The 138409-nt window shown below is 55.3% G+C and overlaps 2 protein-coding genes and 1 long non-coding RNA gene across 41 annotated transcripts in view; 1 reads left to right on the forward strand and 2 right to left on the reverse strand.

Annotated features, from left to right (window-relative positions):
- The first annotated feature begins 12279 nt into the window (after nt 1–12279).
- On the forward strand, nt 12280–110043 carry Zmynd8 (zinc finger MYND-type containing 8). 35 transcript variants are annotated; one of them, XM_078052002.1, is made up of 28 exons: nt 14101–14171; nt 14664–14715; nt 15363–15469; nt 15717–15798; nt 16515–16669; nt 17742–17829; nt 21673–21743; nt 43977–44125; nt 49192–49410; nt 52277–52390; nt 54413–54505; nt 55606–55693; nt 57808–57863; nt 60212–60289; nt 61879–61994; nt 66952–67433; nt 77140–77280; nt 83644–83796; nt 85740–86243; nt 90072–90452; nt 92478–92686; nt 96257–96337; nt 97798–97876; nt 99570–99809; nt 101126–101286; nt 102171–102237; nt 107010–107093; nt 108592–110043. In XM_078052002.1, the coding sequence occupies exons 6-28, from the start codon at nt 17813–17815 to the stop codon at nt 108729–108731; spliced, it is 3723 nt and encodes a 1240-aa protein (XP_077908128.1). In that variant the 5' UTR covers nt 14101–14171; nt 14664–14715; nt 15363–15469; nt 15717–15798; nt 16515–16669; nt 17742–17812; the 3' UTR covers nt 108732–110043. The 35 variants fall into 35 exon arrangements, with proteins under 35 accessions (XP_077908139.1, XP_077908130.1, XP_077908144.1 ...); XM_078052001.1 differs by having other exon boundaries at nt 14112–14171; nt 14664–15469; XM_078052003.1 differs by lacking the exon at nt 14664–14715 and having other exon boundaries at nt 14154–14171.
- On the reverse strand, nt 15486–17153 carry LOC144378197 (uncharacterized). Its single transcript, XR_013439865.1, has 3 exons — nt 16816–17153; nt 16410–16565; nt 15486–15903 (listed from the first exon to the last, which is right to left on the reverse strand). It is a non-coding gene; the product is annotated as an uncharacterized LOC144378197 (long non-coding RNA).
- A 9627-nt stretch (nt 110044–119670) lies between the features above and the next one.
- The window catches only part of Eya2 (EYA transcriptional coactivator and phosphatase 2), a 177047-nt gene continuing 158308 nt past the window's right edge, over nt 119671–138409 (reverse strand). For all 5 annotated transcript variants that reach the window (XM_040274820.2, XM_040274819.2, XM_078052026.1 and 2 more), the window contains 6 exons: nt 132982–133040; nt 130623–130783; nt 127768–127882; nt 126804–126925; nt 125437–125537; nt 119671–120370 (listed from right to left, as the gene is read on the reverse strand). In XM_040274820.2, the coding sequence (XP_040130754.2) occupies nt 120290–120370; nt 125437–125537; nt 126804–126925; nt 127768–127882; nt 130623–130783; nt 132982–133040 (639 nt within the window). In that variant the 3' untranslated portion in view covers nt 119671–120289. The remainder of the gene's footprint in view (nt 120371–125436; nt 125538–126803; nt 126926–127767; nt 127883–130622; nt 130784–132981; nt 133041–138409) is intronic.

Raw genomic sequence — 138409 nt, forward strand, 5'->3', positions numbered from 1 at the left:
AACACTCACCAAAATTATTTTTGAGGACCTACTGTGTGCCAGGGAGATACAGAATTGAGCCAGTCACTCAATAAGAAATTGATCATAAGAATCTATCAATGTTTTTTTGTGTTGCTGAAGATTAAACCCAGGGTCTCCTGTCTGCTCAGCATTTGTACCAGAATCTGTGCTCATTATCAAGCTTCAAGTGTTGAATTAATCCAAGGACCACGGTAGAACAGGACCACCTGACTATTCAAAGCAGGCCTGGGAAGGCTACTCTGAAGGAATGAATTTCATTTTGGGTGGTTTTGTGGTGCTGGGGATTGAACCCAGGGCCTTGGGCATGGAGGCAAGCACTCCACCCGCTGAGCCCTGTCCCCAGTCCAAGAGTGAGCTGCTAACAATGGCAGCAGCAATGGCCCACCGGCTCCGGGCTCTGCTGAGTGAGCACTCTTACTACTTGAACTAATTTGATCCCGACAATACTCTCATCTCCAGGTCACAGGTCCAGGAAGGTTAAGTTACCTACACGAGGCAGGAGAACGCAGAGTCGGGATTTGAATCCAGGAGGCCCAGCTTCCCAGCCTCAGGCTGGTAGGAGCTCAGACCCAGGGCCAAACTGGAGGGGAACGGGCAGGCCCCCTGCGGCTTGGTTAAGAATTTGAGACTTTGGCCAAGAACAATGGGAAACCTTTTAAGGGGTTGTGCAGATGGGGGTTGGGGATGGAGAAGTGACCTGGTCCAAATCGAAATTTCAAAAGATCCCTGTGCTGCCCGGGGTGGGGGAGGGGAGCAGAGTCCTGGGACAGGGGCGGGTGGGGGAGGCTGTCCTCTTCCAGCCCAGATAACAGACGAGGGTGGCTCTGGGGCAGGGGACTCCTGTGCAGGATGGAGCTGCGCCGCCGCAGTGGACTGTGGAGGAAGATCGCAAGGTGAGTCCCACGGCGCTCGGGACAGAGACCAGGGAGAGAGGTCCAGGGTGACATCGGGGGCTGCAGGACAAGTGGGTGGGGGCCACTGGGGGCTCGGGATCTTGAGCTTTGGCCAGATGCTTCTGCATCTGGATTCCTGTCGGTCGTTGGTGTATTTTTGTTATTATTGCTACGCTGGTTCCTCTCGCCGTCAGCTGTCCGAATCCACACTGGGTTCCTTTGCTGTAGCTCTGGAGGATTGACTTAGTGAATGCATAAAAGGAGGTTCAGAATGGCGTTGGGTCTGGCGAGACTCATGGACCATAGCTGCTCTTACAAGATGACGGTGGTGTCCGCTGGAGGAGGGAGATGCATCCTGGGGTGTCTGCAGGAGGAGGAGACGGAAGCCTGTGGAAGTAGCTCCAGTTTCTCAGCAATTCCGAATGGAGCTACTGTACCCAGCGGTAGGGGAGTTGTTTTTTAGAAGTCTGTACAGAAGCGCAAGGATTTAATTCACTCAGATCAACAGGCCTTGAGACTTTTGTGTGCGGGACCTACTCCAGAGTTGCCCCAGTGTTTATGAATGAGAAACTTCCTGCCCTGAGAAATAAGGACAGTACATTAATTCTAGAAGTTTCTAAGTTCTGGGAAGAAACTGCTGTGTGACCTGATGTGATCCCAGAAGGTCCCTTGGAGGTGGAGGCATTGGGTCTTGGATCTGAAGCAGAAGATGGGCAAGTGCCAAGGCCCCAAAGAGGGCAGGAGACAGTCGGCAGGTCGGGGGACACTGGAGTGCAGTAAAGAGGTAGCGGGAAGGTAGCTCACTTTTTAGAAATCAAGTACAAATGGAACTTTGTGGTCCAACCTCGTAGACAGTGCAGGGTGCCCGGGTTGATCTCCTGAAGATGTGGTAGAGAAACTACTTTGTGCTAAGAAGCACTCATTCTCTGGGCAGATGCATTTGTTTCCCCACTGAACCCAGGGGTGCTCTACCACTAAGCTACATCCCCAGTCCTTTTTTTTTTGAGATAAGTGTTGCTAAGGGGTTCAGACTAGTCTTGAACTTGTGATCCTCCTGCCTCGGCCTCCAAGGTAGCTGGGATTTTACAGGGGTGCCCCACAGGCCCTGGCTGCACAAATCTTTATTGAGCAACTACCATACCCCAGGCACCGTGCCACCCTGGGGAGCTCTGGTCATTGGGGTACACAAAATCTGTGCCTTTGTACCCAGATCTGAAGTAAGTAAAGGAGTGTGCTCAGGGAGTTTGCTAAGTCTTAAGAGGGAAACATAGAGATGCCTCCAAAACTGAGGGAGTTAATGTCCAGAGGTGGTCAGGACAGGACTCTGGAAGAGATGGTATTTGCGGTGGGGCCTGAGCCAAGCCGAGTCCTCCTGTGAATGGAGGAGTTCTAGGAGCTGGGGGCCGCGTGCGCCCAGGACTGAGGTGGAAACCCAGCCTGCAGACAGGGAGGGTGAGGGCTGGGTGGGGAGCCAGGCTGGGTGAACAGAGGAGGGAGGGAGCTGCCCAGGCGGGTCTGCCGCCCTATTCAGGGCCCTCTGTAGAGTGGCCGGATTTTCTCCAAACAAGAGGGTTGTAAATGTTTTTGTAAATGGCCCCATAGTTAAATATTTTAGATGTTCTGGGCCAGCTGTGGCCTCTGGGTAGGAACTTGACCTCCCACAAAGGCAGCCATCAACGCATCAGCATATGGGGCTGCCTTCTGATAAAACTTTATTTTTGGACACCAAACTTTGAATTTCATGTAATTCATGCATTCCACAAATTATTTTTATTTTTGACCAATTTAAAATGTAAGAAAACTTTTTTAGCTCAAGGACCCAACCGAAACAGGCGGTGGGTGGTGGAGACTGGGTGGTGGAGACAGAGCTCAGTGGTGGAGAGCTTGCTTCATGTGTGGGAGGCCCTGGGTTCGAGGTTCAGCCCCCAGCACAAGGTGGGGGGGCACAAACAGAAACAGCTGGGGGGGTTGGCTGAGGGGGTCCATGGCCCAGTTATTTTATTTTTTTAAATTATTTTAGATGTGGATGGACCTCCATTTTATTCATTTATTTATATGCAGTGCTGAGAATCAAACCCGGGGCCTCACACACGTTAGGCAAGTGCTCTGCCCCTGAGCTCCAGCCCAGCCCCCAGGGCCCAGTTCTGAGCAGGAAAGGAAAGGATGTGATTAGTGATGGGAAAGGTGGAAGGGGAAGAGCCGGGCACCCCGTGCACAGGGCTGAATTCCCGTAGGACACAGGGAGGGGGCTGCTGGAGGGCCCCAGGCCGCGGGAAGGCACGGTTCCACTCAAGGAAGTCTGGGGAGTGAAATACAAATATCTACAAATCTTAGGTGTCCAAGAAAGATACAAATGTCTGCCTGAAATTACAGCGACTCAGGAGACTGAGGCAGAGGATTGCAAGTTTGAGGCCAGCCTGGGCAGCCTGGGGGACCCTGCAGCTCAGTGGTAGAGAGCCCCTGGGTTCAAACCCCAGTACCGGAGGGGGAGAAAGAAAGAAATGATGGGGCTGGGGTCATGGCTCAGTGGTGGAGCGCTTGCCCAGCATGCATGAGGCACTGGGTTCAATCCCCGGGTCCACATAAAAACAAAATAAAGGTATTGTGTCCATCTACAGCTAAAAGAAAAATATATTTTAAAAAAAGAAAGAAATGAAGGAAGGGCCTCCAATTGTGCAAAATCCTCATAACGAAACAACTTCCCAAAGCAGCTGGGACCACGGGGTACCCCACCACACTCAGCTAAAACTTGCTTTACTTTCTTCTTTTTGGTGGTAAAGGGGATGGAACTCAGGGCCTTGCACAGGTCAGGCAAGGGCTCTGCCCCTGTGCTGTAATCTTTTAGATTTTTTTCTTTTGAAAGGAGATGTCACTAAGTTGCTGAGGCTGGCCTGAACTGGCAGTCCTCCTTCCTCAGCCTCCCCAGCTGCTGGGATGACAGGCGTGTGCCGCCATGCCCGGCCCAACCTGTGGTTTTTCATGCAGCCTGTTGTTGACCAGGCAGATGAATCAGCGCCTCCCTGTTCCTCACGGCTGAGAGATGTTCCATCCCGGGGACTTCACCCATTTTGTCAATCACTGGTCACTTGATGGACATTTGGGTTGTTTTCACCCCTGGGCTCTTGTGGATAGTGCTGCTCACAGGAGGCTCCGAGCAAGCAGGTGACATTGGCTTGTGACCAGGGTGCCTGGGCCATCGTGTGGGCAAGAGGCCAGTGAGAAAGAACAGAGCTCCCAGCCTTGACTCCAGAAGGTCCCGTGGGTGTGGGATCTATCAGGGAACTGGAGCAGCGTCCCACCGCCCCCAGCGGGTGGTGGGGGTGGCTCAGTCCCTGGGGGAGCAGGACTCTGGCCCCGGTGCAGCCAGGGGGAGTGGTGGAGATGGTGAAGGGCAAGTTCAGCCCACTCCAAGGCAGAGACCCTGGCCCTGCTGATCCTGTGCTCCAGGGCTGGGAGCACCAGGGGGTGGAGGAGGCTTGAAGCAGCCGTGGGAGGGGATCCTGCTGACCCAGCAGAGGAGCCAGGCCTGCTCCTGTCCCAGCAGCTACTCAAGCTTGGTCACACTGGCAGGGCTACGTGCCTGGGGGTGAGGGACAGGAACTACGTGGCCCTGTAGATGAGAAATCAGGAAAGGCTGTCTAGACCTGGGACTGGAGAGAGGAGCTATTTCCTCTGGTGGAGTCCTGAGGGAACCCTGTGCTGTGTGTCATCCCTGGGAAAGGGGGAGAGCAGAGGGGGAGGGGCAGGAAAGTCAGCTTCCAGGGGAGAGTCCTGGTGTCATTTAATTGGTGGAGAATTGCCGGAGGGTTTATTTATCTATTATCTATCTATCTATCTATTTATTTATTTTGTGGTGCTGAGGATTGAACCTTGGGCATGCAAGACAAGCACTCTACCCACTGAGCCACACCCCCAGCCCCCCTTTTTATTAGACAGCAGTGAAAGTGACTGTAGCCACGGTCACCCTCTCGTCCGTGCAGCCCTGTGAGCTAACCAGGAGGCGCGCTTCCGACCTTGCTGATGCAGAGCGGTACCAGGTAGTTATGGAAGTTACCTGGATCCGTGCAGCCGGAGGGTGAAGAGCCACGGTCAACCCTGCGTGCAGCTCGCTCCCGTGTGGACATGTCTTAATTATCTTTTTATGGGGATTTCATCTGGATGGACCCGACATGGAGGAGAGTGAGGGTCGATGGGAAGGAGAACATTCTGGAAGTTTTTGAGTCTGAGGAATGGGGGATGGTGGAGGAAACGGTGATCTTGTGTCTGATCACGTCTCCATGCTCAGGCCCTCTGCACCTCTCCCTGATGCCACTTGGGCCTTTTTGTTCCTCTGACATCAAGCTCAGGCCTCAGGGCCTTTGGGGGCTGCTCCTGCCTTCAGCGCCAGTGTCAAAGCCTCACTTGAACTTCCCCCACCTGCCTGAGGTCCATCCTGCCCACCTGCTCCCATGTCTCGTCCCTCTGCCTGTTTACAGCAAAGGATTTGAGTTTTTCTTTTATTTGTTTATTTTTTAATTGAACCCGGGGAACTTTAATGGTGATCCCTGTACCCAGTCTTTTTAATGTTCTATTTTGAGACATGGTCTTTCTAAGTCACTTAGGGCCTCGCTAAATTGCTGAGGTTGGCTTTGAACTCATGATCCTCCTGCCTTGGCATCCTTAGTTGCTGGGATTACAGGTGTGCACCACCACGCCTGGTTCAATGTGACGTTTATGTTATTCATGTACCGGTTGCTTCCTCTGATCAGCTGTGGGCTCCTTCAAAACAGAAGCTACAGACAAGAAGTCAGCGTTAGCAGGGCGCAGTGGCACTCACCTGTGATCCCAGTGGCTCTGGAGGCTGAGGCAGGAGGATTGTGAGTTCAAAGCCAGCCTCAGCAACTGTGAGGCACTAAGCAACTCAGTGAGACCCTGTCTCTAAATAAAATACAAAATAGGGCTGGGGAGGTGGTTCAGTGGTCGAGTGCCCCTGGAGTTCAATCCCCAGTACCCTTACCCCAATAAAAAAGAAGGGCTGGGGATAGCCCAGTGGTAAAGTGTCCCTGGGCTTAATCCCTAGTACCACCAAAAAAAAAAAAAAAAAAGAAGAAGAAATAAAAGCACTGTTTATGTGTTTTGTGTTTATGAATGAGGGAACTAGTAAGATGTTACATCTGATCTAAAGATGGATTTAAAGTATTGCACATATAAGGATGTGGATAAATTTACAAGGAGATGCAAAAACTGGCAATAATTAGTTGCATTCCAAGGAACTAAATTTGCATGTCTAAGGACAAGAATCACTTCTACAACTCACAGTAATAGCTCAAAAACAATGAAGGGGAGCTGTGACTTGGTGGTTGAGTGCCTGTGAGGCCCTGGGGGGAGGATCAGCACCCCCAGCACCAAACAAAAAGAAAAAAAAAAAGAAAGAAAAGTGCAGATAAAACTGAACCACACGCTGATCTTTGTTTTGGTCAATTTACAATTTACCCAATGTTGAATTTACTAATTTATAGTGAACAGAGTAACACATTTATGCAGTTGAAATGCAAAAGGTGGAAAAAGATGTGATGGCTGGGCCTGGGGCTGGGGCTCAGAGGCAGCGCTGACCTGGCACGCAGGAGGCCCTGGGCTCCATCCTCAGCACCAGTAAAATAAAGGTATAGATCCACCTACAACTAAAAAGTAATGTTAAAAAAAAAAAAAAAAAGAAAGAAAAGGGTGTGGTGGTGAAAAGTGCCCCATCCCTCACCTGTCACCCCGACTCCTGGATGCAACCATTGTTAGCAGGTTTTTTTGTTTGTTTGTATTTGGTACCAGGGACTGACCCCAGGGGTGCTTCACCACTGAGCCACAACCCCAGTGCCATCCCCCTACCCCTGGTTTTTTTTTTGTTTTTTTTTTTGATTTAGAGACAGGGTATCGCTGAGTTGCTGAGGATGGCTTTGTGTTAGCAGTTTTAAGTGTGCTTCTGAGAAGAGACAATGCATCATCAGCGAATACATTACACACACGCACACAAACACACACACGCACACACACATGCACACACACGCGCACACACATGCACACACACGCGCACACATGCATAGTTGTCTTTAAAAAAAAAAAAAACCAGCCGGGAGTGGTGACTCACACCTACAACCCCAGTTACTCAGGAAGCTGAGACAGGAGGGTCTCGTGTCAAGGTAGCCTGGGCAATTCAGTAAGACTGTCTCAAAATAAAAGTTTTAAAAAGGCTGCGAAAGAGTTCAGTGATAGAGCACTAGCCTGGCATGTGGGAGGCTGGCCTTGATCTTGCAGTCCTCCCGCTCATCTCTAGCAGCCAGGATCACAGGCATGGACCACTGCGCCTGCGTAGCAGATTCTTGTTCCACGGCTGGCTGCGTAGTGTCCTGTTGGGTGGCAGGATGGACGGCATCTGTTCAAGCGGCCTCTTAGTCGTGCTGTGGAAGTAGTGTGTCAGTAGCTCCTACCTCAGTTTCCTCATTCAGGAAATGGGGTTGATGATTATTCTGGTGCCCAGCTCATAGAGATGTGAGGCTCCAAGGGTTGGTCATGTCCCAGTTGGAAACAGTGCCTGGAGCAGCGCCAGCCTCGTAACATGCCAGCTCTCCCTGCTTATCATTTTCCCCTTCGGAAAGGTCAAGGTGAAAGGAGGAAGGAGACAGTGGGTGTCACTGTTGCTCCCACTGTGCAGATGAGGACATCAAGGCAGAGAACCCTACACCTCCAGCAAAGTCTCGCAGCTGGCAGCTGGGGCACCTGGGATCCAGAGCCAGACCGCACACCCCGCCGCACACCCTCCGCCGTGTAGCTCTGCCTCTTGATGTGGGGAAGAGAGGAAGAAGATTCAGGGAGCAATAGAGACGGGGCCCAGGGGGCTGGCTGCTGGGCTCAGCTCAGACGGAAAAGCCTCTGCAGAACATGGGGAGATGATGCTCGGGGCCGGGGCCGGGGAATCCTCTCTGAAGCAGGAAGGAAGAGGTGGCTAAGGCCAAGGGAAGGCTTAGGAGAGGAAGCCTGCTGAGAGGGGGTCTGGGGAAGTGAGGATGGGTCCTGGAGGAAGTGCAGAAGCCCCAGAGAGGGAGGGAGGAAGAACCCAAGGACCTTCACCTTGGAAGTGGTTGGAGCGGAGCGAGCCCAGGGAAGGTGGGGCAGGTGGACATCAGAGATGGGAGGGGCCTTGGCAGGTGAGGCCGAGGCAGGCCAGTTTCAGGACTTGGGCTGCCACTGGGAAGGTGACTCTGAACTCAGGAGGGACAGATCTGATTTATGTGTGCAGGGGTTGCCTGTGACAGCACTGGCAAGGGCAGAGCCGGGGGCTCAGGCAGAGGCTGTTTGGGGCCATCCAGGGCAGATGGCAGGGACAGAGCTCTAATCCACAGCGGCCACCAGTGTTTGGCTCCCACTGAAGAGTTCGGACCATGCTCTTCCTTGAAGCCCCCTGACAGTGCAGTCTCCCAGCCTCGGTGGTGCCTGTGCTGGGGACTGGCAGGTGCTCTGGGTGGGGCAGTGTAGCCTGCTGCAGGATTCCCTCCTTCTCTAACTTTCCTCCTTCCTTCCTGCACTGGGGCTTGAACCCACGGCCTCCTGCTACCCCCAACCACCTCCTAGGATGTTTGGCAGGAGCCATGGACTACATCCTAGGTGCACCTGCTCTCCATCCCTTCCATGTGACACCCCAAAGTGTCTCCAGATATTGCCAAATGTCCCTTGGGAGGCAAAATCCACCCCCCCCCCCAGAGAGAGACAATCCGCTGTGGCTGTTAGGAGACAGTGGCCACTCCTCGCCTGCCTGCTGGAGGCTTTATTTTGTCCCTGCACCTCACACCTTGCCTTCTGGTGCGGGGCCATCTGCCTGATGGGGCATAGCCAGTCCCTCCACCGTCTGCCCTTTGTACCAACCAGGCCCTCCCTGCCGCTAATCCTGCCAATTCCTCCTAGAAAGAAGTAAAAGCAAGCAAACAAACAAAAAACCCAACAAACAAACAAAACCTCCCCCCCCCCAGGGTAGATAGCTTCTCCCAGGGAGGGACAGGGCCTGGCTGCGGCTACCTGCTCTGGAGGTGAGCCTTTCTGTCCTCATGCCCGATGTTGGCCTGGATTCTCTTTGGCCCCAAAGGAACAAAACAAAACAAGATATTTCAAATACTCCCTGCCTCGGCCCTGTCCCTTTCGCATAGTGGACAAGCCTGCCGCAAGTTGGGGGCAGATAACTCCGAGTGGCTTCTCTTCAGAGGCAGCCACACTGGCTATCTCTGGGGATGCAGCCTGCCTGGGCTGCCGCTCCTGCTGCCCGCCTGGCTGCCTGCCAGCATGCGGGGGGGGGGGGGGAGAGCCGTTCGGCAAGGCCAGGCCTTGGCCAGCGAGGTGCCTGGGCAAGAGCTGGGGCCGGCCTCACTGCTGGGACACTGTCCCCCCCACCCCCTTCTCCCTGTCCCCTGGGAATATTAAGAGAGACACGTTTTAATCTATTTTTATTAGCTCATTGCTTATTAATATCACCAAGGAACCTACTTGTTTAGGCCTGTGCTGGCTTTTCTATCCAGAGGCAAATGGTTTCCCTTTCATTTAAGCCGAGGATTCCCAGCCCCAGCACAATGGGCCTTTTGGATCCGATCATTCCTAGTTGTGTGGGGGCTCTCCCGTGGACGCTAGGTATTCTGCAGTATCCCTGGCCTCCCACTACATGCTGGCTCTGCCCCCATCGCAGTGGTGATAGTCTAAAACTCTCCAGACATTGCCAAAGACCCCCACCCTGCTCCCCCAGGTGGTGGGCAAAATCGCCCCTGGCTGAGAACCATGGATTTGGAGAAATGTAAAAGGCGCATTTTGGAGATGGTCAAGGGGAATCTCCTTGCTGGAGGTTCCTGGGGGAGGGGCGCTTTCTTGGCCCCAGTCAGTACTGAGGGGGGTGGATGAGTCTAATGTAGAGCTTCACCCAGTTCCTTTGGGGTAAAGCACAAGGGGCATCTCCAGGGGTGAACCTCCTGAAAGAAAGCTCAGGTGTTGCATTTGATGTTGGGAGAATCGAACCTTTTGTTCCTGCTGAGCTTGGTTTAGCTCTGCTTTTGAGTCTAGAGGCAGGGCAAGGTAGGGATATGAGGTCATAGTTGGGTTGGAAGTCTGAGTGACAGCAGTTGCTAGCTGTGTGACGCAGGGTAGCTCATTTACCTCTCTGGGCCCACTTCCAGGTTCCTAACAAGGCTCCTTCCTTCATGGAATCAGTCTGTGCAACACTCATTTAATAGTCACCGCACTCGGGCTTTAAGAAGGGATAGAAAGGGGTCTCCAGGTTGAGGCCTGCAACATTTGGCTTTCTTTATTTCCTGTGTCTTAGCCACATTTCACCAAGTCCAGGAATGACCCTTAGCAGGCCGGGCCTGGCTTCCTCTTCAACCCGCATCCCTCCCAGGATTCCATCTGCCACCATAGCTTTGTCTCGGTCCCCAGCCGAGCTGTCGTTTTCCAGATAACCTCAGACCTACCCGAATGCCAGCAGCATTCCTCCAATGGGGCTGAGCTGCCAGAATAAGCCAGCAGCTTCCTGCTCTTTGCCCCAGAAAACATTTCAAGTGATCAAGTGATGGGGAGAGGGCGGAGGGCGGGGGGAGGATGCGGCAGCTGCTTATGCAACAAGCTTTAATCCAGGGTTAAAATCCTCCACGCGCACCCGCGGCCGCTTTCATTTCCTCATCGGGTCTTGGAAGTTAGCTGCACATCAGATCCGCCACCAGCCCCGCCATCCTGTTGGTTCCCCCAAAAGCAGCACCCGCAGAAACCGTGTTCCCAGTGGGATGGTGGAGGGCTGCCGCCCGCACAGCCAGGAGAGCACAGCTCCACGGCTCAGGCCTCTGCCATTTGTCCCTGGAAGTTCCCCTCCCCAGGAAGAGCCGGCTTCTCCCTTCTGGCAAGGCCTCTGCCTGTTGCACTGGGTGCTGGATCTTTGTCAGCCCAAGTGGCTACATCTCAGCCTCAGCAACCTAAAACAACGAAAACCTGTCCCTTTTCAAAAGCCTGGGCCTTGTCCTACAGTACAGTGTGTTTGGATCCCCGGCCAGATCCTGATTCTAAGATTCCCAGCCAGGAAGAATTTACACACCCGCTCTAGGCACCGCTGGGGGCGGGGGCAGGGAGAGCAAGCAATCTGCTCTTGGTTTTCTTTGTGGGATGGTGTGGGACCAGAAAGTCCACAAGTCCTCTTTTCCGAAGGAGTGGAGTCTTCAGGGTAGCTAGTAAAGAAAGGCACTTATTTACCTTTTGTTGTTCCGGCTTGCATTTTTAAAAAAACAAGTATTTTTAAGCACCTGATTGTTTAAAAACAAAATAAATGCAGAAAAAGAAAGCCTCCTTGAACATTTTTAAGATCCACTTGGATTTGCCTTTCCTTTGCCTTCTCCACAAAGGCAGCTTTAGGAAGAAACAGGCTCTGGCCTCCTAACACTATGGAGATGGGTGGAATTATAAGCAGCTCGGAAAAACTAGTTAATGTTTTACTGGGGAGCAGTGCCGTAGATGGGGCGCGGGAGGGGCCACCAAGTGTAGGTCTGTGTAGGTCTGTGTAGCTGTTGCATCCTCCTTCGGAGCCCAAAGAAGCCGGTCTCCGTGGACATAAATTGAAGCAAGAATCTTTATGAAGCTCTTGGGATTTGTGTGCCACTGAGGAGGGCCCAGTTCCCTAGAACACACTTCAGGGAGGAGTGGCGGGAAGGGCTAACCTGGGTGTGCGGGCCCCACTGTAATAAGGGTGCCTGTTTCCCGGCCGGGTTTGACATCTTTCTTTCTCCCTCTGGATTTAAATGGCTTCTCAGACTGAGAGGCAGACTGCCTGTGCCCTGGATTCAGAAGGTACACGCCTCCTCGGGAAGCAGAGGCGAGAGACAGCGGCTCTCTCTCTCTCTCTTTCTGCATCTGCCCGGCGAGCTGCAGCTGGTACTTTTCCACAGGCCTTTTCTGCGATCTCAGGGCCTCGTTTTTTCCCAGCCAGACCCAGAGTCCGAGAGAGGGTTAACAGGCAGGAAGCTGCAGCCATAGCAGACTAATACGGAAGTCAGATTTTTGTTTAACTGACAGGTTTAGCAGGCCTCAGGGGTGGGGGAGGGGGCTGGAGGGGAAGGGAAGTTAGTAGGTGGAGGCCTGTGGCCTGCTAGGAACGGATTTGGCTTTTCTTAGGGTAAGCAGGAGAGGGCCCCCCCCTTGGCAGCTTGGCAGGGAGGCAGGAACCATTTTGCTCTTCCTTTGAGGACTGACCGAGGGGGGCCAGAGGTTAGACTGTGGCCTGGCCGGCAGTGGCTCCCGGGCCTGCTTTTCCAGGAGGCCTTTTGACAATGACTGTGCAGACCTGACCACGCGCCCCTGCTCCCCTCCTCCCCGCAGTGGCCGGTGCTGTCTTGGGAGAAGCCCCGCGGCCTGGGGCTGGTTCCTGGGGCTGGCACCAGAGCTGCTCTGAGGCCTCCCTGCAGCCCTTCTCCTGTCCCTCTGGGCGTTTCCCGGGCTCCTCGCTCTGCTCAGCATTCCCCCTGGAGAACCACTCTGCCGGCTCGCCGAGGAGCAGGGCCGGCCTTTCTCCTGAGGAGCAGGCCAGGGCCGTGGGGCCAGGTGAGGGTGAGCCCTTCCAGCCCACCCCAGACGGCCTTCCCCGTGGCCTCGGGCCTCGGGCTCTGCAGGAGCAGGTCAGGCTGGCCGCACTGGTTCGCCAGTGCCGGGGGACCCAGCCAGGGTGTGGGAGAAGTGCGTGCGGGGGCCGCTTTCTCAAGTTTTCCTTGCCGCAGAAGGCCTAGCTGAGCCTGTCTTTTTCTATGCACAGGATGGCTCTGGCTCACCCGAGCCTCACAAAGATAATCGCTCAGGAAGTGTTTCAGCCAATCCGGGGCCGCTTTACACTCCGATTGGCCGGCGCAGCCAATCGGGGGTGAGCTTTTATTAGGCGGCCAGATCATCAGCCGAAGTGCCAAACCCTTTTTCTGTGAGAACTAGGAGCCTGTCCTCCATGTTTTATAAGTATTGACATTACACAGTGTTAACAATGCATCCACAGAGGTAAGCTCGGCTTTTTAACCATCTTTTTCCCCCTCCCTCTGAGACATCCGAGTTGTGGGCGAGCAGTGTGACTTCTCTGTGGCTGGCTGTGCCACACTCACCCCAGAGCACTTAGGTTAACTTGGAACTGTTTAGAGAGATTTTTTTTCCTCCTTTTTTTTTTTTTTTTTTTTTTTTTTTGCTTTCTTGGGTCACATGGCTGAGTAGCCATTAGCCATAGCTTGGTTTTGCAACCTGGCCAGGGCCTGGCACACCTTTGCCTCCACCAGGGCATGGTGTTTCTGGAATAGTTTGAAGCTAGACCCTGGTATGCCAAGAGAGGAGCTTTCTTTCCCTTTTTTTTTCCCCCTCCTTTCCCTCCCTTCCCCTCTCCTTCTCTCCTGAGCAGTTTCCCCTGCACTATTGTCTTCTCTTGGGTCACATGCCTGCTGGGGGAAGAAAATGGAAGGTGAACACGCAGGCTTCTCTCCAAGGAGCGCTCATGGCAGACAGCAGAGCAGGCAAGTTTGCCTTCCCAGAGAGGTTCTGGGAAGGCTGGACTAAGTTCTGACAAGAGAGGCCGTGCGCTGGAAAGAGAGCCCAGCCCTCAGCAGAGCAGCCAGGAGCCAGGGTAGCTCTGGGCCTAGGTGGGTGGCGGGTGCGTGCCTCCTCTTTCTCTTCCTCTCCAGAGCTTCTCCCTTGAAACTACATTGTTCAGCCTTTGCTCCTGACTTAGCTTGATAACAGAGTGTTCTGCAAACCAGCCTACAGCCAGCAAATGTTTCTGAAAGTGTTTGCTAGGCTCTGGAGGAAGTTTTTGGAGTAGGGATAGGGTTTGGGGGGCGGGGTGGGGGGTGGGAGAATCTTGGACAACATCCTGCTTAAAAAAAAAAAAAAAGAAAGAAAGAAAATCTGGGAGGACCCTGAAGCCCTGAGCTTTCTACTCTTGCATGATTTTCAATGAACTAATGTATCTTTTATCTTTGTTTTCAATTTTTCCCTTGTTTTAAACATTGTATCATCCTCTGTGCTCCTGTATGATAGAGTGCAGAGGAAATAAAATCATGTTTGTGGCTCCTGACAGCATTCCCTATCCAGTTGTTGGGTTGTATTGTTGTGGTGCTGGTGTGTGTTTTTAATAATACCATGTAACTGTTTAAAAACAATTTCGTTTTTGATCAAGTCCCAAATCTGCCAGGCTGTTCTCTCTTCCTAACTGTGGAAAAATGAGACGGTTACTTGAACATTTGTTGGGTAAGTAAAGCAATCCATTTCCTCTGTGACCATGTAGCCAGAGTTTTTGTGAACATTTGGGGTCTGTTTGGAAGAGGGGGTCTTGGCTATAGCAGCTGGGGGCTTCATTAGCAGGAACAAAATAAGAGCTTTTATAAAGAGAGTTTGGAGTTTAGGTGACTGTTTGAATCCACTGTTTTTCCTGATAACCTGCAGCTAGGAGGGAAGATTTCACTTCCTGTTTACCCTCAGCCAGGGGAGAAATGTTCAGGGCATCCTCTCTTGCTTCTTTCTACACCTTTAACTGGGTTTGTTTGGATCTTAGGACTCTGGGTAGGAGGTCTGCTTGTTGTTAGTTAATGCAACTGCTTGTTCTTAGAGTCACAGAGCCCTACAAACATGGGGGGCGGGGAGCTAACTGGTGGTGTGCGTGTGGGGGTGGGGGTGTCAGTACTTAGTTTTAGGGTTACTTATTGCAAAATCCCATCCACCACCAAACTTGATTTCATTCAGGACTCAACTGACCAACAGAGTTGGCCTTTTTCCATGCCTGACCCACACATCTGTAAGCATGCTGGCCTGACTTGGCTTTATTTGTCTTTTTCTACTTTTCCCCTGATCTCTGGATGCTGTAGCTAGGATTTAAAAGTGAAAAAAAAAAAAAAGTCAACTTTTGCTTAGCGTTACCTTTAGAATTCCCTTGGAAATTCATTCCATACATTTCCAGCTAGGAGACCAATTCAGCAGGATTTTAAGTGCTAGAAATATATTCAGTATCTGTGTTATGCCAACTTGATGAAGTCAGTTAATCTTTTTTTTCTTTTTAAAGTAGTGTCCAGCCTCCCAACTTTTGACACCAGTTGGATGAAGGTGCATTGAATAAGGAGAAATGCACCAGATTCTAAGTTGAAGTCTAAGGTGGACCAGTATGTTAGAGTCAAAGCGCAGAGGGTGGTGATATTTTATATGGAACAGCCCCCCCCCCCCAACTGAAGTTCAGACACTTAGCTATTTTCTTTGTTCTTATCTCCTTGCTCTAAATGGAAATTTCATATTGAGCTTCTCGTGGTCTCCCTAGAAGCAATATCTAATCACAAGACGCCTGGTTTGGTGCCTTCAGTGTTTGCATAATATTTTGTTTGTTGGGCTGCAAGGAGACTTAAGGGCAGAGCATTTGTCCTCTAAAAGCTTGCATTAAAATGGCTCCCACAGGTTTGGAAAGCTAAGACCTGTTTTCAAGTGTGCTGCTCCAGCACCTTCCCAGCCCTGGATCAAGCTGGTCACTTTTCCTCTGGTACTGTGGCCATCACCAAGCACGGGTCAGTAAAAAGTTAATTGCTTTTCAAAGTAGCCTTTATTTCCCAGTTCCTAAAGGGAAGGAATGTCTGCATTGCAGCAGGACGAGGTAGAGACAGCAGTGTGGGCCCACGGAGCAGCCCAATGGGCTTCCTCTCTCTGGCTCTTGAACCAATAGACTGGGAGGAAAGGTTAAAGATTGACAGTTGCAGTGGCCGGACTGAGAAGGGGTGTTCTGGAAATTTCTACTACCATCTTTGTTCCTTTCAGGAAAAGCAGCTCCCCAGGCTGAAGAGTCCTACATTCCACTCCTCGGGCCTCCCCCTTCCTCCCCCCTGCTTCTCTCATCAAGGTAGAATGTTCTTCTGCCACATTGGTAAATTGCAGAGGGAGGAACAGAATGATGGGCTGTTTTCCTTTTTCCTTCTGCCTCCTCGGTCCCCAAAGAGGATGACAGCTGCAAGGAACAAACACAGACACACTGGAGCTTTTGATTCCTTTTTTTTTTTTTCCCCCTCCAAGACCCTCCAGGATGGATGCACTTTCTGCTTTGGGAAATTAAGTGGTATTCACGTGGGGGAGGGGGAGGGGGAAGCAGTGGCTTTTATTAGCTCCAGAAAATGGTCAGTGTTCAGTCTGTAACTAGGAATTAATTATATATAATCACTCAGTAAACTTTCTTCAGAGTTTTTCTAATTGCTGAGCATGAACATAGTGAGGCCGTTGGAGCCAAGTCCAGCTACTTTTATAATTAACAGCTCAAAGATTTGAGTCAGAAAGAAAGAAACAATGAGGGCCTCTTGGTTATAAATTAGGGATGAAAACAATAGTTATTTTCCTTTCTTTCTTGTAACCCCTTTTCTTTTAAACAAAACATCCCCCTTTTCTTTCCCTGGGGAGAGCCAGTAGGGATCTCAGAAGTAGAAGACCGAGTCACTCTTTAGAAAGCTGGGTGACAGTAACCTAGCAAATCCTGCAGGCAGGGGTGGGTTTTGGAACGACCAGCCACTTCCAATGGGTGACCTTCTTTGTTTCTTGGGCCTTCTCTCCCCTTCTCTCCTCTGGCAGAGGCAGCCAAACATTTGTCAGCCCTGGATCTTGTTTTGCCTCTGGTTGACCCTGAAAAGAAAGATACATTCAAGGGGGCCTTCCCCACCCTGCAGCAGAGACCTGAAAGCCGGCCTGTTTGGAGGCCCCAAGTTGTTCTTAAAATGCACAAACAAGTAAGGATTCACCCTTGGCCTCAGGTTGCGGCACTGGGGCTGCCCTTCCCCCCCTGCTCTCCTTACAGACAAACAAGCAGGCGGTGGCCACTCCAGCTCTGCAGCCTGAGCCTGCCAGGCTGGCCCTCCCCATCGCGGTCACCTACCTACCGGCCGGCACTGAGCCAGGGCCCGTCCTCGCCCTGGCTTGGCCCTGGGCTCTGTGCCCTCTTTCTCCCATGGAGCAAAAAAGCAGTCACCTTGAAACTCCTCAGTTCCCAGCTCTGGAGGAATCCTGAGGCCAATTCTCAGACCTTAACAGTCAATGACATTATCCACCACGAGGCTGTTAGTTTGGCCTCTGAAAACGGGTTTTGCAAAACCTATTGTTCATTCTCAGGGCCCTGTTGGGGGTGGACAGAAACCTAATTTGTGAGTATCCTGATCCTTGGAGAGGGGAACGTGCGACTTGTGGTTGTCTCTCCTTGATGTTCACGTCTTAGGGGTGGCTCTGCAGAGGGCTGGGTGGATGGTGGCCGTTTTCAGGCTTATAAACAGCCTTTTAATTCTACCTTGGCCTCAGCCTGGGGCGCAGCCCTCCAGCTTAGCTCTCCAGATGCCTGCTGTTCCAGAAGCACTTTCATTTTACCTCACTTGCAGGGTGGATGCAGAGCTGGCCGCCCTGCACCGAGAAGGGGGAGTGGGCTTCTTCCCACCCCCACCCCGCCCCCACCCCCAGCCTGCTCCCTGGGAACATTTCCTGTTTGCACGGACACCTGTCTGTCTGCCAGTGTGATTCCTAACCTTCCACCCACCTCGTTCCAGGGCCAGAAGGCCCCATCCCAGAGCCTCCTGTGGAAGCTCAGAATCTGAAAGGGAAGGCTTTTCTCAGGAACCTGCGACTTCACAAACTCTCTCTCCCTGTCATTGCAGGTTCTTTTTTTTTTTTTTTTTTTTTAAGCTTCTAAACGTTGGGTTGTTGGTGTCCTTTGGTCGAGCTTCTCCTGGTTCTGATATTTAGGAAGGTGGCTTTGAAACTAGCAGGGCTGCTGAGACACAGGCTCAGCTATTGAACAAACTGCTACCATTTTAGCTTCAATCCAGGAATGAGGCAGTGTTGCCAGACGCCATTTTAAGAATCCTGCATAAATAGCTTAGCCACCGATGACGGCCTGTTTTAGGTGAGTGCTTATACAAAGCTGCTCTGCTAACCATTCCCTCCCCCTGCCAATTTAGAAAAAAATTAATTGCAGATTTTAGGGAAGCATGTTTTTTTTTTTTTTTTTTTAAATTTGGATGTTCACTGTTTTGTGTTCTAGAAGAGGAAGATGTTCTGCCTTGGGGATTAAACATTTCTTACAGCCTGGACCATTTTGGGATTTTGAATGAAAGTAAAAAAGCCAAGAAAAGTCCTGTCGAATGATGCATGATTCTTGAATCGCCGTGTGATGAGCCTCCTCTGAGAACCAGGGTCTTGTGCATGCTGGTTATATATTCTAGATGGGTTAGAGATTGTTGGTTAAAAGTCAAATAGAAAGGGCACTTAGGGAAAAGAAATATCTGGGCATTGTGTATCTAGGCATTTTTTTTCTGTCAAACCTGGATGCTTTTTCTTCTCTCTCTCTCTCTCTCTCTCTCTCTCTCTCTCTCTCTCTTTGGAAGTGTGGAAGGGATGAGATTCCTGGGAATTACGGACCAGCCCTGAGCCCTTCTGAGTCCTCAGAATTAATAACCAGAAGGCTTAAAGCATCCTGGAGGTGTAGCAGTTCATCTGTAACTTTTAATTGCTCTCTTTTTTTTTTTTCTTTCAGTGCATGCAGGTTCAGAAGTAAGCGCAGACTTTTCTTGATTTGGCATTGGGGGGAAAGCTTTTATTCTTTTGGGGGTCAGGGTGGGGGATGGTCTTCGTTGTGTTTGTAGGTGCTGTTCTTCTTCCTTCTTTGAATTGCCTGGACTGTATCAGTTTGTGAAATCCACAGGCAAGTGACTTGGGTAAATGTGAGTGCCAAAGGTGGTGGTGGTGGTGGTGGCCGCGGCTACAGTGATGTATACAACTAGTTGATGGTGGATTTTCCTATGGGGCTGTGGGGTGGCTTTCAGCTAATCTCACCCTTTTCTTTTAGCGGCCCCCAGTCTCCCCAATAGACCTTTAAAAAAAGAAAAGGCATGGCAGTTTGAAACCAGGACTTGTCCTTCCTTTGTTTTTGATTTAAATGATCAGGTTGCAGGAAGCTAGCAGAGATGGAAGGAGAGAAGCTATGTATTTTCTAAGACTTAATGTGTTAATGGCAGAAGTTCAAAGCATCTCTCCAGATGCAGCTGCCTTTTCTTTTTAACAAATATTTGCCTGTTTTTCCCCCAAATGACCTAACAGTTCTTAAACCTAAGTTGACTAAGATCTGTTGGGCATCCAGATAGATACAAATCTTTTCTCATCACCTCTTTTGATGCAATAGTTATGCCCCCCCAACACACCAGTACTTAACACTAAAAAAAAAAAAAAAAAAAAAAAAAAAAAAAAACAACAACAACAAAAAAACCCCTGAGATCAGCGGTGTAGAAAAAAAAAAGGAAGTCTCTTTAGATGTGGCTATTGGAAATGACTAATTGTGCATTCTGGTCTCTGCTTTTGTAAATGAAGTTTTTTCCCCCTTTTAATGCATAGGCACTGCAATTTCCTTTAGTCAAATATAAGTGTGTGTGTGTGTGTGTGTGTGTGTGTGTGTGTGTGTGTGCGTGCACGCGCGCATGTGCCTGGGCATGGATGTGCACGGGTTTCTTTTGAAAGGATGGCTTGCTCATCTGTGAAAAAGATGGTTTTCTCAAACCGTTGTGCTTGAAATCCTGGGCTAGGGCTGGTGGTGCTGTTGCTGAAGTTAGGTGATCTTGGTGCCCACTTACAATACTTGGAAGGATAAAACAGCTCAACTTTCCCCCCCTCTCTTTTGCTCCAGAATTGATTATCTTAAACTCAGCAGCAAACAGCTACCCCATAACTAGTTTGCATTTCTTAGCCTCTCAGCAGCATTCCTGCCTCAAGTATTCAGCTCCTCCAGGCTGTTACAAGCCAAATAATTGTTCTCTTGAATGCCTTCCTCCTCCATGATCAATACACCTTTGAATGTTTTCATCGCAGCAGAAATCCTTCAAGTGGGTTCTGGGGCTCTGTTATGCCTAATTGTTGCTTTCACCACTGTACGTTGTAGTTGGAGCCCAGATTAGCGTTTTCTGCATCATTCAAAATATGGGATCGGTTTCAAGAAGTTTAGGATTTCACAGACCTCTTGCTAGAGAGGGAAACCAAATTCTAGTTGCTAGAAAGATCAAGGTTGCTCTTTAACCTTTTGAAGTTAACCATCCACCCATCTCTGAGAGCAGTGTGGGGCTTTTTGTTAAAATCTATTTCCAGTCACTCCAAGCAAGAACCAACCCAGCAGCACAACCCGTGTGTGTGTGTGTGTGTGTGTGTGTGTGTGTGTGTGTGTGTGTGCGCGCGCTCGATCCAGCGGTGTGTTGTGGGCTGAGATGTGTAGCTCTGAAGTTGGAGCAAAGGAGTCTTGGTACTAAAATCACCTTCGATCAGTCACCGTTGTGTTATTGTATGTTAGTGAGGTGTTTAAATTTAGCAGGCTGCTCTCTTCTGACGAAAACCATTTGTGACAACGTGTCAGTTGTTTCTTTGGTGATTTGTGTCACTGGCTTCTCTACAGATGCTGTGTAAATTAAGTTGTTAATGGGGTCCAATATCGGAATGCTAAATGTGTTAATATCCTGATTTAAACCCAGGCCAGCCTCCTCCTCCTCCTCTGCTGGGACTAGTTGCTGGAGGCCCGGAGCTCCTGTGATTTAACCCTGAGCTATCAACTTTTCCTTTCTGCCTGCCGCCCATCCTGAACTCTCCTCCCAGCAAACCTGGGGCTCTTCTGAACACATCTCCATCCTACACTGGGGTTCCAGGCCCAGGCCGCCTTTCTGGACTCTTTTTTGCCTTGTCACTGTCTCAGACGGCCCAACACAGACAGGACGTTCTTCTCTAGCCCTCTTCCTGCCCCGGCTTGAGTCTTCCCAATGGAAAATTCCAGCCCTGTCGGTTGGCGACGCACCTCTTGCTCCTTGTGGAGCTGTGGTCTGATGGAATCGCATTCTGAGTGGTGGCTGAGTGGAAAGTTCTAGCGCCTCCAGCCCTTCTTCACACCTGTAAACTCACGGCTTCACTTCTTCCCTGGGCTTGGCTTGGGAGGTGGTATGGGGGGGGGGGAGATCTGGAATGGCCCAAGTTCCAGCGGAGAGGGAGAGAAGGTTCTGGAAGACTTTCCAGCTAAAGGTGCTTGCTTACCTTCCTTCTCTTCCATCCCTGACTCTTGGCGGGATCTTTCCTCATTCCACTTTTGTGGGGGAGGATAATTAGTCCAGCTCCAGAGGGAGCCAAGCCCCCACCATGGAGGGGTGGGGGGTGCACAGACCCCAAATTTGTTGAGTGGATGCTGATTGATGGAATTGTTTCCCCACCAGCTCCTTCTTCTAGTCAGTCTGGGCATATTTCACTACTTTATAATTTAACTTGTATCTTTTTTTTTTTTTTCCTCCTTGTGTTCCTGCCTCATCAGAGAATTGTAAGATTTTTTTTGTGGGCGGGGGGCGGTCTGGGAAATACTCACTGCAGAGCTTAGAGATGAGAACTCTGGGAACTCTGCAAACCCTTCCCGCTGCCTGACTTTGAACCCAGTGCTGGCAGTGAGAAGCTTGTTGGTTTGAAGGCTGGGTTCTCAAGAGCCCAAAGGGGTAGGTTGTAATTGTGTATCCAAAAAGATCCGCTTCTTTGCATACCCAATAGCATGACAACTGGAATAGTAATTTTAAAGGAGCCCTTTAGGAATCTTAACACTGAAACCAGGTTTGTCCTTTCCCCTGAGGTGGAGAAGGAAGGGGCTGGTCTTACGGGTGGGCCGTGGCTAGGCTTCTCAGCGGCTGCCCCCAGCAGGTTCTAGCCCACCTAAACGTGAACATCATTTGCTCTATTTCAGCTTGGCTGAAGAGGAAATAAAAACAGAACAGGAGGTGGTAGAGGGCATGGATATTTCTACTCGCTCCAAAGGTGAGTAAAATTCTTGCATTATCTATTTCTGCACAAAGGAAGGAATGGGGGTTTCTTTTTATTGTTGGGGAGCCGTGAAGGGTGGCCCTCTGAGCTGGCATTGCAACAGTCCGTGAATTGTGACATGTGGACCCTTTGATGGCCGAACCTAACTTCTGGAGAAATCTTTGGATCGTTTTTCCCCCGCATGTATGCATAGGTGGACCTACTTGTCGGGAATTGTGCCGACATTAGGTTTTGGGCATGTGTTGGGCCTGGGGATGGGCAGCTGCTGCTGGCTTCCTGATTTTAGCAACAGGCCCCTTTGGGATCTCAGAAGTGGGATGAAGTTGGCCTGGTGCCTTGGGAAACGGTGGGCTTGGGTCAGAGAAGAGAAGGAAGAGCTGGGCTTTCTGGAATGCTGGGGCAGTGTTTGCTCTTAGGGCAAATCGTGGCCCATGAGGGCACGTCCAGTTTGTTGGCTCAGGGTGTGAGCGGACTCCTCCGCCGTGGCTGAGGGATTGGTCCTCCTCGGCTGGTCCATGAGACTCACAGGCCTCTGCAGAGGGAGCAGGGCCTCACTCCTTCCTCAGGGTGCTTTTAGAAGAGAGCTGCTGAGTTCTCTCAATGTCTGGTTGATGAAAATGCTTGTCCCAGCTGGGGATGTGGCTCAAGCAGTAGTGCGCTCACCTAGCATGCGTGTGCCCCGGGTTCGATCCTCAGTACCACATACAAACTAAGATGTTGTGTCCGCCAAATACTAAAAAATAAATATTAAAATTCTCTCCTACTCTTTAAAAAAAAAACAAATAAAAAAAAAAAAAGAAAATGCTTGTCCCTAGACTTAATGGCTGTACCAGTGTTTTATTCCTTTAGCACCTCCCTGAGTGCCTGCTCTGCCTGCAGGGAGGTGGGAGGGGCTGCAGAGAGGGCGCTTACAGATTATTCCAGAAGGACATTCTCATCTGGCCAGAGGATCACAACAAGTGACTCCCTAAAGACTCCTGAAACAACAACAGCAAAAAAAATGTTTTGAGGATTTTTATAAAGCAGCACATTGTCTGTCTGTCTGTCTGTCTGTCTGTCTCTCTCACACACACACACACACACACACACACACACACACTTATTTACTCATTTTTCGCAGTACTGGGGTGTGACCAGGGCCTTGTGCACGATAGACAAGCACTTGACCACTGGGCTGCACCCCCAGCTCTTTTTATTTTGGGACAGGGTATTTGCTAAGCTGCCCATGCTGGCCTTGAACTTGGCGATCCTCCTGCCTCAGCTTCCCTAGTGACTGATGACAGGTCAGCATGGCATTTTGGGCCCAGCTGCGGCTCAGATCACCAGCAAGGCCGGGCTGGCTGGGGGTGGCCTGTGCTGTGGAGCAGGAGAGGACGCAGCTCCTTCCCGTGCGGGGCCATCGGGTGCCATTGTTGGGGAGAGTCACGGAGTACCTCATGCAGAGGAAGTGCCTTCCCAGAGCCGTGTTTGGAGACAGTTGTGCCCCTCGCCTGCTTGTGGCTGGGTGCAGTGAGCCTAGAGAGGCGTGGTGGCCTTGTCCTTGCTCTGCTGCTTGCTGACTGTCTGACCTGCTGTTTTCTTATTGTGAAGGGTGCTGATTTTGAAACTACGGGTCCCTCTTCCCCCACAACTATAAAACTGGCACTGTGTCTGTGAAGAGCTTATGAAGGCTTGGCTCATACCTGGCGCCTTCTCCTGATGAATTCCTCTAATCTTTGTCTTTGTGGTGCAGGGCTTGCGCATGCTAGGCAGGTGCTTTGCCACCGAGCTCACCGCATCCCCTTTGATTTCTAATTAATTAATTAAATTATTATTTTTTTGTATCGGGGATTAAATCAGGGGTGCTCAGTTACTAAGCCACATCCCCAGCCCTTTTTAATATTTTATTTAGAGACAGGGTCTCGCTGAGTTGCTTAGGGTCTCATTAAGTTGCTGAAGCTGGCTTTGAACTCGAGATCCTCTTGCCTCAGCCTCCCAAGCTGTTGGGATTTCGTTGTTTTTTTTTTTTTAATTTTTTTTAATTTTGAGACAGAGTCTTGTTAAGTTTGAGCTTGTGACCCTCCTGCCTCAGCTTCCCGGGAGGCTGGGGTGGTAGGCGAGCGCCTTTGTGCTCAGCCGCCAGTCCCCTTCTGAGGTGGGAGCTGTCATTTCCGCTTGCAGATGAGGAACCTGAGGCTCCAGATGGAGGGGTCTCCTGGGCGGTCAGCAGCACAGCAGGACTGAACAGAGACTGGCTCCAAGGAGGTGTCTCCATCCTGGATGTGCCTGCCGTGGCCCGTGGACCCTCACGGTGACAGTCAGGGATCACCATCTAGAGCAGGCGCTGCCCTGCTCAGGCCCGTCTGCCTGTGGAGACGCCTCTTCTGGTCCTGTGAGCGTGGAGACCTCTTCTCTTCATCTCACGCCTGGGTGCTCCTGACTCGTCACCAGGTGGCAGCCCCTCTGCCGCCTGAGTGACCGCTTCGGGTGACCGTGGCCTCTCCCTGCTGGAGCTAGGAGGATGGTAAAAAGCGCCTCTTTTCTGCTGGCCCCTCCACTGACCTGCCAGCACACCTCCGTTCCAGTCTGAGGTCCCTGTGCCCTGCCTCCCGGGACAGCCTTGCTCCCTTCCTCTTGTGACATCCTGTTCTCCTGGGGCCATTTCTCCCGACGCCACCCCAGCTCCTGGCCTCCTTCTGTGCCTTCCTTGGGGCCTGTGTGCCCTCTGTCTGGAACACGCTGCCCTAGGACCTGGCTGCCTGTGTCTTGGATTCGTCCCCGAGGGTGACTTTTCTTGGCCGCCTGGTCTGAAGGAGTCGTTCCTTCATTTTCTGTTGTTTTTTAGAATAAACTTTTTGCGTTTTAGAGTCACTTTAGATTTCCAGAAAAGTCGTGCAGACAGTGCTGAGAATTCCCACGTCGCCCGGCCTGCGCGCCCACCCCACCCCACCCCGCTCCTAGCATCGTGGGTGCCAAGCATTTGTCAGAATCCGAGGTGGGGTGGCACGTCATCACCGACAAAGCCTTTGCTGTGTGCAGATGCCCTTAGTTTAACCACTGAGGCCCCTCTCTGTTCCAGGCTCCCCTCCGCCGTACCTGGTTGTCTTATCTCCTCAGGCTCTGGCTGTGACAGGTTTTCAGCCTTGCTTTCGATGACCTTGACAGTTTTGAGGCGTGGGCCAGGCGTTTGGTAGGTTGCCCCTGGCCTGGGTTCATGTGGCGCGTCTCAGGATGGCGGGATGGGTTTTGGGGGGAAGAACCCCTGAGGCACAGTGCCATTTCTGTCACATTAAGGGTGCCCGTTATCAGTGTGACTTACATCAGTGCTGATGTTGACCTTGGCCACCTGGCCTTGGTGACAGTTCCTTCGCTGTTCATATGGTGTCCTTTGGAGCGAGGTCGCCCAGGCCACACTGAGAGTGGGAGGCCCACTCCACCTCTTGAGGGCGGAGGATCTCAGGAAATTATTTGGAGCTTTTCTGTGTGGGAGGTTTTGTTTCTTCTGCCCTGTCTGTTTGTTCATTTAATCCTTCATGTGAGTGTGAATTTAAGGATAATTGGTTTATACTTTGGGTTGTAATACAGTGCTAATTATCTATTTTATTGCACATTGTTCCTATTTTGGAAGTTGAACCCCCCCAGCCTCCCCATAACTGAGGATTGAACCCAGGACCCCTCGACCACTGACTACATCCCCATCCCTTTTTATTTTTTGTTTTGAGATAGGGTCTCACTAAGTCGTGGAGGCTGGCCTTGGACTTGAGATCCTCCTGCCTCAGCTGCCTGAGAGCTGGAGTTACGGCATGCGCCATCTCACCTAGATCTGTTTTTTTCTTTTTCTTTTTTTCCCTTAATTGGAGAATGGTATTAGAAATCAAGATCTGGGGCTGGGGGCACAGCTCAGTTGGTAGAGTGCTTGCCTCACATGCACAAGGCCCTGAGTTCAATCCCAGCACCAAAAAGAAAAAGAAGTCAAGATCTGGGTGCTGGGCGTGCTCACGGTTCCTGGGTGTCTGTGCTTCTAGGTTCTCTGATTGACAGCAGGGAAACATTCACCTGTGTGGTCGCCAGGGCATAGGCACCTGTCTGTCCATGGTCCTGCATGTACCCATCCGTGTTAGCTAAACGTGAGACCATGAGATCCTGTGCTTGACTGCATGCTTTCCCATTCCTGCACGGATCCACTCTAGCCTCGTCCCCCTAGTTGAAGTCCCCCCCTTCAGCAGGGAGAAAGGTGGCTCCCGCTGTCTGCCCTTGGTGTACCATGTCCTGGTGCACAGTTAACCCGATCTGTGACATATAGCTTGACGAATGACCGAGCGAACACTTGGCTCAAGATGATGGAGCATCGTCAGCATCCAGAAGGTTCCTTGATGGCTCTGGTATTGCTCTCATACTGCATTCGTTGGTTTCTGTGCCAGAATGCGGATGTCTTTTTCAGAAGGGCCTGGGCCTCCGTGAGGCTCACTCCTCCTCTCCCTTCGGGGGTCAGGAACCGCAGAGGTTTCAAAAGCCAAACTCCCCCAGCCAGATCCCCTGGTTCTGGGTTGCCTCCTCCCTCGTTCAGTATTTACTCTTTGTGGCTCGGTTTCCCCACCTGGGGGTGATGAGGACGTACGGTTAGTGCCGAGGTGAAGTTGCCCACCCGTAGGTGCTCAGAGTGGAGCTGGGCGTGGTGGGGGCCGAGGGGCTGGCCACTGTTGGAACAGGCTTGCAGAGACGGGCGTGTCCTGGTGGGCCGCCAGGGCAGGTCCTCCTCGCTGATCTGCTCTCAGCCTCTGGGAAGAGGGAGTGCAGGCAGCTGGGAAAACGGTATCCAGCCCGACCCCTGCTCAACAGGGAAGGATCAGGAGGGTGGCCCCGCGGACGGCTCTGGACCTCTGTCTAGACCCCGTCCCGGGCACCGCCCTGCCCCTGCCTGTCCTGCGCGCTGCTCTGCCGCTGTCTGGGGTGAGCTCCCAGGTGCTCTGTGTCTGGAGCTTGGGTGGGGAGTCCCTGGAGGGGCTCACCTTGTTTTGAGGGCGACCTTCCTCTTTACTGGGAGGCTGTCCCTGGGCGGAGCTGAGTGCTCTTTCCTGGGGAGGGTGGCTGTGGTGGTGGCTTTTGTGTCCAGGACCTTTCTCACAGAGCCACTGGCACCCGGGGAGGTAGTGACACATGCAGTGACCTGGGCTTGACTGGGCTGCCGAGACCTCAAGAACCCAAGTCTGTGGGCAAAGGTGACATTTGTGTATTTGGCACCAGGGATTGAAGCCAGGGCGCTTACCCGCCAAGCCTCACCACCAGCCCTTTTTGGTATTTTGTTTAGGGTCTCACTGAGCTGCTTAGAGCTGTATACACTCAGTGGCTGAGGCTGGCTTTGAACTTGGGATCCCTTCCCTCAGCTTCCTGAGCTTAGCCAGTGGGACATTTGTGAAAGTGGGCAGGACGGCTGTGGCGCCCGATCTCTCTCTGCTCCTGACTCGGTGAACGCTGGCTACTCCTCCAGCCTGCTTTTCTGTTTGGGAAAGTCAGTGCTTTGGTCCCACATGACACTTCCCGTCCGGTTCTTTGGTCATGAGCCGCGGCAGCCAGCTCTCGTTCATTGGGACAGGAAGGAAGATGGTCAGCGGGCTCCCAGGAAGGCTGGTGGTCAGGTGGCTCTGGGGAGTGGGTCAGTCTGTGGCCTCTCATGGACAAACAGAGAGTCCATGTGTCATGTGTCTGTCCTTTGGTTAGGGAAGGCACTCACCCACACCGTCCCCTCCAGGGAAGAGAGAGTTCTCAAAAGGAGCGGAAGGGGCCACCTTGGCATCTTGGGAAGCTGGCGGCGGTACTCTGCTGGCCGTTAGAAAACAGGCCTGGGCCGTGCTCTCCTTGGGAACCTGGGACACTGGTGATCGGCCCAGAATTCTTTGCTCCTTCTCCGGCGTCTGCTCCTTACAACTTCCAGGTTATGGGACTGCATCTCCACCTGCGCCCTCTGCCCAGCGAGCTCACCTGTTAACCACGTCCCACGTCACCCTTTCCATCATGCCAGCCTTGGCATTTTTCAGGGTGTTCACTGCTCAGAAGACAAAGCTTTCAGGGTTTCGAGATGACACTGGACATGTGTGTCCAAGGGCCAGGGGTGTTTGCGGGGCTCGTGTTTTGTGAGCACTTACTGGGCCACAAAAAATCTGCAGATGACCACATTTGGTTCTATGATGGCTTGGTGTAGGTACGCTGTCCCCGTCTTATAGTGAAGGAAACCGAGGCTCCTGTGAGTCGACAGGAGTAGCACTGCCATCAGACTTTGTCTTTGGCTTCAAGCCTTTCACTTAACCATGGACCGTATCCATGGGTTCTGAGTTCAATGCGTGGAGGGCCCAGCAAGTAGGTCAGTGGCATGTGGGATTCTGGGGGCTTCTGTGAATGGGGGTGCTTCCATTTCATTGTTGACCCCTAGGGATATGGCCTACGTGGTTTAGAAATGTGCTAACAGAGAGAGGAGAGATGTAGTCTAGGTACGCCAGCTTTTCAAAGACTGTGGACGAATTCAACGAGACGTATCTTGAGATATGTGGCCGAGGCCTGTCAGTTTGCATTCTCTGTGTTGGGTTGGTCACAGCAGAGTTCTTGCAGGACTTTGGCCACCCTATGTGTGAGTCAGGACAAGCCCCTGGAAGGTCTGGCTCTAGAAGCTTGAAGAGTGATGGGCATGGGTTGAGTCCTGTCTCTGTACAGGAGGCACAGTCCTGTCGTGCACCGTCCTGCCGTGCATGCATTCACAGCACCGATTGTGGTATGCGTTTGCCAGGCTGACAAAGCTGAAAACATTTTTAAAAAATGTCTGTGTAATGTCACCAGCACAAGGGAGTAAGCCACTTGGAAAGCAGGCACAGATGCAGCGGAAGCCCGAGATATTAAAATCCTGCACGGTACCGTTGTCGCCGAGATCTGCCTGGGTAGGAGATGTTTTCGGAGACAGGATGCTAGAGAATATACAATTACAGCAATTTGCTAACCAGCCCCAGACCTTAATTAGTACAGGATCCTCGTTTTCATTGTTGTATGTAAATTAAGATTCTCACAAAGGGGTTGTTTATGAGGATGGCTCCGAGATAGAGACCTTCTGTCATTTTTCAAGGAAACTCTTTTAAGAAAATGGAACCGTAAACACTTTGTGTAGAAGGGCTGAGAATTTTTTTCTTTGAAGAAATGAGCATCGTAATTTCAAGTCTACTTTGCCTTTTTTTACTTCTCCAAGTAGCACCGTCCGTGGACTGTGCACTAGAGTGTATTTGTGAGTTAGATCACCACCAGATTGTTCCTCTCCCAGCAAGACCTGAAATATCTCGGGACTTGGAAGATGCCTGACTGGAAGCTGGGACGTGGTCCACCCTCCCTGCCCGGAGCCCCGTTGCTGACGCTCCAGTGACTTAATTTAGCTTTGGGGTTCACTTGCAGAAACCCTGCGCCTGCCCCACGTTTGAAGCCTGACCCTGGGACTTGTTTGTGGGACTATTACTATTCTGAGGGACTCTGGTCAGAAATAGACCCTCTTCAGCCTTAAAAAGGAGCCTCATCTCTTCTTCCTCCCAGTGCCTTGAGTAGACCCCAGGGGCCCCGAGAGCTTTTAGAGACCCTGACACTTTTTCACTTGAAGTTTTGGGTGATGTTGCAGGTTGAGTGTCCTTTGTCTGAAATACTTGGCACCAGAAGCGTTTTGGAGTTGGGATTTTTTTTCTCCTTCAGATTTTGCGATATCTGGGTGTGCACAATGCGGTATCTTGGACGGGACCCGAGTCTAAACAGAGTCTAACAGAGTTCATCACCGTTTCCTGCGCATCGTCCACAAGTGGCCTGTCGCTCATCTTGAGCAGTATCTTTAGTGGGCCTCTCTTGCGACTGACCTGTCACATGAGACCGGGTGTGGAATTTTCCGCTTGTGATGTCACGTTGGCACAAAAAGTGTCGGATTTTAGAGCATCTTGGGTTTCGGGTTGTTGGACTCCACCTCTACTTCGTTTGGCGACAGTGGACTTTTTTTCTCTTCTTTTGACATGGGGTCTCGCTGTGTTGCCGAGGGTGGTCTTGAACCGTTCTCCTGCCTCGACCCCCTGAGGAGCTGGACCACAGGTCTGTGCCTTGGGAGCTGGCTCCTATAGTGGATCCTTTACCAGTGACATAGGGAGCACGTTCGGGAAGGACATGGCTTGTGGTGGGAGTGAGTGCAGTGCTGTAGGTCCCCAAGGTCCCCTTCAGCCTCCTGGGGACCCCCGCTGCACTCCTAGGAACCTGGAGATCAGCATTGCACAGACATGAAGAAGCAGCCTGATCGATCCCCGCCTCTGCTGTCCGGGGTGTGCCTCGATTCCATCCTGGACACGCCTTCTCACAGGACTTTGAGGACCACGCAGTTCTAGGTCAAGAAAAGCAAATCCCACCCCTTGTTCTATACCACTGACCTACACCCCCTGCTCTCCTTGGTTTTTCGGGTGAAGGTCTCCGTCCTCCAATCCTCATGCACTGCCCCTGCCCATCTTCCTGCCCACCTCACTGGCCTCCTTACTCCCTGTATTCCCCTCTTCTTCATTCACACTCCACCTTACAGATCCTTGAAAGAGTCACTGCTGGCCACAGGGCCTTTGCTCATACCTGGAAACTCTCTCCTCCCCTTTCTCTCCTTGACGCCCCTCCCCGCCCCATCATTTAAAGCTCTAGGAGAGGAAGAGTTCTGCCTGTTGTTTGGGCCCATCCTCTTAACTAGTACTGTGCCTGTCGTAGGTGGTGTGCAATGAATCTTTATTTTGAATGAATGACTGAACTTTGTCTATCTGATGGATGGAACTTTGATCCTTTTGGCTGGGTTTTTAGCGTAATCCAGTGCCTGGAAATACTTCCCTGGCTCAGGTGTCTGTTCTGTGTGCTGGGACGTGGGACTGTTGGACATGGTCCCTTCCCTCTGATTGCTTTCCGTCTGGACATGCTGTTTCTGCTGAGCTCTTTCTAACACACAAATCCAGGTGTTCAACTCTCCTGCTTGAGGGCTGCTGCGGATTGGGGGGTGCAGAGGCAGACGCCCTGCAGGGCTCTGCAGACTGGCCGCCTGTGGTCCTGTGATGCGTCCTTACTGAGCCGCCCTTCAGCTCCTTCCAGGCTGCCTCTCCCTGAGGACACCTTCCTCTGGTCTTCCAGATCCCACGAGACCCAGGCCCTCCCTCCTGAGCCCTGATTCACACAGTGTCACTCTTGAAAGTGATTAAATGGCCCAGGAAGGGAATCCGTTTTGATCGGAAATTCTTAGGCTTACTAAAGGTCTGAGAAGTTTCAAGCTAGACTAAAGGAGGATTGAAAGGCAAGGCCCGGTCCACCTCTCTAGGCCTGAGTTCACCTTCCAAACCCTCCGGCCGATGGGGAGGGGCCTGCCTGTGGCCTGTCTGGGTCTTCCCGTCCAGCTCCTGCTGCCCAATATGGCAGCCACAGGATGGCAGTGTTTGATTCACAGTTTGCAAAACCAGACCCCTTTCCTGAGATCTCGGTCCTAGCCCCGCTTCACGTGCACAGCAGCCCGGCGGGGCTGGAGGCCGCCATAGTGGACCGCACAGATGCAGAAGAGACCCAGAACAGGGCCGCCATTTAGCAAGCGCTGTCCGGCCACCCTCCTCCGTGGCTCCAGAGGTGAATGGGCTCATTGTGAACTGAGCCGGGCTCGGAGGGGGACGCACACAGCCGGGCCCAGGGCCGGGTGGATACTCCGCCTGTGTTGAGTCGACATTTTGCTTGATGAGATCTCTCTTCCCATCTTCCCAAGTTGGCATTTCTTGCCCAGGTCCTGAGCAACTGCCTTTTGCCAGACCCCAACCGAGGTTTCTCAGGGGGGTGGAGAGCCATCTGCCTCTCCTGGCCTCCTGCCTTCCCTGCTTTGGGTGTGTTTCCTGTCCCTGCTGGGGGGTGGGGGTGGGGGTGGGGGGAGGGCGGTAGGCCTGCTTCCTGTCCCTGCATCCCAGAGGCCCAGCCCTTGCATCTCCTGACTGTGGGGTGGTCACCTCATAGTACCTGCTGAGTACATGCCTTTTTCAATGAAGGGTGTCTTCCTAGAATTAAAATCAACTTTAAGGGAAAAAAATGGCTTGTTGGGTTTTTCCTTCCCAATTACAATAAAATCAGCGTAGATCTCCTTGCAAAAAGTCAAACCGCTCAGAGAAAAAGCGAAGACCCCTCTTTTGGCAGGTGACCATTGTTAATAGTGGTATCTTGTATCTGGACTCCCGCCCCGTGTATAGACAAACCTGTTCAGATCCCAGGAGGCTGAACCTGAACCCCCACTCCGTCTCCCCCAGTCCCGCTTCTCTGGCCTCCACTTTTTCTCCCTGCCCCGTGAGCCGCTAACAGTGCAGACTGGCCACCAGGGAGTCTGCAGTCCCACCTGAGGGGCAGCCGTGGCCAGTGCTCTGTGTGGAGTGGGGGCCCTTCAGGGCCTGATTTGGTGACTTCACATCTGGTTTTAAAATTTACATTCGACTTTTCTTTCTTTCTCGTTTTCTTTGGTGCTGAGGATTGAACCCGGGGGTCTCGCGTGTTCTAGGCTGGTGTTGTACCGCTGAGCTGCACCTTAGCCCTAGTTTCTGCCAATTTTTAAAAATCAAATCAATTAATTAATTATTTTGGGTACTGGGGGTCTAACCCAGGGGTGCCTGACTGCTGAGCCAGGTCCCCAACCCTTTTTGTCTCAATAAGTTGCTGAGGATCTTGCCAAGATGCCGAGGCCGGCCTCCGTCAGCGCCTGAGTCTCTGGGATCACAGGCCTGTGCCACTGTGCCCAGCTGCCAATTTAAGAATTTCAGAATAGTGATGTCCAGCTGTGGGGGCCTCTGTTGGCCACCACCCCAGGCCTTGCTGGGGGTTCCCCTGGCCTGAGTGCCGGTGGGGCCATCCTGGGTCACTGGTTCCCTTGTTACCTGGTTTGTCACCTCCTCCTCCCCGTGAGCCTCATTCCCTTCCTGGCACTTCAGTCTTTGGGGACCATCTTTCAAACCAGGTGGCTATTTTTGTGGGGCCAGAAATAGTCGGCTGTGAAGAGCGAGGGACTGTGTGGTAGGGTAGGTGGGCATCTGAAATCTGGACCAAGTCTGGGGGCCGCGGACGCTTCGCCAGGCTGAGGAGGCCCAGCGGAGGCAGGAAGGAGGTTGACTCTCACTCCTGCCCAGGGGGCCGGATGGGGAGACAGGCCTGAAAGGCCACTTTGGCCTTGTCCTGGCTGCAGGAGGCTTCACCATGCAGGTGCAGAACTGAGAATCCCGGTGGCTGAGGACCCTGGGAGGTGTCCCCACCGAGAGCTTCAGACTTAAAAGGCCCTAAGACAAAGGGCAGGGAGGCTGGGGCCTCTGGGGCCTGCGGTCTCCTGGCAGGGAGTGTGTTTTCCCCGGGGAAAGTCACTTCTCTGTTTACTGCCCCTGATTCTCCGGAACAATAGCTCTCCCCAAGATGTGGGAGGAGTGGGAAGTGGGGGGCCAGGAAGCCTCCCCAGTCCCCCACCTTGGTCTTCCAGTGGTGAGTCTGAGCTCAGCCCTGACACATTCAGGGTATAAATCCTCTCTTAATCCCTTTCTTTTAGGGGGAAATGGGCCCCAATGGCCCTGTGACTGTGCAGAGGGCAATTTCCTGTTTTCAGGGCCCCTTTGGGCTGTTGCCTCCACAATCCTGCTCTTCTGGATTGGCTGAAGACATTCCTGATGCTGGGAAGACAACCTGGAGTGTCCAGGTGGCTGGCGCCCCTCTGGTCCTAACCTGGTCGTCCAGATGTGTCTGGGGGCACCTGGCCAGGTTGTGTGCCCAGCTGTGGACTGCGGCAAGGACAGGCATGCCGAGATGGAATCAGGAGGAGACACAGTCAGCCAGGGAACTGGCAAAGGAGGAGAATCACTTATTTTACTTATTTATTTTATTTTTGGTCCCAGAGATTGGACCCGTGGGTGCTGAACCACTGAGCCCCATCCCCAGGCCTTTGTGGTATTTTACTTAGAGACGGGGTCTCACTGAGTTGCTCTGGGCCTCGCTAAGAGACTGGCTTTGAATTTATAATCCTCCTGCCTCGGCCTCCTGAGCGTCTGGGATGACAAGCTGTGCCACCACCCCTGGCAGAAAGTAACTTGGTAGTCCTCAGGGAGGGACGGCGACCCAGGAAATACGCCACAACTTCTGGACACTGCGGTGAGGAGGCTGAGGCCAGGGTGGTCAGGGAAGGCCTCTCTGGGAGCTGGTGTTTGAGCCCAAAGCCGAAGTTGGCCAGTATGGAAAAGATGGCAGAGAACATTCTAGATGGAGGCGCATCCATGTGCAAATGGCTCGTCTGAGCAGCAGAAAGGGGGCCACTGCTCCCTGGGGGCGCTGCAGGTCTTGATAAGAGGCTCTCAGACGAGGGCTGGAGCAGGATGTGCCTGGTCTTGTGGAGGCCAGCAGACCAGCCGGTGGTTGGATAGTCATGGGACTGGAAAGTGGCAGCCAAGAAGGTTGGAATGAACGGGCAGAAGTGATGGTGGGGCAGGAGCACCCTTTGCTGAGCACCTTTTAGGTGCCAGGCACCCTACAGACCTGTCATCCTAACCCTGCCTCCCTCCCTCCCTCCCTCCCTGCTCTCTGCCTTCCTTCCCAGCACTGGGGATCAGACCCAGGGTCTTGCATGTTTCGGGCAAGCCCTCTAGCCCTGCCCTTCTGATTTTGAAACAGGGTCTTGCTAGGTTGCCCGGGCTGGCCTCCAGCTTGCAGTCCTCCTGCCTGAGCCTCCTGATTTCCTGGGATCAGGCCTGAGGCACCACACTCCCTGCACCCTGGGAGGTGGAGGATTCTTAAAGTAGCGGAGAAATGTATGAGCCCTGTACAAAAAGAAGATAGAGAAGTACTTCCCTTGCTATACCTTCCTCCCATACATAATCACACATTCCTGATGTTTCTTTTTAAAATTTTTTTGTCTAGAATGCAGTCAGTCATTTTGAATTTACTAGCCATGTGACCATGTGACCCATTCCTCTGGGCCTCAGTTACCGTGTCAATAAAATGGGGTTTCTGAGAACCTACTGTCTCCCAAAACTGTGGTGAGTTGGAAGTAAGTAGATTCTTATTTAGAAAATCCCCCCCTCCCCCTGTTCCGCGGGAGGCAGCTGTTTGTTTCTGGCCCTCCTCCCTGGAGGGCTGGCCCTCCCCTGATGCTGGTGGCCTGGATATCTGGAGTTGCTTGGTGACTATCTGTGAGTGACTGTGGCCTTTGTTTTCTTCCCTTTGAAATGCAGGTGAGACGCTGGGTGTCCTCAGCCCAGGCCTGGCCAGGCGGGTTGCAGCAGCAGGTGGCATGTTTACTCAGGGTTAGGCCTCCTGCAGGCTCACCGGAAGGTCCTTGATACCGGGCTTCCCAGCACAGTGGACATTATGGACCTGATCAGTCTGTCCTGGGGCCCTCCTGTGGGGTGTTTGGCTGAGTCCCTGGTGTCTGTCCACCACAGGCCAGTAGCAGCCCCTCTCTTTGTCTACCGTATCAATAAAATGGGGTTTCTGAGGGGTTTGGCAATTACCAAAGTTATCTCCAGACATTGCTGCTGGGTGTCCTGGGGGGACCCACTTGGTGACCTCTGTTCCACACTGTTTTAAACATCTGAGTCCCTTAACGGTGGCCCCTGGATGGATGTGCGGTTGGGGGAGGGCTGCCCTGAGCTCCTGCTGGATACTGGATCCTGGGGATACAGATCGGGGTAGGAGCACCTGGCATGTCCTGAGAGTTCCATCAATCTGTTGTCCCCATCCCCCACTTAAAGTGTCACAGCTTTCAGGGGCCCAGCACTTACTGAGTGTCCTAGGTCTTGGCCAACCCAGCGCGTGCCTGGCCCCTCCTGCACCTGGGTCTTGTGGCTGCCTGGTTTCTGAGGCCTTTGTGCCCTGACAGCACACAGATGCGTCTCTGCATCCCACCATGTGGGCGCCCCGCGATGCTCTGCGTCCCACTCCCCCGTGGGTGGGCACTGTCTTGGGCTCCCATGGCCACGCTGCAGTGGCTGCCCTGGTGCCCGCTCTGAGTGCGCCTCGCCCGTGGGCAGTAGGAAGGGCATCTCGGCCTCGCCCACTGGGGTCCCGGGGACGGAAGCCTCCCCCCCCCCCCCCCCCCCCCCGCTCCATGAAATGTGGGCGATGTTCTGCGTCTGAAGTCCTCCCTTCCCCAGAGGAGGGCTGTCCTTCTTCCTGGTCAGCCTGCTCTTGTCTTCATTAAGGGACTTCCCAGAGGCCTGCGGAGCACTGCCGGGCTCCCCGGCGGCTCCTGGGCCTCCATCCCCTCCATTCTGAGGGGCCTTTCTTCCCCTTTCTTCTCCCAGACCCACTTCTGGGCTTCAGCTGCAGCCGCCACAGAATCGCCTTTTTGTGTCTGAACGGGCCCTCGCGCCGCCACGGCTCCCACTGCCCCGTCTGAAAGCGTGGGGCACCTGAGCTTCCCAGAAGCCCGGCTGCGCGGTGGGGGTGGCACAGAGTCCCTGCAGCCGTGTGAATCACGCACATGGGTCTCTGCCAGCAGAGCCAGCGGCCTTGGGCCGGCCCGAGGCAACCGGTTCCTCCGCATTCCCTGTGTGGTCTGGCCCAGGTGGCTGGCTGCCCTCTGTGTGCCATGTTGCAGTGGCCTCGAGGCCTGGCCTCTGAGGGGCGGGGGGCCAGTGCTTTCCTGGAGCAGGTTGGGCTCTGCCTCTTGGTAAATTGCATGGAGTTGGTTCTGCAGCAGGAGATCCCTGGCCGCTGCTCTCGCTCTTCCTCCCCCAGGGCCTCAGTCCAGCTCCAAGGAGAAGTGAGGTCGCTCAGGCTGCTGAGCTGGAAACAGAAGCCCTTTGGAAACCAGCCCCTTCCCTGGGTAGAAGCAGGTCCACCTCTTCATTCCAACTGCCCTTTGATCCCAGTCTGCCCTGTGTGTGGGGTGGGGGAGGCTGTGCAGGGACAGGTCACTCCTCCCGCACCAGGATGGGCTCCTGCCTTCCAGGAAGCGCATCAGAACTCAGAGGCAATTGGAGCAATTATTAAGACAATTGAAAGCACATTGAAAACACCAGGCACTGCCCGCGGTCCCCTTCCCCTCCTCACTCCTGGCCTGCAGCACAACTCCGACTCCTTGTGTTTATTCACCTTCACCTGAATAAATGGCCCTTTGGTGCACTGCACCGAGGACTTGCAGCTTGGCTGTGCTGCTGTCGAGGGTGATAAATCAGAGGCGAAGGCTCAGGGACATGAAGGCAAGCCTCTGCCGCAGATGGCCTGGTCGCAGAGAGGTGACGGTGTCCTTGCCCCACCAGGTGACCTCATGTGTCCAGGACCAGGGCTGGCCTGCTAAGTGGTGACTCTTAGCCTGTCCTCTGCTTCTTCCTCCTCCCCCTGGGAGAGGCTGCCGAGGAACCGGAAGCAGGAATGTCTGCAGAGCAAGCCTCTGTGTCTTTGGAGAAGGCCAGGCCAGGCCCTCGGAGAAGCCAGGCTTTCTCCATGGCCGGTAAGTGTGCCCTCCCCGATTCCTGTGCTCTGTTTGGGTCGCGGTGCCCGAGACGCCGGGGAAGTGACCCTCTTATCCCGCTGCCTTGTTTTCCCTTTCACTCCGTCTCCTGGTTCTGGGTGGGAAGCTCCCGTCACCCAGGGCGTCCTGGAGGAGCCACCAGGGCCGCGGAGGAGGCCGCTGTCCTCTGACCTGGCGGGCCCAGGGGGGCGGGCGCCGTGCTCCCCACGGGTTCCCGTGGCTCTGCCCCAGTCTGTGGGGACTCACATGCTCCTCGAGGCTCAACTTTCTTTGCTCTAAGGACAGTTTCCCTCCCGGCCCCCCTCCTTTGCCCTGATTCCTGCTCTCTGCCAGGAGGAAATTCCGGGCCTTTTTTTTAAAACGATGTATTTGCTCCTCGTGGAGGCCCCAAGGTTCCTGCAGTGGGAGGCTGCTTGGGTCCCTGCTCCATGTCCCAGGAGGGCAGCTGCTTTGGAAGTGATCAGCCGGGCTCCACCTCACTGCTTCTGGGAGGGCAGCTGCGGGTGGTCCCGTTTGTGGTGGGCTGGGCGAGGGCCATGGTCACCGAGAGCTGTCTGAGCCCTGCCGGCCTCCTCTGACCTCCTCCGCTGCTGTTACCAGGAGTCCTGCATTTTTATGGTCTGATTGAAATGCAGAAATCCATCCTGGCTCATTCCATGGACTGGTGTCTTTGATAACTGTGAACTGTTTGTGGGGTTGATTTAACATGCACTTTGGAGAAGGCATGCTCTGCTTTGGGGTCAGGGTGGTGGTGGGGAGGAGGAGGAAGAGGAGGAAGAGAAGGAGCAATGATTGAGATAGTTCCTTGATTGAGCTCACTTTGTGCCCAGTCTTCTCCTGAAAGCTGAGCAAAATCGACTCATCTCCTCCTTTGGTGACTCTGCCCTTATCTCCATCTTCCAGAATAGCCCAGAGAGGCTGAGTCGCTTCCTCGTGGTCACAGTGCTGGGGAGAGCAGAACTATGTTCTGGAGGCTGTTAATGCCAGAGAGCAGTTTCCTGACCGCCTGTCTTTGTCATCTACGACCTGGTGCCTCTACTCTGTAGGATGACCAGTTGTTCCAGTTTGCCCAGGGTACCCTGCTGCGGTGGTGGACATGCGGTGGTGGACATGCGTGTCCCACTTATCTCGCATGCAGGCCCCAGCAGGCTTGTGCAGACGTCGTTAAGGAAATGTAACACCCACAGAAACAGGAGGCCTGGGACTTGGCGCTTCAGCCCTTCCCCTGGAGGGAGGCGACCATTCCCTGTAATATGTGTCATTTCCGAGACCCAGGAGAGCATCCAGTGCTGACTCAGGCCCTGGGCGTGGGTGGGGACAGGGTGCCTGGCGTGGCCTGTCTGGGAGGCCTCGGTGGAGACAGGGAAGGGAGGGGAGGTGACCCTGGAGCCCCCAGCCTCTTTTGTAGCACCCAGCAGTTCTGATGCCACCGTTGGAAGATCCGAAGGTGAATGTGCTCCTGGGTGACTGTGGTTGGAGAGAAAGGTGCCACCGTCGCCCAGTTCCCGCAGCTCCTGGTGGGACCTTCCCTGCCCCCACAGCTGTTGGGGAAAAACAAAAACAAAAGCAAAATGAGAGCCACCTGTTCAACCCTGCGCCCTAACTTAGCGAGTCCTCGCGCTCAGAGCCAAGGGTGAGGCCCTGCTGGGGCGAGGTCCTGGGGTGCCAGGGCTGGCAGCGTGGGCCTCAGAGCCGGCACAGCTGCCTGGGTTCAGTTCCCTGCCTGCCCCTCAGCAGCTGTGCCGTCTTGGACAAGTGACCTGGAGGGAACCCCAGGGAAGCCTTTTAAATGGTGCCTTGTGCTTATTGCATGTGACAAAGGACAGTCTTGGCTGTTAATACCTGCGGCTCAGGAAGGCTCAGAGCCAGGCCTGCTTGGAGCATGGATCCCCTCAAGTCACGGCGTGGCCGGGCAGTGGCGGGCAGGGTTGTTTCTGGTGGTTCCCACTTAGGTCTCATCACATGCTTGGCTCTTGGTACCCAGGAGACTTCCCGTATTCTGAAGATCTTGGGGAAGTGTCACCAGCCGGGAAACGTGTGCTGCTTCCTGTTGCGGGCCAAGACGTTTCCCAGAGTCATCACCATGGCCCTCCCCGGCCCGGTTCACCCGCATGATCCCTCCCAGGCCAGACCTACCTGGAGGGCGGGTAGGGGCCCAGGGTTGCTGGTGGGCCAGCCCCATAGAGTCACCAGAGAAAGTGGCCAGGAAAACCCAGACCGAAACAGAACCCAGAAACCCTTCAGGTCAAAGGTGAACCCTTCCCTGCGCCGCAGTCCAGGTGGCTGTTGGTCATCCTTCCAAGTTCGTGGATGAAATGTGCTTAGCAATACGGCCCCGTCAGAATGAAATCATTAAAGGAGGGAAAAAAATTGACTCAGCCTTTTGGAAAAGCTCCCTGTGGTGGCTTCGTTACCATGACGACAGCCAGATTCCTACCACCATCTTGTCACCACCCGAGGCCTGGTCTCAGCCAAGGGCTTGCGTCAGAGCTGACCGCCATCTCCGACCTCTGAAGGGTGTGGGGTCTGGACGTTTCCTGGGGTTTCTGCCTCGTGAGGAGCCTTCACGGAAGGCCCTGCTCTTGCCAGATGTGTCTGCTGATTGGGGGCTATTAAATTTCTGCCCCTTGGATACAGCCACTCAACTCTCATTAACTCTGGGGGGAATCGGGGCCTTTGTAACCGCAGACAATTGCCCTTTTTTTTTTAAATTATTTATTTATGTTTTTAAAAATATTTTTAGTTATCCATGAATACCATACCTTCATTTTGTTGGTTTAGTTGTATGTGGTGCTGGGGATCGAACCCAGGGCCTCGTACATGCCAGGCAAGTGCTCCAACACTGGAGCTACAACCCCAGCCCCCACAATTGGGGTTTATATGTTCTGATGAGACTGGAAAGTTGGGGATACTCTTCAGTGTGGTGACCCTGGGCCAGACCCGTCCTTCCACAGTGCAGGACCCCGTTTCCTCCTGGTGTCCTGGTGGGCTTGGGCAAACCTGCGTGGGGCGCTCTAAATGGTTGAGGGCAGTATTGATCTCTGGTGTTGTTCGTGGCATTAAAGGATTTTGAAGTCCCAGAGGGACTTTGAGGTCTTCGGGCCCCGTGGTCTTGATCTCTAGGACACTTCTGAGAAGCCTGAGTAGGCTGTGGCCGCTCGGCCCGGGGAGTGGAGTCTGGGTGCAGGACGCGCCTTGGGTTGGTGGTGGGCTCCAGGGTCCCTTTCTTTCTTCCTTCCCCACTTTACAGACCAGGTGCTGAGCCCCTGAGAGGGGAAGACACTTCCTAGGGTCTTTGTGATGTCGCCTCATTTTCGGGCCTGGTCACCTGGCCTGGCTCTGTTTGTGGAGCCCCAGACCAGCCCCCGCAGGGTGATGGGAGGTGGGGGAGATGCCTCCCCAGGCCCGAGACCTCACAGTGCCCCCCCCCCACACCACCCAGAGCATCTCAGACTGGGCGCCTCTTAGCCCTGGAAGGCCGTTGAAGAGGGCGGCTGGGCCCTGCCCCAGAGTTTCTGACCCTGTAGACCCAGAGCAGGGCCCCAGATGGTCATTTCTAGTGTATTCTCAGGTGCTGCTGCTGCGGCTGCTCCTGCTGCTGCTCACCCTCACCCCAGGGGACCTCAGTCACAGAGATAACGGTGCCAGGGGGAGCTGGCGCTGCCCCGGCCCCGGCGGCCACCTGAGCACTGGCTGGGCTGGTCCCATCACCAGACCCTGTGTGTCTGGGCCTGAGGGAAATGAGTGGCAGGTGCTGGGTGGTCCCTGCAGTGAGGATGAGCTTCCCTTCCAAGGTCCTCCTGAGAAACCTCCCTCCCTCTCCCACGGGTGAGCTTTTCTTCTCTCCCCATACACTTGAAAACACACCAACCAAAGCCTTCGCCTGATGGCGCTCTCTGTGTGTGTTTTGTGTGGCTGGGATGGAACCCAGGGGTGCTTTGCCGCTGAGCTACACCCCAGCCCCTTTTAATCTTTTTATTTGCTTATTTATTTATTTATTTATTTAGTTCTGGGGATTGAACTCGGGGCCGGGGGTGGGGGTGGGCACTTGACCACTGACCCACATGTCAGCCCTGTTTTATTTAGAGACAGGGTCTCACTGAGTTGCTTAGCGCCTCACCACGCCATGGCTGAGGCTGGCTTTGAACTCTCAATTCTCGTGTCTCAGCCTCCTGAGCTGCTAGGATTATAGGCGTGTGCAGCCGGGCCCGGCTCCTTTTTATTTTTTGAGACAAGATCTTGTAAAGTTTGGAGGCTAACTTTGAACTTGTGATCCTCCTGCCTCAGCCTCCTGAGTCAATGGGATAACAGGTGTGCACCACCACTCCTGGCTCAAAACACCTTTTTTAAACTTTAATACTCTGACACTTGAGCAGAGTATGGGGGTGTACTAGAGTCGTGTAGCACAAATCCCAAGCGCCTTCTGTGGTTCTCAATCCAGTCCCAACTTTATCCACCTGGGATGTTTTTATCCTGAATTGGGCCTCCTTCGTTCATCAGGGACTTTGGTTCGCACCTGCTGCTTTTTTTCTTTCTTTTTAAATGTGTAACTGAACTTTATAAATACTTTTAATCTCCCTTATTTTGATAAAGTCATCCAGGCACATAGTGAATACAATACACAGAGGTATACAGGTCCCTACAGGTCTCCTTCCAAGGCGGCCACCTGTCCCCATGTAGAGCCCTGCTGAGCTTTTGTGTTCATGTGAGAGTCTTCTGAGGATGCACAGGCACATCCTTACAGGTCCCTTAATGTGCTGGATACCTGTTGCTTTTACAACGAGGCACTGAAGCTTGACAATCTCAGTTCATGGGGAGGTGCCCTTTGGATCCTTTCTATTTTGCAGTGCTAGGGAACACACCAGGGCCTCGCACATCCCCGGCCCTTTTTAATTTTTACTTGGAGACAGGGTCTCACTAAGTTGCGGAGGCTGATCTTGAACTTGCCATCCTCCTGCCTCAGCCTCCCGAGTCACTGGGGATGACAGGTGTGGGTCACGGCGCCTGGCTGCCTGTCTTTCTCAAGGGCTGGAGCATTCCATGGTGTCTGTGGACTGGCTCTTCGTGGACACATAAGTTGTCCAGTTCTGGGCACAACCCACGGTGGGGACTGTGGAGCCAGGCCGTGTGGAGAGAGGGAGTTTTCCTGTCGGGCAGTGGAGAGGACCCTTCTGGGAAAGCCGTTTTCCCTGTCCCGGGTTCTGTCCTTTAGCTTTCTCACTAACTGACTCCTGTGCCTTGGGGGCAACCCCCTGGGCTTTCTGGGCCTCCACTTGGTGTCTGTGGGGTGCTCCCCCAGACCCGGGGCTCTTAACCCTCAGGACACCTGTGGTTAGCACTGAATTTCCTCTCATCACTGGTCTGCCGATCATGGGTTCAGAACTTTCTGGAAGCCTGGTGGTGAGGCAGGAGAGTCCGCTCATGGTCAGGCCTTGTGCACCCGCTAGAGGCTGCCCACCCTCCCAAATCACAGGGAGGCCTTGCATTGGGCGATGTTGGACCAGTCCACCTCCCCTGGAGGCGGGAGATGGCGCAGGGTGGTGTGCGTGCCCAGACCTGCCCGGTGGCGAGCTGCAGGAGGAACATCTTTCGAGATCGCCATCTTCCTGTATCTCACATCCCGTCCCAGCCTGGTGCGTGGGCTGTGCTGTCTGCTCTCCGCTCTCCGGTGTCTGTAGCTTTTGCTCTTCGGGATGCCAGCTGTCCCGAGCTGCGCCTCTATTGTCCATAACCCAGGAGGCCACCTTGGGGCATGCGATGGACTCTGGTCCTCGCAGGTGAAGACTGAGTGGATGGTGGTAGAAGGATGCACCGAGACACTGACTGGGAGGGAGGCTGGAAACGAGGGGGGTCTGGTAAGAGGGGGGCTGGTGCTTCTCAGGCGAGGATCAATAAGAATGTAATTTGTATTGATTTCTTGGGAGGAAGGTCTCAGAGTGCCCACTGCTGACAGCCGGGAGAACTTTCCGGTGGGCAGGGTCATTCTTTTTACCCCTTCTGTTTTGTCAGCTGTGAGCATACACAGCAGCGCTCCTTTTCTGCACAGAGCAAGGTGCTGTCGTTGCCCTGGTGTGTGGCCTTGGTGACCTGCCTTTCATCGTTTCCTGATTGGCCACTGTTGTGGGTGTGGAAAAGAAGTTCTTGGGCATGCAAACAGCGCCCGGTGCCTATGTGACGCCTCCTAGGAGCTTGGTTGCGGCCTTGTCAACAGGGACACAGTCAGAACGGTGATGAGTGTGCAAGGTGGAGGCTCATTCTCACCCCGACGTGGGATCGTTGCTCACTTTATCTGGTGTTGTCGCGGCCTGTGGGCTCTGAACTTTTTTTGTTTTGGCAACCAACCAAGATTTGATAAAGATATCATCACGTAGGAGTGGAGAGTGGTGGTTCACGCCTGTAATCCCAGCTCATTGGGAGGCTGAGGCAGGAGGATCACAAGGTCAAGGTCAGCCTGGGCAAGTCCCTGTCTCAAGATAAAATTTTAAAAAAGGGTTGGGGATGTAGCTCCGTGGCAGAGTGCTCCTGGGTTAAATCCATAGTACCCTCCCCCTCAAAAAAGTCACGCACATCGAAGAAAGACTGTTTGACCTTGACCTAGGACAACAAAAAGGAGGGGCAGGTATATTCTAGGAGGAGGAGTATACTTGCAAATGACCTTGAGTTGGAGGAAAAATGCACCCCATCACACTTACCCTCCTGTGGGACCCTGGCCACCCTGGTGCTTTAAAATGTGTGGTCCCGTGTGTCTCTTTCAGATCCTGGCTCTGCAGACAGAACAGCCCAGAAAAGAAAGTTCCCCAGCCCCCCACATTCTTCCAATGGCCACTCGCCGCAGGACACCTCGACAAGCCCCATTAAAAAGAAAAAGAAGCCCGGCTTACTGAGCAGCAACAGCAAGGAGCAGGTAAGGCCGCGGCCGGGCGCGGCGTGGCATGGGCCGCCAGCGGGCAGCCGTGCTCCGTTCCTCGGGGCCGGGCTTGGCATCTGTTCAGCAGGCTGCCCTGGCGCTGCCTGCCATTTGCATGTGCAGAAAGGGCAGCTCAGAGGGGCTGTGGAGGTGCCCAGCGGGTTCTCAGATCTGTTTGGGGACAGAGCAGTGACCCAGAGGAGATGAGGATATTGTTCTCGGGGCCGGGCTTCTCCCTGGCTTCACGTTTCCCTACGCTGAGGACTGTTTCCCCTGCTGGCCATGCTGGGCGACACAGCTCCCTGCCCGTCTCGTTTTCTCATCTGTAAAATGAAGCGTGTGGGCCCCTGGTAGAGGCGTGGCCCAAGGGTCACCTCCCCTTCCCCTGAGCACAGGCTCCCCGTCCCCTTGGCTGACAGGACTGTCAGGGGCTGGGAAACCTCTTCCCCATCCTGGGGCTCACCTCGGGAACCTTCTGGCTCTAAAATTCTCTAGTGCAGCTTAGACATTCCAGATAGGGGGCGTGAGAGCTCTGTGTCCACCCCTGTGTGGACTGCGAGGTCAGGAGGCCTTGAGTGGTTCTTGGGCTGCGGTTCCTGGCGACCCGGCTCGTCTGTTCTGCGCACTGTCGGGCCCTGCAGTGGGCCCTGGGATGGCGGGTGGAAGCAAACGAGATTGCTGCCTTCACGGGAAGAGCCCTGCCAGGGTTAAGGGCCCGGCCTGGGAGAGGCGTGTGTCCAGCGCAAATCTATTTTCATTCTCAAAATTACAGAGTGAACTGCCAGCTCTGCCTCGGGCCTGTGACTGTGGGCACGAGGACCTCCGGGAGTCTGGTTTCCTCGTTCTCGGGGTTGGGCACGCCCCGGGGCTGTCAAGGAGACTCGTGGAGCTGACGCACAGGGCAAGAGCAGAGTATGATTTGACGCTCGACCTGGGAGCCAGGCTGTTTCTGTGGCAGTGTCCTAGGCTCCGCGGTCTGCCGCCGACACTGTCACGTGGGGCTCGTGAGCCCTCGAGGTGGACCAGTGTCAGAGAGCAACTTGGCCTTTTCCATTCTGTTTAAAGTGACGTGGCTGCCTGGGGCTGGTAGCTGCCTGGGGCTGGTGGCTGCCTTGCCAGTTAGGGATCCCGTCGGAGGAGGAGCAACTGGGGGTCCCACGTGTGTTTTCAGGGGCTCTTGGAAAAAAATACTTGGAAATAAAAAGTGTTGATGATGATACCGAAGCAGTGTTTGCCCCAGGTCACCTGCTGTGGCAAACATTTGTGTCAGTCTGAATGTCTGTGTCAGGAAGGGCCGTGTGCGTCACATTTTACAGTTGAAAACATAGAGATTGAATTGCTCCTTCTGTCCCAGAAGCTGGTGAGGACCTGCTGCAGTCGCCCCGGAGCCATCTCAGAGCTATTAGAAAGAAAATGGCCGTCAGATAACCCTCAGCCTTCATGAAACCACAGTTGGCTTCCTGAGCAGCACTCCCTTCCCAGTTCCCAGGGAGTCCTGAGAGCAGATGTCCTTCCTGGCCGGAAGCTGTCCTTTCCTGTCCCCTCCCTCTGCCCGTGCACCCACGCACACCCACGCACACCCACGCACACCCACGCACACCCACGCACACCCACGCACACCCACTGTGGGAGTCCCCACTGTCCTCTAAGGATCCGCTCACAGTTCTTTCTCTGGAAGCCCAGCCGCTCGGGTCTTTGCTGCTTTGCCTTCTTACCTGTGTGAAGACCGTTTCTGGGGCACAGAAACCTCATGACCAACTGATGTGTCTGTGAGTTGGTGTCCCCGCTTTGGACTAGCAGCCTCAGAGAAGGAGCCAGTGTGCAGGGCTGTTGTCACCTCAGGGCCTGACACAGGGTGGGAACTCGTGGATGCAGAAGGCGCTCGGCCATGGGCACAGCAGGGCCAGGGCGGGGGACACAGGGCCTGAGCACACTTCCTGTCCTCTCCAGTGTCCACAGGTGGGGGAGCTGCTCCTCTTGGACACAGGATCCTTCCAGGTCACGGCATTTCCATTTTTGATGCAGACCTGTTATCATCAAGAGCTGAGCCAAGTTTAAGTGCAGCGCTTTTTCGTCTCTTTTTCACGTATTGGGGATTCAGGACTTTTAGAGGGAGGCTTTCTGTTCTTTTTTTTTTTTTTTTTTTTCCCTTTACTTTTTTCTTTCTGTGGTGGTATTCATCAGACCCAGGGCCTTCTGAAGGCTGAACATTTGCTCTACTACTGAGCTGTATCCCCAGGGGGAGTTAAAAAAAAATTATTTTTATTTTTTTTTGGTATTGGGGATTGAATCCAGGGATGCCTAACCACTGAGCAACACTATCCCCAGCCATTTTTAATATTTTATTTAGAGACAGGGTCTCCCTGACTTGCTTAGGGCCTCACTAAGTTGCTGAGGCTGGCTTTGAACGTGGGATCCTCCTGCCTCAGCTTCCTGAGCCTCTGGGATTACTGGTGGAGTAATCCTACCACCTACCCCAGGGTGAGGATTTAAGAAGAACTTTAAAATACTTTATTTTGGGCTGGGAACGTAGCTCAGTGGTAGAGCTGTTGCCTGCCATATAGGTGGGTTCCCTCCCCACTACCAAAATATAATAAAATAGAAGAACCTTAACCCACAAAAACACAAACTAGCACTTCTCACAGCAGTCCTTGCTTGGAGTAGGCAGCATATTAACCGCTGGAACAGTTGGTGGGGACCCCATAGGTTGGCGTGGGCTCTGCCCACCATCCCACTCACGTCCAGGCTGGGGAGGGTTCCCCATCCGGGGTCCGGCTGGTTCCAGGGCTGTGTGGCTCTCACGGGCTTTGCAGTCAGCTGCACTCCTTTGCAAATGCAGGACAAAGCTGATGCACGGTGCTGTCACTCCTCTGTGCCACCCAAGTGGCCTCTGCAGGCATTTGAGCTTGTGGCCCCCCCTCCACCACACAAGTGCAGGTCCAGAGCACCTGTTCCAGGTCCAGAGCACCTGTTCTCGGGTGGGTGTAGACGAGGTGTCGGCGACTGCTGCCTGTGGCCCAGGAGCCTGTTTTTATAAAGTTTTATTGGCACACAGCTCTGTGGCTGCACTGCACGGCCAGAGCTGAGCACTGTCAGCAGAGACCGAGTGGCCTGCCAGGCTCACCTCTTGGTGGAAAGTGTTTGCCGGCTCTTGGTGTGCACAAAGAGATTCCAGAAGTCAGCGGAAGGGTCTTTCCCACTCTGCTTGTCAGGCCAGCCTGTGGAAGGGCAGAGAATAAGAACATGTGCTCTCAGGATCTGTAACTGTCCCATGATGTCACAGGCTGTAACCTGCCTGCTTGGCTGCTTCCCTGTGGGGAAGAGAAAATCATAACTCATTTTGCCTGAAATGATTTGCTTTTTCTTTTAAAAGTGCTCCATGTTGTCAGATTATTTTTATGGAGCAGGTAACACTTACAAGCAGCAGATAAGGAAAGGATCTGATTGACAGGCGATTAATCAGGCAGCTGGTTCTCGGCACCCAGGGCTGCTCCAGGAGAGAAGGGAGTCTGGAGACTGGACCAGCCCAGCTGCCCCCGTCCTCTGGGGACAGCCACCCGGGACAGTGGGGTGGGAGAGTGACAGGGTGTGAGAGACACTTCATGCTGAAGGATCAGTCACCTGCCTTCTGCTGTCCCCAGCACCAAGGAAACAAAAACAAGACCAAAAAGATCCAGCTTGTATTTGACGGTAGACGTGGTTGCAAGTAAGGGAGGTTCGCGGTCACACTGGTCTCTTCCTGTTTTATTATCATTGTTATTTTTTGGTAGTGGGGATGGGGCCCAGGGGTGCTGAACCCTGAGCCTCATCCCTATCCCTTCTTGTGCTTTATTTATTTATGGTGCTGGGGATTGAACCATGTTTGCATGCAAGGCAAATACTCTACCCACTGAGCTGTATCGCCACCCCCCTTTTTATGTTTTATTTTGAGGCAGGGTCTCACTAGTCCTGAGGGCCTTGCTAGGTAGCTGACCTGGCTTTGAACTTGTGATCCTCCTGCCTCAGCCTCCTGAGGCTCCTGGGATTATAGGTGTGCGCCACCACACCTGGCCCCAGCCCTTTTTAAAACAAGTTTTTTGAGACAGGGTCTTGCTACGTTGCCCAGGCTGTCCTCCTGCCTCAGCCTCCCAAGTTGGGGTTACAGTTGTGCGCCAAGCTTTCTCGATCACACCGCTAGTGACCGGGCTGTTTGATGCTCCCCGTGGACTGGATCATAGATTTAAATAGGGTTCCATATTGGAGGGTGCTGGCTGTTTTCCTAATGAGTTTCTTCCGAGTGATTTAATGTGTTTGGAGGATGGCTTTCCTGTGTTTCTGGTGTCCCTGGACCTGCCACCAAGTCATCTTCCTGAGTTGTTTGTAATGAAGGATGAGGCTCTCTGGCAACTCCAGGGGCCTAAAGGGTTCAAGAGACGTGACTTGAGGAAGGTTCTTGTTGGTTCACGACTTTGTGCCTTGGGGGTGGCCGTAAAAATGGAAGATCATTTTTTGGTCACTCGAATCCAATTGCTAATTCTCTAAGTGCCCACAGTACGAAGACTCCCAGGGCAGATCGCACACTTCTGTTGGCTTTGTAAACGTGAACTTGTGTACGTTGGGCTCTTAACCGTGGGGACGACATTGGTGATGGTGGCACCGTGTTAATTCCATCCATTCTACCCTCTCATTTGAACACAGCCCCACAATCCCGTGATGGTAGGTACCTCACCTTCATTTTACAGATGAGAAAACTGAGGCCCAGAGGTGGGGAGACCCGTCCAAGGTCATGCGGCTGTTTAGCGGTAGTTAAAATTTGTACCTACGTAGGCCAGGGCCGCCTGGTGATTCTGAGACACTAGTGTTCAGTCTGTGGCCTTTTAAAATGGGAGGGAGGAAAGACCCTCATAGTTACCCCATGACCTGCTCATGTTGTGAGCAGTAGAGGAACCGCAGCTAGCTCGACCGTTTAGCAGATGGGAAATGCTGTGATTTTCTTGTGTTGTTATTGATGTACTTGTTCAAATTCCTGTTGAGAATGCACATTTGTTTTGAAACCAAACCTGTCTTTCTTGCCTACATTTCAGTCAGAACTAAGACATGGTCCGTTTTACTATATGAAGCAGCCACTCACCACAGACCCTGTTGATGTTGTACCGCAGGATGGACGGAATGATTTCTACTGCTGGGTTTGTCACCGGGAAGGCCAAGTCCTTTGCTGTGAGCTCTGTCCCCGGGTTTATCACGCTAAGTGTCTGAGACTGACATCGGAACCAGAGGGGGACTGGTTTTGTCCTGAATGTGAGGTTAGTTCCCAACGAATGAATACATTACCTGCTTCGTTTCCTCTCTCTTCTCTTCCTTTGACTTACAAACTTTCCAATATTCCAGATAAGGGGAAAAGAGACATTTCTTGCCTCCCACCCGCTCTGTCCTGGCCACCCCCCTTTTGGTCCAGCATCTGCCTCTGGCTGCGGTCCTGCAGCTCTTGGAGAAGTGATCGCAGGGAATATTGTCTGGGTTCTTCTGAGTCTTTGAATCGCTTCGAGCTCTGCCGCTGTCTGCACGTCTTACACGTTAACCTTTGAACCCGTTGACAGTTCCCACGGTCTGAAACGCTCTCGCGCAGCTTCTCTTGGGTGTGCCCTGCTGCGTCATGGGATCAGCAGCCGCCGCCGACCTGGGACGCCCAGTCTGGGCCCTGTGTTCCGGGTGGTGGCCGTGCCATCTGAGTCTTTCTTTCATGCAACACGTATTTCTAAGGGAGATCGGAGAGTGCTCAGATCACTTTCCTTTTAACAGAAAAGGACAGAAGTGAAAATAAAGTTAGAAATAGCGAGTTTGAAGACAGGTGCAAATTGAAGATGGGGAGTAGGGAGTTCAGGAGCCGCAGGGCGTTCCATTTTAAATGTCCAGGCCTGGAAGGCCCCCTGAGATTTGAGAAGGAGCTGATGGAGGTGGGCCCTGCCGCTGTCTGGGGGAACCTTCCGGGCAGGGGTGCGGCCTGGGCAGAGCAGGGGAGCAGTGAAGGCAGCGTAGGCTTCGTGGGTAGCCAAGAGCTGCCCGAAGCCAAGCTCCCGCTCTTATAGACCAGTCCCTGGACCTGCAGGGCTCTGAGGCGGCATCTGTTCTGGCCACTCTGGACCAGGAGGCTCTTTCGGATGCTGAAAAGAAGAGTCATCTGAAAGTCATTTAGAGTAGAACGTCTCTTGGACCCCAAGGCACGTTGGCCTCAGACCTCACATGAAGACGCGTCTGGGGAGCCGTGGCGGGGCTGCCCGGATGTTTTCTGTGGAAGAGAAAACAAGTCACAGATAGTGTCCCTGCCACCACTTCTGTGCAGGGGAAGGAGGAAAATAGAAAATAGGTGAAAAGCAATCAGGCATCGAGTCGGTCTGGTGACGACCCTGGGATGGCACTCTGCCCCCGAAATGGCTGGAAGGTGGCTGCTGGTTCCCTTGGTCACTCTTCCACGGAGACAGAGGTGGGCTGGGCGTTGCCCAGCCTGCCCGCCTGTGTTTGGAGCCAGATCTGGTTCTGCTACACCTAGAGCGTGACCTGGAACCTCCACCCGTGTCCTTGGTCCTAAGCGACGGTTCCCATTTGTTTCATCCCATTGCAGAACAGGCGGTGGTTCCCCGGGACGCCTCCTCTGCAGGGAGCGCTCCTTTGGACTGTGCCTGGAGCGGTGGGGTTGATGGTCAGCAGGTGTGGGAAGGGCCTAGAGACGGGGCCAGGCCCAGCTGGTGCCCAGGCAGGCCCTTTCCATTTTATCCCGAGGCCATGTGTCCCCCTCAAGGCCCTAGGTGGGCTCCAGGGGCATGTGTGATAGACAAGGTCCTAGTCTAAGAGGAAGACACTTCTGGCATCTCTTTGTCAAGCAGAAGGATTTTATCCTCATCCTCCAGCGGATTTACCCTGGCCTCAGGGTGGGCTTCCCATCCTCAGTTCCTATGCAGCAAAGGCTTCCTAAGGGCTTCGTGTAGCACTTCCAGGTGGTGCCAGCCAGGCGGAGGGAGCAGGGGGTGAGGGAGTGAGGGACAGTTGGGCATGTAACCCGAGTGTTCTCCTTGGGTGCAGCCCAGCATCAAACTGGAATTTAAACCATCAGGAGTTCTGCGTGCACGATCCACAACCTGATTTTCCTCCAGGGTCGCCCAGTAAGGCAGACTGCTGGCAGGACCAGCTCCTCAGGCTCTGGTAGCCCGGGGATGGGAGGCGTGCATCTGCAGCCTTTCTAACTTCCTAGTGACTCTTGGGTGGTCCTTCTCCTCAACAACCAGCCAGACACATCTGAGCGTTCCCAGAGAAGTGAAGAGTGGAAACACTCCAGATCATCCAAGAAAACTTATCCGCGCTCCCTTCACAGATGGCTGAGGAACATTTCATGACTTAGGAGCAGACGTTATTTTTGTTGTTGCCAGGACACGGGCCTTTGAATCCCCGAGATATGGTATCACAGTCCCATGGCAGAATCCACTTTCCGTCATTTCTCTCTGTCTCCTCTTTGATGGGACTTTCCCTTGTGAAATGACATCTCTTGCCTGTGTGGACAGACAGGTAGATTCTGCCCTTTGGAAATGTGCCCATGAATCCCAAGGGAGTTCACATCAGTGCTGATGAGCAATGGAGTCCTATTAATTATCAGTCCACTCCCACCCCCGGGTTCTTCCTGCAGGGAGCCCTGTCTCTTGCCATCAGACAGAGCTGGGCCACGTTCCTGCACGATAGCTCTGAGTCTCAAGAGGCTAGAGATAAGCAGCTGATGAAAGTTCATCTTGGGAGGAGATCCCTCCCCCAATGCATCGTGACCTTCCCATTCACATCCCCTTCTTGAGAACCAAGGTTGGGATAAGGGTGCTTTTCCAGATTCCCATGTCCCCCCACCTCCCCCAGATCCTGCCGTCTCCCTGAGCTGGAGACACTTCCTTGTAAGGTAGTCAGTGGGCCGGTTGCTTTCTAATGTCTACCCACAGATCCAGTATATTTTGGTCTGGTAGATTGGAGTCCTTGCCAAGGGAAACAGCTATTCACGTTTAGATGGGAATCTCTTTTTATGTGTATGTTTAAAAAAAAAAAAAAGAAAAAGAAAAAGTAGAAGGAGAATAAACCCGTGGCTCTGTGATTTTCTTTTTTCTAACCGGATGTGTGTGTATGATTTTTGACTCGTAGAAGATTACAGTAGCAGAGTGCATCGAGACCCAGAGCAAAGCCATGACAATGCTCACCATTGAACAGCTCTCCTACCTGCTCAAGTTTGCCATTCAGAAAATGAAACAGCCAGGGGTAAGAGGATCGGTCCGCCGGTGTAAGCGTAAATGAAGATAAGACTCCGTTTAGTTCTGTTAGCGGCTTTCCGCGTGGCTCGTTGGCTTTGCTTTTCAGATCCCTCTCCGGGCTCTCTGGACTTGTCTTGTGTGTCCCCACTTTAAATCTGTCAGGTAAACGTCAGGTACGGTGCCCTTCAGTGAGCTCTCTGTGTCCCCACGAGGTCCAGTCGTCAGCGGGGCCTTAAAGTCCTGGTGGGTTGAGAAGTAGAACTCCACAGCCCCCTGGCCCTGACGGCTGTGTGCCCCTTCCCTCAGCCTGGGTGGATGCCGCTTCCGGGAGAGGAGGGCGGCCCAGGTTATTTATAACTGAGGTCTGGTGTGGAACCAGGGAGATTTCCATAATGGGTGAGGATTCGGTTAGTTCCGTCAATTGTGAAATGAGTCCTGCTGCACAGCCTTTGCTGCTTTTGGAAACTGTATGACAGCAAGGCTGCCAGGCTTGGCTGTGCCTCACATGGCACCCTGCTGGGAGGGCCCGCCATACCCTAGGTGTGTCTGTTATCATTATGATAGTTCTCAGGAAGATGGCAGAGGAATGTCTTCTGTCAAAAATAATATGATGATACAGTGGACATATTAGGACTCTGTCTCCCTCCAGATGAATCCAAAGAAACTGAAGGATGGGTCCCTCCTTTCTGATTTGCCCAGAGCACCCTCTGTGCTGTCCTTGGGTTTGCTTTCTAAGTCAAGGGCATATGCAGTAGCCGAGTATCTCACTGCTTAGAGTGACCACCGTGGTTTTGTTTCTTTAAACAAAAGTTTTGCTTTGAGAGATTCTGAAATTTGTTATGATGAAGAAATTTAAGATGTGCCACTTAGATATTGAATTAATTAATAAATAGTTACCTATTTATCTCCTGAATTAAATCTCAATCGATGGAAGCAAAGCTGTGCCAGTAGCTTTAGTTTAGTTAAAAAACAAAAATCTTGGGCCAGGGATGGAGCTTGCCTAGTATGTATGAGGCCCTGGGTTCAATCGTTGGAACCATTAAAAAAAGAAGAAAATCTTTTTTTTTTTTCTTTCTTAAAAAGTCTTGCTTTTATTCTTTTTTTTTTTTTTAATCTTTAAAATTTTTTTTTTTACTGTGGAGTGATTGAACGTGACGGCTATTTACAAAAAGAACGGAATATGTAGATTTGTCAACTCTGTCAAGTTTTAAACCAAAGGACAAATAGAAGAAAGCTTTACTTTCTCTCTCTGTTTGACGTAAAGTCGCTGATTTTGTTGAAACCTCCATTCTGGAACCCGGGGCCTGGCACACGCCAGGCAAGAGCCTTTCCCGTGAGCCATACCCCTGCTCTGGAGCATTTTTTAGATTTCCAGTGGTCAAACTTTCATTCTGGATTGAAGTGAACACAGGGATTGCAAAAGGAAATGTGTCCCGATTCTTTGCTGGGGTATAATTGGTATTTAACTAAATCTTTGGATTTAAAAAGAAAAAAATTGCTAAGTAAATACCACCCAGCCATCTTGAGCTGAGTCAAGTTAGAGCTGGGTGCAGGGAAAGACTTTTGGCTACTTCTTGTACTGAGGGCAATTTGACCTCTGAAAAGAGGAACGAAATCTCACCGTCTCGATTTCCCATCGCATCAGAAACGTCTGTGTGCACCCAAGAGACTTTGTCTGATGTGTCATCTTTAGGTGTGGACACATTTCCCCCCAAGTCAGTTCTGGTGACGAGTCCCTCTGGGGTGTGGCCTAGCTCTAAAGTGACCCCTGGTGTGTTGGGACTCTCAGCCTCACTGGAAGGGGACAGAACCTGCTACTTGGGTGTATGTTGATAGCGAAGCAAATAACAAAACCCCCACCAGTTCACCTGGGCCCAGGCTTATGAACGTCCAGGCAGCCTGGGGTGTGGCCAGTGGAGCTGCCCACGGCCTCCTCCCGGCAGTCTCGGAGAGGTCCTCTTGAGCTTCTGGGTGCCGTGTTGGCTGAAGCGTGGTCTCCTGGCCTGTGCATGTACCTTTTCTCTTACAGACAGATGCATTCCAGAAGCCCGTTCCCTTGGAACAGCATCCCGACTACGCAGAATATATTTTCCACCCCATGGACCTTTGTACACTGGAAAAGGTTGGCCTCGGCCGCTGAGCCTCCCGTGCTGGCCCCCAGGGGTGGAGATGCCGAGGCAGCCCCTCACTTCCAAGTTAGATCCGTTTTATTTGGAGAGAAGAGCTTTTGATCCGCTCACTTCCTCTCCCCTGTGACGTCCTTCCAGGGGACGAGGGGGTCCTGGGAGATGTGCTCCCTGCTCTTCTGGGAGCGATTCCAGCTTCTACCTGAAAGAGCCGTACTTCTAGGAATTAGCGATCTGATGGATTCGCGCCTTACCTCCTCTCCTCTTTCTTTCCGAGGTGCTAATGAGAGCAGCAGGAAGGAAGAGGAGAACGTTTAAGTAGCTGGGAAACCTCCAGATTAGCAATAAGGACGTGGCTTCTTAGAATTGGCTTCTCAGCCGATAAGGCTATTTTGTTAATGCCCGAAGGTGTTTTTCCGAGTGCATGCTGAATTCCATGCTGAAAATTATATTTGTAACACTTTAGATTGTGCACACCACCATGGGGCTGATCTCAAACCATGAACTCAATATGGGTAATGAAAAGTATCTATGAAGAGGACATATTGCTGGGTGTGTTGGTGCACGCCCAACATCCCAGTGACTCAGGAGGCTGAGGCAGGAGGATCACAAATTCAAGGCCAGCCTCAGCAACTTAGTGAGACCCAGACTCAAAATGATATAAAAAAATGAAAAGAAAGACTGGGGATGTGGCTGAGTGGTAGAGTGCCCCTGGGTTCTTCCCTAGTAGTCCCACCAAAGAAGAAGAGGATACATCTTTCATACTGTTGGCATAGCGTTGTGTGAAGTGGGGATGGTGATGTGTGCTTCCTTGAGTTTCAGGAGGCTCATGTGAGACCTGTCTTTATAATAAATACAAACAGAGAAATCGACCTCTTCTAGGAAGGAGCCTCTTAACTAATGACAGCAGCGTTAAGATGAGAAAATTCAAGTTCCTGTGATGGATTCAGTGGTGCATTTTTTAAAAATAGGGTCATAGATCTCACAATAATAGGATCATGGGAAATGAGTGGTGGTGAGCGGATGGTGTGAGGGGCAGGTGGTTCTGCGCGGTGTGGAGCCACTGCTTACTGTGCCCCGTGGCTTCTCTTCCCAGAACGCTAAAAAGAAAATGTACGGCTGCACGGAGGCCTTCCTAGCTGACGCCAAGTGGATCTTGCACAACTGCATCATTTATAACGGGGGTGAGTGGCCGCGCGGCGTCCAGAGAGGGCGCCCCGCGCCTGGTGTGCGCTCTGCTGCCCCTCGCGAAGAACCGGGCTGCAGAGTCGAGCATCAGGCTTCGGGGGACCGAGGACACTGTGTGCGCATGGCCGTGGCGTGTGAACGGGGCCAGTGCGACGTGCACGGTAAGGCGTGAGCCGACGTCCGCGGCTCCGTGATGCGCGGCTCTGACGGTCCTCTCCAAACTCCGTAATTGAACGGAGGTGGAAATGTCGGGGAAATGCGCGGGTTCATGAGCACGTTCAGTGACTTGGATGAGCGCGCAGGGCCACACCTCAGGTCAGGTGGAGGCTTCGCAGTCCACCTCTTTTCGGCCGGAGCTCCGCTCTCCCTCTGTGGCCTAGAGTTCCAGATGGACGGGGCTGGGGGTGCTCTCCGTGTGGGGGCGCACACCCGCGTTGGGATTTGGCGTGACTGAGGATGGTGCCTTTGTAGTTGCCAGGCGATCTCTCCCGTGGTCAGCAGGCCGCGGTCGGTCCCTTCCCCTGGTTAATGATGGGCGTTCTGGTGGTCTCCGTCTTTGGGCTGGGGACCCCTGTGGTGCCCGTGGCCCGGGCAGGTGTGCCCGAGGCTCTTGGCTGTCTGGTGCTGCACCATCGAACGGTCATCTGAGCTTCATGAGCACTCTGGTTCCCGCGTGTGCATAGAGCTCATGTCAGTGTGCTCCCCGGGCAGACATGTGATGTCCCGCGTCCCACATCCTGGCCCTGCCTGGCTTTTTGATGTGGCCGTTCTTGGGTGACGTGAAATGTCTCCTGTGTCCCCAGGGGCTTTGGTTTGCCTTTTCCCCCTGGCCAGGGACTGAGTCGTCATTTCATGTGCTCACAGTGATTTGTGTGTTGGGGTGAAACCCCCGACTGTTCACTCAGAAGTTGGGCTGCTGCGCTCTGTGGCTCGCTGCCGGAGCCCTTTATGTGCTGGATCTAGTGCTGACAGTTGTGTGTTCGTGGATTTGGAGGATGGAGGAGAATTTCCATCTGATTCTCCTCTGGGCACCTTCCTTAAGGTTCTTTTCTGTCTGCCTCTGGCCAGGTGGGTCTCTCCGTGTCCTGCCCACCTGGTGCCCTGGCCTGCAGGTCAGCTTGTGCTTGTGCTGGGCGGGGCCTGCGGCTGACCCTCCACCTGCCTCTGAGGCCCAGGCCATTGGAGGTCCTGGGCTCTCTACTGACCCTGGCTGCATCACCACGATTCCCGAGTGGCGCTGTGTGTATGGGCCTGATCTCTGCACCCGGAGGTGGCTCCTCCAGGGGCGGGTCTGCCCTTGTTCTCTGCCTACGGGTGGCCAAGCACAGACCCTCAGCCAGCTTCCAGGGGGGTCGCTGGGCGGTGAACAGAGAGGCCCACCGAGAGTGGGAGAGAGTGAGTGAGTGGGGTCAGGGGAAGGAGAAGACCAGCAGCCCTGGGGATGGCCGGTTGGGGGGGGCGAGCAGGGACTCCGGGTTGTTTGGAGAGGCTGCTGTTGGTAGCTCCGGGGCTTGTGGGTCTCAGGGTCATCAGACCTAAGGAGTTGGATATCTGGGTCAAAGAAAGCATGGTTTTTTCACCACCTCATCCCCTGCTTTAGAGCAAAGGTGAGGATTTGGGTTAGACCTGTCCAGGTCTCTGCTTTGTTATGAGTGTCCTGGTGGAAGAACCTGGCCTTGGCTTAGCTGATGATGGAGCTTGAACGCTCTTCCCTGCTTGCTGCTGTGGCTCCTGGAGGACTCTTTGGAAGCCCCTGGCCCAGCCACGTGGTGATGTCCCCGTGGCCTTCTTGGGTGGCTGCAGTCTGGGGTGACGGGTACAGTAAGGCTCCTCTCCAGGACTTTTGAGCCTCTGGAAGATCAAAACCTTTTTCAGATGTTGATCCATGATCTGGGGAAAGCCACCCCAGTCGCTCAGTTTGGGAGATGACCTTGAGGCATCAAAGACTGGTTGGTCTTGAAGGCGGATAATCGGAACTGACATGAGAAAGCAGAAACCTGGGTCAGCTGCTGGAGGAAAGCGAGCCAAATGTTGTCAGGGGACATCGAATTGCAAGGTGGGGTGTTACAGTGTTTCCGGTAGAATTAATCCTATTTTCTTATTCCCCTAGGAAATCACAAATTGACGCAAATAGCAAAAGTAGTCATCAAAATCTGTGAACACGAGGTATGTGTTTCCCGCCGACCCGTAGACGCGTCCAGAGCGGGGTGCTGGGATCTGAAGGCGCGGTGGGGGGGCCACGGTGTGACGAGCGCCTTTGCCTCCCGGTGGCCTCAGGGAGGAGATGCTCCTCTGTGGCTTTCTCTCCTGAGCTCTTTTCCTGGTTGTCACTAGAGCTCGCCGTGCCTGGCCCTGGCTGCACAGCCTGTGGCTTGGAGTCGGTGAGAGGTTCCGTAGGGGGCCGGGGTGTCCGGGAGTGGCTGTCCTATGACCCCCGCAGCTGGACCTGTGGGTCTGTGAGCTGTGAGACTCCGTGTGGCGGGACAAGATGGCAACCAGAGTGACGAGGGGCGGCGTTCTTTACCAGATCCCTTTCTAAGAATAGCAAACCGAGACCCGTCTTTGTGCGTCTGTCCCTTCCTTCCTAAGCGGACCTGCCTGGGATGGCTGGGGAGCCTCCACGAGGCACATGCCTCTGTGCGTGTCCACAGAGAGAGAAAGTGAGATTTTCTAAACTGCCTTTTCACTTGAAGTTCGAGTACTTTCTATTTTCTGGGTAATTGAACACATGGGAAGAACCAAATTTTCATGGCTGCGTAGTATCCACAGACATTTTTTTGTCATTTGAGTAGAACCTACTTGTGACAGCACTTTACCTAAGGTGACGATGCATGCCGTTACCCCTCCGTCTTGGGGTGTCCCATCTGCTTCTGATGGTCACTTTGCACAATGTTTAGATACACAGTGACCAGGTCGGAGGATGAACAGGGCAGAGGGCTAGGTAGATGCTTCGGTTGTCTTCCAGAAGAGCTGTTACACCTCACCCAGCAGCTCGGGAGCGGACAGCGGGGAGTGGTCTCCCCTCACTGTGGTCACCAGTTTGCCTTTGTTGGAGGACAGGTGGCTGTGTGCGTGGTGCCTCTGGAAGAGCCCAGCAGCTGCGTGGGGTGGGAGGAGGTGCCCCCTCCCTTCATTCACTCATGTCTTTGGTCACCTGTGAAGTCAGTCGGTTTTCAGTAAGTGGCCCCCGGCATGGTGATAGGTGATGAGGAGAAAATCGGGGCTGCTGACGTGGGAGACAGCAGCAGCAGCTCACCATGCAGTGGGGGAGCTTCAGGGCTTTGGAGTCTGGTTGCCTGGGTTTACTTCCTGACCCAGCCGCCTTGGTGCTGGAACCCTGGCACAGGTTCCTCAACTTCTCGGGGTCTCATTTTCTCCTCCTGAAAAATGGTGGTAAGAAAAATCTCCCCTTGTTGGGCGTAGTTGAGCCGATCCTCAGCGAGCACTCAGGAGGCCACAGCTCCCCAAGTCTTGGGCAGGTATTCACTTGTGTGGATATGTGTCATCTGGCTCATTCCGTGTGTTTTATTAACCCTGCGGTGCGGTGCCAATGGCACCTTTTTCTTTCCGAAGAAGAGGGGAGGATCAGGGAATATGGAGCATCTTTTCCTAAAGTTACTGAGCTAGGAAACGGTGGCAGTGAAGTTGGATCCAGGAGCGTCCTGGCTGTACATTCTGAGTCCGGAAGTTACTGTGTGCTGTCTTCTGCAGGAAAGGGACAGGAAAGGAGTTGGATTTTTGGGTTGTTGTCACTGGAAATAAAGCAGGGATGGTGTGATTAGAAATGGAAGTGGAGCATGGTGTGTTGGGGGACAGAGCAGCCGGAAGGGCTTGGAGAGCGGTGCTGGTACCAGGGGAGCTGAGTCCAGGGTGTGCACGTGACCTGGAGGTGTTTCATTGTTAGTTTCTCAAATTGGCACGTCTGGTGTTTGGGGCCCGGGAACTCTTGGTCCAGGGAGCTGTACCCCCCAGGTGTGACCATCCAAAACGCCTCAGACCTGGCCAAGTTCCTGGGGCAGGGGAGGGGTGAGGAACCTGCCTGCAGACCCAGTGCAGGGAAGTCTCTGGAAGCTTTTGAAGCCAGTTCAGATTTCTGTGGCTCTGGGTCCCGCGTGGGGCGAAAGTCCAGGCTGGATACCTGGGGTGTCCTTGGTCCAGAATGTGATGGTGGTGCCAAGGTTGGATCCATTTCCCAGGTGTTCCCACTGTGGCCCAAATCATTAAAATCATTAAGCAAACTATGTGTGAGCCTGCAGTCCCAGCTCCTCAGGGGTGGGAGGATCCCTTGAGCCCAGGGTTCTGGGACAGCCTGGGCACAGCAAGAACCCTGTCTTAAAAACCAAATCCAGCAAACAGCCAAATCACACACACACAAAAAAATCCCTGGACATTCAAATAAAAGCACAAACACTTAAAAAAAAAAAAAACCAAAAACAAACCCATCAAGCGTTTATGAAGGCCTCCCAGATGTGAGGCTCCTGGTTGACATATTCTAATGTATTTTTGTTTTACAGATGAATGAAATTGAAGTATGTCCAGAATGTTATCTAGCTGCTTGCCAAAAACGAGATAACTGGTTTTGCGAGCCTTGTGTAAGTTGGATTTACTTTCCTTATTTCATTTTCTGAACTCTGTCTTTGATGGCTCAGCCGTCTCCAGGGGGCTTAGGAGACGAAACTTTGGATGAAGTTTTAATACGTGTTTTTACTGATAAAATAACCTAGATAGAATAAGCCTCCTAGGCTGTTCGTGTGCAAGAACTAGTTAACCCAGGAGAACGGCAGAACCCAGAGTCGAAGGGAATTCGGTAGGAATGTGGGATGCAGGCAGGGGGAGGTGTGGGATGTGGGATGTGGGGGACAGGACATGCATGATGTGGGTCACAGGGTGCATGAATAATGCTGAGAGTTTTGTGAGTATTGAGGAGTGTGTCATCCACAAATCTTCTTGGGCCTGTTTTAAGAATGTTAGAAATACTTTCATGGATTAATGTTATAGACTCTCCAGTCCATGGTGGTATTTTTTTTTTTTTAATTAGCAAAGAGCAAAGTTCAGCTTTTTATTGAAAATGTTAAGAGCTGTCAAAGAGACCAAAGCCTATGCTTGAACCTTGGATTCTTGGTTTCCATTTTCTTCTCTGGGGCAGAGGGAGGGAGGGGAGGGACCTCCTGCTGACACAGCACCTGCTGCTGCAGCGCCCCCACCAGCCCTGAGGATGCAAATGCAGCTCCTCAGTGTGGACATTGGCCAGGGCCTTTGCAGATAAACCAGGCCAAAAAGACTCAACATTTACACCACCTGCCTCAACAAGGTATTGATCTTATCCTCTGTGACAGTCACCTTGTCCTCGTTAAGGATGAGGGCAGAGTAGATGCCAGCTCAGGGACAGAGGCCATGGCAGGCTGCAAGGTGAAGTGAGATCTTCACCCCAAGTGGCCTTAGTTTCCTTGGAAGGACCGAGTACCTTGGTGGCATCTGAGGGGAGAACAAATCATGGTCCTTGCAGGATCTAAAGACACCTTGATTTCTCACTGTGGATCTGAATTTCCAAAACGGTGTTTATTTTTGCCCTCTGTGACGCTGGAGGTCAAAGCCAGGGCCCCGTGCACGTCAGCTGGTATTTAGCAGAGAGAAGTGGTGTGGGGTGGGTAGAGGGGTGGGGATGGAGGGCTGGAGGGGCATGACCGGGCAAGGGAAGGGAGAATCCAAACGTGCCTGTGTCCCTTCAGGCCTTTGGAGGTAAACACCTGGATAGCTGGGGCTCAGTGGCTGGCACGTGGGAGGCCCTGGGTCCCATCTCCAGCACCACATAAAAAAACTAAATAAACAAAATAAAAGTATTATGTCCATCTACAACTAAAAATATCAAAAAAGAAAAAGAAAAGAATAAACACAGCCTCTGCTGCCCTCTGTGCTGGCACAGGGCACGTCAGCCCACACTGGGGGGAGAGTGGCGTCAGGGCTGTGTGGTGCAGGAAGGCGAGTGTCCAGGTGACAGCGGAGCCAGGACTCCAGCCTGGTTTTGTTGTCCTCGGATTCTGTCCCCTCCCCTTTGGAGCCCTCCCCAGCTCTGTGCAGGCACCTCTGTGGCCGCTGTCTCCCCGCCGTCTCGCCCTCCCCAGCCGGGAAGTGTGTCTCACTGCCAAATGTGTGCCAACTCTGGGTTCTGTTTTTCTTCTAGAGCAATCCACATCCTTTGGTCTGGGCAAAACTGAAGGGGTTTCCATTTTGGCCTGCAAAAGCCCTGAGGGATAAGGACGGGCAGGTCGATGCCCGTTTCTTTGGACAACACGACAGGTGGGCGTTAAAAACAGGCTTTGAACATGTAGCTTCACCTGAACCTTTGACACTGTCATTGGATAAGAAAAGAGGTGGAGGGTATGGCTATTATTTTTATTATTATTACCATTTTTTAAAAGCTGATTTTTCCTCTTGTTGTTGGCTGGTGTGGCTGTGATTTGTTTACTGTCGTGATACCGACCCTTGATCTCGTAGTGGGAAATGTTTTCCTGTGCTGTGTTAAGCCTGATAATGTGTGGGCTTCAGTTTTTTTCCAGGTACGTTAGAAAATAATCTTACTCTAGTGGTTTTGTTGATCTTACTGGCATCGGAGTGAATTCCCGGGCTATTTTGAGTGCTGCCGTCCTTTTTTATTTTTTTATTTTTCCCGTCATAAATTAAATCTCTGTGCAAATTGCTTTTCAAAATAATGCTTTCAGGCATCAGATGTATTTTCCCAGATTGCCGGTAAATGAATCTCTTATCATCCTGCTGGGTAGTTCCCTCCTGTTCCCTTTTCTCTGTAGCTAATGTGGGAAATTACCAGGGGCTGCTGTTTTGACAGGTGTGAGCCTCCCCTCCCGGCATCTCTGCCCTCCACTCCACGGGAAGTGCCTTTCAGCTAATAGCAGTTCCCTTCAGGGCAGAGCCCCTGCGCTCAGAACAACAGGTAGACAGGGATGAGCACGTTTATATTGCAGTCCTCTCCTGGCAAGTTCCGTGAGGGTTAAATGAGGCACACGCTGGACCGCCCCTGTCCCTGCAGTTTGGAGAGTGCATAGGGGAGTCTGTTTAAATACATGCAGCACAAATTATACCCCACTCGGAATACACAGAAAATGCAGTTTGTATTCTGAAATTTTGCTTGAGGTCTTGCAGATCAAAGAACAGCGTGAATTCCAAAGTAACCCACTTCCTTATTAGGAATCCCGACAGTGCTTTGTCAGGAGACCAGATGGAAATTCCTTGATAGGGCACTGGGTTTGATAGGAGGTATCATATTTGGATTTTAATGGCTCTTGTTGGAAATCTGCTGGAAATTCTTTTATTAAATTTTCATTCAAAGTAGTATACATTTGGAGCCTGCTCAGCCTGGGTGCTGGGTGCTGGGGATGCGGGAGTGAACAGGCAAGCGGACATCATCGCTGGGAAGATGGGTCACACCCAGGAGTCTGTTGGGCTAGCCATCTCCATCAGGAGGTGGTGGTGGGCCTGGTGCAAAGGTTTGGGCAGAGTAGGCAGCAAAAGCAGAGGCTCAGGCAGGGAAGGGTGGACCTGGTGTGCGATTAGAACAGGGTGCAGGGAGGAGAGGATGGTGGGAGACCGGATTCCAGGGGTGGGCAGGAGTTGTTGTTCTTATTTGAAGAGCTGGAAGAATCCGTGGCAGCCTGTTGATCCCGTGTCCTGATCAGAGCGTGGGAAAGTGAGCGGTCTTGGTGGTTCAGGATTCCTATTCTGTAGGTTGGCACAGTGTGGGGACGTGCACTGGGATGTAGGTGACAGGGATAGCAGTGCTTGCCCCACATACCAAGTGCACCAGGAGCTGAGTCCATCATCCAGCTCCCTCTTCTGGGACCATCCTGCAGAGACCTCTGGTCCTCCCCTTGCCAGCCATCCGCTGAGAGTGGCTTAGGTTGCGAGAAGGAAGAGCGTGGGCTTTGCTCCCCGGTGGGCAGAGGCTGTCCCCACAGCTCGCAGGTTCAGTCTTTGGTTCTAGGTGGGAGCCGCTGGGAGCCAGGCCCTTTGTGTTAGGTGGCCCTCTGAGTGTCTCTAGTACCCTCTACCCTGCAGAGTGACTGTGTTGCCCTGTTGGTTTGAACTTGGGTGAGAGGGGCCTAGGCAGGAGTTTTGGTAAAGACCGTGCACAGTGCTGCAGTGACAGAAAAACCCTAAAATGTCCAGCTGTTCTCCGAGTGTCAGAAATGACTGGCTTCCTGAGTCCTGACAGCCACCTTTCTGCCCATGCCTGCTGGGAGGTTCTCCCCACGGAAGGCCCTCTTTCCAGGAAGGGTTGCTGCCTCCGCAGAGGCAGGCACAGGGGGCAGGCTCACGGACAGCTGCTCTGGTGGAACCCAGCAGCAGGACCCAGAGTCTAGGCTCGATGGCACAGAGGCCAATGCACTGTCCCCTGCTCGGGGAGGTCAGAGGTGCACCAGAGGCCAATGCGCTGTCCCTTCTCAGAGAGTTCAGAGGTGCACCAGAGGCCAACCTACTGTCCCTTGCTCGGGGAGCTCACATTGGGGTGGAGGAGCCAAAACATAAGCCTGAACATGCCCAGGTGAAGTAGGCCGGTGGAGGGAGAGCTCAGCGCGCAGCTCCTGTCAGCGTAGTGAGTGCTGGCGTGGGCCTGGGGGCTCGTGCCCGACTCCAGCGTGTTCCTCGAGTCCCATCTGTCTTCCTGAAGAATTTGCTTGTGTGTTTTTTTTTTTTTTTAAAGTTTTATGATAGACCTGCACATGCACAGCCAAGTTAAAAATTTAGGAACTGGGTTGGGAGTGGTGACGCTGGCCTGTCACACCAGCTACTTGGCTAAAGCTGGAGACTGTCTTGAACCTAAGAGTTCAAGGTCAGCCTGGGTAACATATCAGGATCTGTTAAAAAAAAAAAAAAGACTAGGTGACAACAACAATGAAAAAAGAACTATTTTATCAAATACTTGCAGATTTTCTTTTTTTTCTGTTTTTTGGGAGTTACTGGGGATTGGATTCAGGGGCACTTGACACTGAGCCACATCCCTACTCCTATTTCTTTTTTTTTTTTTTAAGAGAGAGAGAGAGGAGAGGGAGGGAGAGAGAGAGAGAGAATTTTTAATATTTATTTTTTAGTTCTCGGCGGACACAACATCCTTATTGGTATGTGGTGCTGAGGATGGAACCTGGGCCGCACACATGCTAGGCGAGCGTGCTACCGCTTGAGCCACATCCCCAGCCCCCTACTCCTATTTCGTATTTTATTAGAGACAGGGCCTTTCTGAGTTACTTAGCACCTCTCTAAATTGCTGAGGCTGGCTTTGAACTTGTGATCCTCCTGCCTCAGCCTCCTGAGCCCAGCTGGGGTTACAGGTGTGCGCCTGGCTCAGAATTTCTTTTTAAGCTAACATTAATTGAGTACTGCTTGTGCAGTTGGCACTATTTTAAGTAGCTTTTTTTTGGGGGGGGGTATATTTTTGTCTTTTGTTTTTGTAAGTTGCTTTTACCTGTTCTACTGATAAGAAGACGGGGCCCAGCAAGGTCAGTGCTTTGCCTGGGGTGACTCAGCTACCAGGTAGCCAGAATGGCTAGAATCATGAGAGTGTAACTCTAGCCCTTGGGCTCTGTAGGGTGCTGCTCGGGACCTCTCATGACATGTCCTCTCCCAGAGACTTCATCTACTAAAGCAGATCTAATTTCTCTTTAAAAATTTTCTACGCTAGTTGAGGGAAAGAAGCACTTTCCCAAGGCCCCTTTGAAGGCACCTAGGAACTTGGGAGGAGACAGTTATGTACTCGAAGCACACAAAAGTCTGGGCAGAAACAGGGTCACAAGATGTGGCTGCAGGCTCAGGAGTCCCTGGAGGTGCCTGGCCCCTGGCTCAGGTCCACGGTGTCCGCTCCACTGGGGAAGCCTTGGGGACCTCACCTCCAATCAGATCCGCCCTGTCCAGCCTGAGCGCCACTGGAGAGAGGCCTTGGTCTCCTCCTGGCCTCCCCGATCCTGAGGGAGGTAAGGCTTCAGGCCTCAGCAGGAAGGTGGCTGTCAAGATGCTGGTCATTTCTGACACTCGGAACAGCTGGACATTTTAGGGTTTTTCACTTTTGGTTTCTGTCACGAGCTGCTATTTTCAGAAGCCAAGAGTGGCAATAAGGCACCTGTGTGCTCCATCCCACCCTTGAAGCACAGGACTTCAGGGTGGACTGTGGGCCAGGGGGAGAGGTACTGCTAGAAGCCCACAGTTTTGCTTCTTTTTAAAGCATGAGAAGGCGGGGCCTCTTGGTCCAGGTCCTGCTCTGCTGCTCTGCACGGCAGGGAGTAGGGGTCCGCTTCTCCCCGGGAGCAGGCGCAGGCATCCGTTCCGGGCACCCACTTGGCTTCTCCTTGGTTTATACCTGGATTGAACTCCTGTCTGTGAAACCCAGAGGGATCCCTAGAAGACCTTATTCCCACCACTTAGCAGTTACAACCTCTTGAGCTGGGTCATCAAAAGTGCCGCAGGCTGTGTTCTGATGTCCCCGTGTGCTATCACCCACAGTGTCTGTCCAGGTGTGCCAGCCCCCTCCTGCAGCCACGCGGCTCGCTGGTTCTGTGAAGCAGCCACAGTTTTTTCCTTTTCCCCCCCCTTGCTGTCAGGGGTCTGTGCAGTGTGCTGGGCAGTGGGGCGTGGATGCTGGGAAGATGGACTGGAGGTGGCCGACCTGAAGGCTTGGAGGGCTGCTTTGCAGTGATTTTCCCTTGTGAACATCTCACATGCACAAACATGAACCTCCTTCTAGGAATATGGGTTTCCCAAGTCCTAGTCCCTTTTAGAATAGCAATAAGAAAGCTGTTTGTGTCTGTGTGCAGCTGAGGGAGATCTGGGAAATACCCTTTTTGGTGGTACATTGGAGGAATGCAGTAACTTTTTTTTTTTTTTTTTTTTAAATTCTCTACCAGCTAAAAACCAGAGGGGATTTATTGTGTGTGTGTGTGTGTGTGTGTGTGTGTGTGTGTGTGTGTGTGTGTGTTTAATGGATTAAAATGACTAAGACTGTCGAGCCTTTTACTGTCTTTGCTGAGTTTTGCTGTTCTGTGTTCTGTCCTTGTGGCAGAACATGCCTGTTAAGTGGATCGTTAATTAAACATTGAAACCAAGTCATTTATTTAAAAAGAGAGTAAGTATTTAAGAATCTTGGCAAACATGCTAGGCTAATGTGGTTTGTATTCAGGAAAGAAAAAAGAAAAACAAAGCCTTGCAAATCACTGAATCTGACTGGAACTTTCTTCCTCTCTTGCCCTCCCAGGGCCTGGGTTCCAATAAACAACTGCTACCTCATGTCTAAAGAAATTCCCTTTTCCGTGAAGAAGACCAAAAGCATCTTCAACAGCGCCATGCAGGAGATGGAGGTCTACGTGGAGAACATCCGCAGGAGGTTCGGGGTCTTCAATTACTCTCCCTTCAGGACGCCCTACACGCCCAACAGCCAGTACCAGATGCTGCTGGACCCCGCCAACCCCGGCGCGGGCACGGCCAAGACGGACAAGCAGGAGAAGGTCAAGCTCAACTTCGACATGACGGCCTCGCCCAAGATCCTCATGAGCAAGCCCCTGCTGGGCGCGGGCGCGGGCCGCCGCATCTCGCTGTCGGACATGCCGCGCTCGCCCATGAGCACCAACTCCTCGGTGCACACGGGCTCCGACGTGGAGCAGGACGCCGACAAGAAGGCCACCTCCAGCCACTTCAGCGCCAGCGAGGAGTCCATGGACTTCCTGGACAAGAGCACCGGTCAGCGCGGGCGGGGGACGGGTGGGACAGGGGACCCGAGGCCCCGGGGGCGAGGGAAAGGGCTCCCGTGGGGGAGGGGCTGGCCGCGAAATCAAGGCCTTGAACGCAGAACCGAGGCCCAGACCAGAGGCCGGGCTGGACGGCTCCTAGCGGCCGGTGCTGGACGGCCCCTAGCGGTCGGTGCTGGACGGCCCCTAGCGGTCGGTGCTGGACGGCTCCTAGCAGCCGCTCACGGGATTGGTGGGAACACGGTTTCCGGCGGGCGGAGCCTCGGGCCGCTTTGGCTTCACCAGAACGGGGCGGGTGGGGGTCAGCGGGGTTTGGCCCTAGCTGGTCAGGGTCACGCCCTTGCCGTGCTGTGCTGGAACTGGAGCCGCTGGGGAGGACGCGCTGGGGAGGACGCGCTGGGGAGGACGCGCTGGGGAGGACGCGCTGGGGAGGACGCGCTGGGGAGGACGCGCTGGGGAGGACGCGCTGGGGAGGACGCGCTGGGGACCAGGCTTCTCCCACCAGCCGGTCCCCACTGGGAGTCCAGATACCAGGCTTCCCGCCTGATGGCCCAACGTGGTTGCTGTAGTTCATGCTCCATTCACCGATGGCTCCCTGCCCCCTTGGGCACCAGCGGCCGAACCCCGCAGCCTCCGCGGGAACTGCAGGGTTTTGCTTCCCTGCCTGCAGATTTTCAATGAGTGATTAGATGGGATCCTTGCTCTGGGGGACCTACAAATGAGATTAGTGTTTCCAAAAGGCTCACTAGAGTTCATTCGTACACCTGGGTGGAGGTGGCCAGAAATCCTTTTAGAGTTCACTTCTCATGTCACTGCCTCTTGGACTGATCACAGCAAACTCCCCATAACTCTGTTCTTCTCTAAGCATTTTAATTAAACAGTTGACTTTTCAGTACATTCACATCCAGTGCTCAAATATCACAGAAACACATAAGGTAAAAAGTCCCTGTGGGGCTGGGGTGGGTCGTGGCTTGGTGTAGAGCGCTTGCTTGCCTAGCACATGAGAGATGTTTGGTTTGATCCTCAGCACCATATTCAAAAAATAAATAAAGTTGATATGAAAATGCCATTTCAGGTCTCCCTGGAGTTGTCCTGCTCCTTCAGGGTCCCTGTGTCACAGTTGCATTGCTTGTTAGGGACGTGTGTGGAGCATTGAGGCAGGGTGCTTGTGGTCTGTGCCTCGGTTTCCCCACTGTAACGTGAGGATCTTAATAGTGTGCCTGGGAGGTTCTTGTAAGTAAGAGGAATTGGGGTGCACTTAGGACAGTGCCCCAGACAGCCCACGCTGTGCAAGTGCTGGCTGCTGCTTCTCCTGGTGCTGCTGTCCACGTGGGTCAGGGAACTGATGCCAGCAGGGATGGCCACTGGCTGAGAGGAAGAAAAGTAATGGGGACTTGAAAGAATTCTTTCTTCCCCAAAAGAATTCGGTCATGTGTTAAGTATTCTACGAACGTCATTGCCTTCATGAGGAAGTGGTTTTGCTCCTTTTCTTGAATTGTGGTATTCACGTTTTTTGTTGCTGTGCCATTGAGATATGGGCACAGAGAACCTTCTGAACCCAGCATGATGGTTCCTGGTTAGCCGGCTGTTGAGAATGGTGGAGACCGGGACACCCAGGGCATGTGCCTCATCTCAGGGATTTCACCCGTGGCCACCATGCAAGAATGTGGCCTTGGGGCTTTCAGATCTTGATATTCTTCCAGAGGAATGGAAAAAGAGAGAGTGAGAGAGGAGAGAGAGAATTTTTAATATTTATTTTTTAGTTCTCGGCGGACACAACATCCTTATTGGTATGTGGTGCTGAGGATCGAACCCGGGCCGCACGCATGCCAGGCGAGCGCGCTACCGCTTGAGCCACATCCCCAGCCCAAATGTGGATTTTTAAGTAAAATCTCCACTGATTAAATGTCAGGCTGAGATGTCTTGGGGTGTTTTCTGGGGTAGCACATGTGCAGTTGGAGCAGCAGCTTTAGACTTGGAGCTGGAGTGCTCACCTTCAGTCGACGTCCCGCCTTCCCACTTGCACCATAAAACGATTTTCACTTCCGATTTTTTTTTTTTTATCATAATAAGCAATGGGAGACTAGAGCCCAGCAATAGAACTTACTAGCATATGACGACTGTGGAGCCATTAAAGGTAAGAGAGTCCTGAAGGATCAGCCATCGCTCTTCAGGAGATTGCTAATGACCCTAAAGGTAAAATAACGATGGGGACTTGGTGGCTGTGCACTCAGAAGTGCACCGATTCTGCCGCACTGTCCCTGGATGGCTGCAGGGAGGCAGAGCATTGGTGCTGGGTGGCTGCAGGGTCTTTGTTGTAATAGACTGCAGCTCTACCGTGTACCCTGGGGTCCCCCATACTCACAGGACAGCGTAGGATGTTGTCCCTGGAGCCACATAGCTTGTGTGGACAGTGTCAGAAGGTCTTTCCTTTTGTCCCCTTGTTTCTGACCAGAGGTCCTTAAAATCTTACTTTAATCCCATGCACGGTTCTGTGATGGTCTGGATTCCCCGGACCCCTCGGCCTGTTGGTTTTCGTAGAGAGCTTGAGAAGGTGGGATTTCAGTTTTGGTGGCTATGCTGCGAGTCCCCGTCACTCTCTGTGGAGCTTTGTTCCATTGTTGGGTGTTGGATCTGCAACCCAGCTTTGGCCTCTGCTAAGTGAAATGTGGTGTAAGCCCCTGTTTTTAAATGGCTTCTTGTTTTTTTTCCTTAATGCCATGAGGTTCACTGATGTTAACACGTAAGTTGCTACAGTAAAATAAAAAATGCAGGTGTGTAAACTGCCACTGTTTCTCCTGGGCCACATGTCAAGAGAATACAGTGTACCATTAGAACACATCTAATGTGTTTAATTTAGCCTCTCTCTTCCTTCTGGAGCGGCAAAGGAGAGGGATAAATGGCCTTAGACTTTGTGACAGAATTCCTCATCATTTGGGTTTTTAGGTGAGAAGCCAGTAGATTCCCTTTAAACTCCAGAGTTTCTTTCCTAAATTATAACTCTCTTGCTCAATATGTGCTTGGGAGTTGGCTAACCCTGAGCCCAATAGTGTAGGACAGGGATGACACTTGGAATGTTGTTGTTTTTTTTTGGTGGCACCGGGATCGAATGCAGGGCCTTACGCAGGCCAGGCAGGGATTGCACCTTGGTCTTGCAATCCTCCTGCCTCAGCCTCCAGGGTAGCTGGGATTATAGGCATGCTCCACCCCCGCCAGCCAGAGTCATTTTAATCTTACAAATAGCCCCTGTTTCTATAAGGGGTCAGTAGTAGATAGTTCAGGTCTTAAAGATGTATTTTGCAGCTGTAGACATGAGGTGGGTGAGTTCTAATAAAACTTTGTCGGTGGACACTGGAATTTGAATTTCGTGTGACTTGCATGCTTTATATGAACTTTTAATTCCTTCTTCCCTCCCAGCCACCTTAAAATGTCAAATCCTCGTAGTTTGCAGGCCACATGGAACAGGTGGCATGTCAGCTTCCGCCCGTGGCCCAACTTTGACAACCACTTCTACTGACTGAGCGAGTTAGGGGCAACTCTGGGCCAGAGTCCTGGTTTCACGGGGGCCATCCAGGGCCCTGCAGCCTGCTTCCTCCCACGGCAGCCTGCTGCCCTCTGCTGTCCCAGTCACAGGAGCATTTTTTTTTTAACAGGGAGCAGGAGCTATTAATGGCCCCCACGCGACACAATGGAGACAAAGCTGTGGCTTATCCAAAATCCTGCTTTAAAGAGAAGACCTGTCATGTCATAGGATAGGAAAACCATATAAGTAGTTTATGACAGTGACAAAATACGCAAGTCGCAGCACAAAGCCACAAATTGGAATAAGTTATTCTATAAAATTTCCAAGAGACTTTGGAAACCTCCCTTTTGTTTGGAGGATTAGAGGCGCAGACATGGGCCCTCCTTCTCGGGGCTGGATTTGCTCTCTGATAAGCTCTTGGGTCAGCGGGAAGCCGTTAGCTCCCGGGTTCCTGGAGTCCTGCAGGTTGATGGCCAAAGCGGTTCTCATTCTCAGTGGTTTTTCTGGTTTCTCATTTCTGTAGGCCTCCTGGCCAGAATTGATGCCTTCACCAATATTGGCTTTCAGGATCCCCGTGCAAGACATTAAAGTGAATTAGGGGAGCACCCTGGGGCCGGCTCTCGCCCCTCTCGGGGCTAATGGTCCTTGGGTGTCGGAGCTCCACTGTGGGGTACCAGTCAGGGAGCAGGGAACGAGGTTCTATGTTCTCATCTCATGGTGGAATCAGTACTTCTTTGTTGTAAGATAATTGTTAATTACAAGAACTAAAGTCACTAATGATCCCGCCTCCCATAGTCAGCCCTCCGGTGTTATTTTAGGGCCCTTTGGGGGGTCGGTTTATAGGTCACACTATTCAACTGAAAACTTGAACTAGTCCCCCAAGGACCGGGCTGCTATGGAGATGCATAGGTCAGACGTGGTGGAGACTGTGGTGAGGAAAGCCGCAGACACAGCTGTCCCGACCTGTCACACACGTCTGCCTGTGTGCACATTTGGTCACACTGCCACACATGCTCGTTCTTCTGATAAGGGGATGCACTGCTAACGTCTGTGGATTTTTTTTGTTTGTTTGTTTTATTGTAAAGGAGATGCTTATAGCTCACTAATGGGTCTTGATTGACCTGTAGCTCTCAAAATGTGGAGCAAGCTACTGGGACCTTGTCTTGCAGCTGGTTCTGGCTAAGGGAGCTAAGCAGGCTTCGTATTGCCAGATTGGTGATATTTCAAGAGCATCCGTAAATGGATTTTCAATTGCAATCTACCCCAATTTTTACCCACTGTTTCAAATTTTCTAAAGATTTCTCTCTCCTGAATCGAACGTATTTATGAACTGCTTTAGTTCGTGGATCCCCTGGTTTCCATGTCTGGTGTAAATGGTGTAGGATTTTTGTTGTTGTTGTAATTTTGAGCCTCACTTTCTTTCATTATTGAGATGGGGTCTTGCTGTGTTGACCAGGCTGGCCTTGAACTTCTGAATACATGGGATCTTCCTGCCTCAGCCTCCCAAGTAGCCGTGACACAGGTACATGCTACTGCACCTGGCATCTTAACCCTCCAGGTGTGTTTCTGTGTTAGTAAATAACCCTTAAAAACAGCATTTGCCCGACACCTCTTAGCCCACCCTAGACTGTCCAGTGTCAGTCTGCCGCTCGGCTCACCTGTCCCGAGGCACCTGAGTCTGTGCAAGGTGCAGCTCCTTGAACATACAAGTCGTTTTCAAGTTTTGTGAGTTCTGCACATTTAGCATGAATCATTGAGTCCTCCACCCACGCCTGCCCGCCCCAGTGCCGGGTGTGTGGGAGAGAACGAGGGGCACATTTTTCTAATTTAATTCTAAGACTCCTATGTTTCATGGAGTCAGAATAGCACTTAGCTCGGGCCAGGGTTTTGTAAATGGAGATAATAGATGATGTGTTTTAGCCCACACTTGTGAATTGTACATCAAAGTGTAAAATCTGATTAAATTGTTTGTGACTTCAAAGGCAGTTAGTTCTTCCTTTGGGCAAGATTTATGGCTTTCTAAAAGGATTGGCGTCTGTTTCAAAGTTTAATTGAAATGAACATTTCCAAATGTCTATGATGATTTAAAGCAGTGTTTCTCAACCCTGGCCCTCTTGACATTTGGGCTGGACAAGTCTGTTGTGGGGTCTCTCCTGTGCACTGCAAAATGTCCAGCAGTGTCCCTGGTCTCTTCCCCTGAGATGCCAGGAGCACCCAAGTCACAGGATTGCAACAGGCAAAAATGCCTGCGCACATTTATTGCCAGATGTCCCTGGGGGCAAAGTTACCCCTCCAGTCCCTGTGAAGAACCTTGGATTTAATAGATGTCATATGTCAGTCTTTTGGACCTTAGCATTGGTGATATGATTGTTTGAAGTTCTTCAATATTTTAATTTTAACGTTTAATTTTGTGTCTTTTTCCTGAGTACACAATATTCCACATACTTTGGAAGAGACCCAAGTGCTTCCTTCAACTTGACATCTTCCTGTGTCATCATGCCAATATGCTGTGTCCTCCCCTCCCCGCCCCTCTCCTCCTCTTCCCTCCCCTTCTGTCCCCGCCCCTCCCCTCTCCTCCCCTTCCCTCCCCTCCCTGGAACCCAGGGCCTTGTGCCTGCCTGACAAGTGCCCTCTGTCGTGGCTGTATCGCTGGCCCTATATCTTTGTGTCACTGGTCACCCAGCCTTGTTTGTAGTGGGGCACTGTATGAAGATGGACTTCACTGATGTTTCTGTATGAAAACGTCGTATTTGGTGTCTTTGCTTGTCATGACCACCGTAAGGAGAGGAGAAGCGGAGTCCCCGTTCTTGGGTGAACGTAGTAGGTGCGCAGGATGGTTGGGCTGTGACCTGGGGGTCCGGTTGCCTGGAGGAGCTGCTCTCTGACATCCTCACAGCCACAGGGAGCCATAAACCGATGTCACCTTCAGGGGGCCAGCAAGGGAGAGCTCTGAGATGACGTTGGGGGACCAGCGGCCAGTGTGTGGGCAGGTGTGGGGCTGGAGGTGGGGACTGGCTGCCCCTCCCAGGTGTGGCTGGAGTCCCCCCGGGTCAAGGACTGGACGTAACTGATGCAGTGTTTTTGGTGCCACTGTGTGGCTCGCGCGGCTTCCTGAGGCCGGGTGTGGAATCCTGCTGTCGTGGGGGCTGCAGGGGAAGCTCAGGGGTACAGCACCAAGTCCTGGATCCCCTCCCGGCACCCGGAAAGAAAGGTCCCGTTCTGGAGTGTTTGGGGTTTTCAGGTCAGGGCCGTGCGCCTGTGCCTGACCCAGAAGGGGGGCCGGACACCCCAGGCCTCCAGGACCCTGTGCAGCGTGTGTGCAGACAGGACAGCAGGAGTGGAGGTCGCGGAGAGGCGGGGTGAAGCGGGGTGCACAGACCCCGGTGAAGAGTCAGGTCGCTGGAGGCCCGCGGGCGCTCAAGGAATTGTACGGGCCGAGGGCTGATTCAATGGCATTGAGTTAACGGGATGGTCCTGGCATTAACTGTGAGGAGGAGGACAGGTCAGGTACAGGACACTGCACTGGCTGGGGGGGGGGACAGGTGCATTGGAGGTGGCATGGGAGGTCTCTTTCTTAAGGAGACACAGTTCTGCCCAGATGGGGTCTGTGGGTTGCTAGATGACCCCAAAGCTGCGTCCCTTCTGGAGTCTGTGAAGCTTCGCAGTCCTAGACCCCTGAGGGGGGTGGGCCCTCTCCTGTCCAGACCAGTGGACACCACCTCATTCTTGCCACAGCCCTGTGGTGTGACCGTTTCTTCAATCCTAATATTTCAAGGTTATCAAAGGAAGCATCCGTAGAGCTAAAAGCTTCCAATTATTATTGTCAATACACATGCATGTGTATAACAGTTAAAAAAAACGACTTCACCCTGTGAGTTGCTAAAACCCCCAGCGGGATCTCAGGTAGGACTGTCCTGCTAGAGCCCCTGTTGGCTGCACTCGCCTGCTCTTCACTTGAACTTGACCCCGTAAGCAGGGGACTCTCCGCGTTGGTTCTGTGTGCTCAGTGGCTCTGCTGTCCCTCAGGATTAGGTCTCCTTGTCAGTTCCCGAGAAGTTCCTGACTCATAGTTGATGGGAATTAGAGAAGCTCTGGTCCTCCATCTGCACAGGGAATTCGTGATCCTGATCTTTTTAGCTACCACAGATCTGCAAGGAGTACGACATACACAAATAGTTATTTAAAAATAATTATTTAAAAATCCATAGTAAAGACCTTACTGGTCATGTTTCCTTAAAACGCCTTTGTGTTCCTCTTGTTTCTCTGTGTCCCGTGGTAATGACGGTCATAGTGGCAGCAACACCCCCAGCTGAAGGACCGCTCTGGGCCACGGCTGGGCCAGTCTGCCGCTCCTCACAGTAGAACGGACCTAATGGAACATTTTAAAACCTAATTCTCAGGATGATTCCTCCCGTTAATTGAGCGCTTGCTAAGCCCGAGTGGATGGGCCCACCCAGCCCTCACCCCTGCCCCCGCTTCTCGGGAGACGAGGATTACCACGTGGCATTGGGGGCCAGGTAGTCTTGGCTGTGGGGTGTCACAGATACCAGCAGCAGCCCTGCTCCCCTCGTGCTGGCCACCAAAATTGCCCCTGCACATTGCCAGTCCTGTCCTGGGGGGTGATGGGGGTAGGGGGTGCATTCGCTTGGCTGAGAGTCACGGGTTCAGTGATGAACCGAAGCCTTCGAGGTCAGGGAGGACATAGAGAACAAGTGCCCAACAGCAAGCAAGGGTCAAGCACTTGGTAGGTTCCAGGTGGGGCTCGGATGACAGACAGTTGCTGGACACACTCCCCACAGTGGCCCAGGAGGTGTAGCTCTCCTCCTCCCCTCGGATCAAGCTCTGAGCGTCCCCCCCTGCTGCTGCCAGGTTGGGGGCTGCGGGGCCGCCTGCCCGAGGCCACACAGCAGGCCAGCAGCTGGGCTGGGATTGGAACCGCCGTGTCTGCCTCCCGACCCCTGCTTACTCCAGGCCCCCCCAGTCTTTCCCACCAAATGACATGAAGAGAAAGTCCACAGGTGCCGGGCCGAGCTTGGCCGATGGACACCGAGCCTCGGAGCTGTGCGCAGAGTGAGCCCGTGGGGTCCCTTTTCTGCACCTCTGTGTTGGGAAAGCGAGGGGGCGGAGGGCCGCCCCTGCCCCAGTGGACGAGCGCTCTTGAAGTCCCTGGGGGTCTCATTCCTGCTCCCTTTGCCGTCGGTAGCTGTCTGTCAAGACCAGGTGGCCTCAGGGTCGAGGTTGCCTCCTGTCTGGGGAGGACTGGCCATTTGTCATGGGTCACGGCTTTAGACCCAGCGGGTTTAGAGGGGCCCAGCAGGCCCGACGGTACAGTCCCAATGCAGTCGAGTGGCCAGGGCCAGCCGGCAGGGTCTGGGGGCTCTGCTTGGCTCCTGGTTTTATTAAACTAAGCATTTGGTTTCTGTCCTCCTCCTCTCCCCCAGCGAAGGGAGGCGCAGGGGCAGCAGGTGGGTAGTAGGTGGTTTGAGGTTCAAAGCCGCGGGCAGGACCACCTTCGTCCTCCTGTGGAAGTTCCAAACACAGGAGGAGGAGAGTCACCCGCGGCTCCCTCCCTCCATCTGGTCCTGAGCAGGGCTGTCTGCAGCCTGGGAACCTCTGGACCAGATCTGCCCAGGGCTGCCTTGCTCCCCGGCAGGTGTGGGCTGTGTGAGCGGCCCCTGTCCCCCGCCCTGTGGAGGCCATGCCACCTGTGGAGGCCGGGCCGCCTGTGGAGGCCATGCCCTTTTCCAGCCTGGCTCCTGATCTCCACATCTGGACCTCGTGGGGGCTGCCGCAGTTCACTGATGTTTATTTTGAGATTTACACCGTGGATGGGCCAAACCAATTTCGTGGGCAGCTTAGCCGATTTGTCTTAGAGCTTTGTGTTTCATAGAGGACTGGGGAGGCCGCCTTCCTGGTGGCTTTAACGGTTTAGCATCGGGTGACGCTGGAAACCAGCCACCAGCCAGCCCCGCCCTCTCCTTCCACCCACACGCCCCTTGTCCGTCCAGAATGGACACGCGCCCACCTGTCCCCCCCGTCCCACCTGTCCCCCCGCCCCACCTGTCCCCCCGCCCCACCTGTCCCCCCGCCCCACCTGTCCCCCCGCCCCACCTGTGCCTGCGAGCGCTCCTGTCGGTCTGTGAGTCCGACTTCTAACGGTGCCATCCCTTTTCAGCCTCGCCACCCTCCATGAAGACGGGACAGGCAGGGAGTCTGTCCGGCAGCCCGAAGCCCTTCTCCCCGCAAGCGTCTGCACCCATCATGACCAAGACGGACAAGACGTCCACCACCGGAAGCATCCTGAACCTTAACCTGGGTCAGTTGGCGCCTCTGGCAGAGTCTTTCTGTGACAACTGTGACTTGGCAATTGTAATGTCCTTTTCTGTGTGTGGTTCTTGAACCTTTGAACTCTTTTCTCTGTGCAGATAATTAAAAAGGTGCAGTGGGTGAAGGTGAGGTGAGTCATGCCCCCAGCCCTCCTTAACCATGTTTTATTTTCGGCATGGCCTCACCGAGTTACTGAGGCTGGCCTTGAACTTGCAGTCCTCGGGCCTCAGCCTCCTGAGTCACTGGAATAACAGGCATGCGACACCACACCCATTTGCCGCTGTTCTTGTCTTGAAGGGCCTCAGGTCTGTGTTCAGAAGCTTGTTTCCCCTGGAGCCTATGAGCCAGATCACTGATGAGTGAATACATACATGTGGCCCAAAGAAGTTCCGTGAACCTGTGTTAACCTTCCTGCGCCCAGTGCACTCAGATACACTGTTCCCTTTAACTTTCTGATATCGATTTTCATCCCTTGAGTCGTTATTTTTTAATCCACTGGGTTTTAGTTGGTTATTTAAAAAATACCGTGTTAGGAGAAGAAAAACCTATGAGGCCAAGGTTTCGCACGTTTGCACTAGTAATGCCAACAGCCAAGTGCGAGGTCCTTTTGAGCCATTCTGTCCTGACTCCTGGTCTTGTCGAGCCCTGGTGTTGGGAGTATCGTAGGCTGGGAGAGGTGGCCCGTCAGCGAGGGACCCGGCTATCAAAGCTTCAGGTCCAGGGAGGGTACTGAAGGCGGACGGGCAAGAGGGTTCCCGCCACCTAGGAGGAAGAGCCAGCCGTGCCCATAACCGGAGGAAAGAAGAGGGAAAGAGGGGGTTCTAGAGGTGGTGGGTGAAGACCCACTCGCTGTGCTGTAGGAGAGGCCAGGAGGCCGGGGTGGCTGCATCCTGGGCAGGGGCAGGAGGGAGTCCATCGAGGGCTTGCAGACCCTGAGGCGGAGGGGCCTGTGCCCACCTGAGGTGTCTGTCAGAGGACAGCTCTCTGTTGATCAGTCATCTGTCTGGTCAGTTGTGTCTCCCCCCCACATGGGGCCCATGTCTGGGACATTTGCTTGTCCCCAGTGCCGCCGAGTCTCCTGCGGTGCCCAGGACCCTCCTGGCGTGGAACTCCTGGACCACGCGGTGACGGGGCCGACTCCCTGGCCAGCGGCAGAGCTGTGGGCCAAGAGCTCCCCTTGGAGTCTGAGATGCTTGCCGGCCCCCAGGTGGGCAGGGCAGAGGGCACCTGGTGGCAGGCGCTCCGAGGCCAGCTCTGCGGGAGGGCAGTGCCAGCCATCTAGGCGGACAGGCAGGGCTGGGGGCGTGCAGTGCCGCTGGAGCTGGGAGACGCCAGGTCTGGACAGCACCCTGGGTGCCCAGCAGCCCAGGTGGAGCCCAGCTGTGTGTCCTTGGAGCCCGGCTCTCCTGCGTGCTGGGTCGCCTGTCCCCGCAGCCCAGGTGGAACAGGGCACTCAGGGTGGAGCTGGGGGTTCGGATTCAGAGTGAACAAAGGGGAACCCACTTGCTGCCTTGGGAACACGGACGGTTTCCTACAGTCCCCAGATCGGTGGCCTCTTCCCTCGCCTCCTCCCTCCTGCACACCCGAGCAGCCGGGCTGGGCGCGGCCTGCTCCCTGCGTTCCCCCCTGCCAGTCCCCTGCGGCCAGGATAGCTCCTTCCCTAAATGGGGTGACCGGCAGGCATCCTGATGACAATGTGGGTCTCTCAGTGTGGCTTGACGCACGGACGTGGGAGTGCAGGACCCTTCCTGGGGCGTGTCTGGTGGGTGGGACGTGGCCGTGGGCAGTGGTGCTGGCCGAGGCTCCTGCTGCCTCCCTGGAGGCCCCCAGCCCCCCCCACAGCGGGCAGTTTTGCCGCCTCCCAGCAGGGATGAAGGCCTGTGAGCCCGGCCGTGCCTGGGTGGGATCTCGGGTCCCTCATGGGGGAGGATCGCTGGGTCCTGAAGTCCAGCCAGGGCAGCCTGCTTGGGGCTGAGCGCCAGCTTCGTGGGTTTAGTCACGTCTGTCCCTGTGACGGCCTTCGGCAGACAGGAGGGATACAGGGCACCAGAGACAGACGGACAGCAACAGTCTCACAAGACAGAATTCCATTAAAAAAGTCAAAAGCAAAAACAGACAGAACACTGGAAAAGGCAAACTCACAGTGATGGAAGCAGCCGGGTTAGGGGTGGAGGAGGGTTGGACTGCAGACCAGGAGGGAGCACTTGGGGACAAGGTCTTGCCCCGGGGGTTTGTGCATCTGTGCCTCTGTTCAGACGGACCTGGATTTCCTCCAAAATGAACTTTGCTCTCTGTAGATTGAAATGACTTTTAAAAATAAACAAGCAGCACAGCCTTTGAGGTAGGTAAGACAACCCCATTTTGTGGAAGGGCAAGGGAGGCACAGAGAAGCAAAGTCACCTGTGCACAGTCACACAGGATTGGGTGGGGCTAGGCCTTTGGGCTCCGAGAACCCCGAGCTGCAGTGCTGTGAGCCAGGGCTGTGCTAGGCTCGAGGGCCTCTCCCTGGAGTCTGCTGTGCCTCTTGGGTAGGTCAGCCCAGGGGTCAGTGCTAGGTGAAGGTTCCCTCTTAGCAGTGATAACATGGGGGGCAAAGGAGGAGGCTCCTGCCCATTGCCGCTGTGTTTGGAATTAAAGATCAGAATTCCCCGTATGTGCATGTACCCTCCTAGATTTAAAGTCTTGGCTGTTGGGGCTTGCGCAGTGGTGCACACCCGTAACCCCAGTGCCTGGGGAGGCCGAGGCAGGAGGATCCCGAGTTTGAGAGCAGCTTCAGCAACTTAGCAAGGCCCTCAGCATCTCAATGAGACCCTGGCTCAAAATCTGTAAAAAGGCTTTGGAGATACAGCTCAGTGGTAGTGTGTCCCTAGGTCCCCTCCCCCTTCCCCCCAGTGCCCCAAATTAACATAAAAACGGGCTCATCTGCACTAAAAGCAAATCATAAAGCTCTACTTGAGAGCCAGATACAGCAACCCAGAACACAAAACCCTGCCCTGGGCTGGCAGCTGGTTTCGAGGCTGGGCTCAGTGAGTCACGGTTCCTGCGCTGTGGGTGGGTGGGGGGGGGAAGCGGCTCCCGCCCCGGCTGGCTGCCCTCACTTGCTGTCTCGGCCTCTGCTCTCCTCCTTCAGACAGAAGCCGAGTCCCGCTGGCTTGTTTCAGGCCCCTTCTGTGACTTAATGGTGGCGATAAATCACACACCTGAAATCCGCCGAGAACACGGTGCTGGGTTCTTGTCTCCTTCTAGAGCCCCTGGTCAGAGGTGAAGGGCCAGCAGGCCAGTGCTCCTGTGCTGGCCACCGTGTGCCCAGGTGCTCTGTTGAAGGTGCTGAGGGAGCCGTGGAGAGCCGTCTGGCCTGGAGCATTGCTGCTGTCCTTCTGCTGTCACTGACAGGGGCCACCTTTGTCCCTGTGCAGGGCAGTCCCTTGGAAGCCAGCCGTTCCTTAAGAGCCCCGTGTGAGCCGGGCCTGGGCTGCCCAGGTGTTCTCCCACTTCCTTACAGTGAGTGGGCTGGGAAGCCCCCTGCTGGGCTTTGGTTGCGAGGGGCTTCGGCAGGGTCTCTTGTCTATTGAACTGTCTCCTTGAAGGAGCCGCCACGTTGTAGCTCCTGGAAGTCCACGCGTCATAGTTTGCCAACAGCATTACAGCAAAGGAGATCTGTTTATTTCTAAACTATTTATCCGGGCCCCTTATTTATTGGCTCCGGGTGGTTGTCCGTTTCTTGGTTATTGAAAACAGCTACAGGGAATGCTGATTTTGGCCACGGGGGACAGTGTCCGTGGGGTAAACTCCTAGAGTGGAGTGGAGGTCGAGGCCCGTGCCCTTGACATCTTGAGAGGGGTTGCCAAGTTGACCTCTAAAGGGGATGTTCTCGTTTGTGCTCCCTGCAGAAGTGTCAGGTCGGGCAGCTCTCTCTAGCACGGGTATTTTTTTTTTTTTTAAATCCCTGGCTTCCATTTATAGGCTGAGCTGTCTTCATATCAACTGAGAAATTCAAAATCCTGGCAGCACAGTGATTCTGAAGATGGTCCCGATATAGAAGGGCAGGGGTGGGAGAAGGCCTGATAAGCCACCACGAGCCGGAGGAACAGGGACGTGTTCCTTCTCCCTGTGGAGGAGAGAGGGCCCCAAGTGCTGCTGATTGCAAACCGCACACGCCCCGAAGGTCCCAGGGCCTGAGCCACCCCCACACTTTATTCTATTTATTCCTTTTTTTTTTGGAACTGGGGATTGACCCCAGGAGCACTCGACCACTGAGCCACAGCCCCAGCTCTTTTTAAATTTTATTTAGAGACAGGGCCTCACTGAGTTGCTGAGGCTGACTTTGAACTCTTGAGCCTCCTGCCTCAGCCTCATGAGTCACTGGAATTTCAGGTGTGTGCCACCGTGCCTGCCTGGTGGTGTTTTTTTTCTTAAATCTTTATTGTATTTTATGTTTTAAATTTTTTCTATGTGGTGCTGAGGCTTGAACCCAGGGCCTCACAGGTGCTGGGCAAGGGCTCTGGCCCCGAGCTTCAGTGGCAGCCCCTGGTGGCTTATTCTTAACAAGAACGGTCATAGTAGCGGTTGAGGGAGGCGAGAACCCTTATTTTGTCAAAGAGGAGGCTTTCCTTTGGTTGTGTTCTTCCTGTGAATGTGCAACAGGTGAGTGTTCCCAGAGTGGACTTGAAGGGCCCGTCTCTCACAGGCGGGCACGCTCACACCCGTGCACACACAGGTCGAGGGCTCAGGTGAGGGCTGTCTCTTGATGAGCCCCACGTACCGGGTGGAGGCCGTGCGGGATTTCTTTACTCACAGAAGTGGACTTACACCAGGGTCTCCACCCCAGCTGCCCCTAGGAGTCACCTGGGGGGTTCCCCCAGCTCTCCCAGACTGTAAGTCAGGGTTTCTGAGGGACTGACAGATGCTGTATGTCAGGACGTGCATATTTTTTATTTTTGGGTTTGTTTCTCCGTATTTACACTAAAGCGCCCGAGGCAGAGGCCCGGGGTTGGTGCGCTGTGCTGCTGTTTCCCTATCGGTGCTCTTTGTAAGCTACAGATCCAGGCAGGTGCAGAGTTTCCAGTTCTTCCCTCCAGGCCTCCTCCCTCCAGGGCCTCTCTGCGCAGCCTCCGAGGGCCCTGAGAACACACAGTGCACACTGGACCTTTGCGGGTGCTGTTCTGGAACATGGCGGTAGTGTCTTTGCTAGCTTTGAGCACTCGCTTCCAGAGTCCTGCAGGTGTGAGGAAAGAGCCCTTCTGTAGGGTGGGGCGTTGGGGACCTCGCGTTTCCCCACGTGCAGTGCTGGGAATGCCCTCGCGGTTGAAGGTGAAGGGCTGTGGCTCATGGCAGAACAGAAGGAGAGAAGCCAGCGACAGCTCCGCCAGCGCTGGGGGCGCTCCGGGGCTTCTCCAACAGGCCAGGGAATGGTTGCCTTGGGTGCGGGTCAGCAGGGGAGTGAAGGGAAGCCCAGGAGATGAGCCCACCGTGGCTGGGAACGGGCTCAGAGGTGGCTTCTCCTCTCTGGTGGGTGATCAGATGTCACCCGCTTTCTGACCTGTGTGTGTTCTGGGGTTGGCTGGGTGGGGTTGGAGGGGACCCCACAGGATAAGGTCAAGGGAAAGACAGGCTCCCCTCCCCACGATCTCTCACTGCTTTGTGGACCTTTGTGGCCACCGTAGTTCTCTTCCTCTTACCTGCCTCTGGGATGGAGAGCAAGTTCATGCACATGGGCTCATCGGCCCGTCTGGCCATTCAGAGAGCCCTTGGCGGAGTGACGGAGGGGACTTGGGTCAGGGGATGTCATCAGAGGGCTTTGCCTGGGAGTCATGATGAGGAACTTGGTCTTACCTGAGACCTGTTGGTCACGGGCGGGTGTCCAGGAGGAAGCTACTTACCTGGCCTCCGAGGAGGCTGTCGGTGAAGGGAGGCACAGCCGGAAGACCTCCTGTCCCCCGTTTTCCTTTTCTAGTTTGACCCCCAGGTTGGGTAGACCAGGAGTGACCCAGGAAGCCTCTGTGGATGGTAGGCGGCCAGGGTCCCAGCCCCAGGTGTCTCTGGGGGCCCCGAGCCTCATTGGGTGGGAGCCCCCCCACTGGGCTTGGGGAGTTTGGAGCCGTGTTGGCTGCCGGGCGTTCTTCCTGCCAAGTGTGCGACCGAGCGCCTCTGGCTTTGGAGGGTCTTGGGTCCCACCGACTCTCTGCCTGGAACCCTCCAGCTTACACCTGAAAGCCGCCCGTGGGAGTCCGCCTGCTGCGGGAGCTCGCTGGCCGCCACCCCAGCCTCCATGTTGCAGGGGGGAGCTCTGTGGTGAGTACCGCTTGCTCCAGCCCCGCGCCTGGGCTTAGGAGGGTGCGGTGGTGTCTTCCAGATCGCAGCAAAGCCGAGATGGACCTGAAGGAGCTGAGTGAGTCCGTGCAGCAGCAGTCCGCCCCGGCGCCCCTCATCTCCCCCAAGCGGCAGATCCGCAGCAGGTTCCAGCTGAATCTCGACAAGACCATAGAGAGCTGCAAAGCCCAGTTAGGTATGGCTCCTGGAGGCCGGCTGTTCCTGATAGTGTTTCTGATTGTTTGTAACGATGGCATCCACCTGGACCGCGAGGGTCCAGTCCTGGCTGCTCTTACCGGCTGCTCTGACCTTGAACCACCGGTGGAGCTGAAGTGTATTTCCACTCACGGCAAAGTGTCCTGGGCCCCCGCCTCACCCGTGTCTCACATCTGTCCTGAGTGGGTCTGTAGGAACCTGGCCCCGCAGGTGGGCCGGTCACTTAATCCCTCTTGGGTCCTCCCACACAGCTTTGTAAAGCCCCCCCATTCCTGTTTACTGAGTGCCTCTGGTACATCCTGCCCTGCTCTCAGCACAGTGCATCCATCGTTCTGGGAGATGGCTACTATTCTCAGTCTCATTTTTCAGATGAAGAAACCGAGGCTCAGAGAGGAGCATCACTTGTTCAAGGTCACACAGCCAGTGACCCCAGGAGCAGGATTTAAATGGTCACCATTTTGATTCTGGTACCTAGTACGTACCACACGTGTGGTCCGGCTTGTCTTTCTTGGGTCCAGACATTAGCTACACTAGCACAAATCTGAGACCTAAAAACCATACCACGCCTGGGTGTTCTCCACGCCGGGCCCTGGTGGAGGCAGGAGTGTTTCCTAGAGGTCTGCCACCTTCCCGCTCCTGGGCTCCTCCTGGCTCTTGTCCTCTTGTGGGTCTCTCTTGGTGTGTCCAGGCCAAGACGATTCAAGAGGCCGTTGCTCCTGAGTGAAGGCCGTCCCAAGAGCCGATTGGGTTTTCTTTCTGATTTTAGTTTTTGGGCATAGTGTTCTTTACCCGTGGCCTGGCCACACCGGGCATTGCAGGAAGGGCAGCGGGGCTGAGCAGGACTGCTGCTGGGAGGGGCTTCTCCCTGTTGGAGCACCTGCTGTTTTGTGCCCCCCTCCTTTTTTTTCCGGTGGAGCTGGGGATTGAACCCTGGCCTTGTGCATGCGAGGCGAGCGCCGTACCCACTGAGCCACATCCCTGGCCCCTGCTCTCCCCTTTCGGTGGACATGGGCGCATGCAAGTCCGTCTTGGCCCCTGTTGAGTGGAAGAACAGTGAGCAGTCCACTCTGCCCCGGGGCCTGCTGGTCACCCGAAGAACCCCCGCCCCTCCCCCATGGCTGCTTGGCCACAGGCCTGTGTCCCAAGTAGGCGAGTCCTCTGCTCTTGGCTGACTCTGCCGGCCGTCTTGGTGAGTCGGGCACCGATGCCCAGACAGAATGGGTGCCGCCCACACGGCAGTCCCCAGTGACGGTGCCCGCGGCTGGGTGGGCTCAGGGCCTTGGCTTCCTTCTGGAGGCCTGGACAAGGGTGTGAGGGCACAGAGCCTCTGGAAGCCCACGGAGGAGGCTGGTGACGAGTCCGAGCCCGGGATCCGCCTTCTGCGTTGTCTCCTGGTGGCTGTGTGTCCTAGGACGGGTGATTCTCTGAGCCTCTATTTTTTGTAATATGTTTTTTTTTTGCAGATGGGCACGGTACGTTTTATTTCATTTATTTATTTTTATGTGGTGCCGAGGGTCGAACCCAGGGCCTTGCATGTGCGAGGCGAGCGCTCCACCACTGAGCTGTGACCCCAGGCCTGAGCCTCTACTTTTAAGCCTGCAGGTTGGCTGGTTGCAGTGGCTTGTCCCTGTGTCCCTCCAGCCCTCTCCCTCTCTCACCAGCGATGTGGACTTCGCTTGCTCGTGTTTAGTCACGTGTAGGGAGGTCCCAGGTCACCTCTGAAGGCTAAGGCCTCTGCAGACACGGCTCCCGCTGGTCACTTGTGTCCAGCCGCTGCTTCCGTTTACTCCCGTCCCCCGCGCCAGTGTGATGCGATTTGAGTGTGCTTTTGTCCCTCCGGCCTGTGGCGTGGGCACCATCGGCACTTGCTGGTCCTGCTTCCCGTGACTGCGCCACAGCCTGGGTGTTCTCTCTTGAATGTAGGCATCAATGAAATCTCGGAGGACGTGTACACGGCCGTGGAGCACAGCGACTCGGAGGATTCCGAGAAGTCGGAGAGTAGCGACAGCGAGTACCTCAGTGACGACGAGCAGAAGTCCAAGAACGAGCCGGAAGACGCGGAGGACAAGGACGGCAGCGCACTGGACAAGGAGCCACCCGCTGCCAAAAAAAAGCCCAAGCCCGCCAACCCCGCGGAGGTCCCCGAGGAGCCCAAGAGCGCGTCTCCAGTGGGCGAGAAAGCAGAGCCCGTGGCCGCGAAGGCCAGCCCCGAGCCCGAGAGGGACTCTGCTGAGAGAGCAAAGCCGTCCCCGCATCCCGCCAAGGACAAACTGAAGGGCAAAGACGAGACGGATTCCCCGACGGTGCACTTGGGCCTGGACTCGGACTCAGAGAGTGAACTTGTCATAGACTTGGGAGACGACCATCCTGGGCGGGAGGGCCGGAAAAACAAGAAGGACCCCAAAGAGCCGCCTCCCAAGCAGGACGGTAAGTCCCTGTGTCCGCCTGCAGGTGCTCCCTGGGCTTGCCACGCCCTGGCCCTTGTGTTGGCAGAAGCCACGGGGCCCCAGCACCCGGCAGCGAGGAAAGCTTGGACGGCCTCGTGGCTGAGGACAGAACAGGACCTTGGCCTGCTCAGTGCCCACCATGATGGCTTGGGGGCCCAGCAAGGAAGCACTTAGGGAACGGTAGTTGGTTTAGTGAAGTCCTCTTTAGCCTAAGCCACTGCTTTTCCAACAGGCTCACTCATGTCCCTGAAGTGTTTCTTGACATGTCGGCCTCTGACCAGGCTCAGTCAAAGGTCCTCCTTAGTCCAGCTTCCTGCCTGTCCCTCATGCTACTCGGGCATTACCAGGTCCATTTTCTTACGAGAATGTGAAACTGTTTGGTAAGTAGTGCCCGAGAGCCTTTCGAGGACCTAGAAACTCAAAGGGCAGTGTCTGGTGACATGCCACCTGCTTTGATGTCCGTCCTGTCCATTTAGCTGACCCGAGCCCAGGGCTGGCACTAGTGACACTTGGCCCTACAGAGTTCTCTGTCCTGTGGAGGGTGTCAAGGAGCTTCCTGGCCTCTACCACTAGGTGGCGACAGACCTTCTGGTGTTGGCTGTTAGGTGTCCCTGGAGGGCATGACACTTCACAGGGTACCCTGTCTGCGCAGGAAAGCCCTCTAGCAGGAGCTTGGGAATGAGTCGGAGAGTGTTCTTGCCCTGCAAAGCCGTCAGCACATTTTCCAGCTGGCTCGGCAAATGGGTGGTGGGTGGAGCCCAGCATGCCCACGGAAGGTGCTGAAGAATTAATCAAGGCTCCCTGCAGAAATGTTGCCTGAGGACAGATTAGAGGCCACAGCCATAAAGCCTTCTGTACTTTGTGGGTAACTTCAAGCGTAGCCAGGTTTAATTTTTGACTGTGCCTTACTTCTGACAGCTGCTAGCTTCTTATCCAAACCATTGAGTAGGATGTGAGCCTGTGTCCTTTGAATTTCCCCAGCCTGGTGGCTTGAAGCAGGGTCTCGGTGTGTGCGGAGGATCTTGCTGCTGTGGAGTCTCAGTTGTTAGTGGGGAGAGAGGGTATCCCTCTGCTCAGGAAGAGAGAACAGGATGTCTCAGAAGCGTGCAGGAGGGGAGAGGGAAAGGAGGCACAGAGAAGGCAGGCCGACTGGCCCTGGCCATCTCAGAAATTCATAGATGCTTCTGAAGAACAGTGACGTCCTGCGTTGAGCTCTGAGAGACTGCTCTCTATTGTCGCAGAGAGCACGGGCAGCAGCATTTGTTCCGTGAGGATGTTGGAAGTGTGATTTGGGCGTAGGTGGTACAGGACTCCTGAGGCACATTCATACTGTTCTGTTCTTTCTGGAACAGGACTTTTGATTGATTCGTTCAATGCCCCTTCCTCTTCCAGACAGGATTTGCAGCAGATTGACAAGAATGCATAACCACGAAACAGAAAGAAAATAGAGAAGTCAGTGTAAAAGGGAAGTGAAGGTAGAATAACTGGGCAACAGTTTTAGGCCAAAGTACGTGCTATCAGCGTTTAGAGTTGGGCTCTGAGCTTCCTGGCCGTGAAGGCAAAAAAGGAAGAGATCCTTAAAAGATCTCACCTCTGCAAAAACTCAAAGTGAATCCAGTTGTTGAAAAAAAAAAAATAGAGCTTTTCCTCACGCTGACGTCTCCAGGAAACTTCTCCTGGAGCCCCTGAGTAGATGCTGGATGATTGAGCAGAAGGTTCTAGAACCCAGTTCAGTTGGCAGCTTCTTGGCGATTAGGAAAAACCGAATGATCTTAAATCCAGAGCCTGCGTGGTGGTTCGGGTCTCGAAGGCTCAGTCTTGGACTCTGCAGTGGAGCAGGGTCCCCACCAAGTGCCTTCGCTTCTGCTCAGTTGAGGGGAAGGGCGTTTGGGACGGTGCCGTGGGGACTCCCGCTCACCCTCAGCGTGGAGTGCGGCGTGTGGTGGAGTAGGTACCTTCAGAGCAGAACCGCTCTCATCAGAAGCAAAGGGAGCCCCTAGAGAGCTGCTCCCTGCTGCGCCCAGGGTCCTGTCACCCTTCCCCACGGGGATGCTAATGCAGGGTGGCAAGTTCTGGAATATGTCAGGGAATTTGAATGGGCAGCTCCCGGGGTGCCAGCCCTTTAAGGGCTTCACCCTTTTGGGATGAATTTTGGGTGATTGTATACTCCGGATTTCTAGCCAGTGAAGTTTCCCTGAGATTCCTCCCCACCAATCGTCAGAACACCCTAGAAGTTAAAATTCGTCTAAATGATAACGTGGGGAGCTGGAGGCGGGAGACTTTTGGGGCTCCCCACCCCTTTTCCTGAAGGAAGAGCAGCGTGACCCTTGCAGAGCAGCTGCCCCACCGCCCAGCTGCGCGTTTGCCCTGTCAATCAGGAGGGAGCGACCCTTGGCAGGGGCACGCAGGCCACAGCGCCCAGCGATGCGCACGTTTTGTCATTGGCACAGAGGGAGGCGTTGAATGAATGCGCTTCTGCAGGCGGGAGCCCGGCTGTGCCAGGCCTCTGCCCGGTGAATGCCTCCCGTGTACCTGGAAGGGGCAGGGGCTGTGTCCAGTACTCGTCGGTCACCCAGGAAGGATCGGGACCCCTCATTGCAGGAAGAGGCCCTGCCCAGCCCCACTTGGGCTGATGCCCAGCAGCCGGCTGAATGCTCCCCTCCAGGGAAGCAGGAGGGCTGCCCCAGGCCTGCCCCCAGTCGGCCACCGGCTGTCCCTCAGCTTCCTTCTCCCGGCCCCTGAACCCCACAGCGTCCTGACCGTCCTCCCTTCATCACGCTCTCGTGTTTCCTATGAGGAGTTTGATGTCCAGGCAGCATGGAGTCTGAGGTCAGGGCGGTTGACCCGCACTCGTGTTTGCAGTGTGTTCCCTGATGTCCTCTTGGGGCCAATCTGCCTAGTCCACGGTTGGGACTTCGGTGGCCATGAGCAACCTCCTGGCTGAATGAGCTCCCTGCTCTCTCAGTGCCTCTGGCTCTTCTGCCTCGGCCACTCCTGCCCCGCTGTCTCCTTACCACGGTGCTGTGGCTCCTAGCACCACAGTGACCCTGTCGTGGCCCGGGCTCCTCTCTCTGTCCTCGCTCTGCCCTCAGGAAGACCGCAGGGCAGCGGGCGCCACCTCAGGCCTTCACGTGCACGGTTTTGGTAATTCCCAAGTCCTGCCTGTGTAGTTGTTGACAATATTTTTATTAAAAGAAACTCATTTTAAAAGACGTGAACACGTTCCACTTGACCTCCACACACTAGGAGAGCCTGGACTGTGTGCGTGGACATAAGACGGCCGGGCGGGCAGACGTCCAGAGCTAAACCTCACAGAGTGACTGTGCTGGGGGGGTCCTCGCCGTGCGTGGGGCAGAGTTCCCGTTAGTGTCGGCGCCTCCCCGGGACGTTGTCCTGGAGGGGACGGAAGAGACAGGGGGCTGTTCTTTCTGGGCGGTGGCTCCGTGCTGCTCGGGGCTTGGCAGAGGAGAGGCCCTCTGGTTCTTGGGGTGCGGGAGTTAGGGGATCCCTAGCTGAAGGGCTTCCCCTGCCCCTCTGCAGTGAGTCCTTTCTCGGACAAGCCCTTGCAGGGATTCTGTCGCCCACTGCTTCGTCCCCTGGTGGGGGTCTTGTTCACCTCCTGACCCCCAGGGGCCGTGGCTTGGGTCTCGATGCCAGCCGGGCTCAGTGGAGGAGACGTGGAAGGTGGGCGCCTGGTGCGGACCTCCCTGGCTTTGGTGGGCTTTGCCCAGAACTCAAGGCAGGTCCCTGCCGGGAACCGAGTCCAACCTGCTCTGTTTGTCTGTCTGTCTCCACGCCCTGGCTGTAGTCGTCGGTAAAGCGCCGCCGTCCACGACTTCCGGCAGCCAGTCTCCCCCCGAGACGCCGGTGCCCACCCGCTCCTCCTCCCAAACCCCCGTGGCCGGCGTCCCGGCCACCACCAGCACGACGTCCACCGTCACGGTCACCGCGCCGGCCCCCGCCGTCACAGGAAGCCCGGTGAAAAAGCAGAGGCCGCTCTTACCGAAGGAGACTGCCCCGGCCGTGCAGCGGGTCGTGTGGAACTCATCAAGTAAGTTTCAAACGTCCTCCCAAAAGTGGCACATGCAGAAGATGCAGCGTCAGCAGCAGCAGCAGCAGCAGCACAGCCAGCAGCAGCAGCCTCAGTCTTCCCAGGGGACGAGATATCAGACCAGACAGGCTGTGAAAGGTACAGCCCCCTTCTGCCTGCGTGGCGCCCACTCCCGTTGCCACCTGGACAGGACAAACACCATTGCCGTTTTATTTTTCCCTCCCGTTTGTGTCCCGGCCATCGTGCCCCGAGGGCCTCGCACGTTCCATTTGGCGTTATTTTTTTTTAAAGTTGGTTTGCAACTCACTTTTTCACTTAAAAAAAAACAACAACTTTTTTTTAAGGTGATACATGCCTCTCTTCTCCTCAGAAAGGGGACAGGATGTTTATGTAGAATTTTGTTGAGTGTTGTCCCGTTCACCTTCCATTTCATTGTCCTTCCTTCCTCGTAGCCACGACCTAAAACCCTTTCCTATGCATGTAGCACAAGTATCTACACACCCCCACCCACCCCCACACACACACCACACCATAAAAGTACTTATTTTCCCCTTTTTTTCTTTTTTAAGACATAAAAATGGTACCATACTTGCTTTTTTTTTCACCCATCAGCATGTTTCGAGGTCTGCCTGTGTCCCAGCATACGGCCCTGCCTTCTTCTTTTGGACTGCTGCGTAGTATTCCCTAGTTTATGTAAAGCATCTCCTTCCCGGTGGGCTTAGGTTACTTCCATTTTTTTTCCTACCATAAGCAGTGCTGCAAACAAAGTTGAACTTTTGTGTAGTGTTTCCATGGGCACATGAGCAAAGCCCTTGGCCTTGTTTTGGGAAGAGTACAGTCGGTGTAAGAGGTTGACAGCAAAGCTTACTCTAAAAACCGGGGATTTGCCACACCCACGAGATAGGCCAGCGGCAGGAACTGCTTGCTGAAGTTGCAGAGTTGAAACTCCCACCAGAAAGCAGGATGCTCCATCGGCAGCTGACGTCAGGGCACACAGAGGGCTGATCTGCTCAGGGTCAGTTTGCCCAGGTTGGTGAGGCTGGGGTACATCTGGTTCCGCAGGGAACCTCCTCCAGTTCCTGGAAGGTGGGGCCCCTGATTGAAAGTCTCCTAGTGAGTGCACCCTGGTGAGCAGGCTTCTGATTAGCAGCAGGATGCAAGGTAAAAGGTCGCTGGACCTCAGAGGAGCCCCATGTAACCCTCCAAAGATTGGGGAACGGGAGAGGAAGGAGGAAAACTGGAGAGGTCAATTGGAAGACAGTTGAAGTGACCTAGTGCTTAAAACGTGGTTGGAGCTGGGCGCAGTGGCCCACGCCTGCAATCCCAGCAGCTCGGGAGGCTGAGGCAGGAGGATCGGGAGTTCAAAGCCAGCCTCAGCAAAGGCCAGGCGCTAAGCAACTCAGTGAGACCCTGTCCCTAAATAAAATACCAAATAAGTCTGGGGATGTGGTTTAGTGGCCCAGTGTCCCTGAGTTCAATCCCTGGTACAAAAAAGAACAGTTGTTGGGGCAGAGCTGGATCTAGGTTGCTGGAGATGAGGATGAGAGCGTCTTGTCTTCCTCCCCGTGAGCAGATGCTCCTTCTCCAGGGGAGGCTTGGTGCTGCCAGAAGGACTCGGACATTATGGTCCTCAGCTTTCCAGTTGTCTCAAAGTGACAAGGACCGATGGCATGTTTGCAGCACTAGTTACGGTGTAATCAGTCATACGCTGGTGCGCTAGACAGGGAGTCCAGGTGAACTGACCTCTGCTTTGACCTGTGTGGAGGTTTGGGGCCTGTAGGTGGGTTGAGGGAGCAGGGAGGGTGAAGTGGGGGCTCAGGAGAGTCGGACAATATGGGGTAGAAGGGCTGGGCCGTCCAGGGTGGTGTGGGGCCGGAAGACAGAGCCCCTCTTCCGTTGCCTTGTTGCAGGTCGGAACCAGCTGGGGATCCTTGGGCACCTGGCGTCTGCCTCGGGCACTCGGGTACCAGGGCTGCCTCACAGCCTTGAGCTCTCCGAGGTGGTTCATGTTTGCTCAAGTGTTTCTCCTGGGGGTGGGACGCAGCCTGGCTCCTTTGGTCACTGTAGAGTAGAGAAGCCCACAGGGTGCGTCAAGGGCTGGGCCGCACTTGTCACCACAGCGTTGTGCTGGGACAGCCCCGCCTATGTTTCTGGGGTGACCAGGACCCTTTGTTCTCCTAGCTGTCCAGCAGAAGGAGGTCACGCAGAGCCCGTCCACGTCCACCATCACCCTGGTGACCAGCACGCAGCCATCGCCCCTGATCAGCAGCTCGGGCTGCACAAGCACCCTGGCGTCGTCCATCAGCGCCGACCTGCCCATCGCCACCGCCTCAGCCGACGTCGCCGCCGACATCGCCAAGTACACGAGCAAAGTGAGTGGCGGGCGCCGGGTGGGCTGCGGCGGGGGGCCTGGGCAGAGGACCCTGTTGCTCCCGGCCCAGATCCGCCCTGGCTCTGAAGTCCGCTCTCAGCAGGGTATTGCAGGGAGGCTTAGATCCCAAAACCAGCCCATAAAGTCCACCAGGCGCTGGAGGTGCCTTTGGCGTTCAGGCCGCTCACGAAGCACAGGCTTTCCTTGAGTGCTGGAGCAGAGGACGGCTGGCCCAGGGCTTCAGGGCCCCGAGGTTCCGAACAGGGAGGATCCAGGGTCAGCGACGTGCCACTCGCGGTGGTTTTCTGGCCTGTTCATGGCCTGAGCCAGTTTTGAGTTAATATTTTTATTTAAACTTCATTCCTATTATTTAAATCCATTCAGTTTAAAAACCTAAATAAGTGAAGCTTAATGTCACCAGATACTGTTTGTGTCAAGGCTTGGACCTGGAGGGAGACTGACGGGGGTGTGGCGGCCCCCACCCCCGGGAGCCTCTCTTGCTGACGGCTCTGTGGGGTTGGAAGAGGCTGATGGGGACGTGTTTTCAGGATCCATGTAAGGTGGTGTCTGGTGCTGTCCGTATTTCAATGTGCATTTGTCCCTGGTGTCCGCCTCCTGTGATCTGGTCCCAGCTGATTACAGATAGGTAAACTGAGGCCGGCCGGTGGTCAGGCTTGTCACTGACCCTAAGCCCATGTTCCCGGCTCCTGTGGCCATGGGCCTTCCACCGCCCCCTGCGGTCCCCTTTCCCCTGAGGCAGGACCTGTTTCCAGGGATGTTTTCTTCACCATTTAAAAGAACCAACAGGGTCACTTTGGGGATGGGGGTGGGGTGTTCCTGATGAACTCTTCTCTCTCTGAGGTGACCTGACGTTGGAGGCCCGGGTTTCTGTGTTTGGGCAGAAATGCCTTCCTTATTAATTCCGAGGTCTTGGCTGTGTTTGGAAGTGGAAGTCACTCCACAGTCCGTCTTTAAAATGCAAAGTCAGCGTTGCCTTCGCGGCCTGTTGAGTTTCCCCCACTGCCCCGCGTTTTCTTATGAGGCTGTTTGGTCCAGGGCTTTCTGTGGACGTGCCTGACAGCAGAGTCCGGGGGTCCGTGAAGAAGGACCCCCTGGGAACCTCGCCCAGCAGAAAGTGCGTACCCTGGCGGCAGCCTGCGGAGGGCGGGACTCGCAACAGATATTCCACTCATTTGACTCCAATTTTGGGGTGAATTGGGGTTCCTCTCTTGGGGCCCGCCAGCTGTCATGCAGTTGCGTCCCCACACGGATTTGTTTTTGTGCAAAACAGAATGCGAAAGGCCTTCCTTTATGGCCACCTCCCCACTGGTGGGCAGGCCCGGGGCGGCCTTGGCCTGGTTTTCCCAGTCCCTTGTGCACACCCCGCCGGGCGCTCTGTTGGCACCTGGCCTTGTTCCAGGGAAGGTGAGACACTATGGCGGGACAGAGGCAGTGGATGCACCGTGTCCTGTGTCCTGCCTTCCCTCTGAGCTGGAGCTTGGGAAAGCCCAGGAGAGACTGGCCTGGGTCAGAGCAGGCCCACAGACCTCTCTCCTGACCCCTGCTGGCCACTGTGGCGGGAAGGAGGAGAGAAGGTCTTCCCACAGACACATTTGGTCAGCAGGTCTCTGGGTGGCTGTGGATTCTCCCTCTCCCTCTCCCCCTCTCTCCCTCTCTCCCCCTCTCCCCCTCTCCCCCTCTCCCCCTCTCCCCCTCTCCCCCTCTCCCCCTCTCCCCCTCTCCCCCTCTCCCCCTCTCCCCCTCTCCCCCTCTCCCCCTCTCCCCCTCTCCCCCTCTCCCCCTCTCCCCCTCTCCCCCTCTCCCCCTCTCCCTCCCTCTCCCTCTCCCTCTCCCTCTCCCCCTCTCCCCCTCTCCCCCTCTCCCTCCCTCTCCCTCTCCCTCTCCCTCTCCCCCTCTCTCCCTCTCTCCCTCTCTCCCTCTCTCCCCCTCTCCCCCTCTCTCCCTCTCTCCCCCTCTCCCCCTCTCTCCCCCTCTCCCCCTCTCTCCCTCTCTCCCCCTCTCCCCCTCTCCCCCTCTCCCCCTCTCCCTCTCTCCCTCTCTCCCTCCCTCCCTCCCTCCCTCCCTCTCCCTCTCTCCCTCCCTCTCCCTCTCCCTCTCTCCCCGCTGCCTTGAGAGACTCATTAAAGGGAAAGAGGATGGGAATGGAGTAGGCAGGCAGTGCCCGGGCTGAGGGCATTAAAATGGCGAATGGCCAAGTCCACCTGGCAGCTGCAGAGGCATGAGACGTTGCAGGTGGGCAGGCCTCGAGCCAGCACCAGGCCTGCGTGTTGCACAAGTTTATTTACAGGAAAGGATGGGACTAAGCAAACCTGTAGGGTAGAGGGCAGGCTGGGGTTTGATGGACAGCTGGGCACGTCTGTGACCGCAGCAGTGTGAGGCCGAGGCGGGAGGGGCACAGGTTTGAGGCCAGCGGGGGCTACTTAGCGAGACCCTGCCTCAGTATAAAAAATAAAGTGGACTGGGGGTGAGCTCGGAGGTGAGCTCGGAATCCACAAAGTGCCCCTGACTGGGTTCAGCCTCTAGTACCAGAAAAGGGCCAGGGTTGTCAGAGACCTGGGAGGTGCAGGATGGGACATTGGAGGGGTGGAGACTCATGGGAGCGGGCGTTCTTTGGAGCGTAATGAAAATGCTCTGGAATTGATTTATAGTGATGAATGAGTCACTTCAAATATTTTAAAAGCCATTGGTGTTTTGTGTGCATGTTTGAGCGTGCACTGGGACTGACCCCAGGCCCTTGTGCCTGTTAAACATGCTGTGGACCTATCCTGTCACTGAGCTATGACCCTGGCCCCTCAGTCCCTAAAAGCCACTGCATTAGGGGCTGGGGATGTGGCCTGGCATGTGTGAGGCGCTGGGTTTGATTCTCAATACTGCAAATAAATAAACCAAATAAAGGTCTGGCAACAACTTAAAAAAGTTAAAAATGAATAAATTTACATTTCAATAAAATTGCAATATACAGTTTACATGGTATGTTGTGGATTCTCTCTCTCCCTCCCTCTCTTTCCTCTCTCTCTCCTCTCTCTCTCTCTCTCTCTCTCTCTCTCTCGGGATTGAATTGAATACAGGGGCACTTTACTACTGAGCCTCTTTATTTTTAAAAAAATTTGACACAGGGCCTCCCTCTCTGGCCTTTAACCTGTGATCCTCCTGCCTCAGCTTCCCTCGTAAACGTGTTTTTAAAAGGAGAATTAATCAGGGCTGGGGTGTAAGTCAGCGGCAGAGCACTTGCCTGCTCTGCACGAGCCCCGGGAAAATCCCAGCCCTGAGAGAGAGAGAGCGAGAGAGAGGGAGAGAGAACCCAACAGCAGCCACGAGACCCCCTCTCCCTCAAACCTGCCGTGTGAGGCAGGACCCACCTGTGGGCCGGTTGGGCCTCTCCGGCTCAGTCTGCGGGTGCAGAACTAGCATGAGTCGAGGACCAGTCTCCAGGGCAGGAGGACCAGGGACTGGGCGGGACACGGTCACGGCGGCCTTCTCCACGTCATGTTAGTTCTGTGGCCTGGAGAAGCCGCCGATGGTGACTGGATGGTCTGTCTTTACCTTCCAGATGATGGATGCCATAAAAGGGACGATGACAGAAATATACAACGACCTTTCCAAGAACACGACTGGAAGCACAATCGCTGAGGTCAGAGGTGACAGGACTCCTTACTGGCCCTGGACCTTAGAGGCTGCTCTAAGGGTGCCGTGGTGCATGGCTGCCCGGGCCCCGGGCCTGCCGTCTGAGGGGTGGGCGGGCTACTTCCTCCCCGATGCCCAGCCAGCAGCTGTGCCCCTTGGCCAGGTGTGACGGATAGCCCCATCGGAGCCGGAGTCAGTCCGTGGGTGAGACGGAAGACCATCAGTGCCTGGTCTGTCCGTAGGCCTCTCTGCAGTTGAGATCTCGGCATTTGCACACAGAAACTCTCAGGTGGCCCAGGGAAGCCTCAGACTTCTGCTGAGCATCAACTGTCCCCTGGGAAAGGGACTCTCTAGTGTAGTTTGCAGAATTCCCTCTCTGGCCGATAGACCTGGAGAATGCGCTGCTGGCTGTGTGGCCGGGGCAGCGTGTGGCCAGGACAGCCTGGGCCAGGAGCTCGCAGGTCACCAGGTGGAGTGCAGGTGGCAGGGTTTCCGGAGTCCTGAGGGGTGAGGGCGGAGGTGGGGAGTCCCATGCACAGCCTCTGACAAGTTCTTGGCTTTGCTCAGGCAAGAAGGGGGACCTGGCAGTTTCTGAAGGAACCCACCTGTGGTTGGGGGTGAGCGTCAGATTGGGGCCGCACCTGTTTTCCCATTTTGGAGGGTGATATCCAGCCCCCTCCCCGCCCACTAGACATGAGGCTTTGGCACTGAAATGAGGTTGTTCACCCTTGGAGGGTAAATCAGAAGTTTTCAACCTCAGCCCCTGTGACTTTGTGCTGGGGGCTGTCCTTCGCAGCACCACTGGTGTCTAGCCACTAGGTGTCAGTAGTGATCCTCACTTGTGACAACCAAAGTGAGTCCACATTGGCATTGTCATGTGTGACCAAACCGCTTGATGACTAAAACCCTCAGATCAATTCAGTCCAAGCTTATTCTTCCCTTTAAATCAATTTGGTCCAAATCGGGGTTATCCTCCTCCCCCCAAGATACCCTTTCATTTCAGAGATGTTGGGCTTTGGAATTTCAGATGAATACTCATGGATTCCACCAGGATGTTTTATTAGGTGAAAAGTCACAGCTACCTTTATTAAATTTTCTTAGACAAAAATGCAAATTTTTTAAAATTATTTTTGGGTTGCTGGGGATTGAACCCAGTGGTGCTGTGACACTGAGCTTCACCCCAGCCTTTCTGTTTACTTTGAGACAGGGTCTTGCTTAGTTGTCAAGGTGGCCTTGAACTTGCATCCTCCTGCCTCAGCTTCCTGAGCCTCTGGGATCACAGGCGTGCGCCACTGTGCCCGCCTCTGTCCAGACTTTTGATGTGTTGTTTGGGGGACTTGGTCCTTCTCTCTAAGTGGCTTTTTCTAGTCCCTTCCTTCCGGTCAGGAGGGGCTGAGCTCTTGGGGCCTGCTGGGGAGCAGCTGGACCCGCTCAGGGCCTTGTCGGAACCTGCTTTTCTCGTTCCAGATCCGCAGGCTGAGGATCGAGATCGAGAAGCTGCAGTGGCTGCACCAGCAGGAGCTCTCCGAGATGAAGCACAACCTGGGTGGGTCCCAGCTGCTGGGCCCAGAAGTGGACAGAGTCCACGCTGGGCCAGTGGGATGCGCCATTTCTGTGTGCTTGAGGGGGGTGGGCACACCGACCCTGGGGAGGCTCACCCAGAGAGGTCACTGGTGGGAACCCTGCTTTCCTTTGAGGCTACCGAGGACGGTCACCGACTTCAGTGGTTCAGCTTCTAACTCCTCCGTAACTTGCTGGTGCCTCAGTCTCTTCACTTGAAATCTGGGTACAACAGAACCCCCCCACATGGGGCTGCTTTAGGAATCGCCTTAGCCAGCTCGGAGAAAAGTGATTAAATCCGAGGAGATGTCTCCTGAGAAGGGTCAGCGGGGCTCCCAGAGGAGACGGGGACCACGTGGTACATGGCCAAAAAGACTCGGCACAAGCCAGGCAGAGGCAGAGACAGGGTGATGCTGGACGGGCGGGCACAGGCTGCCCGAGAGTGGGAGCAGCCCTGGCCTGGGCCGGGGCTGACATTTACAGGGGGCTGCGTCCGAGCTGGGCTGGACGGGGAGCCCGCGAGGGGCTACACACTTTCCCCCAGGTTTTCCTGGGTTTGCATATTCCCCTCATCTCACAGGGCGTGGGCCAGGGCTTGCAGCTGTGCCTTCTGAATCTCAGTGGCTTGTGGTGTATCCTGAGTCCCTGTGTCAGTTGGGTGGCTGGGAGGCTCAGATCTGCCACCACGTGGTGGTTTTCTTTGTCCCCGACCCTTATTAGAGTATTAGAGATTAAACTCAACCACTGAGCCACAGCCCCGTCCTTTTATTTTATTTTTTAATTTTTGATACAGGGTCTTTTTAAATCGATGGGGGCCTTGCTACATTCTTGAGCTAGCCTGAAACTTGGATCCTCCTGTCTCAGCCTCCCCATCTCTGGGATCACGGGCCTGCGCCCCAGCTCCCCGCTGTGTTTGTCTTCCTTATAAGGGATCAATTTTTCTGAAAAATTTTCAAATTTCAGAAAGAGTATTTCAGGAATTGAACAATGGTCCATTTTCCTTTATTTCTCCCCAGGTCACTTGCAAATGGTTTGCAGGTGGACTTATTTTCTCAAGTGACTGGTCTTGACGGCCTGATGTAAACCTAGAGAACTCTCATTACTGGGCGACCTGACACTTGTCCTAGCGCAGTGATCAGCCCCGGAGTTCCTCTGTGCCTCGGATCTAGGGCCACAAGACACACCCCTGAGTCCCAGGCCCTGCTCTACCCCGTTTCCTCCTCTGGGAGAGGAGAGAATGGTAGTCCTTAGCCCTCAGAATTATTAGAAGGGTTCCACAAATTAATTAAGTGCTTCGAGCCACACCTGCGGATAGTAGAAGCCGTGTAAGTGTCTGATAGGGAAACAAAGTCTATGCTAATAATTACTTGAAGGGTTTGTTTGAGGAATTCCTGTGACATCCTGTGGGGTGGAGAATCACCATTGGTCTCCTCTTGTCTCCATACTGGGGACCTCCCGGACACTGTCACCTGTGGCTCTGTAGGCCCGAATGGCAGATTCCCGGTTTACAGATGATGATTGGGCTCAGAGAGGCTGTGTTATGGGCCTAGAGTCACACAGCTGGTGGGGGCCTTTCCAAGTTGGGGTTCACACCCCTGCCTGTCTGAGGGTGGGGGTGCAGCCACCCTGTGTCCCAGCCGGGGTCAGTGATGCAGCCTGCGCCCCCGCCCCTCCCCCAGAGCTGACCATGGCTGAGATGCGGCAGAGCCTGGAGCAGGAGCGGGACCGGCTCATTGCCGAGGTGAAGAAGCAGCTGGAGCTGGAGAAGCAGCAGGCGGTGGACGAGACCAAGAAGAAGCAGTGGTGTGCCCACTGCAAGAAGGAGGCCATCTTCTACTGCTGCTGGAACACCAGCTACTGCGACTACCCCTGCCAGCAGGCCCACTGGCCCGAGCACATGAAGTCCTGCACCCAGTCAGGTAGCGCGCACCCCGGGCGGCAGGGTGGGGTGCGCTAACCGCGCTGAGGGCGGTTGGCCGATCAGTGTGGGTTCTGAGAGCGAGCGGGAGCGGGGCGCCTGGCTGCCGACTCTGGGCAGGGCTTTTGGTCTTCTCTTAGGGCGGGGAGGGTCCTCGGTGTCCGCGGGGCACAGGGCAGCCCCAAGACAGCGGGCCGTTCCCGGTGTCAGCAGCACTCGGGTCGGTCCTGTTTTGGGGGTGAGAATAGACCCCATCTCTAAATGACGGGGATTCCTACGTGGGGGCCCGGGTGTAGGTGTGCGGCCTGTGTGGCTGAGGCCGCCGCAGCAGCCGGGAGCCCTCCCCAGCTGGAGCAGGCCGGCCTCGGGCGAGAGCCGCAGCAGGGAGGACTGCCTCGTGGGCTTTTCAGTAACGCCTCAAAAGTGGATCTTTAGAGCTGGCTTTTGTGGCCAAGGACTCTGGCTTTTTGGGGTTGGAATTGAAAGTCTTGGGCTGGGGTGCCGCTTGTGGTTGGGCACCCTGGGTGCCATCCGGAGCACTTCCCCCTCCCCCAAAAGTCTCCATTTCAAAGAATTCACTGAAAATATCATATCAAAACCACAAGGTTGTCTGTCTGGCAAAACGTGCCGAGCTGGCGTGTGAGTGACTCTGATTGAGAAGCGGCAGTCCCGGGCCGGCAGACCCTGAAGGCCCTAGTGAACATCTGAGGCTGTGTGCTGACGAGACGTCACTCATAAGAGCCGGTGGCCGACTCCCGGGATGTCTTCTCGCAGTCTCTAGACTCCTGCTGCGTGGCGTGCGTGGCACTCCGCGGCACTCCGTGGCACTCCGCTGGTGTCTGGAGTGTGAGGTGCCCCTGGTGGGCCCTGCAGCCTGGCCACACTGTCCTGCGGCTCTGGGGCGCGGTGAAGCCTGGTTGATATGAGTCACTGTCCGCCGCCCGCTGTCCCCGCCGCCCTCAGAAGCTCTGTGCTCTCTGACGGGTCTTTGCCACCTGCCTCAGACAGAAACCAGTGTCCAGGGCTGTGGAGGACCAGCCTCCAAGTCGTGGCGGGCTCCTGAGGACAGGGGTCATCAGCTCCGAGAACACGCTTCCCTTCCACAGTGACTGGCTGAGTCGCTGAGGATTGGGAAGCCAAGGCGCTCTCACGGAACCCGACTCGGACACTTCTGGGTGCCTGGCCTCTCTGGGTCTGCACTGGACCCCGGGTGGGGCCTGACCGCTGGCGCCATGGGGCGCAGAGTGGGCTCCACGCGGGGCCTGAAACCACTGTGCTTGGCTTCCCATGGCTTCCCTGTCTCCCCTCTGTCCCCAGCCACTGCCCCTCAGCAGGAAGCGGATGCAGAGGTGAACGCAGAGACTGGGAACAAGCCCTCCCAGGGGGGCCCCTCCAGCGCCCAGCCAGCCGCCTCGGACGCCACCAGCGCCTCCAAAGAGAAGGAGCCGTCAGCCGAGAAGAGCAAGGACAGCAGCTCGGTGAGGACCCCCCGTGCCTGGCCGGTGCCACCCCCCCTTTGTGTCAAAGACCCTTGCCCTTGTGTGTCCCACCCACCAAAGTCCCATGCTGTCTGGGTTTGTCTGGAACAGAAGACAGGGCCGAGGGCGTGCCCCCGTGGACGGGCCACAAGGCGAGGCCGAGTTGGCCTGTGCAGGACCTGGCCGCTGCTCTCGGGACCCTCCCAGTTCAGGGCAGCGCGTCCAGGAGAACTCCGTGATGGGGATGATCCCACCCACTGTGGCTGCCAGTAGCCCCTGCGGCTGTGGAGTACTCAGGAAGGCGAACGAGACCGAGCGTCAGATTTTTAAATCTGACCTTAGTTCACTTAGATGCCATCGCCACGTCTGGCTGGCGCTGCCCCATTGGACCATGAAGGTCACCCCCCGCTCATCCCCCATGGACTGTACCCGTGACATCGATCTTAGGGGGCACAGGGATCATCTTTCATGTCTGTAGTCATTGTGGACTTGGCCGTCATCGTCAGATTATGAGTGGAGACCCTGGTCTCGGGGATGGTACTGCCTCCCAAGAGGCTTCCAACGTGAGCGGATCCATTTCTCCTTCTGTGGTGCAGCAGCCTGTGCGGGGTTGGGTCGGTCAGCCAGCGAGCGGGTGCAGGCCACGGGGAAGGTTCTCGAGCTCAGACGGGAGTGCTAGGGAGGGGCCACCCCCGCGCCGGAGGAGTCTGGCAGCCAGAGCACAGGTGTGCGCACACCTGTCCGACTCGGCCCCGCGGACCACGCCAGGTGGAGGGCACTGAGATGCCCTGGGGGAGCGGTGAGCACGCCCAGGACTCCCTGGGTTTCCCTGGGGGGCTCCGTTGGCCCCAGTGCCCTGAGTCCATCTTTCTTTGTATTTCTAGACCCTCGACCTTTCTGGCTCCAGAGAGACGCCCTCCTCCATTCTCTTAGGCTCCAACCAAGGCTCTGGTATGTCGCCCCCTGGTGGGCGAATGGCGCTTTCATTTCATGTGGGCAGGTTGGGAGCCATCTTGTCAGGGAGCCAGGGTTAGGGCCGTGGTTTTCAGGCTGTTAGGGATCTTTGGGGTGCCTCAGCTGGGCGGGCTTGTGGGGTGAGGGTGTGGCTGGGCGAGGCGGTTTCCCCGCACTTCTCCGCGCTGGTCAGGATCTACCTGCGTTTTGTTTCCCGGGGCCCACGTGACACTATCTGGACACAGGGTCCTGCCCTGGGAGATGCCAGGGTAAGCAGAGCCCCGTAAAGTCAGCTCCGGAGGGTCCTGGGGTGAAGACAGTGTGGAGGGGGCGTGTTTCTGGGCCATCATCCCTCTGGCAGGCTGTTTGGGGACTGAGCCGTGTGGGTTTCTCTCCTGGGGTTCCGGCTGCCCTTCTCTCTCGGCCCCGTGGTCTTTTCCCCACACTTTCCTGAACCAGTTCTGGCCACTGCAGGTGGGCTCAGACCCAGGCCTGGCTTGTTGAGGACCGTCTTGCTGAGTTCAGGGTTCTTGCCTATAACCTTTCACCCAGGGCCATTCTGCCTGCTGGTTCTCTTCAGCTGGAGAGCACATACTTAATGTCACTTGTGCACATCGAGCGCTTAGAGGAAGCAGTGTCTGTGGTCAGGTGGGCAAGGTTCCCCAGAGGCCAGGCCTGGAAGGGCCGGTGGGAACTGGATGGTGGAGATGGTGGAGTGGCTGGAGTGAGTCTAGGGAGGATGTGAACTTGGCCTTGGATTTGATTGAAGTGCCGTCAAAAAAGCACCGCCCTGGGGCTGGGATCGTGGCTCAGCGGTAGAACGCTAGCCTGGCCTGTGTGAGGCCCTGGGTTCGATTCTCAGCACCGCGTTAAATAAAATAAAGGCCCATCGACAACTAAATAATATTAAAAAAAAAAAAGCACCGCCCTTCATGCTCCCTTGTGGTCCCCAGAGGGAACCTCCAGTCATGGCACAGCGTGGCACTAAGATGCCACGGCATCTCGGATCGGTTCAGAACAGAGCCAGAGCGACTTCAGGTCTAGTGGCGTGGTAGCCCCAGAATATCGCCCTGCAGCTTGGCTTTCATGACGGTAATTTGAACGAGTTGCAATGATAAAAGCTTCTTTTGGAATCGAAGTTGAAAAAAAATGAGCTTAAAACAGGAACTGAGCAGCCTGTGAGGGGACTGTGGGTGTGACAGAGCGAGGGGGCGCATGAGGAGGGCCAGGCTGGAGAGTGCTGCTGCCCACAGCCGGTGCCGTTCAGAGGTTCTGCATCTGCGAGGTGCTGACGGAGGTGGCCCGGGGAGACTCGTGACGCTGTGTGTGTGGGATCTGCCAGAATAAGGATGGCATGTGGCACGGTGGCCAGGAGAGAGTGGTCAGGGCTGGAGGGCCTTTTTGTAGGTGGTCAGAGAGTAAATGCAGGCTCCGTGGTCTCTGTCCATTTGCTTCGCTCAGCCGTGGTAGCACGAAAGCAGGCCTGAGATGACACAGAACCCATGGGAGGGTGTGTGTGGGTGTGTGGGTGTGTGCTAATGAGTTTGGAAGTGCAGAAGCAGGCGTTGGGCTGTGCAGGGCTGAAGCATCGTGGGATCTGGGGAAGTGAAAGGAAGATCACTTGGGAGCCTGTGGCTGCTGCCAGTGGGGGACCTGAGCCGGGCGGTAAAGCCCCTTCTGGCGCATCGAGGATGGCAGAGGAGTGCTCACTGGTGCTTCCCGAAGGACAGGAGGCACTTGCACTCCTGGTCACGCCCAGTCCCTGGGGGAGAAGTCGCTATGTCCTGCAAGGCCCAGAGAAGCCAACCCGGAGGTCTGAGTCACTTGGAGAGTGTTTGCCGAGCCAGGACTCAGGTGACCCCAGACCAAAGTACTGCTGTTGGAAGTCAGAAGTGGTAGTGTCGTGCGCGTGGGGCTCAGTCACAGGGACCGCAGACGCGGCCCTGGTCTTGGTGTGCGCCTCCTCCCGCTCCCCTGCTCCTTCTTCCTACATGGCCTGCGTGGCTTGGTGTCCGGGTCCAGCCCTGAGCCACAGTCTTGCTCAGAGGACCCGGGCACCCCGGCCTTTCTGTTTTCTCAGCGAGGCATTGTGACTCCTCACCTGCACCCGAGCCTCGGCGCAGCTGGAGGAAGTTCCCCAGGACCACAGATCTGTCCCATGGCCCGTTTAATCTTGACCGCTGGCCTCAGAAGCACAGCTCCTCATCCGCCCCATCCTCCCTCCAAACCCCTTTCATCAGCCCCCCTTCCGCCCTGCACAGGCCACCTCGTTCCCTGCTCCCTCTCAGACCCCACCTGTCCTTCCTGCTGCCCTCCGTGTGATATGGGGGACACTCTGTCTTTCCCTCCTGGCCACCTTCAGCGTCTGACCGCTTCTTGCTTCTTGTCCTTTGTCATAGCCAGATTCTCCGCTCAGCTGCCTCCTTCCCTAGGCGCTTAAATACGCTTCTCTCTCTCTCCGTGCTCCCTCCTCCACCGCCCGCGTTGCCGGTGGAATGTTGTACCCTGAAGGCCGTGTCTGCACTGTGCACACTGGTGGCCACTAATCCCTGTGGCTGTGGGACCCTCAAGCTGTGACTAGGAGTGGAGTTTCATATTTTACTTTAGTTGACTTAACAGTAGCTCTGCCAGGTACAGTGATCCACACCTGTGAATCCCAGTGACTCGGGAGGCTGAGGCAGGAGGATCACAAGTTCAAGGCCAGCTTCAAAATTTAGCAAGGCCCTAAGCAACTTAGTGAAACCTGGTCTCAAAATAGAAAAGGGCTGGGGGTGTGACTCATAGGACTTCCATGTCTACAGGGGCCTTCCCCCAGGTGTTTTTTTGTGAAGATTGGGACTACACTGAAGGAGATGTGGTCCCCCGTTTTACGGCTTGGAAAGGGACTGGGCAAGGGCAGCAGGGGTGTGGCTCCACTGTGGAGCACTTGCCCTGTATGCATGAGGACCTGGGTTCTGTCCCCAGCCCCACCAACACCCTCACCCCCCAATTTTTTTTAATTTTAATTTTAAAATTTAAAAAAAAGTATTTTGGCAGAGGAGGAGTACTAACCAGAGGGTTCACTGTCAAAATGGAAGGACAGGAGTACTTGGCGCCAGGGCACTGGTGACATCTGCGTGTTGAGCAGCAGGGCCATGGGCCGTGGCCCTGTGGGATTGCAGACCTGAGCGCGCTCATTTCTTCCCAAAGCCACGTGTGCTGAGGAGTTGTATCAGAGCAGCAAGACTCTCATCTCCAGCCCCCTCACCCATCTGGCTAGCTGGTCAGTGCATGGGAGATGTGCAGGAGGTGGACCGTGCAGGAGGTGGACCGTGCAGGGGGCACCTGAGCTGTCTCCAGTACCTGTGCGGGGGTGGGGGGGGACTGAGGAGTCCCTGTGGAAGGAGAGGTTTAAGTAGGGGCGTGAGCTCCCTTGGTAGGTGGCATAGGCCTCCCCTGTTCATATTTTTCTTTTTTTTAAATAGATATTTTTTAGTTGTAGGTGGACACAATGATTTTTATGTGGTGCTGAGGCTCGAACCCAGTGCCTCACGCATGCTAGGCGAGCGCTCTACCACTGAGCCACGACCCCAGCCCCTCTCCTGTTCATCTTTTAAGACGTCACCCGAGCCTGGTGCTGTGGCGTAGGCCTGTAATCCCAGTGACTTGGAAGGAGGAGGCAGGAGGATCACAAGTTCAAGGACAGCTTCAGCAACTTAGTGAGACCATGTCTCTCAATACAAAAAAAAAAAAAAGATTTTACCTAAAGCAGCTGCTCGGGCCGACAGAGGGGAATAGGAACTAGAGCCGGGGTCTCTCCCCAGCCGTCTCCTGCTGGTTCTGGTTCTTATTAACATCCTCTCCTGTACCTCCATTTCTTGATTTGATTTTTAGACAAAAGGCAAGGGTGAGGTCCTCTTGTGACTTCCTCCTCCAGTGTCACTTAGGCTGCTACTTGGGGGCTACCCTGCAGGCCATGTCCTCAACACCCCCTCTTCTTGTGCTGCCGCTGGAGGCACCGTCCACTGACCCCACTTGACCCCCATCTCCTTCCCCCTCCTTCCCGTCATACCCTTTTGGGGACCGGAGCATCTGCTCTGTAACCGTGGTCAAGTCTCCTTTTGTCCATCTGAGTCTGCAAAGCTGAAGGGACAGTGGCCACCTGCAGGTCTGGGGTGGTGGGGTCATCGGGGAGTCCCTGGGGTGGTGGGGTCCGTTTCCTTCTCAGGCTTCCTTGCCCCTGGAGGCGCCCCCCCCCATCTTATTTTCAGTTTTTTCCACCAAACTCCTGACCACGCCAGCTATGTCCCTGAGGCCCTTTTCTTCCACTCTTCGCCTCTTTCGGCTGCAGGTTTGATTTGTGGGCGAGCAGTGGCCTCGCCCCTCTGCAACCCTGGCCCCTGCCCCCAGCTTCTCCAGCGCCCTCCACCCCTCCCTGCGCCTGGCCGGGTCACCACTGTGTTCACCGACCCGGATGCTTCCTTCCTCCCATGGCGCCCAGCGCCTGCCTGTCTCCTTGTTGGATTAGGCCGTTAGCAGAGCAGGTGGTTTTGAGGATTTTGCTTTCAAAATCTGGACACCCTGGGGCTTATCAAGTGCCGGTGGCTTTCCATTACCATGCACCTTGTCCCCCGCCTGTGGCGTGTGCTGTGTGCAGTGGTCCTCTTGGGGTTTGATCATGTGTTTGAAGGCCGCAGTGGCCCGGGTGGGAGCACAGGAGCAGCTAGCGCCCTCGGGGGTTGTGCGGAACCGGCCGGGACCGACTCTGAGCTGCCTTGGTGTCTCTTCAGTTAGCAAAAGGTGTGACAAGCAGCCTGCCTCCACCCCAACCACCACAGACCACCAGCCGCACCCCAACTACCCCGCCCAGAAGTGTAAGTATGACCCTGTCCAGCCGCGGCCAGCTCGGCTCACCAAGCCTCGTCCTGTGTGTGTCCGTGTTTCTCTGTGGCCGTGTCCTCCTGTCCTGTCGCGTGGGCTCCCCTCGCTCTGCAACTTTCTTCTTAGTGGCACCTCTCGAGGGCACTGCCCAGCTGCTTTAGGGCGAGAGCCGGCTGGGCTGGGCTTCTGGAGGGTCAGCCTCCATCTGATCCCAAGACACCAGCTCTCCGCGGCCGGTGGGCCGCATCCACTGGCCCTGCTGCGCCCGGCCCCCTGCTCCGGGTCTTCCAGGACCCCAGCTGGTCCCAGTTGTCACCAGAGCCACAAGGGTGACTGCCCTGTGGGACTGTTCTCATGTGTAGTGATGACCAGCAGCGGCACCCCCTGGGGACGCTCCAGAAGAGCTCCAAGGGCAGGGACGCCTAGTGGGGAGGGGCCAGAAGATCAAGGCCCCACCCCCAGCCCCGTTTCTGCCCGCCACAACACTGCCCCCTTCTGGCCGGCCACACGAGTTGCCAATAAGTTCTCTCCTGGTGACACCCGCCTGCCATCCGACCCTCCTGCCCCTTGTCTTCCAGAAACAGAGCTCCAGGCTTACCTCACGTGCCTCTTGCTAGGCGCTAAGAGTTGCAGCCCCGTTAGGTAATAGCAGGGTCCCTTCCTCAGCCACCCGATTCTGCCTCTAAGCTTGATCCACGACCCCTTCCAGCCCAGTGTCCTCCCCTCACCTCAAGAATGCTTAAAAAAAAAAAAAAATCTGCCTGAACGTAGTAACTTGGTAAGTGACCTGAGGCACGCGGGAGCTGGCTGCTGGCCGCGGAGCCTGCAGAGCTGGACTGCTGGAGGAGGGCCGTCACTGGCTCCTCTCTGACTCTTCTGTCACTGCTTGTCACTCAGCTTCCTTCCTAGTGCTGTGTCTGTGTGTCCTTGAAGCCATCCTAGGTCTCGCTCTGGTTCTGCATCCTTTTTAGACCCCCCATTGGGCCTGTGCGTCCAGGTGGGCTTAGCCCTCTGGTCCACAGTTGTCCTTTGTTATGATCCTCCCCTTGGGTGGACACTTGTGATTTGGTCATGGGTCTTATTTTTCCAGTTGCCTCTAGATAGGTTCGAGGACGGCGGCGGGGGGAAGCACTCTGCCCGCCAGTCCCCAGGGCCTGCCTCCCCGGCTGAGCCTGGACGCAGGGGTGCCCGGGCCCTAGTGAGGGTACAGGTCTGGCTCAGTCTTCCTGGGCGACTGAGCCCTGCCCCAGTGATCTTCATCCTTGACTCCCTACTGATTTTGCAGCCAGCTGTGTTAAGTCCTAAAACTCCTAAGTAGAGGTCCTAAGTTCCACCTCTGTATTCTAGAGAGCCACAGATTGGGGGAGACGGACGTGGCGGGATCTGGACCGTCCATCGTAGGGGGTGGGGAGGCGAAGGTGGCTCCCCGGCTGGGAGAGCGCGTGGCCGGCGGAGCGGGCAGGGGTGCTGACCGGTGCCTTCCCCCCGCAGACCACTCCCGGAGTAGCAAGTCCAGCTGCTGGGGCGGCGGCGAAGAGAAGCGAGGGTCGGCCCGCTCCGAGCTCGGCGCCGGCTCCAGCGCCAAGAGCCTCATCCCGAAAGAGTCTCGGCTCGACGCCTTCTGGGACTAGGGGCAAGCTGTGACCAGACCGCCCGTCCCACGGGGAGGACGCGGGCACCAGGAAAATGGGAAACGGCGGAGGCGGAGAAGGACCGCTGCGGGCGCCGCGGGCAGCCCCCACGCGTCCAGGCCCTCGCGAGCGCCCGCGGGAGGGGCGGCTGCTGTAGGTGTAAATACTGTACAATTTGTGGATGTCACTGACCTAGAGCACCTTCCCTTTTTATATTTGTATCGACTTTAACTTATAAAAAAAGAAAAACAAGTTTAAAAAAAAAACACCCAACAACGAAAGGAATGTTGGCTGCGGAGGCGGACGGGCAGCCCGCCCTCGGGGCACGCGCTCCTGGGCCGGGCCGGGGGCACAGTGGTCCTGGCCGGGCCTGGGCTTGCTGCTGCACGGGCCTCACCCTCGGCCCCTGGGGAAGCCAGCGCTGTCCGGTGTCTGTCCACAGCACGTTGGTTGGGTCAGGAGCTCCAGCCCAGCTCTGCCGTGGGGACCCGGCACGCCAGGCCAGTGGCCCCTTGCGGATGCCCACGTCACTGTGTCCTGCCACGCAGGCTCTGCAGACCAGGAGCCATGGGGCAGGGGCCGTTTATTCTGTGTGGCTGAAGTGGTGGCTCCTAAAAGGGAAAATCAACATCCTGTTTACAGAAGATGCTCGGAGGCTAGTGAGCCCTGCCCAGCTCGGCACCAACTCAACTCGGCAGCAAAGAGAAACCTTTTCTTGTTTGTGGTTCCTTTGGACACTCACTCACCCACGGGAGGAGATGCTGTGCTCCTAGAAGCAGGAACTCAAAGGCAGATGCACACCGAGGAGCGTGCATCCGAGGAAGCATGTGTGTATTATTTATATGATGGAGCTCTGCGTTTTTATGTAAGCATGAAACAGTGGCAGTATGAGAAAGCAAGACCGCCATGCTGTCTGTTACACTACGTAAGCTGTAGTACCATTTTGTATGTTGTGTAAAACAAAAAGCATTGATCAAAGCAAAAGGTGATGTATGTATATGAGAATATTAATTGTACGATATCATTCCAGTACATTCTGTTGTACATTTTAGTCTCGTTTACTTTCTCTTCATTGTTGATAAGAGGATGCTGGCTGTACGGTTTCCAGCTAGCCACCCACATTAGAGAAGAAAGAAGAACAGATATTAGAAGAAAGCAGGAGAGAAAGAACATTTGTGAATTGCAGTTGTCAAAAAAAAAAAATAGCCTAGCTGGCCTTATTTGTGAAGCATAATTGCTTTTAGCATATGGAAGTATTTTTTCACATTTTCTTTGTATAAAATTTGTATTAAACTTAAATATCTTTTTTGAAGATGGTGTTTCTTTGTGACTGAGCCCGTGGAGTCGCACGGTGTGGTCTTGGGTTCCTTCCCTCCCTCCTCCCCTCCTCCCCTCCTTCCCTCCCTCCCCTCCTTCCCTCCCTGCCTCCTCCCCTCTATCCCTCCCTCCTCCCCTCTTTCCCTCCCTCCTCCCCTCCTCCCCTCCCTCCTCCCCTCCTCCCCTCCCTCCCCTCCTTCCCTCCCTGCCTCCTCCCCTCTTTCCCTCCCTCCTCCCCTCCTTCCCTCCCTCCCCCTCCTTTTTTCTCCCTCCCCCCTTTCCTCCCTCTCCCCCTTCCCTCCCTCCCTCCTTCCTACCTCCTTCCCATCCCCCTTCTTTCCCTCCCTCCCCCTTCCCTCCTTCCCCCTTCTCTCTCCCTCTTTCCCTCTCCCTCCCTCCCCCTTCCCTCCCTCCCTCTCTCCCCCTACCCTCCCCCCTTCCCTCCCTCCCCCCTTCTCTCTTTCCCTCTCTCCCTCCCCCTTTCCCCCCTCCCTCCCAGGTTTTTCAGATTCTTCACATTTTTTTTTTTTTTAATTAAACTGTTTTGGCAAAATGGCTTGGTCGTCCTCGAATTTGCAGTTTTCCCGATGGTGGGGATGGCTGTCCATGTTTGCAGCCAAACACAGGAGGAGGGCCTGAGAGGCCAGCAACCCCCACAGGGAGGCACCTGACACCAGTAGCCCTTGCAGGAAGGCGTGAGGCAGTAGGGATGGCTTCTGTGGCCTTGGAGACCTGAGCCACCTGGATGTCCGTGGGCTTGCTGGCCTTGATGCTCCAAGCCTGGGAGAGGGCAGCAGTCTGGAGAGCCTGAGGCTACTTGATCTTCTGGGCAGCAGGTCCGTGTTTGCTCTGGCCAGTGGTCCCCAGATCTCCACCCCAGCCACCCTCCTGCCAAGGCCCCCGTTTGAAGGTGCGTGCCGTGTCAGTTCCTGAGTGGTCTGCAAATGTGTGCACTGCCTGGGCACTGGGGTGGGAGGTGGGATGTCCCCACCCTTGCCAAGCTTGCATTCCCTTGGGGTGACAACCAGTCATCCAGTCGTGGGGCAGCAATTCCCAGGGGACCTGCTAGGTGCTGGGATTTCAGCAACTGAAGTAGAGGAGGGACCAAGGGCCTGTGGGCTTCTCCCTTGGGCTCGCAGGAAGGTAATGGAGTGAATCTATGCAGGCAGGATCCTCAAGTCCACCAAGGGTCAGAGTGTCAGGCTTTGTGGCCAAAGCAGCAAAAGGGGACCATAAGTGGACGTGGCAAAAACCATAAAGTGTCATAGACCGACATTTGAGTTTCAGTTTATTGCAAAATATTTTTTCCCCAACCACCTAACAATGGGAACATTTTCTACTTATGGGCCCCGGAAAAGCAGAGAATGGGCTGGTGTTGTCAAGGGAGACAAGGGGGATGGTGTAGAGGAGGACCAAGAGGCGCAGGTGACTACCCGGTTGGAACCATCCGGCCTCCTCTCTGCAGAGGGGATGTTTGAGCCAAGACCTGAATGAAGAGCTGGCTGTGGGAGAGCAAGTAGGTGAGGAAATGGTCCAGACCGGGGCACTGTGAGCTTCATGGGCTTGATGGACCGCAAGAAGGCTGCGTTGGAGGGACGGTTTGGAGACACCGTGCTCTAGTCGGGGTCTGTAACATACATAGTGGGCTGTGGTTTTCCCCTTGATGCTTGGCTGGGAGCCACCTGAGAGTGTAGTCCATGCCCCCTCCGCCCAGCTGCTGTGGAAGCAGGCCCAAGGAAGTGACCAAAGGGCAGAATCCAAACTCAGAAACTGTTAGTTCCCTTTACGGGTGCCCATGTGCCCCTTCTCTGTCACCTCATCCTGAAGGTCAGTAAGGCGGGGTGGGCTGGAGCCCGTAGGGCCAGGGGGCCCAGGGGACAAGAGATGGGGCGCCGTCCCCCACTGTCTCAGCCCCAGCGGGCCAAGCCTTTCGCCTCTGGGCCTGGCGCACCTGTCCATGGCTGGCACAGTGAATTTTAGTTTTACGATTTATTGTTCTAGCTAGTTCTGTCGCCTGACTAAAAGTTCAAGAAACACAAGGGCCCACAGTATCAAGCCCTTCCATTCCAGCTGGCTCCCTCCAGTGTCCTTCCCGCCTGTCCCTGGGTTGGCGATTTCCAACAAACGCAGACATCTTTCCCAGTTCTTACAAATGGTAGTGCCTGACCTGCCCTTTTATCTAAAACCTTGACTGTCGTTGGCTGTGGTTCCTTGTTGGTACAGTTCCAGAGCATCTGCGGTTCTCTGATGGTGGCGTGTGCACACAGACCCACAGCAGGAGCCTGTGTACACCTGTCACACTGGGGGTACCGTGGAGTCTTGCCCCAGGCAGTTGCACCAGAGGGTCAGTGCGTGGTGGAGAGGGGGCAGGGCTGGAGGTCCTGTAACTTTCATCTGGGCCCACCTAACGTCTCACTCTGTGAAGACGCGATGGGGTATGGTGAGCCCGGAGGAGGCTGCTGGGACCTTGCTGGGCCACATCCCTCCCAGGGACCCGCTGGGACCCCCAGACCAGAGAGTCTAGAGGTGACTTTTTAATGTAGTTGACGCTTGCCACCTGGTGGCCACTTGTGGAACTGCAGCCACAGAACCGAGTGATGGGACTCCTGGATACTGGCCACAGCTGCTTATTGAGGCGAGCCCTGGGGACAGGGTGGAGCACAAAACAGGTGCGTCTTGGTCTCCATTGAGCCAGAGTTCTCCCTGGGAAGAAACCACCCAAGGACATCGGCCCTTTCCATGGTGTCTTTTGACGGGGGCCTTCTGAGAGCTGCTCCGATGACCCTGAGGGGCAGCGAGGGTCGACGAGAGCCACTGACCTGGCGGAGGAGCATCCAGGTGGAAAGAGAGACAACCTGCAAGCCCTGAGGTGGCCCCACATTTTTCAGGAAGCAAAGGCAGGCCCATGAGACGGGGAGGAGGAATTGGGGTGGGGTGTGGGTGAGGGCGCAGCGGGAGGGTGCGGGCTGCAGGGGGAATGTTGGGCCTTTGTGCCCCAAAGAGGGCAGGAGGCTGGCACAGGCGTTGGCTTGTTTTTCTAAACACTTTATTGTGTTTCATTCGCTCATTTAAATTATAAAATGATATGGAGGCATCAGTGTCGGTACAGGGGGTTGAGCTCAGGGGCAGCGACCCCTGGCCCACCTCCCTGCCCTGTTTGGTATTTTATTTAGAGTCAGCGTCTCCCTGAGTTGCTCAGCGCCTCGCTGTTGCTGAGGCTGGCTTTGAACTCACGATCCTCCTGCCTCAGCCCTCTGAGCCGCTGGGATGACAGGCCAGTGCCACCGCGCCCGGCTGGTATGGAGGCATTTTACATTATTAATTGGAATTGTGATAAAACACACATAAACATTTGCCGGTTTGGTCATTGTGCCGTGCACTGGTGTGCTGGGAACCAGCCGGGCTTCCCACTTGCTGACGGCGAGGATGGCGGGAAGGTGAGATCCCGCTTCTGCTCTGCCACCTCCGTAGGTGGAGGCTGTGCCAGCCAGAGGACTCGCGTGGACAGAGCCGTGACGGCTGACCTGCGGGCCCTGAGGTCTCTGGTCGGTTGTAGGGAGCAGGATCCACGCAGCCAGTGGCAGGGGAGGCACTGACGTCGGGTCAGCACTGTCGGCGAGGCTGGTGGGAGCCCCGGGGTCTCCCTCCTGCAGTGCCGCCCCGTCGGGTGACCAACATGGAGGCTGCGAAGGCGAATGGGAAGCAGCGGCCTCTGGTCGCTGTGATTAGATCTGGTGACAGTCCTCAGCTGCACAGCTGGCAGCAGGCTTCCCAGGCTGTGTCCAGGTCTCCCAGCCCTGCTGCCCGAGGCTGCAGAATCCCAGGCCCCAGTGGCTGGACAGGCCGCTGAGCCTCATCAGGTGGCCTTGGACTCCCCTGAGCAGAACTCCCCAAGCTCCTCCCACAACGGGCGGGACTGTCCCATTGTAGAGGACACCTCTGCTGCGGTCCCACAGGCAGGGCCGCTGCCCCCTGCCTGACCCCCATCCTTCTTCTCGCTTAGTAGCAAATGCCGGTCTCCAGTGTCTGCAGCTGCCTGGCAGCTGGCAGAGCACCAGACCCTGGCTGAAAGGAATCCAGGACTTTGGCTTCTTCAATTCAGGAAGGTTGGGCGGAAGCGGAGGGAGAGCTGGCGTTGAACCAGCCAGTTCTCCTCACCCTGCGGCAGGCTTTGCCATCTGACCCAGGGCTCTTCATGACTGCACCAAACTGCTGCCCCTGGCCCAGCGGACAGCGGATCCTGGGCCAGCTGAGCACTACTAGGTTTGGAAAGACCTGGACTCCCCTTGATGAACCCAAGGGGAGGGAATTGGTCATTGTGCCGTGCACTGGTGTGGTGTGGCCTTGGGGTGCACATCTCCTGCCCACCAGGTAGTTGATTTCAAAGCATCCTCGTGACCTGCCCAGAGAGACTGAGCAAGCTGTCTGAGGCCACACAGCCAAGCTGGACTTGAATCCAGTCTGACCTCTCTCTCTCTCTCTCTCTAAATGCCTGCTCCTAACCATTACAGTATCTCTGTCATCATTGGAGATGCTTTTGTTTAAAAACTACAAATTAATTAGTGACTAATTAGGCACTTTCTTCACTGAGCAGTTTCTGGCGCTGGGGACATGCTGGGGACATAACAGAGACACCGGGTGGGGAGTTAGACGGGCTGCCAAGGCCATTCTCCCAGGACCCGGCGGTGGGGACTGTGGCCAACAGGAGAGCGCAGCCAGTGCCAGTCCCCTGGGGGCGGGGGAGGGGCTCCTGGTGAGCATGCGCAGAGGCAGCAGGGGGATGCGCCAGACCATCCTTTTCTACTTTAGAAAAGTTGAGAATTTAGACTTTTTTTTTTTTTTGGTCCCAGGGATTGAACCCGGGGCACTTAACCTGTGAGCCACATCCCTAGCCCTATTTTGTATTTTGTTTAGAGACAGGGTTGCTGAGTTGCTGAGGCTGGCTTTGAACTCTCAATCCTCCCCCATAACCAGCCTCCTGCCTCAGCCTCCCAAGTCACTGGGATGACAGGCGTGGGCCTGTCTGAAAATTTCGATCTTGAGTTAAATTCCCCAGTTTCATACAGCTGGGTTAAAACTTGAAAAAATAGTGTGCGGAGCGTAAAGCTTCTCTGTGGGCAGCCTGAGTCACCAGGTGCTGTGCAGGGGCTGAGCCCGCCCCCTTCCAGCTGCAAGGCCGCAGCTCCTGTGAGCCTCAGTTTCCCCCTCTGTAAAACGGGGTTTATAAAAACAAGGAGTCCTTGGATGAGCTCGTTTGCCACGCCTGTTTGAAACTGGTGTTTTCCAAATCCTGGTCTGTGAAACTGATGTAAAAGATTGTGACCTGCATCATTAAAAACTCAAGGGTGGAGCAGCAGGATGTGTATAGCGGTACAGTGGGCGTGGCTTTGTGGAATACTTAACCGTGTGCATGCTGTGTACACACTGGCGCTTATCTATACACACATGTTAGGCTGGGTCTTAATGCGATCTTTTCTTCTGGTTTATTGCTATATTCAGGATATATTCTTGTTTTCCTTAAAGAGTTCGGGTCTCACGATGTTGTCCAGGTGGCCTTGAAGCCCCGGCTCAAGTGCTTGTTCTGCCTCAGCCTCCCGAGCAGCTGGCTCTGCAGGGTGGCCACCGCGCCTGGCTGTCATATGCAGCCCAAAGGTTTGAAAGCCACTGTTGTAAGTGCCATGTCTGGGGGCACTCCGGGCTGGCAGAGACGCTGGAAGGCCATTCCGCTGTCATCTCATTTTACAAAACAGGTTTGGAGAGGGAAGCTCCTGAGGTTGGAAGGGAAGGGCTGGCGCTCCACCTGGGCTCTTCCTCTCCAGGCGGGGGATAAGGTGGGCAAGGGCTTTGCCTAGGGCCTGGCATGTGGCAGGTGCTCTTGAGGGTTAGAAGCGGGCTTGAGATTGTGCCCTCATTGGCCACACAGGTGGCCAGGAGGATCCCTGACCTGGGGTTCTGTGGGCCCAGATACCCGCGAGTGGGAGCAGGCAGGGCAAAGAGGTGGCCTCCCCGTAACCAGCTCGCCACATAGTTCACGGTGACTTTTAAACACAGTGACTGTCCAGCGTCAGATTAGTGCCGTCCTCCAGAAACATCTGGATGTCAAAGTAAACCCCCACATTTTCTCACTTGATCTACTGTTACACCCTGGAGGCCAGTGGGAGGGTTGACATTGAGTGAGCCCCTGTTTCAAGATAAAAAACATGAAGGTCGGGGCGCAGCTCCCGGCTAGAGCGCCCTGGGCTCAGTCCCCAGCACTCGCGCACACACGTGGGGGGCCCAGGTTTGGAGCTGGGCAGAGGGCAGGCCCCTCCTTCCCCATCCCTGCGGGCTGCCTGATAGCTCTTGAAGCTGAGGCCCGGTCAGTGCAGAAGGGACCTCACGGGAACTCCTGGGCCTGAACAGGCCGTCCATGGAGCTGCCATCGCATCGGAGCCATCCTGGCAGCGAGCACAGCCTGAAGGAGAAACTTTGGGAATCTGTTCAAGACAGGACCTGCAGTCCCCCAGCACCCGCGCACACACATGGGGGGTGTGTGACCTGCAGTCCCCCAGCACCCGCGCACACACATGGGGGGTGTGTGACCTGCAGTCCCCCAGCACACGCGCACACACATGGGGGGGTGTGACCTGCAGTCCCCCAGCACACGCGCACACGCACACACATGGGGGGTGTGCGACCTGCAGTCCCCCAGCACACGCGCACACGCACACACATGGGGGGTGTGTGACCTGCAGTCCCCCAGCACACGCACACACACTTGGCAGAGGGTGGTGTGTGTCTTGGTCCCTCCTCGGGGCATCTGAGGGCAGCGCCAGCTAGCTATGGGCTTACACTGCCCCCTGGTGGTCAGTGGTAAGCACAGCTTTAGCAACCATTGCCTCGACCTAGGCTCAAAGCACCAGGAACACCGTCCAGCGCTTTAAACCCCAATTCCCCTTTACCCAGAAGGAACTTTGGCCCTTGCAGCAACACGGATGCACCTCGAAGACAGCGTGAGAGGGCCTGGTGCGGTGGCGCATGCTGTGGTCCCAGTGATTCAGGAGGCTGAGGCTGGAGGACTGCAAGTTGAAGGCCAGCCCAGGCAAGGACAGACAGTGCTTCAGCACTGAAAATCCTGGTTGGGTTACAGCCTCACAGCTTCCTCTCAGTGTGTCCCTGTGACCCACAGACGAAACCAAAGGAGCGGAACGGAATTTAGGATGGAGGGCGAGACGGTGGATTTGAGGGACATGTCTTGAATTCTGCATGGGGCAGGTTACCTGAGGTCACCCATTCCCGGAACTTTCAGTCCAACGAGCCAAGGAAGTCTGTTTTAAGCCACTTAGTTTCTGTCATTTGTAATGGGAAAAAGATCCCCAAGACAGCTCTCTGAATTCTGAATCCCTCGGCCAGGCAAGTCCCTGCTTCCTCTCCAGAGGCCAGTCTGGGGACATCTGTGGGGTCTCCATCCTGCTGGGCTTCTCTGGAAGATCTGGAGTCATTCGGAACCTCTGAGAGGCAAGTCCAGAAGGGTCGACCTCCTCTACTGCTAGAATGTTCTGCAGAGCCGCAAGGGACACAGGAGAGACGGGCAGGTTGGGACCCTGGACTCGGTGATCCGTCTGTTGGTCCATTCAGCCAACCATCGGTCTCTCTCTCTTCAGGGATGCGTCCATCCATGTGCCACCCACACCCGTCCACCCAACGTGCACGAAGTTCTGCTTTACGGTGGGGACTGAGACCACAGAGACGAGAAGGACGCCGTCCTTCCCTTCCAGCAGCTCTGGATCATCCAGAACCCTAGCTCAGACGCGTCAAGGCTGCACTGCCACCTCTCAACCCTGGGTCACCGCCACAAAAAAGCAGCCCACACCCGGGGAGTTCGACTTCAACGTTAAGGGGAGGGTCCATCTGTTTTGCCCAAAATGGCCCTGTGTGCTCGACTGAAATGGGCACCTGTTAAGTGAAAAAGTCTTTTAAATAAGTAATTGACTGTATTTTCCCAGAGAGAGCTCTGGTGTTAGCAGAAGGGCGGGTGGAAAGAGTGTCACCACACATGGTGCCTGTGGAAGGGGGGCCGTGGGGAGATGGGGCACCCAGGACTTTCCCTCCCTGGATCTGGGCGGCTCTGCTCTGTCTCCTCTCCAGCCAGGAACCAGTCCATCCAGTAAGAGCCTCGGTTCATCCCGGAAGAAGCCTGAGCAGGCAGCCCGTAGGAGCCCGAGCCAGGTGCTCAAGGCAGCGTTAGAGAGCGTCACCTCCTGGGCCCTCCGTTCACAGCCACCCACCCCGCCACCTCGCCACGTGTCCACTCACTGACCTTGGTGGCCATCTGTCCCTCCTTCCAGCCATGCCCTCATGCACCATGCAACTGTCTGATTGTCCCTGCGATGGTCCATCCGATCACCCCACACCCACAGTCCACCCAACCACCTGCGAGACATGGTTATCCACCACCCTCTACCCGCCCAGATGTTCTGCCATCTTCCAGCCGTCCAGTCACCTCGCCCCTCACCCACCTCCCACCCAACGATGGGCCACCCCTCAGCCATCTGTCCAGACGGCCATCCACCCATCCAGTTGCCCATGTGACCACAATTCCACTTATACAGTCACGTGTCACTTGAGGACAGACGTGCCTTCTGAGAAGGTGGTGTTAGGTGATTTCATTGTCACGTGGCCATAGTGGAACCAGGTGACACCATCTTATGGACCGCTGCATTCACTAAAATGCCCCGTGGGTGTGGCCTGCTCTCCTGTCCTCCTGTCCTGTCTACCATGGGTCAGGCTCTGGGATGAGTTTACGGAGACAGAGAAGGGACCCAGAGCACCCACGCCAGGGAGCTCAGAGGCCACCAGGGACTCTCCCGCGTGCTGAGGCTTTCCAGTGCCACAGATCCTCGTTGGGAGCTCCCGTCGGCACAGGGCAGACCTTGGCCAGTCGGTAACACCTGGGGTCATCACCCACAGGGGCTTGCATGTCTGCTGGTATCCAGTCATGGGGAGCCAGGCCTGCTGGGTCCCCCCCAGGAGTGACAGTGTTTGTGACGTCCTTAGAACTTCCCCAGATGTCACCCCCTGGCCCTGTCGCTGGGTCCTAGAATCATCTCATATCTATGGGAAAGTCGAGTCCTGTCGTGGGAATGGAAGTTGGCTGGACCTCCCACCTTGGTGGGCTCTGTCCCCAGTTCTTTTAGTCATATGTCACTCTGATTTTCTCCTCTGGGAGGGCTAGCCTTCTCCAACTTTCTGATCTCAGGGGACCCAACCCTGAATTCAGGTCCACGAATACCCCCGACTCAGCTCAGCCAGTGAGGTGCAGCCCAGGCCTGGGTCACTGTGGAGAAGGCGCTCTCTTTCTGGCTGCGTGGTTTTGAAGAAAGGCTCTTGGAGCCATTTTGCCACAACAGGGAAGAGCCTAGCCCACCTGAGAATTAAAGCAGGTAGGACAAAGTCACTGATCACCTGGATCCAGCCGCACCTGAACACAGGTATCAACTAAAGTTGCCGGAGGCTTCTTTCTCTCTCTTCCCTCTCTCAGCTTCAGCCAATTGAAGTTGGATTTTTATCCTTTTGCAACTGAAAGAGACCAATGTATCTGGAAGCCTGAAGAATGGGAATAGAGGACTGCCATCTGCCCCACTGCAAAATGTAAACGTGGTTTTATTTAATGCCTTTTATCCGTCACAAAGTACCGCTTCCTCCCCGTGTCCTCCTCTCCCCAGGAACAAGATGGCAGCATAAGGCACGTGTGCTGTCCACAGCCGTCTTTAAAACAAAGGTGACCTCAGTCTTCCCAACAGCCCGACGCCTCCCCACAGATGCCAGAGGATGACTGTCCCCCCAGAGCACGACTTGAGCACAGAGCCCTGAAACCAGAGCTGCCCCCGGCCCCCACGAGGCTCAGCCGCCAGACCAGCCACCAAGGAACCAGCACGTGCCAGAGCGGGCCAGAGTGCAGGCCAGGCCATAAATTAACAACGGGACCAAAGGAAGCCACCTGCCCTCCCCCGGCCACCAGTCCCCCCTGCTGTCCTGTGCGTCTTGCAGAAGTCGGGACTCCAAGCAGCCCCGGCCCGACGCCACGGGCCTTCTGCTCTCGGGATCCCCCTGGACGGCTTCTGCCACGGCCACTGGACAGTCCTCCGGGTGCAGCACTCTGCCTGGGGTCCGGCGTCTGGGCCTTTGGGGCTCTTGGAGGGGAGGCAGCGGCCAGGGGGCCAGATGGGTGTGGCAATGGCAGGTGGCGATGGCGGGTGTCGCTATAGGTACTCGAGCTCCAGCGCGTGCCTGAGTGCCTCCAGGTCGGCGTGGCAGGAAATCCGCCAGAAGGGCATGTTGTGCTGCAGACAGAGCGCAGGTTAGTGCCGCTGCCCGCGCAGGAGGACCCTGAGCTGGCCTTGGGGTCCTCCCTCGCCCTGGGCCGGGCCTTGCTGGCGCCCCAGATCCCGCTGCGCCCTCGGAAGCACAGACGAATCCGCTCCCACTCGGCCAGCTCTGAGCGGCGCCTGCGCTGCCCGCTGGGCACCCACCAACCCTCCCTTCTGCCCCGGGGTGCAGGGCCACAGGGCCACAGGGCCACAGGGCCACGTCACACAGCGAGGGAGCGGTTCCTGTCCAGACTCTGCCCTCCCTACATCGTGAGGCCCCTGCAGGCTCTCCCTGGAGTTGGATCCACACGGTGAGGCCTTGCGGGGCTGGAGACCTTCAGGAGGTGACCAAGTTGTGACAGCGGTGGCTGCCCTTTCACAGAGGGATGACTGGTCCCCAAGAGGCTGTTAGGAAGCCAGCCTGCTGTCCTGTCTGGTGTGGGCCCCCATGGCCTGGGGACTGGCAGAGCCCCCCCCAGCAGGCCCCCAGCCCCCAGGACCACCGGCAGGACCTGCCCTGCAGAACTCACCCGCATGGTGTCGGGTCCCCAGTCCTGCTCCCCAGGGAGTGGGGCTCGCTGGGCGGGGCTGGCTCCACTGAAGGAGCACAGCTGCTCTGAGCCCCAGGGGCTGCTGTCAGCGGCCCAGATGACACTCCTCCCTCCCTCCTTCCCTCCCTCCTTCCTTCCTTCCCTCCCTCCCTCCCTCCCTCCCTCCCTCCCTCCTTCCTTCCTTCCCTCCCTCCCTCCTTCCCTCCCTCCCTCCTTCCTGCCCCTGCCTCATCACTGGGGATGAACCCAGGGGTGCCCACATGGAGCTGCACTCCCGGTCCTTTTTATTTTAAGACAGGGCCTCACTAAATTGCTGAGGCTGGCCTCGAACTTGTGATCCTCCTGCCCCAGCCTCTGGAGCTGCTGGGTCACAGGTGTGCCCACTGCGCCTGGCTCTCCCTTTCCTTTCAAGCGTCTGTTTCTATCTCCTGTCTTTAGAGCAGGTGATGCCGGCTCTGTGTTGTCATGATAGCAAGTTTTTGATTTTAAACCATCATGAGCTGAAAGAGCACAATAAATAACATAGACAGCCACGGGCAGAACACAGACGGGAAGGAGTGTGGTGGGCGCATTGACTGTGGCAAGACATCCCTAATGAGGAAGGGTCACCAAACTCCACAGGGTGACTGATGGCCAGGGTCAGCAGGGCTACCCAACCTGGTGACCTTAGGGTACTTACTGCCTCTCTTTAAAATGGGGAGGATACCTGCTGTGTACAATTGCTGCAGCAGTATATGGCACATACTAAATGCTCACTGAATACTAGCTGCTGCTGTGACTGTGTCTGCACACATGAGGACAGATCTGGAGAAACAGGAGGAGGTCAGGAAGGTGCAGGGCAAATCATGGACCTAGCGTGTGCACGAGGGGATGGATCTCGTGATTCCTCAATCATCTAACAAACAACTTAGTCAACCTCTGGGAGCCTCAAGTCCACCCTCTATGAAATGGGGTGTGATGATACCTACTTTTCAGGTTTTTTGAGGACTAAATAAAACGAGGATGTCAGTAATAAGGAGTAGCGGTCAGGTCATGAGTTAGGTCGGCCTCCCAGGCGCCAGTCACAGCGCTGCCTCACACTCCCATCCTCCCTCCTCCTCTTTCCAGGAGCTCCCATTTTCAGCCGGGCACCTCGGGGCTGACCAAAGTTCCATCTCCCAGCTCCCGTGTACCAGGGAAGAGCAGCTCCCACGAGGCCTGGGCGTGGCCATGAGGGGCCTGGGCGTGGCCATGAGGGGCCTGGGTGTGGCCATGAGGGGCCTGGGCGTGGCCATGAGGGGCCTGGGCGTGGCCATGAGCCTGGGCGTGGCCATGAGGGGCCTGGGCGTGGCCATGAGCCTGGGCGTGGCCATGAGGGGCCTGGGCGTGGCCATGAGGGGCCTGGGCGTGGCCATGAGGAGCCTGGGCATAGGGCTGGCTGGCTTCCGGGGACGCTTTCTGGGGGGTTATGGGCGAGCCCTCTGCCACATCGGCGCTGTCGGGCACCTGCCACTCCTCAAAGCACATGCTGATGGGAACCTGGGGGGGATGGCCCTGTGGACCCCCCTGGTCTGGCCTGTGCTGGAGGTTGCCCGGCCCTACCCTCAACCCTGCTCAGTTTGTGGGAATCAGTACCAGCTGGCCAGAGGGGGGACCTGGGACTTCCAAAGGCCCCTGCCCACCCCCACAGCAGTCAGAGCAGAGCCACTGCAGCCTCTACCAGTGTGTGCTCAGAGGCCCGGCGAGGTGGCACCTTCCATTAGCAAGAGATCCACAGACCAGGAAAGGCAGCTCAGAGAGGGGCGCCATCTGCCCAAGGCCACACAGCCAAAAACGCAGGAGGAAAGACTTCAGGCCAAAATGTGCTCCCTGATCTGATGTGCCGGTGCGGGACAGTCCCCTCCCCGTGCGGGGAGGTTGGCGTGGGGCAGCCTCAGAGGAGAAAGCGCCTGTCCCCTGGGGCCTCTGGGAAGTTGCTAGGACATGGGTTTTGACTGGGTGTTCTGGGGCCGGAGTTCTGCTCACCCCGCTGCCTCCTGCCTAATGGATGGACTGTCCTGCCGACGCCCAGGAAAGCCTGAGCTCGGCCTAACCCTCTGCCTGGACCCGGCTGTCCTGTGTCTCATAGGAACACAGCACCTGTCGCATGCTTTTAATGCAATCTGACATTTTTTGTTTCTTCAGGGCTGAGGACTGAGGCTGGGCCTCCCAGGCAAGCGCTGGGCCACCGAGCTAAACCCCCAGCCCTGGAGTGAGGTTTTCAGTGAAGGAGGCCTGGCTGTTTTACCCAAGCCGTGCCCTGGGCTGCTCAGCGGCTGGAGACACTGTAGCGGGGGTGGCGCCTGGCATGTGACGGGGCATCTGGGGGGGAGCTGGTTTTGTGCCCCAACACTGACCTCTGGAGGCCAGTGGCCGGCGACCGAGCTCGGCAGCTCTCTGTGGGCCTCTCCCTGCAGGTGCTTCTGCAGCCTGAGCTCTGGAGGACGGGACGGATGCTAAGGAGGCTGTGTGCCCCCTTCAGATAGCAAAGGGGCATCTGAGGACATCTGTCACTGCTCCCCCGAGCCTCTCTGGCCATGGCCGCTGTCCCAGATCCCTCTGTCATTCTCCAGGTGAGAAACAGGCAGGGACGCGAGCCCTGGGTCACAGGCCTAGGCTGGTTCCCCGACCTGACTTCCACAGAGGCAGAGTGACTTTGAATCCGCCCCCTCCCCCCAGCAGAGTGCCCTCGGATCTGCATTTGCAGGAGCAGAGCTGGCCCCAAGGCCTCCCCATGTGGGCAGCGGGCTCCAGGCTCAGTACCTCATGCATAGGCGTTTCCAGAACATCTGGAATGCATGTGGCAGGTCACTGGATGTGCTGCTGCGGGTTTGGCCATGTCACCTAATTACCATGATTTACTTAAGGTCCTTCCCCTCCAGATCAATTTATTTTAAAAGAAATATGCCTTTAAAAAGAAGTATACAAGCCAGACACGGGGTGCACACCTGTAGTCACACCAGCTCTGGAGGCTGAGGCAAGAGGATGGTGGGTTCAAAGCCAGCCTCAGCAACTCAGTGAGGGGCTAGATAACTCAGCGAGCCCCTGTCTCTAAATATAAAATTTAAAAGGCGGGGGACGTGGCTCAGTGGTTAAGTGCCCCTGGGTTCAATCCCTGGTGAAAAGAAAAGTATTCAGAGTAGGAGCGGAAGTCCTTTCAGTGACCCCAGGCACCTCCCTGATCCCACCTGCACTGCACCCCTCTCTCCCGACCCTCTGCTGAGGCCGGGCTGGCTCAGACCTTGAACAGGGCTCCTCTTGGGATGCTCTCCCTCCGGAATCCGCTTGGCTCACCGGCTCTCCTGCCATCTTTGCTCAGATACCACCCCTCACGGAGGCCTGCCTAGATTACGACCTATGCTGAAACCTGTCCCCTACCTCTGTTCACTCTCTGCCTAATTCTCCCAAGCTCTTGTCACCCCGTGGTGCGCAAATCCCACTTCTCTGTCCCAGCTATGAGCACGCAAGGGGTGGCAGGGCCTGGTCTGCTCTGCTCACTGCAGGGTCCCCAGCGCCTTCCGCAGGGGCTGGCACACAATAGGTGCTCAGCTAGGGAGAGTGTACAAGCTGGAGGGGCTGGGACTCAGCAGCCAGTGATGAAGGTCGCTGTTGGATGACAAGAGGGGAGAGTGCCCTGCAAGGAGAACTTGGGCAGCGGGGAGGGAGCACAGGCCCCCCACGGGCTGAAAGGCAGGGGCGGGACTGGGCCGGGGAGTGCTTTCCACTGGATGTGCGTCCGTGAGTCTGTCCTCACCGGAAAGGGGAGGAGCCTTCCAGGTGGGGATCAGCCTGTGCGCCGCCCTCCAGGCCCCTCCCCCTCCCTCGTCCCCGGGGACCTTCCCTTTGCTTCTGAGTCCCTCCGCTGGGACCCTGAACATTTCTGCATTTCCTCGGGATTTGCTGCCAGGGACGGAAGGGGGAAGCCAGTTCCCCCAATTAAGCTCCGTGACATGAACAATCTGCTTCCCAGGTCTCGGGTAGGGGGTGGCAGGCTCTCTGGGGCGCCGTTGACAGGTCCAGACCCGGGACTTTGGCAGCTGTTTCTTTTCCAAGAACAGAGTGGCGGCCACCAGAACCCCCTGCCCTCTCCCCGCGCCCGAGATCACAGATGCGGGATTTTCTTTTTCATTAGCTTAATGCTGTCTTTATTAACTGGGAAGCGTTCCTGGAGCACGGGTCGGCGAGCATTCAATAAAACGCGCACACGTGCGTGCGCCCCCCGCCGGCCCCCGCCCAGTGCCTCTGGGATCCCCGTGGCGCCCAGAAACAGTCCAGGGCTACCAGGGGCGCAGCCAGAGGCACAGGGGGGATTTGCAGAAGGAAATTACTCAGGATGCTTCTGCGATTTGCAAATGGGAATGGACTGGCCAGCGACGGCAGGGAGGAGCGGGCGGCCCGCGGGAGGCGGAGGGAGCGCGCGCCCGGAGCGGGAGGAAGCGCGCGGGGCAGGGCGCGGCGGGTGGCGGGTACCTTTTTGGCTCCTTGCTCCTCTTCCACACCGTCGCCGATCACGATGTAGACAGCTTTCCTGCCGAACCTCTGCATTATCCTCTCGAAGCAGCTCTCCTTCCCTTCACACGCGGAGGGAGGGGGGAAGAGACCGCGGTTCCGTGAGGACCCGGGAGTGGCCAGCAGCCCGCGCCTGAGGCCGTCCTTCACCTAGACACCCGGCGCTGGGACCATCCCCACCCGACGGATGGCGACGCAGCCCCACGGAGGGCGGGCACGTGCTCAAGCTCGGGCGACAGCAGGAAGAAGCCTCGCAGGGCAGCCCGAGGCAGCGGTGCGCTTCCCGTCCCCGCAGTGCCCCCTGCTACACCCGGTCCCCGGCTGGGGCGGGGCCCAGAGCACCTGCCCCCGCCAGCGAGGCCCTGGGTGACCCCAGCCGTGCAAAAAAAACCAAAGCAAAACCAAACCCCGAAACCCACGGATAAACAAACAACATTTTATATTGTTAAATTGTCACAATTAAATTTTTAAAAACATCATAAAAGTAAGAGGTACCAAGGCCACCTGCCTAGAGGAGCCAGGAAGAAAATGAGAAGGCCCCAAGGTTTTGTTTGCAAATGTTAGTCTGACAACTGTTTGGGCCTGAATCGCGGGTTATTTTATACTCTAAAGGCTCTTTTAAGTCATGGTCAGACTTAGAAAATCACTACAGCAAAAAGCAAAGAGCCGCTCTAAGACACTTTGCTTCCCAAGAAGTAGAAATCCATGTTTTTTTTCTTCTCCAGAAAAAAAGGTAAAAATTTCTGATTAAAAACACGTCCACTAACTAGCTTTATTTTGTATTCATATACATTTCCAGGTGATATGAGAACTGAAAAAATGCCAGGCAGAGTGGAGCACACCTGTAAGCCCAGCGGCTTGGGAGGCGGGAGGATCGAGTTCCAAACCAGTTCAGCAAAAAGCAAGGAGCTAAGCAACTCAGTGAGACGCTGTCTCTAAATAAGATACAAAATAGGGCTGGGGAGGTGGCTCAGTGGCCCAGTGTTCCTGAGCTCAATTCCTGGTTACCCCCACCCCCAAAAAATCAGCTCCCCACACACAAAAAAGAAAATCAACATTCCGTGTCATAAAGAGAAGGTAAGAGGTGCAGATCATGCTCATTCTGTCGTGCAGAGGAGAGCACTCAGTTCCATTCAGTGCTATTAGTTTCCTGTTGTCCAATTCTAGCTGTCCACCCTGGTGAAAGGGCTGTGAGGGTCATGGACAGGGTCAGTAAACCTCCCCAGTGACCTTTCCCTGGCTGCCCTGTTCCCAGGACGGGAAGCCAGTCCCTGTTACCCCCGGCCAGCCCCCTGCTCCTGCTTCCGAGAAGGCTGGCTGTGCCCTACCTGTCTTGGTGGCACTGTAGATGTTCTCGATGGGGAACACGGAGCCCAGTCCGTACAGCAGGACTTTGGCCAGGGCAGGGATGAGTTGGGTGGTGGTGACCAGCACGTTGACACAGTTGGGCCTGAGGAAGGAGGAGAAGGGATTAGAACTTAAAGGACCCAGGCCAGGCCTCCCCACCCTGCAGCAGGAGCCTGGAGTCGGAGATGACTCGGGCCATGGTCTGATGGGGGTGGAGCCCAGGGGTCCCCCAGCTCTTCCTGTCTTCAGGCCTCCAGCTGGTTGACGTTAACATGCAACATGGGTGTAATACTTTGCTTATTTTTAAAAACATTTTTAGTTGCAGATGGACACAATACCTTTAGGTATTTACTTTTATGTGGTGCTGAGGATGGAACCCAGGGCCTCCCACATGCTAGGCGAGCGCTCTACCACTGAACCACAACCTTGCTTATTTAATAGCAAACGTTTATTGCAAGATCCATGTGTTTGTTTAATTAGCTGCAAGTGTCTAGGTGACGTAATTGGGTCACAGGGACTGAATGTAGGACCATAGGGAGGGTGGGGGCAGGGGCAAACTGGAGACCAAGTGCCAGTTCTGAGCTACATTCTAGCCCTTTTTATTTTATTTTGAGACAGAGCCTTGCTAGGTGCCGAGGCCGGCCTTGAACTTGCAGTCCTCCTGCCTCAGCCTCCTGAGTCACTGGGACTGCAGGTGTGGGCCACTGTGCTCAGCCCCTTCTGATCTTTGGAGAGAATCCAGAACCCTGAGGCCTGCTGGACCCCAAGAAGTCTCTGCCTCTACTTGCTGGGCTATGCTATCGGGGCAAGGCAGCCACTGTGCCTCCCACAGGAAGCTTAGGAAGGGCTGCTGGAGGCGTCCAGCTCTCCTGAGTGTGGGAGGTGGAGCCACCACTGTCTCCTGGAAAGCTCAGTGGTGCAGAGCGAAACAGGGCTCCTACTTGCCGGGAGTTGATGAGGTTTAGCGCCTTCAGGGAGTGCGTGAGCCAGAGGTCTGTCAGCGCCTCCAGCTCCGCTCGCAGCTGTAGCCAGGTCTCTCTTTTGGGAGCCCCTATCAAGCCTGCGGAGAAAGGAAATAGAGGTGCCGTGCTTATATTAAAAATGGTAGAGGGACAGAGTTGGGGAAGGGGAGTGAGCTACTGTACCCGGAGGACTCAATCAGATGGCACCCAGTGCCAACTTCAACCCAGCAGCCCCCCCAACCTCTCCTGGAATCACCTGATGGATCGATGAATCCATCCACTGACTGACACTGCCACCCTCCATCGGGCCATCCATCCACCCGTTTATCTACTCAGCCATTCATTCACCATCCATCCATCCATCCATCCATCCATCCACTCATCCATCTACCTCTCGTCCATCCATCCACTCATCCATCCATCATCCATCATCTATCCATCCATCTACCACTCATCCATCCATCCACTCATCCATCTACCACTCATCCATCCATCCACTCATCCATCCATCCATCATCCATCATCTATCCATCCATCTACCACTCATCTATCCATCCACTCATCCATCTACCACTCATCCATCCATCTACTCATCCATCCATCCATCCATCTACTTATCCATCCACTCATCCGTCCATCATCCATCCATCCATCCATCCATCTACTTATCTATCCATCCATCCATCCACTTATCCATCCACTCATCCATCCATCATCCACTCATCCATCCATCCATCATCCATCTACTTATCCATCCATCCATCCATCCATCATCCATCCATCTACTTATCTATCCATCCATCCATCCATCATCCATCCATCTACTTATCTATCCATCCATCCATCCACTTACTCATCCATCCATCCACTTATCTATCCATCCATCCATCCATCCACTCGGCAGAGCTGTGTGTGCAGGGACAATGACCTTGCTGTGACACAATGTTGCCCTGAGCCTGTGCTGTCTGCCATCACCTTCTCCACTGGGTGACCCACCACCCCACAAAGCCCCTCAGGATCTAGACACTCTCCTCCCATCCCCCACCTCGAGCCCCTCCAGCTGCCCCCTCCTCTTTATCTTCCTGAAAAGCGGAAGAACCCTTGTTCTCAGGGACTTTTCATTTGCGGTTTGTGGAGGAAACGCAGTGATTGGCCTCCCCCCATCCATCCTTCTTTTTAGTAAATATTAAAAATTCTAAAAATCTTCATTTGTAATAAAACCCTTGGTTTTTAAGGGGCTGGTGCTCTCTGGGCTCAGCTGGGTGTGCTCATGTGACGGAAGTCTTGGCAGGTGAGCAGTGGAGGTGCTGGGTGGCTTCTTGGAATTGTCCTTAAAGAGAGGACAATGTCAGGCACAGGCTCCAAGTCCGCCCTCGGCTCTGGGATGCGGCTCCCCGAGTGCCTCCTGTCCAGCCTGTGTCCTCAGTCACCCCCTCTGAGCACCCTCCCCTCGGCTCCCGGGGGTCTGTGCTGGCCTCTGGCTGGAGGCCGGGGTCCTGCACCAGGCTCGTTCTCTGGTGCTGAAGTAGCTGGGGGGCGGGGCTGGCTCCTGCCAGCGGTGGTGCCCTGTTGGCACTGGGGTACCTCGCCCCGGCTTGGGGAGAACAGAGCAGACCGACGAAGCCCAGGGCATTTCCCGGGCCTTGATGTGGCGGGGGAGCAGAGGGCCTCACTGTCTCCCTTCCCAAGCACACGGCCCCTCCTGTCGAAGGCCCCGCAGGTAGGACGGTCAGCGTGGGCAGAGACGGGTCCTGTCCGGGATGAAAACCGGCTCTCCTGGTTCTGGGAACGGAGGGCCCAGGACATGGCAGGCCCGCCCCTGCCCTCTTAGACCCTCGTTCACCTCCGGGTGCCAGGCCATCTGGAGACCCCAAGGCCTCCTGAGGTTCTCCCGTTGGGAACCGCTGGCCTGGAGAATCCTGGAACTGCTGACCCAGGACCTGGCCACTGCCCACCAACCCGCCTCCAGCCCCCTTCAGGCGCCTCCTTCAGGTGGCCAGGAAAGGCTGCATGTGACAACCGGGGACCCTGAGCCTCAGGCGGCTGCAGCCAGACCCAGAGAATCAGCCGACCCCGCGGACATTCTTGAGGGAAACTTGTTTGGGAACCAGTGGCCTGGAACGGGGCCTGGGGTTGTGCATCTCTGTCTAGCTCTGCGCTGCTCTGGACCCAGCCCTGGCCCTCAGGCCACAGGGCCCCAGCGTGGCCTGGACGCCTGCTGGGCACAGACCCCAGCCCAGCTCTTGGGTTGGATCACCAGGTGTGAGGGGCCGCAGACCCGCATTTCTCACGAGTCCTCAGGTGGAGGCCTCAGGTGGAGGCCTCAGGTGGAGGCCTCAGGTGGAGGCCGCTGTGAGGTCAGGGGGAGGACACGGCCGTGGGGGAGTGGGCTCCCGGAGGCCTCCTGAGCAGCAGGGATTTGCTGAGAAACTTGGGGAAGGTTTATTTTAAAATCGGGACCCACGTGACCTGGAGTCCGCGGCCTTTCCAGGAAGGGACAACGCCCGGCCAGTCCTGGGGTCCCTCGCCCCGAGCTTACTTCACTTGGTAAGTTCCTGCAGCCGCCTTTCCCCTCCACTCCGCGAGTCTCATTCCCAGCCGACTCCGGGCTCGGTGTTGCGGCCCTGGGGAGCACCTTGGCCAGCCTCAGGTCCAGCCAGGGGCACTCGACCGTGCCCAGCTCATACCCTGGGGGCCCAGTGCTCAGGGACAGGAGGTGCCCTGTGTCCCGGGCTTCCTCCCCCTCAACGTCAGGGAATCAAATGCCACCGGCTGGACCTGGGGGCTGTCGGTGCGCCCCCACTGCCCGGTCCCTCCTGTGGACGTCCCCGCACTCACCGCCCACGTTGTCCCGGTAGGTGTTGTACATCTCCTTCACCCGCCGGTAGCGGAAGGCCAGCTTCCTCATCCAGTCCACGCCGCCGTGCACCCCGGTGCCCAGGCACAGGCCGGCCCCCGGGGCTGCGCTGTGGAAGCCGTCGGTGGAGAAGTTGTAGGTGCTGGGGAGACAGGTGAGGGCACAGCGGGATCAGTGTCCTTGCGCTGGGAGACGCAGGGCCTGAGGACCCACGGGTGGCTCTGGGGTACCCGTGCGCCCCTGGATGAGCTCAGGGTGCCACGTGCGCACCTGGGAGGAGCAGCACTGGCCCCCCGAGAAGGCCTGGTCTCCTGCTCCTGTCTAAGCAGCCCCCACCCCTGTCTTCTGGATCAACAGAGCCTCTGGCTTCTTGGGGACACGATGGCTGCCCCCGCAGGCAGTGGCCACCCCAGGAAAGCCTCCGTCCTCTCCCTTTGGAATTCTGAGCTCCAAGGGAATTCCACAATAAACGGCTGGGATCGGATCATCCTGCGGAAGAGTCCAGTTAATGCCCACCACGGGGATCCCCAAGTCCCCTGGGAGGGCCCGGTGCCACCTCCCCTCCCTCCCGGTCTTCCCACAGCCCTTGTCCCGTCTTTGTCAAAGGAGGCGCACTCCGCTGCCCGCTGCCTGGTTGGTGCTTGGCAGATATGAACCTCGACCCCAGAGAAGCATGTGAGGCTGATTCTCTGTGTGGCCCGGAAACTTCAGAAGTGACACAAAAATGGCATTTCCAAAGGCCAAGGAAACACATCCCACTCACAAAGGGGGCGGCAGCCATCCTCCGGGACCGCGCTGGGCACTTTTCCAGCTCATTCTCTGTCCGCTGAGGAAGGGGCAGGACTGCTAGCCATCACAGCCCCTGAGTCCAGACCCCACCTCCTGACCACCCTGCCGCCCTCCCTGTCCAGCCAGGCTCCCATCCGGCCAGGACTTATTCTTAAAGAACTAACACTGACTATCAATTTGGAGGATGCCCTGAGGAGATGCCCAGAGACAGAGGCCCCTTAAGGAGGGTGGGGTGGGATGCCCAGGGGGACCGAGGGGTCATTAAGAGTGGGGCTCTGGAGCTGGGCTGCTTGGGTTTGGATCCTGCCTTTCACCAGCTGTGTGAGCTTGGGCAGGTGTCTTGATCTCTCTGTGCCTCAAGTTCCTCCACTATGACAGGGTGACAGGAGAGGCTCTTAGGGCTGCCTCAAAGATGCAGGGGTAACCCACAGGAAGCATTGAAAGCCGGGCAGGCGCTCAACAAGGGCCCTGGGGTTGAGTCTCACTGCCAACCGAACCCCTGTACCCACCAAAAAAGAGACATTTGATGCTTGGTGTTGAGCCTATCGTAGGCTCAACATAGTGACTATTTCCTGAATGACCAAATGGGGAACTTGGGAAACACCCTCGGACGCTGGATTCCTGGCAGGAGGTACCAGACAGTGCGGCCCGAGGTGGGCCCCCAGCAGCTGCAGGGGAAGCACTGACCGCGGACCCCGTGTCCCGCTGCCTTGAGAGGAGCCTGGCTCCCGGAGACGACTTCACGGAAACGACCATTAACTCTGATGTGGCCTTATTCACACCAGGAATCGGGCCGCGGGACGGCTCCTCACCAGCCTGGGGACGGACGGGCGTGCTGGACGGCTGAGCAGGTCCCTTCTGACTGTGCTGGGCTTTGGAGAGGCTGGCAGAGGCCCCGCAGGGACCCTGCTCTGGTCCAGGCGTGGGTGGGGAGACGCCCAAGGCCGTCCCCAGAACCTGCTCCCCGTATCCACGGCGGACGTGGAGGAGCCGAGCTGTGGTGACTGGGGTTGGCACAGAGGAGCTGTGGCCCTGATTTGGTCACGTCTCCCAGGGGCGGGCTCGGGACATTTCGATCTCACTCCTCTGAAAGCTGCCTCCTTTTAACCAGGCAGCCGGGCACCCGATTTCCAGGGACCGTCTTAGGAGTGTTCCCCTGAAAACCAGGCTGGCCCTTACTCGCTCAGGAAGTGTTTCTCGAGTATCGACTGAATCAGTTATTTCTGTATTAAAAATACGTGCCGGCTAACGATCGTCATGAGGTCTCCAAGGGACGTGGATCAAACTCTGGATGGCAATGATTTGGGGGGGCGGGGGTGAGTTTCTACGGTATGCACCCACAACTCCAGTAAACTGGGACGGAGAGTGAGCGACGCGGCAGAGCCCGAGGTCAGAGGTGACAGAAGAGCTGCAGAGGGGGGCGGGTTGTGCTTTGAGTTCAGAGGGGCTTGGGTCCAGACCTGGCTAGTGACGGGCGCGTCAGGTCCTGGTGACCAGCCCTCCCCTCCTGAGAACCAACTGATGGACATTTCTGACTCCCCAGATTCCCACCTTAGATCTTGCCCGTTGTCATCCGATGAGACGTCATCAACGTGGATCTGGTCACAATCCTACGGGGAATTTGGAGAAGAGAAAGAAGAAACAGGCCTGGTGAATGTGATGGCGGCTTGCAGAGCCGGCTCCGCGAGCCACGGGGCAGGAGAGGGAGCCAGCGCTGGGGCCCGAGGCTGGGCTTTGCCACTGGGGGTCAGAGGTGCCCCTGTGAGGTCTCCTCCCTCTTTCTCTCTGGTTTCCTATTAGGCAGCTGGTTGGCCCTGAGGGAGGGCGAGCAGAAAATTTATCACCCCAATTGGGACAGTTTTGCAAGGAGGAGGGGGCTGCGGGTGATGCGTGTGACACTGGGGGCTGTAGGTGCAAACCTGGCCTCCCCAGCCTCCCAGCCTCCAGGAAAAATGGCAGCCCTGGGCCTGAGGTGGAGACCTGAACCTCACTGTCCCCTCTGCTTGGATGTCTCCTGCCTGTGCCCCCAAGAACCCGGCGTCCTCCCAGTGTCAGCTCCTGGAGGCCACTCTCTGGGTCCCAAAGTCTGTGACCATCACCGACTGCACACTGTGTCCCAGGCCTGCTGTTTCCACCCCCCACGGGCCCGTGGCCTCCTGTCTTTCCTTAGTCCTCTTCGCGTGGTCAGCGGCCACCTGTGCCCAGGGAGTTCTGTCTGGATTCTGCACACATTGCCTCCATCAAAGAAAACTCTGCGGACAGCGCAGCTCTAGAGCGACACAGGCGGACTCTCGGCTGGCGGGAAGTTCAGCCGGGAGGAGCGGAGACCTGTCATTTAGCCTGCCCTGGGTTGCAAAACGTGTTTTTGGAATGAGGGGCCACAGGTCAGCTCGGGGGAGCTGTGTCTGTCCAGCTCTCTCCCACGTCCTGTACCCGCGCTGTCCTTTGGCGCTGAGCTGTGGGGCGTCTACTGGCAGGTCCCCACAGTCTCTGCTGGGCTTGCTTCACCTGTTACCTGCCCCTGGGCATCTGACTGGAGGTCTCTGACTCACAGCCTTCACGCAACTGGAAGGACCTTGGGCCCAGCAGGCCCCACGTGCTGGGGAGTTTGCGTTTTAGAGGACGCTGACTCTAGGACAGGCCGCGGAGCACACACAGCCTGCAGCACATTCCCGGTGCATGGAAGAGCACCTCCCGTCCTCCTGGCCCCACAGCCCCTCAGGGGTCGCATGGCTGCCCGGGCTGGGTTCCAGGGCTTTCCTTGATGTCAGGGGAAGGCATTTGGGGAGACTCTGCTTTTCTCATTTGCAAGGGGGTGGTTGGGGGTGCTAAAGTGTGACAACAGTAGCGATCACATTTCGGGCTTCATAAAATACCATGACGCTCAGCTAGACACTACCTCATCCCGCACCAGCTGACCCGGATCGGGTTACCCCCAGCCAGCAACCAGGGGCCTGGACGTGCAAGGAGGAGGCCCCCTGGGGATTTGGGAGGAGAATCCATGCCCCTAGCTCTGCCGTCCCCTCCCCAGGCATGGGGAGAGGTCCCTGACACCCACGAGGATCAGGGCACTTCTGCTCTCTCCTGGTCAAAGCGTGGCCCACCTGTAGAGCAGACAGAGGGCTCCCGTGACCTGGCACGGTGGCGTGTGGTGACACGGTGCTGAGGACCTGCGGCGGTGCAGTCTCCGCCTCAGGAATCTCTATGTTTTGAGACGGGGCTGGCTGCCTGAGTTGCTGAGGCTGGTCTTGAACTGAGGATCCCCCCACCTTTCCTGCCAAGTAGCTGGGATTACAGGGCCACGGCACTCAGCTCGGAAAGTCCACTCTCTGACCCAGAAAAACACCCGCAAGGGCTTGGGAGAGGCTGCCCATCAGCCCAGTGAGAAAGGGGTCAGACGTGGCTCAGTAAAGTGTGGCCTCTCCGTGTCCGACGTCTGCCCAGCAGCTCAGGAGAGGGAAGTGAACTGGGCGCCGTGGCGCACACCTGTGATCCCAGCGGCTCTGGAGGCTGAGGCAGGAGGACGGCGAGTTCAAAGCCAGCCTCAGCAATGGCAAGGCGCTAAGCGACTCAGTGAGACCCTGTCTCTAAATAAAATATGGAATAGGGCTGGGGGTGGGTCAGCGGTGGAGTGCCCCTGGGTTCAGTCCCTGGCACCCCCTCCCCCCCAAAAATAATGGAGTGGACCTTGATGTGAACACACGGGTGTTTCCAAGACGTCTGACAGTGTGAGAAAAGCGGAGTAAGAGTGAGACATGGAGCTGGGCTCGGCGTTCACATCTGTAATCCCAGCTCCTTGGAAAGGAGGAGGCGGGGGATGGCAAGTTCAAGGCCGGCCTGAGCAACTTAGCAAGAGCCTGTCTCAAAAATCAATCCATCAATGAAAAGAGCTGGGGATGGGGCTCAGTGGCAGAGCACCCCCGGGTTCAAACCCCAGCACAGAAAAAGAAAAAGCGAGGCCTTCAGTATATCGTGTCGGCATAAGAACACATTAAAATGTCATAGATTTCACATGGATCTACGCAGATAGTAAATGAGTGGGAAGAGAAGGATCTAGAACCCTCACCTGACTGGAAGCCGCACTCCACCTGGGAAGCAGAACTCTGAAGGAGAGCTCCGCTGTGAGGACACTTTCCACCTTCATCTTCTTTAAGAAGAACGTGTGCATGTGTCGCTCTTGAGGGACTGATCAGAATGCCCAGGCAGGAGGGGAGGGCCTCGCGTGGGGAGAGCTGACAGGAGTGAGGGGCCCCTGGCCACCGTCCTGCCCAGAGAGGTGTCTGTCCCCCCGACGCTGAAGTCCCAGCCCCGCCGTCTGTGACTTTATTTGGACACAGGATCTCTGGAGGTCACTGAAGATGAGGCCCAGGGTGGGGGGCTCTAGCCCACGTGACAGTGTCCCGAGGAAGAGTGCCATGGGAGGTGAGGACACACGCGGGTGACACCTCTCCAGCCAGGGGCCGTGGCAGGCCAGCGGGAGGAGGAGGGGATCTTCTCCTTGGGAGGACCCCCCTTGACCTTGGACTTCTGGTCTCCCGTTCCTGTGGCTCACGCCACCTGGTCTGGGGCACTTGGTGACCCAGGCCGGACCCAGAGCCCAGGGTGCCGTGGGCAGAGCAGCCGGGTCTGAACGCAGGGGCCTCTGCTGCAGAGCTGTGTCCCCAGAGACGCGTCCACCCGGAGAGGAGAAGGCACGCGGCCCTGTGTCCCACGTGCACGTCCATCACCCACGCGCGGCCAGGCCCCATCCTGGGCCACTGCGGCCTCCTGGCCTTCCCTCGCCGCCCTCCACAGGCCGGCCAGCAGCCCTGGCCCTCCCTTCAGCACGCACCACGACGGCCATGGCCCCCTCCTCACAGCCCTCACCAGGGGCCAGCTGCTGCCACCCCCACCTGGCCCCAAGGTGGCCTTTGGCCGTGGGTGGACGCGTGGTTTACTGGAACAGGCTGGGTGCCTCAAGTTCGCGCCCCAGCGGCTTTCGCCGTATGATGCCATGAGACAGCGGCACAGCCCGCAGGGCCGGGAGCACGGACCATCGGGCCCTTCACAGAGCAGCTTGTCCCCGCTGGCCGAGACCACCACAGTCCCCTCCTCCTCTCCCTGCTCCTGCCCCTGCCCCCTACTCCCCCACCCCATCTCCGTCCAGCAGCCAGGTGGGCCCTGCTGACCCCTAAGTCAGATCATGTCCCTCTCCTGCTCCAAGCCCCACCATGGTTCACCTCCTTCCAAGTACAAGTGCCACTGTCATAGCCATGGCAGGGAGCCTGCCCCACCTGCTGCACAGCCTCATGCTGGCTGCCTCTTTGACCTCATCTCCTGCACTCCTCTCCTAGCCTCCTGCGAGTCTTTCAACAGATGGCACATCCTGCCACAGGGCCTTTGCACTCACTGCTCCTCTGCCTTGAATGCCTTTCCCATCTTTTCCCATCTGTCAAAAGCCTGCCAAAGGCTTTGTTTTTCTTCTCCTTCTCCTTCTCCTCCTCCTCCTCCTCCTACTCCTCCTCCTTCTCTTTCTGTAAAGAATCCTCCAACACTGGGGTGGGGATACAGCTCACTTGTTAGAGTGTTTGCCTTGCATACACAAGGCCCTGGGTTCAATCCTCAGCATAGAAAAAAAACATCGTCCCCCAACCCTATCCCAGGTCATCTGGGTGACTTCAGTTGTCCCTCTTTACTGTGTGGGCCTCTAGGGCTAACTTGGGCCTAGTACAATGACCATTTTCTTCTTTCATCTACTAACTCAGAAAAGTCCACAGATGCTGCCTATTTTTCTAAATCAGTTTTTGCAAGGTGGACAATAGGGCAGATAAAGGCACAGATTCTGGGGCCTGGATTCAAATTCTGGCTCTGCCAATAACTGACTGTGTGACCCTGGCTTCCCCAGGGTGGCTGAGCTATGGACATACCTACCCTGCAGGGGACATAAGGACTCAGTGAGTGGACACAGGCGAAGCCACTGAAAAGCAGAAGTGTTGCTCTTACTGCCGTGTTGCGTTGGCTAGGTCCAAGCTCTGCCTGGCACAGAGTTCCGGGAGGGTCACAAACAGCAGGCGAGCACTGCTCAGTCAGACGGAGGGGTCAGGAGGCTGCCGATGCTCCTGGGGTCAAGTTCACGCCCCCAGGGCGTTAGGGTGGCGTTGGGTGTGGATCTAGAGGAAGTCACTTACACCTTTGAGTCTTCAGATTTTTAGATCATTGAATAGGTGTAGACCTACAGCAAAGAGCAAGGACCCCGGGAGGGCCCTCAGGCCCCCTCCTGTGCCCTGGGACGCCTCTTCCCCACAGGCTACCTTTCTTGCGTCTTGTGACACATTTTGCTGCGTCATCGTTGGCTCCTGTTAGCCCTGGGGTCGGATTTCCAGAGCTTTCCCGTGTGCCTCCTTCTGTTCCAGGGTCCCATGGGGGGCACGTGGGATCAGGGCTCCCTGGGCCCCTCTGGGCTGCGGCAGACTTTCCTTGCTCCTGAGTGTGAGGAGCGGCGCTCAGCTCACTCTGCAGACGCCTCTCGGTTGGGATCTATGTGCCGTTCTTCTTGTGGCCTGGGTCAGGGGCCTGGGTGGGGGTCAGCGAAGGGAAGCGCCCCCCCATAGTGAGGGTCAATGTAGCACTGTTGCAGTGGACCGTGGCCCCTGGCTAAGGTGCTGCCCCTCGGGCGTCATCTGTACCGTCCCTCTCCCTCTCTGTTCTGTATTTTGGAAGGAAGTCTCCAGGCGGGGCTCACAGGGGGTGTGATATCTGCGTGAATTATTTGGGGCCTTTTGGACCCTTGTCTAGTCCCCACTGACTTGTTTTTGTGTTCGTTTACCTCCATCAGCTGGACTTAGGGATACCCACTTGGTATTCTGGGTCAGGGTCAACACTGTGTGATATCTTATGACTAGGTTGTTGGAAGCTCTCAGCTGGATCCCGTGTCCCTTCCGTAGGACCCGTCATGGTGGGGCTTTGGGCACATCTTGACTTTCAGCCACTGTCGGATGCT

The sequence above is a fragment of the Ictidomys tridecemlineatus genome, chromosome 5 (genome assembly GCF_052094955.1).
Source record: "Ictidomys tridecemlineatus isolate mIctTri1 chromosome 5, mIctTri1.hap1, whole genome shotgun sequence".
Taxonomy (NCBI): Eukaryota; Metazoa; Chordata; class Mammalia; order Rodentia; family Sciuridae; genus Ictidomys; species Ictidomys tridecemlineatus.

What these genes read in the sequence shown, in the direction of transcription:
- Zmynd8 (XM_078051987.1), top strand. Translation starts at nt 16,461, where the DNA reads ATGGGTGACCTTCTTTGTTTCTTGGGCCTTCTCTCCCCTTCTCTCCTC. An exon ending in AGAAAATGAAACAGCCAGGG is followed by an intron (nt 52,391 to 54,412) that starts GTAAGAGGATCG and finishes TTTCTCTTACAG; the next exon opens with ACAGATGCATTCCAGAAGCC. An exon ending in ACCTTTGTACACTGGAAAAG is followed by an intron (nt 54,506 to 55,605) that starts GTTGGCCTCGGC and finishes TTCTCTTCCCAG; the next exon opens with AACGCTAAAAAGAAAATGTA.